This window comes from Pinus tabuliformis, chromosome 3_1, assembly GCF_031772625.1.
Source record: "Pinus tabuliformis cultivar Carrire ecotype Pingquan chromosome 3_1, CPIR1, whole genome shotgun sequence".
Classification (NCBI taxonomy): domain Eukaryota; kingdom Viridiplantae; phylum Streptophyta; class Pinopsida; order Pinales; family Pinaceae; genus Pinus; species Pinus tabuliformis.
Window position 1 is genome coordinate 228,913,966 of NC_142301.1, and position 144,179 is coordinate 229,058,144.

Here is a 144,179-nt window from a genome sequence, read left to right on the forward strand (position 1 = left end):
CGCACAGGTTAACGAGCGGGGGACTGTACCGGAAGGGCAGTAAGCAGTTTCCCCACACTGCTCTATGAGGAAAGGCAGTATCAGGGAGCAGCAGCACGATCCTATTAAATTGTGATGTTTGGCAGACACTATGGTGGGGAAAGCCACCTTCCCGCAGGCTAACAGATGAGTGGGTTCTAGCGGTGGGAGAAGCGTATGGCGTTGGATCAATGGGCGGAGGATCGGATGGTGGAGAATTAAAACATGTTCTTTGGGAAATGTGATAGGTGAAAAGACCCCGCGGGTCATGATTTTATTATATGCGCGCGGTTACATCAATAATATCATATGGACTTATGGATTTAACAATGCGCCCAGGAGCCAAGTGAAATAGAATTATAACGAGGTTTATAAGGATAATAGAGAAAAATGGCAATAACGGGGTTAAGGGAGAGCAGGGAAATTGAAAGGGAAGGAGGAAATGAAGGTGGCGGGAGTTATAAGGGTAAAGAAAATGGAATGGGAAAGATTGAATGAACTGTTGTAAGCCTCCTTTTTTGCAAAAAACACATGGTAACAGTGTCTTTGACCTGGCAAAAACCAAATTATGTAACAGAGCTAACATAACCCACTTACTCAAATAATCAACAATGATGTGCTATTTTTTTTTTGAAGGAGGGTTGATAGGCCCAATGAAGTCCATGCCCGACTTGTCAAATGGCTCAAAATTCACTTGAGGTTGTAGGGGAATTTGATCTCTTGGAGTAGGCTTTCCCATCCTCTAGTACCGATCACACTGAGTAATGTACTTCTTCACATCCTGATGAAGAGTAGGCCAATAATAGTTTACTTGCAACACTTTGAATTTTGTCCTCTTTGTCGCATAGTGACCTCCACAAGGCCCATCATGATAGGTTAGAAGTATGTCAAGGAATTCCTCTTCCCTTACACACCTTCTTAAGATTTGATCTAGGCAATGTTTGAATAGATTGCCCCCAATTCAGGTGAAGGGGGCACTCTTTCTGACTATCTTGCTCTTTTCTTTGGGGGGAAATTTTGGTGGGAACTCTGATGATACCATATAGTTTGTTATATTAGCAAACCATGGGGAGAGAACTGAAAGCAAACAAATTCTCATCTAGTAACTAGTCATCCACCATTCCTTATTCACCTGCAGGCAAATTCCTCCTAGATAGAAAGTCAGCAACAACATTTTCCTTACTAGGATTATCAACAATAGTTAGATCAAACGACTGTAATAAAAGCATCCATATTATGATTCTAGCATTCACATCTAGTTTATTCATTAAATATTTGATTGCAACATGATAAATATGCAAAAATGTTTGATAGGTTGTAATGTAATGCCTAAATTTGTTCAGTGAATGCACAACAACTAGGAGTTCCTTTCGGTCACAGTATAGTTTAGCTCAACCATTGATAGGTTCTTACTGATAAAATAGATGGCATAGGGAAATTTCTCCTCTTCCTAACCTAAGGCTGCTCTTATGGCTTTGTGTGAGGCATCAACATGAATATGAAAATGGAAGGCCTAGTTTGGGCCTCTAAGGATTGGTGCAGTGGTTAACTTACCCTTTAGAATGTCTAAGGCCTCTTGATAGCTCTTTGACCATATAAACTCATAATCTTTGGCTAAAAACCCAAACAAAGGAGAGGACCCTTTGAATGATTGCTATTTTGTTTGGGTCCACTTGCAGTCCTTGTTGAGATATGGAATGACCTAGCAGAGTACCTTCAGTCATTAAGAATTCACATTTTTCTGGACTGAGAGATAGGTTCATTTCAATGAATTTTTGTAATACTTTGCCTAGGTTAGTTAGGGCTTCTTGGAAATCACAACCATAAGGTGTAAATTCATCCATATAGATTTCCACAACAAGATATACTAATTTAACAAAAATACTCAAGACTGTTCTCTTGAAAGTGGAAGGATAATTTCATAAGCCAAAAGGAAGGACCCTATAAGCAAAAGTACCCCAAGGACAGGTGAATGTAGTCTTATCTTGGTCTTCTGGGTAGATTCGGATTTGGTTGTACACATTGAATTTTAGGAAAGTAAAGAATTTCTTCCCTGCCAGGCCATCTAGCACTTGGTCAATGAAGGGTAGGGGAAAATGATCCTTCTTTTTGGCATTCTTCAATTCCCTATAATCAGCACAAATCCTCCACTTACTATTTTTCTTGGGAACTAGCACTAAAGGAGATACTCACTCATTTTCTGAGATAGGGTAAATGAATCATGCATCTAGCAGTTTTTGCAATTCTTCTTTGACTATGTCTTTAAGAGCTTGATTCATCCTCCTTTGTGGTTGCCTGACTAGTTTGCAATCTTCTTTGATTTATATGTGGTGAGTACACACTGAGGGGTGTACTCCCTTCATTTCCTTATAAATCCAAGCGAAGGCTTCTAGGTTCTCTCTCAACATGTTGCATAGCTTTTCCTCTTCTAAAGTAGAAAGAGATCGATTAATTTGCAAAGTTTTCTCTGGGCCAAATTCTATGGTTTTGACATGGAGTGGGTTGGAATTGGCCAAGCATAAGTCAATTGGATGATTGTTCTAGGTTCCCTCACTTCTTCTAATGGTAAGGAGGCGGGAGTTGGACTTTGGAGTAGGTGTTCAATTAAGCATCCTCATCTTCTTGTCCTCCTCCTATGATTGTTTCAAAAGAATAAAGTTGGAAATAATATACCTCATCCTCTTCCTCCTCCTCCAACCATAAAGGTAAATCATGCTCTAGGGTAGGTTGAGTAGGAGGATATATGACTAATTGTTTGGACATATTCCCATTCTTAATGGTCGTATTCCTAGCTCTAAAGCTAATGTAAGCATCAGCTGTGGCCAACCATGGCCTCCCAAGGATGAGAGAGTAACCAGTAAGCTTAGCCTTAGGCTGGAGAACTAGGAAATCTGTAGGGTACTCCCAGGAATTAATGGATACCACCACATCCTCCACAATTTCCTCAGGGGTAACTATGGAATAGTCTGCAAGTTGTAGAATTGTTGTGGTCTTCCTCAATGACCCTTGAAGGCTGAGCTTGAGCATGGTGTCCTTGTTCATCACATTAATGGTAGCCCCAAGATTAATCAGAGTGTGTGGGACAATGGTGCCATTGATGTGCACATCTACTACAGGGCTTCCAGGGCCTAAATATTTTGGACATATTACTTGCCCCAACATTAAGTCAAACAACTTCGCAATGACATTAATGGTAGGGGCATCCATTTTTATTATGCTTGGATGTTTGAAGCACTTCTCCTTAATCAACTCATTGTAAATGGGAACAACTTTGATTGCCTGGAGAAGGGGGATCTTTACACAGATTTTTCAATTCTCCTAGAAGTTCAGTTTCTTCTAGGGTAGGCTGGAGTGGTTGGGTTAATCTCTTAGGAAAGGGTGGATTTAATATAAGGTTTCTTTCCTCTTTTTCTTCCCCAACGTCCCTATGTTGAGAGGGAGGTTAGTTATCAGGGAGAATTCTCCCTGATCTTAGGTTGATCTCCTAAATTTCTATAGCATAAGATGGGTATGATGTCTCTCCATTGTATGATTTTTGAGCCTGCCTATTGTTTGGGTTTGTATTTGGCTAAGCAGGCATCTGGGGTTGCTTAGGTTGAGTAGAGTGCAGGAGTTGTCGTTGGGTGAGTGGTAGGAAATAAGGCTGGAACATTGTTGAATTGGGGCCTCCACCCCTGATGTGGGGTATTCCACTGATGTTGTGGCTGAACATAAGGTTGAAATGACTGGCTGGCTGGCTGGGAATGATACTGAGATGCATAAGACCAAGGAGGGAGTGTAGACTAGGAAGGATGAGCAAGGGGTCCCCAAGAAAGTATAGTTGTGGTTTGGTTGGGGTTGTAGTATGCATGGGATGGCCCTTGCATACCCTGTTGGTATGGTCTAGGCCCAGGAGGTCTCCTTTGGTTGATATACCCAAGTTTCTCAGTAATCCCTTCAGCTCCTTGATATACAACTTTGAGTCCAGGTATAAAGGGGCACTTGTATATGGAGTAATTTTCTTCACAGACTGAGCAAATATTAATACAATTCAATGGAAATTCATTCCTAGGATGCCTCCTAGTGCATCTAGGAAAACATATGGCCAAGGCTCTCTCTGCTTCCTCTTGCTTCCTTTTAATGTTCATGGTGTCCAATTTCAAGGCAAGGGTTTGCAGCATATCACTTTTGAAATCTTCCAACATATTTCCAATTTCACCCTTGATGGATAAGTTGGAGGATGATGTACTGACCATATGTTGACTACCCCTACCCTTTTTCCTGGCTAACCTAGAGTGGTTTCTAAAGACAATATTAATATCCTCATAGGTTAATTGGTAGATATCTCCTCCTGCTATCATATGTAATGTATCGAGAATATCTTCCCTTACTACCCTAGGTAGGAACAACTTTAGTCACTCAGGGTCAAGTGTGCCCCTGGCCCTCTTGTAATTGAGTTGGAATCTTTCTTCATAGTCTTCTAAGGATTCATCCTGGCCTATGGTCTTCCTAAAAATCTCTTCTTTAGTGTCCTTTTACCTACAACAGTCCCTATATTTTTCTTTAAAATTCTGTTGCATTTGAGCCCAAGTTGTGATGCTATCTCCAGGTAAACCCATGAACCGACACAATGTTGCATCCTTGAGGGTAGATGGAAATAGTTTTAACTTTTTCTCATCATCTGTAAGTCATAGGTTCGGCATATAACAACATACTCAAATAGGAAAGTGTCAGGGCCCTCTATGGTCAGGCCATGGAAATGAGGTAGAGAAGAGGGGCTTACATTCTTCATTTTAGTGTCCCCATTGGTTTCCCTGATGGGGAAGGCACTCTCAATTCCCTCTTTGTCTCCCCTGTCATTTTGGTTTCCAGCCATTGGTTCAATAGGAATGGCTTCTTCCTCTTCTTCTTCTTCTTCTGTAGGTTCCTCAAATAGGTAAGGTTTCTCACCTAAAGGGTCTTCCAATTCACCGTCACTGAAGAAGAGAGAAGGTTTTTTGTTGGATGTAGTGGGGGTATTTGACAAGAATTTCCTTGAATTGTCCCTAATCTATGAGGCATGAAAGAAAATGTTTTTGGGTTGGTTTTTATAATATTTTGTTAAAGCTAGAAAGTACTTGTGGAATAGAAGGGAAAGCAGGTAATGACAACTAAAAGAAAGAAAGTAATTAGATTACTTTCGCAGAAATAAACTAATGGAAGAAAATTGAAGACTAGAAGTAGAAGAAAAGAAGGTTGGATACTAGAAAATAGAAGAAAGAAATAATTAATTCTACTTAGACACCTCCCCGACAACGGTGCCAAAAAGTGATGAGCCTAGGTATTGCAACAAGAATGCCGCAGCTCCCAGGGCTACCAACTTTACTTATCAACCCTGGGTTTGTACAAACTTGGAGGTGATAGTGCTATATGCACAAGTAAAAGTGAAGGTACCACCTGTTTTCACTGCTCACCTAGAAAGATACCCTAGGGGTTCCAAGCCAGACTTCTAAAGGGTCAGAAGAGGCTTAAATCTTTGATGGAAGAAGAGAGAATATATCCTAAGGGAGAGCTACTTCTACTGCAGTATTGAAGAAATCAACTTGCAATGCTAACTCACACAATAACCTAACTAACCAATTAAACAACTATGCGAAGAAGAATTGCTAAAACAGTCACTAACCTATGGCTACTATCTAAGTTGTAGAAGTAAAAAGCATTTAAAATATACTAAGGTGTAAGCAAAGAAACTTAAGCGAAATTGGTTTTCAAGTGGAAGATAAATTGGAGGTTGAAATAAATGAAAGGAGGACGTAAGGATGTAGTAGTGCATAGGGACCATTCGATCGATCAACGAACAGAAGATGGACTATGGAGATCTTATTATGGGGATTAAGAAAATAAATGGATGAACGGGGTTAATGAACAGGATGAACGATAGAGATCGTATCGCAAGGGATTTAAGTGAATGGATGGATGAATCAAGGTAACAAAGGAGATGAATGTCCGAGATCTAATCATGGGTATGAAGTCAAGAGATCTATGGACGAGGTTAACAGGAGTGATGAATGACTGAGATTTGAATGCACGGGTGAAGTGAAGAGATGGACGGATGAGGTTAACAGGAGTGATGAACGGCTGAGATTTGATCGCACGGGTGAAGTCAAGAGATGGACGGTGGAGATCATATCGTGGGAAAAAGAAACATGCAGAAATGATGGAGCGGGTTTCTAAGGTGGTAAGTAGTTTCTTGCGTGCCCTTCAAGTTGTAAGTAGTATTTTGAAATTTCATGCGATTAGCCTTACTACAAGACACATAACATGAGAAAAAAACTTTTCTCGTGTGCTCTCGGGTGGATAACGTTCGTGCACTAATCCGCGCGAGATTGTACAATAGCCATTGGATCAGGTGGGGCTGATCAACGGTGGAGATCGGCCAAGCTAGTTGGCGATTGGGTAAAGTGACAGTCGTTGGATTAGGTAAGGAAGATCGACGGTGTGGATTTAAAGTGCATAAAGTAAGTGGCAGACTCCACGAAAGGCAACAATTGGAGGAAATAATGAATCAGACAATGATTTTGAAGGTTTGTTGGTGATCAAACGGCAAGGAATTGATGCATGAGGAACGTACTAAAGGCAGTTTTGAATGAAAATGACAGAGAAAACTAGTGAAGGTGAACAAATAACTGCATCAAACAACGAACTCCATAGCTCACACGAGAACCAAAAATCTATGTTTTTGGGGCTGCTGAAGGGTCTCTTCCTCAAGTCATGGTCCCAGAGGGAGTAAATGAGGATGAGACACCTACACACAACTTGATAGTGGTATTTTTCCTCTAACTAACCTGTGAACTGAAAGAAAGCATAGATGGAAGTAAACTACAACAAATGCAACTACTAAATAAAATGAACACAAAAACTATGAATAATCTATGCTATATTGTTGTGATGAAAGTGCAGCTTCTTAAGAAAATAAATAATGAAAACTAGAAGGCTACTTAAGCAAATGAACAGAAAACCCTAAAACTATTTAAGAAAATAAACAGAACATAACTCTATGTTAGCATACATGTACCATAAAGAGGAGCTGTGGCTACTTGGGTCAGGCCCTAATCCAAGAGGTTCATCCCTCGAAGTTAACTTAGGGACAACTTAAAGAGAACTCATTCTTATTATAAAAACCGTGGATTACAGAACAAATTGTCACAAGTCTTCTTATACAACTAAAGTCTAAATCCTACTGGGGTCCTAAGCCTCTCTACTTATACATTTGAATTCTCTAACAACTTCCTTAAATTGGTTTCTGTCACTTTCACTTGCTCAGCTATCTTCTAGTCCTCATGATGTGGTTGTTTTCTTTCCGAGCTGGTGGAGGAATATCCGAATGGAGGGGTAGTCAATGGGGAGGATTTACCTCCTACAATTCCTCTCCCTTGTCCCATTCAAGTTTTTACCAAGGTATTTACCATATCTATTTTATTTTATCTTTTATTCCTACATTTTCCTGGATTTTATCCTTTTTTCCTACATTATATGCACATTAGAACACAAAGCAAAATATCCAACTCTAACTCATCTCATAAACAAAATATAATCAAAAGTATGCAATAAGTTGTGAGAATAGTTGGTTTGACTAAGCTAGGAGGTGAATTATGGCCAATTAAGGCCCATATAATTACTCAATGGTGAGGCTCATCACCAGGTAGCCTTATTCATTGGGCATGAAATCAAAGAGCAAAGACCAAACTCAAAATTGAAAATTGATTAAGTGAATTGAATTGACTATAAAAAACTTACTTCCTGAACTTACTTATGGCAGCAGACCATCGCAATTTGAGGGCTTCAAATCCTGATGATAACCACCCACATGATGAAGATTTATATACAATCATGTGTAATGATCCCTCCAATGTAACCAATCCAACAAATGGCTACTTATTTGAATCATATGTATATAGGCCACTCCAAGTTTCCACTAAACATATGTACATGATCCAAAAATACAATAAAATTCATCTCCCTTGATGACTGAAGAAAATTAGTAAAAGGATCCTGAATAATCCGAAATGTTACCTTGTCTTGGAAGTCAACAGAAATACAAGCACACTCTTCATTTTCCAATGCAAAATTTTTGTCAAGATGAATATGCTCGTTAAGTTTTTCATTCGCATCAAGAAAAACAAAACTTTGTTCTTGAAAATATGTATTTGAGGCGACCATATCATCAATAGAAAAGATGTACACATCCATAGGATCCAGGACAATCTCCTCTTCTTCAAAAGACTCCTCATTTTCTTTACTTGGAGGAAGATCATCATGTGCATGAGGCTCTAAAACAGCCTCTCCTTTATCACTTCTCTCCTCTTCATCATCTTCCTACAATGTTTGATGACTATTCTCTGCCATAATTACATTGTCTGAAACCTCTACACATGCTATCTCAAAATTACAATTTGCATGAATCTTCTCTTGGAATAGTGTTTCAGATCCTTGTTCATGCATTTAATTAGAAACCTCATCTTGGTCTTCACAAACCTGATCTTGAAATAAAAACCTAGAGAAAGAACAATCTAAAACAAAAAATGAATGACTATATTCATACCTTTCATTAAAATACTATCAAATCTGCTACAAAGATTCATCAAACTTGTAGGATGGAACATGACTATCATTCATAAGCATCATTTCTTCATTAAAATAGGGTTTAACATTCTCTTATTATTCTGAAATGTCTATGACATTTTTAATGCCATCATTGGAGTCCTACTTAGTTTCACTTTCATCCAAGGGAGAAAACACCTGTTCTTCTTAGTGATGGAAATGGTTTTCATATAATGCCTCTAGGATCCCTTCATCCATGAAATCTTCATCACCATAAATAGTTTCCAAATGATGAATAAAACCTTGAAAATTCTTGTAACAATCTTTTACCAGAAGTAAAGATAGATGTTCTTCTTTAAAATTTTCATAAAACATCATATGAAAATCAACAAGTGAATAAATACAACTAGGTGGAAAACCTTCATACCATGATCTTGATTTCTATTCTAAGGTGGCCATGAACATCTTGGTTAGACAATCCTCAGGAAAATAAATCTGTAGCCTATGTACATGCATGTGAAATTTGACCAAGTGAAGAGTAGAATAATCTCCTTTCTCTTCTTTGAATTTCGGCAAATAACTCTGCCAATCTACAAAGGGCATGCAGTTTAGAAAACCTAGAATATGAGCTCAATTCATAGGAGCATATCTTCAATTAGTTTAATCCACCTTGGAAACAGTTAAGTCAGCAAGAATTTCTTCAAACTACTAGGTTTTGTTTTTTGAACAGTGGAGTCTCCATGAATATTCAGAACCTTTGGATTCTTTTACACTAGAGTCGCCAGGTGAAAGATGCACAATCTTTCTTGTGTCTGATCACTTTTCACCATCAACAATCATATATGATCCTTTTAATTCTATCCTATGGAAGATATTATCTTACGTTCCCCAGAAACAATGCCAAAATATTATCCCCTATAATGTCTCAGGCTAAGGAGGAGATTGAAAGAGGTAACTTTAAACCACTTGCAGTTCAGTAGCTAGCCTACTAAACCAAAGAGGGATCTCTCTAATGATTTCTCGCCAATGGCCGGAAGAGAAATGGATTTTAGGCTAGATATAATAGCTTTAGTTTAGTTTTCGAAAATTTGGGGTTTTTAGGTTGCTAGACCAGGGATGAGAGCAAGCAATTAAGTTAAGGTGTCAAAGGTTTGTAGTAGCAGGCATAAAGAGGAGAAAGATAAAACTCTCTTATAATGGATTTAAGATTTTTTTCAATGTGGTGTAGGGTATGAAATATTAAGAAATCATAATGATCATGTATTAGTATGAATTCATTAATCTAGAAGAAGAGATACATAAACATGATTTTGCACATAAATAGAGCTTTGGATCTAAAGAATTCTGCCTATATGACTATAAGTAAAATCACATGAAGAAATAAAATCATTTTAAGGGAGATGAATTCATTCATAAAAAAATTGATATGGAAGAGAAACAACACCACAAACTCAGTACACAAGTATTCTTGAAAAATAGTTGCAACTACTCCTTGATTAATTGTATGAAAGCATAAGATACAAGTCCTCTCCTCTGAAGTCCAACCCCTCTATCTCTCAATGAGAAATGATACATATAAAATAGACTAAACCACTTCCCCACCTTGATGGGTCAAATCCCGAAGTGGTGGAACAACGCCTAAGAATCTCTCAACCAACAAGAGAGAGTGAGAAGGTAAAAAACAAACTCTTCTCTTACACTTTGATTTGATTTTTGCTTCATTTATGAGGCCTAATTAAGCAAAAAAAAACCTATCACTCTAATTTATTCCATAATTACATCATCAGGACTTTAAAATATCAAAATTATATCACAAAACCAAAATCTGGAAAAAATAAGCTTAGAAATACTACTACAGGTATAAGCGTAGCGCATTTATCCATAAGCGCAACACACTCAGTCATAAGCGCAGCGCCATCTTGCAAGAGGATTTTGGAAGCCTTTCTAAAGTTAGATGTAAAATCTAGGAGAACAGTCAACTAGAATTTCGTGTCTAGTTTCCATAAAAAATTGAATTTTTGAAACTAACCAATGGGAATCCCTTCAAAAATTGATTCTCCCAAGATGTCTCTATACGCACAACACCTTCTTCAAAATAGTGGCAGAAAGTGACTTTTTGACCTATTTTTTGGATTTTTCTCCCAATTTATCTTTCAAAAATCTTGAAAACATTGTTATCTGATAAGTATAGGTGATTATCTATCCAATCATTCAACGTTTTTTTCATTTGGAGGTTTGTAGTGAAAGTGTAGCACCAAAGGCGTTGCGCTTATAGCTGGGTCAAAATTATGGGTTTTTTCTGCGAATATGGGCCTCAAATATGGAGAGATATCTCTCTAAAAATAATAATTTTTGGAAACTTGAGAGAGGTTTTTGTAGATAAGGATGTTCAAAAGAACCTCCTCTCTCATTTTCTAGAAATTACTTTTCATTTTCTCGGAATCCATGCCACAACATCATGACTAAAACAGGAAATTAACTTGAAATTTTTTTATTTTCTGACATAGGTCTCCAATAAAGTTTCATATATCCCAATATGTCATACTTGTGTAAAACTTGAAGGAGGTTCTTTTCTCTTGGTATATGATTGAGAAAAATGTCTTCCACTTTTTTCAAGTTCATCTCCATTTGGTCAGAAACACGCTTTGAAGCAAAATCGTCCTTGTGTACCACAAATGACCCCTTGATGAGTTTGTGAGGCACTGATCTCTTTGATGTTAGATGGCTCAACTTTTAAGACATTTCATCCATTATTGTACTTCTTATTTTTAGTCTGTGTGGTCTTTGCTTCCAAGGTGAAACCCTAACTCACTAGGAGGAAGAATTAGGGTTTAGTTTTGGGAAAACATGGGATTTTGATAGTTGTGAGGAAATTTAGGGAAATGAAAGGGATAGGGAACTTGAAAAATTCTAGGAAAATTTGGAGGGATAGTGAGGGATTTTATAGAGTTAGGGAAAGTGAAAATTTAGAATTTGGGTGAGTGGAAGGGTGCAAAACAAGAGAAACACAATCCTGTGGTTAGGTGTGCTCTGTCTAGGGTTTAGGTGAAAATGATGAAATTCGAGAGTGGGTTTGATGGATGGTATTTAGGAAGATGTTGTTAGGATATACGAAGGTGTATGAATAGTAGGATACAATTTTTAACAACAATTCAACATGGAAATGATGAAATCTTTGAATATTGTTTTCAAAACCTTATGAGAGGGAAATGAAGCATTGAAATCATAATTAAGAGAACTAAGAGATTATTTAGGTTCGTGAGAGACCACCAACCTATATTTGCTACAACACAACCCGAATATAATGGAATAAATCAGTGCAAAGAGATTTGCAGCCTTGGAATGAAAACATAGCAGTTGCCAGGATTTATGAATGAGATGACAAATTTTGATGGCTTTGACCCTAATGACCTAATGGTGACAGAGAATTGAATGAGGACCATGATGATATGTCTCCGATGATGACGATGACCTTTCAGTGATGGTACATCCAACTAAGTGATGGCAATGGCTGGAACATGAAAATCTTGAAAGGAGCAACAATAGACCAGACACACTAAGCAGTGACCAAATTTTTATTTTTAAAACCTAATGATATGATAAAATTTGACCTGAAGAACCTAACAAAACCTTGTAAGAGCATATTTGATCACTAGTGACTGACATGACTAGCAGGAATTAATAGGCTATAGGTACAAAGAAGAGAGTTCATTACTGGGTAAGAGTTTGTGAATTTGAGTTGAATGGTATGCCAACATCAACACATTTGAATGTACTTCTTTTGGGATCATACAATATGTTTTTTGGTATTGACTAGTTGTCTATTCATAAGACCAAGGTGGATAGTTATGACAATGTTATTGAGTGCCTGGATGACAATGGGGAACAAAGAGTTTTGCAAGGTAAGAAGAAGGAAACATCAGTTAGAATGGTGAAAAATATGTAGGCCAGGAATAGTCATAGGAAAGGGTGTGTGTTATTCATAGTGAATATTTCTAGAGACAAAGGTAAGTAAGTTGAGGATGCGGATGTCTTGAGCAGGTACCTAGTTTTATAACAGTTTCAGGATGTTTTTCTGGAAGGGATTTTAGATTTTATGCCTCACAAGGAAGTGGAAATTTCTATTGAGTTGGTATTAGGGCCAACACCAACATCAAAGGCACTATATAGGACGTGCACACCAGTTTTAATGGAGTTGAAGTTGTATTTAAATGAAATTCTTGATAAGGGATACATTAGGCCAATTGTATCACTTTTTGTTGTACCAGTATTGTGTGTGAAGAAGGAGGATGGTACTCTGAAGTTGTGAATTTATTACATGTAGTTGAACAAGGTGACCTTCAATAACATGTATCTATTTCCAAGGATTGATGAGTTATTTGACCAGTTGAGTGGAGTAGAAATGTTCTCGAAGATTGATCAGGGATATGGATACCATTAGGTACACATCAAGGAAGAGGACATCTATAGGATTGCTTTCCATATTATCTATTGGCATTATGAGTTGTTAATGCTCTAGCTACTTTTATGTGCTTGATTAATAGTGTGTTGTGTCCTTATCTAGACAAGTTTGGTATTGTATTCATTGATGAAATACTGTTATATTCTACGAATGATGAAGAACATGTCGAACACTTAGCAACAATATTGAGATTGCTAAGAGAGAATCAATTGTATGCCAATCTTATCCAATGTAGTTTATTTAAGACATAGGTACACTACCTGGGGCATGTGGTCTCCAAGGAAGGCATAGCAGTGGAATGTGCAGCTCCCAGAAATATGGATGAGGTAAGATCATTCATGGAGTTAGTAGGGTATTATAGGAGGTTCATCAAGAACTTCTCATAGATTACTTATCCTATTACATAGTTTCAAAGGAAACGTAAGAAATTAGAATGGACAAATGAATGTGCTTCAAGTTTTGAACAATTAAAGTAGTTCTTGACAAATTTTCCTATTTTAAATATTGCAAATCCATATAAAGTGGTTTTGGTGTGCACAAATGCTTGCAAGCAAGGAATTTGTGGACTCCTTATGAAAGAATGATAGGTGGGATTCTATGAATCAAGGAAACTGAATGAGCATGAGAAAAATTATCCAACATATGATCTTGAGTTGGCAGCGATCATTGATGCATTAAAGATGTGGAGACATTATATTCTTGGTAGGAGGCTTGTACTGATGAGTGATGAAAATGCATTGAGGTATATATTTGACCAATTGAATTTGAATGTCAGGCAAGCTGTATGGTTGGCCATGATTGGTGAGTTCAACTTTGATATTAGGAACATTAAAGGTAAAGAGAACAAGGTTACAAATGCTCTTAGTAGGAGGATACAGGTGAATCATATAACAACTATGAGCTCATATGGGACATACTTACAAGATCAATTCTCGTAAGAAGGACAACAAGAATATAGGTATAGGGAGTTTATGCATATGTTACAATAGGTACAGGTGATCAATGTCTGGACTAACATCTCACAGTAGATGGCTTGGTCAGATTTAGGGACATGATATATGTGCTCGACAACGATGAGCTCAAGAAGCTTATCTTGAGGGAATTTCATGATAATCCATATTCATCTCACCTAGGATATCATAAGACATTGACAACAGTCAATAAGTTCTAATATTAGTCGATATTGAAGAAATAAGTGGTAGAGTTTGTGGCTAGTTTCTTGGAATTTCAATAGGTAAAAGAAAAGTATAAGCATCAAGGTGGTCTACTACAGTTGATTCCAATGCCAGAGTGAAGATGGGAGGTAATTTCCATGGACTTCATTACAAGTTTGCCGAGGACATCTAGACAACATGATTCTATTATGGTTGTCATTGACGGGTTGACAAATGTAGCGTAGTTCATTCCAGTGAAGTATTCATATTCAACTAATGATGTAGCATAAGTCTTCCTCAAATATATATGGAGGTTGCATGATGTTTCAAAGAAAATTGTGCCATAAAGGCATGCCAACTTCACTTCTAGAATCTAGAAAGACTCATTTTCAAGTTTGGGTATAGAGTTTGCCTTCAACAAAACTTATCATCCACACATAGAAGGACAGACATAGAGGGTCAATAGGATATTGGAGGACATGTTGAGGATGTATGTGATGCATCAACAAAAGATATGGGAGGAGTAACGTCCATTGGTTGAATGCGCTTATAATAATGGTTATCAAGAGTCATTGAGGACGAGTCTATTTGAGGCACTATATGGGTGGAGTTGTAATACTCCCATAAATTGGAGTAACACAATCAACAAGTTGTTGATAGGAGCAGTCATGTTAACATAAGTAGAACAAGAAATGCATGTAATCAAGAATAATATGAAGGAAGCACAGGATAAATAGAAAATTTATCTAGATCAAAATAGGTCTTTTAGGATTTTTAGGTTGGGTAATAAGTGTACTTGCGCATCAAGCCCAAGAAGAGGTCCTTGAGGATTGTATCATGTGCCAAGATGACACCTTAGCTTTATGGACCTCTCATTATTCTTGAAAGGATTAGACCAGTGGCATATCGACTTTCCCTTCTTTGGATAGTGAAATTCCATGATTTTTTCGATGTGTCATTTCTTAAGAAGCATGTTAAAAATGTTGATCATGTGATTGACTAGTCTATATTGTAGGCAGAACCATGTTGGCCTTCAATTTTGGTCATTTTTTCCTATCCTAAACCCATCCATTTACCACAATATTCCATCATATATCACCTACATACGCTTCATTTCACTTTTATTTTTCATATGTAGGTAACTAAATTAATTTTTTCAATTTTAGAGATTTTTGAAAAATTTGGTTTTAAGAGTCAATTTGGACAACACTAAAAATTCCCCGAATAGCTTTGTTAAAGTCATATGTGAAAGACACCTGGGTGAGGGATGAGCACATATTTTGAAAGCATGGGAACCACCGATGGATGAACACATATTGGTTCATTAAAACTGAGCAAATACAACCCCAGTCAACATTGGTCAAACTTGACCTGTCATTTAGAAATCCCTATTAAAAAGGGGCATAATATTATTTTTTGGGATTTTGCCTAATTTTGTCAACCAGACTTAATGAGTTCGACCTAGATGGCTGGATTAGGAAAGATTAATACTATTATATCTATTGTAGCTAAGTTTTTTGATAATTTTCTTCTTTAAATTGAGTTTTTGAACCATCCATGTTTGTAATTTATATTCAGAATATTCAAGACCTTTTGATAATTTGAAGGAAACTTTCTATTATTCTAAGTTGTTGTTCATGCTGTGGATATTTTCATAAGTTAGGTGTAGCTGAGAGTTCCTTAGGTGTACAAGGCAAGGTTGGAGGGTCACCATACCAAGCTAAGTACACTTTGATTACATGATCCAAAAATGGATCTTGGATAAACCTCTAAGTCTAAAAGACTTCATATAAGAGGTAAATCTTCAAAAAAATGGCCTAAAAGGCTTTATGAAGAAAATCACATCGGAGGAGGTCCAAGGCAGACTTAAGTGAAAAAGGGAAGCCACTCCCGATCACCGATCCCTGACATATTGGGTTGAAGGCAGCTACACAATATAACATAAGGGATTGGGCCGTGTGATATTACGATCAGCCAAATCAGCGGATCGACATCGGTCGATAACATGGGCTTAAGGTGGGACCCTTGGGCCGAGTGACGTTGCGATCACCGAATTTGACAGATCGACGTCGGCAAAGGCCATGCCATATGCATAGAATCTCAGGTGTATGTGATATGATATTACGACAATTCGTAATGCAATATCACATTGGAACTACACAACAAAGTGGGGCTACACATATATATGTGTGATGCGATAGCTGGACCTGACGAGGCTATAAGTGATAGTTGATATATTTTGAGATCTGTCAAATGACAGTTTTCTATGTATTTTTGTGTATTTAGTTTATTAAATGAAATATGAAGGGAAGCGGTGATGCGATGAAACTAGACATGAAAGGGTTTAGGAATGCAAATATATTATTTCAAGTCTGAAACAAGCGGGATTTCCGGAGGACCGAAGGTGGTAAGAGGTTTTGGCCAGGCTCCGCCAGAGCCCATACATTGGCTTCCATGTGTCAAGGCACTAGAGAGAGAAAACCACTCTTCTTAGGCGGTTAACTCCTATACGCATGGGCCACCCGAAATTAACCACAGTTGTTGGATCTAGATCTTCCAGATCAATGGTGGAGATGCGATAAACAATTAAAAGGTGGACCCGATAGAAGTATAGGATGAATTTATGGATATTTGAAGTCTGATGAATAGTGTTTTGGCGGATTTTTCCCGTGTTTGAACGTATTTCTCTGTTTCAATAGAGAATGTCTATTTTGGGAATTTCAGAGGCGCAATGGTCCCTTCTCTTATAGCACAGGTGACCACCTTCCCTGAAAGAATTAACAAAAGATTTTCAAATGCTCAGAAGGGGATTTGAGCGGACAGAGGCTGGGAGCTGAAGATCCCAAAGGGGAAAATGAACAGACAATCACCGATTGGCTTGAAATCCAAGAATGTCAGAGACAGGGGGTTGTTATTAGAGTTGTTACTGAAACCAGGCATAAGCAGAAAGCGAATCCAAAGGGGAAGCTAAGGTATAAGAGAGAAGCGCAAAAAGGCAGCAGCCAAACAAGTAGCGCAGAAAGAAAAATCTGAAGCACACGTAACCAAGGGAGTCACTTGGAGTTCAAGTGGAAAGCTAGAGGGTTGTAAACTGATAGAGAGTCGAAGAAGCTAGAGCCAAGAGCTAGAGCTAGAGCCAGAGCCAAGAGCTAGAGCCAAGAGCCAAAGCCAAGATCCAGAGCCAAAGCTGAGAGCCAGAAAGCTGAGAGCTTCAAGAGCTAGGGGATAAAATGGTGTCTGAACCCACTGTTTCTGTGTAAAACAACAGGAGTTGAGCCAAGAGCTTGTAAAAATGACTTATACCATAATCCCAGAGAGCCTAGTTGAGTTGACTAGAGCTGATAGAGATGTAGCCTACGAGTTTTGGGTGAACTAATAATTAATATTATTGTTCTATGTGTGTTTTATTATTGCATTTTCTCTGCTACTTTATTCAATGTTATATGTATTTATATGTTAGTTCAAGCACATCAAATTACATCACAACAATAGAATTTAAAGCACATAATTAGTTAAAAACAAACACCAACATACACCTATATTTTCAAGAATTTTTAATTCCGCATTAGTTAATTAATAAGACTTGGGAATATTTAATGCTTTGGAAGTGGGAGAGGTTCTTGTAAGTTAGACAAGAAGCCTAAGTGCCCCATTTTCATATCAGGTGGTATCAGAGCTTAGGTTTGGTTAACCTCACCTTCAAATAAGGTTATATCAGGATGCTTGATTGACAGAGCAAATATTGCTTGCTTGAAAGGTGTTTGGGCAGTCAAGGATTGATTGCGTGATTGAGGTATGCTTGTTTTGCAAACTGACTATTTTCTGAGTTTGCAAAGGTAAGGGGAAAGCTATTAATAGCTCAGTCTAGGAAGGACAAGAAGGAAAGAGAGCCGAAGGCACTCTTCTTATCCCAAATAACCTCAAGGCAATACTTGGAGCACAAGAGTTTTGTTGCAAAGGGTTGCTGAATAAACTCTTTATTTATCTTATTGAAGTTCTTTTGTTCATTGGCATAATGACAACTTCTACAAGTTGGTCCTCAAATTCTGCTTGCTTCACAAGATTCTTTGATGAAGACATGAAGCAATAATTTTCCACCATGATGCATATGGTGAGAGAAATGTATGAGGATGGAAGGAAGAGTAGCAGACTTAGAGATCAGTTGAATTCCATGAAGGAAGAGAAGTAGTTTCTTTCTAACAAATTGCAAGAAATGGAGAGGCAACTTCATATTGCAAATATGAACCTGAAAAGGGTGCATGAGGTGGAGACACAACTCTTTGTTCCCCAAGAAGCCTTGGCCAAGTATCAGCTTGAAGAATGGGTAAACCATTCCAATTTGTCTTCAAATTCCTCTAAGGATGATTATATTGGTTCTTTTGAAAAACATACTAGAGGCATAAGTTCGAAGCTAATGTCCAAGATGGGCTATGAAGGAAAAGTGTTGGGTATACATGCAAAAGGTATTGTTGAGCCAATAATGATTGAGGAAAGGCCTAATATTTGGGTCTTGGCTATGGACAAGCTTATGGAGAAAGTTCCAAAGCTGCCATGAAGGCCATTGAAATAGCTCCAAGAAGGGGTTGCATTGCAGGTGTTCAAAATCACACACTTGAACTAGAGAGTTGGGGAGAATTTAATAGTCTTGAAGAGATTGATGGTGCTTCAAAGGGAGCCACTTCTTCATTTGATTCACCTATTCTTGAAGGCAATAAAGGTGAAAGAGAAAGGTATAAATCTGGTTCTAAACATTTTCCTTTTGATTGTGCAAAGCATGATAAATTTCCACATATGTATGGGAAAAGGATTGGATGTTCCTTTTGTGGGTTGGATAACCATAATGTTTCTAGATATTGGAAGAGAATGGCAACATATAGGAAACTTTTGAAGGAAAAAAAGAAAGAATCCAAAGGTCCATTGGACAAGGAAAATCATGTTGTCAAGAGGTTGCACATGCAGTGCACTTACTGCCATAAACAAGGACATCTTGCTAAAATGTGTTGGACACCGAATCTAGCAATGGTTCCACTAAAGTTGAATAAAGTGGAAAGAGAAGATGGAACAAATGGAAGTGAAGATTCCATGAATGACGTGTCTCAGAATGATTCACATGATGATGCTGATGTGCAGACAAATGTAGTACCTTTGAAAGGGATTGGTAAGGGATGACTAAAGTTCTTATCCGATTAAGATTGCATGTCTATTGATGCATCTACATTATATTTCATTTCAGCTTCGAAAGTACTTTGTACTTAGGTGAAATTTGAAGTATGAAATGCATGCATGAGCAGGAGATGCATGAACACAGGGATGTTGATGATTTCCTTGTTTTTGAACATGTATGTGTAAGTAACTCTAGGGTTGATTGCTTTGACATGCATGTGATTCCATGTTGACTTGGGAGAAGTTAACTTGGTCTCCAAATGGAGACAGTGATGAAGTGTTTCATCTTTTGGAAAAAGAGTCCTAATGGTTTTTTTCTACATGCTTGAGTTGAGCGGTCATTTGTTAAAAGGCATGTTTTGTGGGCTTGTTATCTAGTCCATCATTTGTATGCAGATATAAGACATGGAGATGTTCACAAGATGTGAAAATCTGTTTCTTTTATTGAAGCAGGAGTTTAGGCCATCCACTTGTTGTCTGTTTTTTTGTTGTTGTTAACAGTTGTTGTTGACAACTTATCGAATAGGTACAAATGAAATTTTTGTGGAGAAGATCTACTTCACATTTTTTTGAGCCATGGATCAATGATCAGGGCAAAGAAGTTCAAACCAGCTTCTATGACCATTTCAATAGAAGTTCTGCAGGAAGGCAAGGAGGAAGACAGTTCTTCCCAGGAAGACTAGCCCATCCAAGAAGGGATGTGGTTAGAGACTTTGGTTTAGAGGCACTATGCTAGGAAAGTGTGTGTAGGCTGAATGAAGAGGGTTTTGTTACTCTCAGGTACTATTCAGATCAGTATATCAGTCTTTTGGAGACCAAAATTTCTTTTAGTGGGAAGGTGTGATAAAAAAATGGATCCTGGATAAACCTCTAAGTCTAAAAGACTTCATATAAGAGGTAAATCTTCAAAACAATGGCCTAAAAGGCTTTATGAAGAAAATCATATCAGATGAGGTCCAAGGAAGATTTAAGTGAAAAAGGGAAGCCACCCTCGATCGCTGATCCCTGACATATCGAGTCGGAGGAAGCTATGTGATATAACATAAGGGACTGAGCCGTGTGATATTGTGATCACCGAAATCAGCAGATCGGCATCGGTCGATAGCATGGGCTTAAGGCGGGACCCCCCAAGCCAAGCAAAATTACGATCACTAAAATCTGTGGATCAGCATCAACAAAGGCCATGCCATATGCACAGAACCCCGGGTCTATGCGATATGTGATTGTGACAAGTCACATCGCAATATTGCATTGGAACTACACAACGGAGCTGGGCCACACATATTTATGTGTGATGCGATAGCTGGATCCAACGAGGCTATAGGCGATAGTTGATATATTTTGAGATCTGTCAAACAATAGTTTTCTATGTATTTTTACGTATTTCATTTATTAAATGAAATACGAAGGGAAGCGCCGATGTGATGAAACCATACCCGAAAGGGTTTAGGAATGTAAATATATTATTTCAAGTTTCAAACAAGCGGAATTTTGGGAGGACCGAAGGTAGTAAGAGGTTTCGGCTGAGCTCCGCTCGAGCCCATACATTGGCTGCCACATGTCTAGGCCCTGGAGAGAGAAAAACACTTTTTTTGGGCAGTTAACATGGACCGCCTGAAATGAACCACAACCGTTGGATCTAGATCTTCTAGATCAATGGTGGAGATGTGATAAGCAATTAAAAGGTGAACCCAATGGAAGTATAGGATGAATTTATGGATACTTGAAGTCCGATGAACAGTGTTTTTGCAGATTTTTCCTGTGTTTGAACATATTTCTCTGTGTAAATAGAGAACGTCTATTTCAGGAATTTCAATGACCTGATGGTCCCTCCGTTATGGCATAGGTGGCCACCTTCCTTGAAAGCATTAACAAATGATTGTTGAATGCTCAGAAGGGGATTTGAGCAGACAAAGGCCAGGAGCCAAAGAGCTTGAAGGGGAAAATGAACAAACAATCACCTATTGGCTTGAAAGCCATGAATGTTAGAGACAGTGGGTTGTTGTTGGAGTTATTACTGAAACTAAGCATAAGCAGAAAGTGAAGCCAAATGGGAAGCTAAGGCATAAGAGAGCAGCGCAAAAAGGCAGTATGCAATCAAGCAATGTAGAAAGCAAAAGCTGAAGCGCACGCAGCCAAGTGAGTCACTTGGAGTTCAAGTGGAAAGCCAGAGGGTCGTAAACTGACAAAGAGATGAAGAAGCTAGAGGTAAGAGCTAGAGCCAGAGCCAAAGCCAAGAGCTAGCCAAGAGATAGAGCCAAGATCCAGAGCGAGAGTCGAGAGCTAGAAAGTCAAGAGCTTCAAGAGCTAGGGGATAAAATGGTGTCTGAACCCACTATTTCTGTGTAAAACAACAGGATTTGAGCCAAGAACTTGTAAAAAGGACTTATACCATAATTCCAGAGAGCCTAGTTGAGTTGACTAGAGCTCACAGAGACATAGCCTAGGAGTTTTGGGTGAACTCCTAATTAATATTGTTGTTCTATGTGTGTTTTATTGTTGCATTTTCTTTGCTACTTCATTCACTATTATATGTATTTATATATCAGTTCAAGCACATCAACTTATAGCACACCAATAGAATTTAAATCATATAATTAGTTAAAAGAAAACACTAGCATACACCTATATTTTCAAGCATTTTTAATTCCGCATTGGTTAATCAATAAGACTTGGGAGTATTTCAAGCTTTGGAAGTGGGAGAGGTTCTTGTAAGTTAGACAAGAAGCCTAAGTGCCCCATTTTTAGATCATTACAGTAGTATAATTTTTATGTCAGTATTTCTTATTTCAGATTTGTTCCTTAGTTATTCAGATGTGTGATGATTTTTGTGTAATTTTGAGATTATGATAGTTTAAAATAAAATTTTCATGTGAAAGGACAAACAAGAATTTAAGTTAAATTCTCTTTCTATCAAGTTATGAATCATAGATATTTTCATCCTTTTTGAATTTCTTTTATTATTTCTTGAATTTCACCTTTATTTGATGCAATGGTAATGATATTGGAGTACATCTATGAGGAAGGACAACCAGGTTCTCCTAAGTTAGGAGCCTCTTCTTTTTCTATCTACACATTATAGACTACTTCTATTTAGTTTTTCTTCTTGGGGACAATATTGTGAGGAATGACAAACAAGATCTCTTAAGTTAGGAGTCTCTTATGTTGCTTGCTGCATCTTGAACAAGAAACTTGTTAGTCTTTTAAAACTTAGATTATATATGTAATATTCACTTCGTTTAACTTTACAGTCTTACTTCCTAATTTGGTTTCACCTTAAATCGATATATTTTGGACATGGTTCCAAGTCAACAAACCCCAATTGACAAGTAAAACACATGTGTTAGTTTACTTAGTACATTGAACTTACTTTTTTGGAGTTGTTGTTGGGGAAGTCTATTCAAAGTTAATCAAAATAGGAAGCTTTAAACAAAAACATAAAAAATAAAAAGATAAAAAACATAAACATAAAAAAATAGATAGGATTTTTCATTATATTCATTTATGCCTAGAAAAAGAGATGAAAATGGTAGATACATAAAATAAGACCCCCTAATTACTAAACCATTGGTAGAAGCAGGACTACCTCCATTTCAATTAACTACACCAATTGTTGGAAAACAAACTTTAGAAGAGTTAGAGGAAAAACAACATTTAGGACAAAAGTTAACTCTTGTTGAAAGACAAAATTTGTTAGCTTATGAAGTGAAGAGAAAATAGAAACACATAAAAACATCTTCTAGAGGAAAACAAAGAGAGACAAGAAAACCAATTGATCAGCCTATTCTTGAACAAATAAATCATCCTCTCTTTCAAAAAATAAAACAAGTTGTGTTGAAAATAATACTAAGAGGGGGGGTGAATCAGTATTATTTAGTCAAATTCTTCTTCAATTTATACAAAGAGTTGTATATGCTACTTCAGTTAATGAAAACAACGTGTATATGCAACTCTGACTAATGAAACTCGCTTATAACTTCCAGACTTCTAATTTAATTTATTCTTCATATGTTGATCATTAATATGTGTCAGAACTATATAACAGTAAGCAGGAAGAGAAAAGTAGAGCAAACAGTCACACAAAATAACACAAGATATAAGGTGGAAACCCAATGTGGGTGAAAACCACCTGCTGCAATATATCTCTTTCTTCTTTCAATTCAAAACTTCTTTTTACAATGATTCTGTACTGGTGCAGTCTTATACCAGCACGTAGGCTTTTACCTGTAGAAGGCTACAACCTTCTCTCATTCTCCAGCTTCTCCTAGAAGGGAGCTACAACCCCCTTAGCTCTTGTACTAGCTGAGGTACTAGTATGTAGGTGCTGACCTACAAAAGGCTTCAACCTTCTCTTTTCTTCTAGGGACCACATTTCATAAATTTTTAGACTGGATCCATGAACATCAATCAAACATCAAGTAGATCTGCAACAACCAATCTCCTTTGTACAAATACTGAATCAATTAATAACTTCTCAGAATGTTGTAACCAGAAAGTAGTACCAGTAACCAGACACCAATTCTGAACCCAGAACACTGCAGCAATAAACAAAAGCAACTAAAACATATTTCAAGAGACGTATGCTACTTCACCAATATAAACCTGCGTACATACGCATATATGCCAAAGCCAACCAACATATCCACAATATTCACTTGCTTAACCTGCGTGTATATGCGCCTCTGCTGTGCCGAACCTGAGTACAGATCTATAAAAAATAATTTATCCTTTTACTTAATTAGACATCAGTTATACCTAGATTATCATATTTATAGATCTAATCATGCGCCAAATATAATAGATCAAAATCACATAATGATACTACTATTCAAGCCTTGAGATCTTGGCCCATCAATAGATCTTAACCATCGTGTAATGCTCAAGTTCCTCCTTGATTCAGATCCAACTGTGACTCACCAACCAATAACCAGTATTCCAGATCTCGCCCCTCACAAGATATTCAACACATAAGTCCGTTCCCTTGCCAAATGATCTCCTTCCATTTTTATAGTCTTAGGCCTTACTTAAACAATGGTCCAAAACCATTGATAACTAATACTAGGGACCCAATACTTGGGTTCAACACTTTAAATGCAATACCAAGGACCAAAACCATAGGTTCAAATATGTTGGAATAAATACCATGGACCAACCATAAATTATCCCACATGTATGCGCTTTTCTTTGCATGAAAGTGCGTGCATACGTATACGCCCTTTTGATCGATACACCCACGTGTACACATGACTTTGTTATGAGGAACTTGCGTATACCTCATTTTCTTTCATTCTGAGAGCCTGAATCGTGATATGCCATTTGAGTGAGTTGCCATCAAGGACAACACTTGTGTCAAAGAGCAAAAACTATTCCCAACTTGTGTTATAATGCCAACAATCTCCCCCTTTGGACTTGATGGCAACCCAAAGTCACCCAAATTCATTCTCTCGCTTTGACATCAAGGGCAAAGAGTTATGCTCCCCGGAGTCCATGCTAAAATCTCTACTATGCTGAGCTTTCCAAGCCCCCCTAACTTGTGGGCAAGGTCTACAAGAAGATGTTCTACAAAAGAAACATGAATTTATACATCTTAAATGACCTTCCTATCACCAAAGGCTCATACAAACATCCCTCTCCCATCCAAATGGGAATATACTAGTATTGACTCATCCACAGAACCAAGAGGGGATACATGATAAAATAAGAACATTACATCATTCATCCCAGACATAGTGGGGAAACCAAAGTAGGTTGTTACATGACCTTGATAAAAGAAATATAATACATAGAGACAAAATATCTAAAACAATACTATGACAGTTATCAATAACAAACATCAGCAAAATTTGTCAATAATTATTCATACCAGCACCCATGTTCTCCTTCTGCACCTGTTCTACCTGAAATTAAACCAACTGTGAATTTGAACCAAGATCTTCTAAGATAATGTCAACAATGCATCATTAGAAGAATATATGCTCCCCATGAACCTATGCCAGATGGTCTCTGTCAGACCCAAATTAGACTCTTTTCATCATGAGCCTAGCCCCACTGCTTTTCTTCAAACCAACATATACGCGATTGTACCTTGATAAAAAGGCATATGTACGCGGTTCCTCCCTATTCAACTCGCGTACCACCACTTTTCTCTAAAACAGACAAGATTTAATAGCAAGATGATGCATCAACTACTCCTAGCTTCTGTCTGAGGTATTCAAATGTCTCCCTGGGCAGTGATTTGGTGAGGATATCATCAACTTGTTCCTTAGAGGGAACATACTCCAATTTTACCTTTTGTTCAAGCACTTGTTCCCAAAGAAAATGATACTTGATCGGTATGTGCTTAGTCTTTGAATACATGACAGGATTCTTTGAAATACTGATTGCACTTGTATTATCACAAAAAATGGAGATAGGTGGAGTACAAGTGACTTGAAGGTCTTGTAATGTTTGCATCATCCAAAGGAGTTGTGTGCAACAAGATGTGGCAACTACATATTCGCTTTAGCTGTATATAATGCAATAGAACTTTGTTTCTTGCTGAACCAAGATACTAATCTAGGACCCATGAAGAATGCACCACCACTAGTGCTTTTTCTATCATCCATGCTTCCTGCCCAATCCACATCTCTATATGCATGAAGTGTGAGATCTATACCTCTAGGATACCATAAGCCATAGTTTTGAGTTCCTTGAAGATACTTGAAAATTCTCTTAATTTCCTAAAGATGAGTTTCCTTTGGATTTGCCTGAAACCTTCCAACTATTCCCACCGCATGCATAATGTCTGGTCGGGTACCTATTAGATAGAGCAAACTACCAATCATGGATCTATAGGTTGGTTGATGTACTGTTGCCGATTCATCATTTGTGCTGAGGCTGCATCCTATCATCATAGGGGTACATACTGGTTTCGAATCCTCCATCCCATATTTCTTCAAGATCTGCTTGAGATACCTTGTTTGTGATAGAAAAATGCCGTCTTTGTTTTGTTGGACTTGTAAAGCAAGAAAATATGTGAGCTCACCAAGCATGGAAATTTCAAACTCTTTCTGCATCACCAAGGCAAAATTTTGACTCATGTCTTCTTCGTTGCTACCAAAGATGATATCATCAAACATACACAACAAGTATTAGAAACTTATCATTGTCAATTTTTATATATAGATTGTTATTAGTTGATCCTTTTATAAAACCTTGTTGATGGAGGTACTTATTCAACCAATAATACGAAGCCCTTGGAGCCTGTTTAAGGCCATAGAGAACCTTTTTGAGTCTGCATACAAGTTTTGGATCATTTCCAAGAATGAACCCATCTGGTTGTTCAATATATACTTCTTCATCTAAGTCTCCATTCAGGAAGGCGGACTTCACATCCATTTGAAATACTTTGAACTTATGAAAGCTAGAAAGAGCAAGGAACATTCTTATGGCCTCAAGTCTAGCAACTGGTGCAAAAGTTTCTTCAAAGTCTATCCCTTCTTGTTGAGCATACCCTTTGCAAACAAGTCTAGCCTTGTTTCTAATCAAATCTCCATTTTCATTCAGTTTATTTTTGAATATCTATTTTGTTCCTATGTTATTCTTATATTTTGGTCTAGGAACGAACTCCCAAGTATTATTCTTTTCAATCTACTCTATTTCTTCCTCCATGGCCTTGACCCAACCTTCATCTTTGCATGCCTCTCTTACATTTTGTGGTTCAGTGGAGGAGAGAAATGCTAGATATCTTGAAGCTTTTGAAATGGTTCTTCTTGTCTGTACACCTACCTCTTTCTACCCCAAAATTTGAGATTCTGGATGATTCTTCTAAATGTACCTAGATGGAGTCTTTTCTTCTATCCTTATCTGTTCTTCTGGTGCCTCATGGGTTTCTTCTTCATCATGAATCTAATTTGATGTTCATGGATACTCCTCATCATCTTTGAAATATTCAGATTTTACTTGCCTCAGAGTGTTTCCTTCTTCATCAACCACTACATCAATACTTTCAACAATTTTCCAAGTCTTTTATTGTAACACTTGTATGCTTTCCTGTGGGGAGAGTAACCAAGGAGAATGACTTCATCTGCTCTAGGTTCAAACTTGCCAAGATTTTCATCAGTCTTCTTGATGTAGCATTTTCTTCCAAAAATTTTGAAGTATTTTACTATGGGAGTCTTACCATACCAAAGTTCACGAGGAGTTTGAGTGTTGTTTACCCAGATATTTGTTTTGTTGAGAATAGTAACTGTAGCAAATGCAGCTTCACCCCAGAAGGTTGCGGGAGTTCCAGACTCATCAATCATAGCACGAGCCATTTGTTGAACCATTCTATTCATCCTTTCCACTACTCCATTTTTCTGAGGAGTTCTAGAAGTAGAGAATTCCCTTCTTATTCCATGTTCTTCACAAAAATCGAAAAACTCATTCGAGGTAAATTCCCATCCTCAATCAGACCTGAGGTATTTTATTTTGTGATCTGATTCATTTTCCACCAAGGCTTTGAATGACTTGAACTTTTCGAAAGCTTCATCTTTATGATTCATAAGTCCTATCCAGCATATCCTGGAAAAGTCGTCAATGAACAATATAAAGTATTCTCCTCCTCGAGGTGACCTTTTCCTAGATGGACCACATACATTAGTATGGACAAGTTCAAGTGGCCTGCTAGCTGATCCTTCCTTTTCAGGGAAATTAGTTCTGGTTTTCTTACAAAATTGACATGATTTGCATATTATATCGTCTGGAATTCTGATGTCAGGTAGATCACGAACCGCCTGATATTTGCATGCTTTCCTTATCTGTGAGAAGCTTAGATGCCCCAATCTTATGTGCCATAGCCAATGTTCATCATTCTTGCTTAGATAGCATTGTCGTTGTCCTCCCTTGAGTATATATATATATATTATTTGGAGTTCTTATGCCTTTGATCACTGTTTCTCTTATATCAAGCTCAAGAACAATGCATCCATTTGATCGAAATATTACTTCATTTCCTTGATCACACATTTGATGACACTTAATAAATTATGCTTTAAGCCATCAACATACATAACGTTTCCAGCCTTGACCTTTTCTTTCAAAAGAATAGAACCTTTACCTTTTATGAGTGCAGGGGTGTCATTTCCAAATGAGACCTTCTTTTCCTTTTCTAAGGCACTATATGACTGAATTTTATCTTTATCACCTATCATATGTTTTGAGCATCCACTGCCAATGTACCACTGATTCTCCTGTCCTTCCGCATATAAGGCTATCCCAAATATTTCTGGTAGCGGTTCTTTCTTTCTCCATTTTTTGGGACTTAATGAAGCTTGCTCCTTCTGAGTTATTTGTTGAAACCTACTCCTACATTCAGAATCTTCATGACCGAAGTTGTTACAAATAGAACATTCTATTTCATTTTCAAGAGTAGAAAAGTTATTGTAGGTCCTTTTCATGATCCCAGCCATATTCCTTTGTTTTTGAGCTTCTCTAGTCATGATTGTCTTGCAGGAAACACATTGAGCTACTTTGTGACCAAAGTTATGGCAAGAGAAACATTGGCCATTGAAGAAACTCCTGCGATTATCAAATCTACCAACCAAATGATTGTAGTTTCTATTGACATCCATTCTTGAGGCAAATTGAGAATGATTTACCTGTGGTTGGTTGTAGCTTCTGTTCATCCTTGAAAGAGATTGCCCCCGATTTACCTGGTAGTCTTTGTTCATTCTTGAGGTAAATTGTCCCTAATTTACCTGATGATCTCCATTGGGCCTTTGCTGTCAATTGTCAACCTGCTCACTTTTCCTTGTAGCTTCAAAATAACTTTTGGAGGTAGATGGCTTTTGTGCTTGAGATGTTTCTTTGGTACACCCAAGACCTGTCTTAATTAGAGGAGAACACTGAACTTTGATAATCTCATCTAAAGTTTCAGATCCTTTAGCAAATCTAATATTAAGAGCTTTCGTTTTCTCAATGTCCTTTCTAAGTCCCACAATTTCACATTCTAACTTTTCATTGTGCTTCTCCATTTCAGCAAGTTGAGATGTCAGAGTATCTATAATCATATTTTTCTCCTCTAAGCAAATTTTGAGTTTAGAAATTTCTTCATAAATACTTTCTTCATCAATAGCATTCAAGAAATCAGCATCTTCAAAAGCCATCAAAAGTCTATAATCATTACCTTGTTCATCTTCATCGCTATTTGAAAGTCCATCATTGTCTTCATGTGTGTAATAGCTCTTCTTACTTACATTTTGTTTCCTATTCCATCTAACTGGTTCCTTACCTTTGTCAAGCTTATCTTTATGAGGACATTTGGCAACATAATGACCGACTCTCCCACAAGAAAAGCATTTGGAAGGCAGCTTACCCCTGAATCTTCTAGTTCCCTGTTGAAGGTTTTTGACAAAATTAGATTCTTCCTCTTCTTCTGACTCATTGTAATTTCCTTTTCCTGAGGCTTTGAATGCAACATCTCTCCTATCTGATGGTCCACATTTTCTCATTTTGTAAGCAGTTAGGATTCCGTGCAGCTATGACATGGTAACGCTTTGTAGATTCTACTTTTCTTCTATGGCAGAAACTTTTGAATCAAACTTAGGAGACAAAGATCTTAGAACCTTTTCAACCAAAACAACTTCTTTTATTTTTTCACCCAAGTTTTTCATACAATTAACAATCTCGTCTATATGAAGGAAATAGTTAGCCACACTTTCATCATTGTACATTCTAAGATTTTCATACTGAATTCTGAAAGTTTGAAGTTTTGCTCATTTTACCTGATCATCTCCTTCATAGCTCAAAAAGATCTTGTCCCATATTTCTTTTGCAGTTTTGAGCTGCATAACCTTGAAAAATTTTGATTAAGATAGACTCCCTAATAGGGTATTGACAACCTTTGCATTTGTTGCATATTGCTTCTTACCAGTTGTATCTATAGGAGTTTCTAAAGGAAATGTGTATCCTGTTTCCACAATATCCCAAACTTTTGTACCAAGAGATTGAAGATAGGCATTGATTCTTACCTTCCAATAGATGAAGTTTCTCCCATCAAAAATTGGTGGCCTGATTGATGCTTCCTTTTAGTAGTTTCTCATGATGATAGATCTTCCTTCAAGTGATCAAGCTTCTCCTGAAGGACCTTCTCTTATACCAATTGTTGAAAATAATACTGAGGGGGGGGGGGGGGGGGGGGGGTGAATCAGTATTATTTAGTCAAATTCTTTTTCAATTTATAAAAATATTTGTATACGCTACTTCAGTTAATGAAAACATCGTGTATACACAACTCTAACTAATGAAACTCACGTATAACTTCCGGACTTATAATTTAGTTTATTCTTCAGATGTTGATCATTAATTTGTGTGTCAGAACCATATAATAGTAAGCAGGAATAGAAAAGTAGAGCAGACATTCACACAAAAGAACACAAGATATAAGGTGGAAACTCAATGTGGGTGAAAACCACCTGCTGCAATATGTCTCTTTCTTCTTTCAATTATAAACTTCTTCTTACAATGATTTTGTACTAGTGTAGTCTTATACCAGCACGCACGCTTTTACCTGCAGAAGACTACAACCTTCTCTTGTTCTCTAGCTTCTCCTGGAAGGGAGCTACAACCCCCTTAGCTCTTGTACTAGCTAAGGTACTAGTACGTAGGTGCTGACCTATAGAAGGATTTAGCCTTCTCTTTTCTTCCAGGGACCACGTTTCATAAATTTTCAGACTGGATCCATGAATATCAATCAAACATCAAGTAGATCTGCAACAACCAATCTCCTTTGTACAAATACTGAATCAATCAATAACTTCTCAGAATGCTGTAACGAGAAAGTAGTACCAGTAACCAGACACCAATTCTAAACCCAGAACATTGCAGAAATAAACAGAAGCAGCTAAAACATATTTCAAGATACGTACGCTACTTCACTAATATAAACCTACTTACATACGCATATATGCCAAAGCCAACCAACGTATACGCAATATCACTTGCTTAACCTGCGTGTATACACACCTCTGCCATGCCGAACCTGCGTACAGATCTATAAAAGATCATTTATCCTTTTACTTAATCAGATGTAAGTTATACCTAGATTATTTAATTTATAGATGTAATCATGTGCCGAATATAATATATCAAAATCACACAATGATACTACTATTCAAGCCTTGAGATCTTGACCCATCAATAGATCTTAACCATCGTGTAATGCTTAGGTTCCTCCTTGATTCAGATCTAGCTGTGACTCACCAACCAATCACCAGTATTCCAAATCTTACCCCTCACAAGATATTCAACACATAAGTCTGTTCCCTTGACAAATGATCTCCTTCCCTTTTTATAGTCTTAGGCCTTAAACCATGGTCCAAAACCATTGAGAACTAATACTAGGGACCCAATACTTGGGTTCAACACTTTAAATGCAATACCAAGGACCAATACCATCAGTTCAAATATGTCGGGCTAAACACCATGGACCAACCATACGTTTCCCACATGTACGTGCTTTTCTTTTCATGAAAGTGTGTGCATACATATACGCGCCTTCTTATCAATGTACCCACATGTACACATGAATTTGTTATGAGGAACATGCATATACCTCATTTTATTTCATTCTGAGAGCCTGAATTGTGATCTACCATTTGAGTGAGTTGCCATCAAGGACAACACTTGTGTCAAAGAGCCAAACCTGTTCCAAACCTGTGTCATAATGCCAACAAGTTGAATCTCAAGTTGTTATTGAAACATTTGAAACTACTGAAAAAGATATGGCAGAAGAACGGCAAGGATCTACCATCCTCACTCTAGAAGAAGGGTTGCAATATGAAAAACAACAAAAAGAATGGAAAAGAAGAAGAGAAGAAGAGGAAAGAAGAGAAGCAGAAAGGAAAAGAGAATAAAATGCCAAAAGAGAATATGATCATAATAGAAGACAAGATGTATAAATAGAAAATGATGAAGAAGATACTTTTGGATTTCCAATTGTATACACTAGAGCAATTACAGTAGAAAAGGTAAAAATGAAGAATATTCCACCTTCAGTTTTACCAAATTTTTATGGACTGTCTTCTGAAGATCCTAATTCATTCATGTTTAAATTTGAAATCTTATGTAGAACTTATGGTTATACTGATGATACACATAAGCTTCGTATTTTTCCTACTACTCTTAAAGAAGTTGCCTTAAAATGGTTTATGGGATTACGAGAACACTCTATTACTTCTTGGCAAGAAATGAAGAAATCCTTTCTTAAGAAATATCAAGCCTATTGCAGTTCTAAAGATTCAAAAGAAGATATTTTTAGAATGTCTCAACAAGAAGATGAGAGTTTGGAAGAATATTTAGAATTATTTCTTTACAACCTGTAAAAATCCAAACAAAATTCTCTAAATCCCAATACCATTAGAACATTATTTCTTAAAGGAATAAGAGAGGAGTATCTTGATATTCTCAATGTAATAGGGAAAGGAGATATTTCATACATACCATTTGATGAAATAGATGAACTATTTCAAAATTACTCTAGAGGTAGATCCAAAACAGGAAAAAAATATGTAACTTTTAGAGCTTCTAAATTAGCGACAGGAGGAGTGACAAGAACAGAAATAGAGAGTTTGTCAGAAAACTTTAAAACATATCTTTTGAGCACCTTAGGAACACAAGTTTATTTCTTAAAATAAAAAAAGAAACAATAAGAATAAGAACAACTAATGTCAATCTTTTGTCCTAAGTGTAGGAAGAAGCATATTTTACAAGAATGTCCTTTGGATAATATACATGTTTGTGGACTTTGTACATACAATCATGTTACAAATCATTGTCCAACATTAAAAGAGTTGCAATCAAGTCAATTAGAAGAAACTCAAGGATTTTATTATATGCACCAAGAAGAGCTTGGCAACCACGTTTTGTAGGTACAACTCAATAGTTTCCTCAAAAAATCCCTCATAATTTTTCAGTATCAAAATTCATGGAATACTCATATTCCATGGTAGGTTTTGCCTTCTCAATAAAACCAAAACAAAAAACATTCACAAAGTTGGCGAGGATATGCTTATGGATCCCAACCTCCTGAACAATTTTACCCTCAATAATATCAATCTTATCAGTCATATCAACAACCATATCCTCAACAATCATTCCCATATCAGCAATTCCAACAATCCACTCAATCAAATCCATTTACACAACAATCAATTCTTGCAATAACTCAACCTCAGTAGCTTCAACTACCTTCTAACCAACCACCACCTAGACCAACTCAATTACCAGCTCAACCAGTAGCAAATATGAGTAACAAAGTGGAGAGGCCATCTTGTAATGTGGAAGAAACAACATTATTTCTTACATGCTCTATTCTTCCTATTCAAGGCATCCACTTGAGGTTAGGAAAAGTTCTCCAAAAAGATTCTCCACCAATCATAGAAGAAAAAATTGAAGAAGGAGAACAATCTGAAAAATCTATCTAATGAATCAAATTTAGAAAAGAAAAACTATTATGAATCAAACACCACCTTCCCTAGAAATAGTTGATAAGAAAACTTCAATTTCTCTTCCTCGATTTGATATCATAGATGAATCAAAGAACTCTTCTGTCAAAATTCCTTTGTTGCAATCCATAAATGATATTCCAATATATTCAAAAACAATAAAGGAATTGTGCATTAATAAAACTGGCAGAAAGAAAATAGATCCACCTACAATCTAGGTCATTGGTAAACTAGCTAGTCTCATGTCTGCAAAAAAAACAATTGAAAAATATATTGATGCTGGGATACCTATGGTTAAAATTTCAATCAATAACTTTCAGTTCCTAAAAAATGAATTGATCTGGGATCTGCTATAAATGTCATGACAATAGAAACTATTAAGTATTTAAAATTGCCAAATATGCGACCTATTACTATAAGTTTAGAACTAGAAGATAGATCTAAAGTAGTACTCGAAGGAATACTTGAAGATACAATGTTTCTTTGGATTCATGGAAATATCTAGTAGAGTTTCTAATATTCCAACCAAAAACTAATCTAGGAGGCCATCCTTTAATTCTTGGAAGACCATGGTTAGCCACAACAGATGCCTTCATTGGATGCAGATCAAGAAGCATGATCATAGCACATGGAGATGAAAGGAAGCATATTACACTCTATCCTCCTACTCAATCACCTTCTTTACTATGATGGCCTGATGATCAATAGGAAGAAACTCTACTTGTTTTAAGTATTAATGAAGCCTCTAATTTTAGAGAAGAAGAAGAAAATGAGGATTTAATAGAAATTTTTATCTCAAAACTTTATATTTCTGAGCAGCTAAGAATTACCCAATATGAAGCTGCAAATAATATTTTAAATCAATGTTTTCAGGAAAATTTTACTATTCAATCATTACAAAATTAATTTGAAATCATTTTTCATGTCAACTCAATTACTAATTCTCAAAGCAAAATCATTGAAATCAGTCCTAGAAAGAATTTAAATATTGGTAATAATCTACAATCATCACAAGAACAACAAGTAATTGCATTATTACTTAAATATTTAAAAGCTTTTGCCTGAGACTATACAAACATGCAAGGAATCCATCAAAAAACATGTATCCATCACATTTACATAGATGTAAGACAATAAAAAAGAAGAATGAATCTAATGATGAAAGAGATAGTGAAAGAAGAGTTGCAGAAACTATTACAGGTAGGATTTATCTACCTTATATCTGATAGTCAATGGGGTTCTCCTTTAGTTTTAGTGCCAAATAAAAATGGAAAATGGAGAATATGTGTAGACCATAGGGAACTAAACAAAGCAGCATTGGAAGATCAGTTCCCACTACCATATATTGATAAAGTACAAGACTCACTGGTAGAGAAAAAGTTCTTTTCCTTTCTTGATGGATTTAGTGGATACAATTAGATCAAGATAGCATTAGAAGATCAGGATAAAACTACATTCACTTATCCATGGGGAACATATGCTTATAATTTTTTACCTTTTGGACTATGTAATGCACCTACAACATTTTAAAGAGCAGTCTTAGATATCTTTGTAGATCTTATACATGAATGTATTGAAGTCTACATGGATGATTTTACTGTTTATGGAAGTACATTTGACGATTGTTTAAATAACCTTGAAAAAGTTCTAAAAATATGCATAGAGACAAACTTATCCCTCAGTAATGAAAAGTATTTTATGATGTTAATAGAAGGAATAGTGTTGGGACACTAGATTTCTTCTTTTGGAATTAAGGTAGACCCAACAAAGGTACAAGTCATTGTAAACTTAATGCCACCAAAAACACAGAAATAAGTAAGAAGTTTCTTGGGATATGAAGGCTACTACAAAAGATTCATTGAAAACTTCAGTAAGATAGCTTTACCCTTATTCAAATTACTTGCAAAATACATTTTGTTTCAATTGACTACAATCTGTCAAAATTCATTTGAAAAAGTGAAAGAAAAATTGTTTGTAGCACCCATTCTCAGAGGACCAAACTAGTCATTTCCATTCCACATATCCACTAATGCATCAGAAACAGCTATAGGAGCAACCCTAGCACAAAAATAAAATCAGTGTAGCTATGCCATCTATTTCAAAAGAAAAAATTAAACTTCAGCATAATTAAACTACACAGTAACTGAAAAAGAAATGCTAGTTGTTGTCCATGCAGTCAATAAATTTAGGCATTGCATAACAAGCTATCAAGTATTTATTCATATAGATCATTTAGACATTAAATATCTAATGAAAAAAATAATAACTAATGGCAGAATTACCACATGGTATTACTAATGCAAGAATTCAATATCATTATTTTAGATCGACAAGGAAAAGGTAATCAAGTGGAATATTTTTTATCAAGACTTAATTCTCCTGATGATCTTATCCCTGTTTCAGACAACATTCCTGATGAAAATCTATTTCTTGTAACAACTAAAACCCCATGGTTTGTAGATATATCAAATCATTTGTCATTTGGAATATTACCATCCCATTTCACTAGTAAGTAGAAAAGGAAAATAATTAAACAGTGTGATAGATATACTTGGGTCAATGGTGACGTATTTTATACTAGTCCTGAAATTTTGATAAGAAAATGTTTGAGAGAAGAATAAATTCTTAATATTATAAAAGCATGTCATGATGAACCATGTGGTGGCCATTTTGCAGATAAATGAACAACACACAAGGTGTTCAAGCTTGACTACTACTGACCTTCAATTTTCAAAGACTCAAAGAACTATTGTAAAAGATGTGATAGTTTTCAAAGAACTGGAAGACCTGTAGTATCAGATGAGATTCCATTGAAACCACAAGTACTCATAGAACCATTTGAACAATGGGCTATAGACTTTATGGGACCAGTTAACTTTCCTTCAAATCAAAAGAAGTACATCCTAGTATGTACAGAATATGTTACAAAATGGTTTGAAGCAAATGAAGTCACAAGAGAAACAAAAGAAACAGTGGTTTCTTTCCTCTTTTAATAAATCTTCATAATATTTGGAGTTCCAAGACAGATTGTTACAGACCAGGGAACACAATTCACTTCTAAAATTGTCCTAGATCTTATAGAAAAACACAAAATCAAACATAGAAAGTCTACTCCATATCATCCTAAAGAAAACAGGCAAGTAGAATCTATCAATAAGGTTCTAGAAAACAGCATGACAAAAATAGTTTAAATGAATAGAAAATATTGGTTAGACAAGTTGAAAGATGCATTATAGGCATACATAATTACGTGGAAAAACACTACTAGATTCAGTCCATATCAACTGGTATATTGTAAAGAAGTTTTGTTACCAATCAAGTTTCAAATTCATACATTCAAACTTGAAGCAGAATTAGGATTGGATCTATCAAAAGCTCAATAGCATAGGATTATGTACCTGAATGAACTAGATGAGATCAGACAACAGGAAGTTGAACACACCTCCCTAGTACAACGAAAAATAATCAAATGGCATGACAGGTTTATCAAAAATAAAAATTTCATAAGGGAAAATGGGCACTTCTTTTTGACTCCAAGTACAAATATTTCAAAAAGCTAAGTTCACTACTCATTGTCTTGGGCCATATGAAATAGAATAAATATTTGACAATGGAGTTGTAAAGATAAAAAAGAATCGATGAAGCAATAATTTCATTTCTAGTTAATGGTCATAGACTCAAAGTTTACAAAAAACCTATAAATAAAGAAGACTTTCTGAACAGATTCATAGAAGAGGACAATATGGAAGTATTGGAAAAGAATAGTAATATGCATTCGCTATTTCTAAAGGAATAAAAGATAAAAAAAATAAAAAAATAAAGGAGTTTTCTTGAGAAAATCCAGGATACTGGCACAATACAAAACTGAATTCATATCGGAAAACCAACTTGTTTGGCCAATATGAATTCTCTCTTTTACGTTTTTCATTTTTGCAAGATCATCCTCCAAAAACTTAAAGACTTGAGGACAAGTTTTAAGATCAGCAAGAAGGAATATTCGTAATAAAATCAACAAACCATGCAATGGTTTAATATCAAGAAGTTGTACTATATAAGAGACCTGTTTCAAACAAAATCAACATTCATCAGTAAGTGACTTGTTTCAAATAAGATCAATATCATATACAGAAGGGACTTTTTTCAAATCAATATCAAAGGGACCTGAGAACTAGCCACAAGCATATATTTACAATCTAGTATTGACAAGAATTCATTTTGAAAAGGTTAAGTGTTGACAAAAGAATCAAGCATTGATAAGGAACTATCAAGTAAAAGGGAAAAGTACTATAAGTTTAAAAGCATTTTTAAAACCTTTGTTTTTGAATCTTTTTTCTAAAGACTGATAACTTAGTTTAAAATTTGAATATGCAATACTTCATGTATATTGTACATTATCCTAGATCACCCTATAGATTCATTCATTTCATCATTTAACCACATATTCACATCTCATATCATCACCAAGCCATACATTCACATCTCATTACTCAATCATATCATTTGCAATTTTTGACCAATATTGTTGGCCACATGTCCTTGTATAAAATTTTGTACATCATGGAGAAATTGTTTATACAACCTGAAGGATTAGTTTATTCATATACAAAAGAAGAACAAGAAGTTAGTATCATTGTAAAAATATGAAGAAAATTTGATTTGAAATGACTTAAAACTGTGGTCATTTCAAAATCAAATATATGATGAAAGAGGACAAAAGTTACAATGATAAAAATATGCATATGAAACATGTATATAAGTATAATTTTCAAGAAAACAATTATGAGCTAAGGCTGCATGAAATATGAAAGCATAAGATAAGGTTGCATACAAAATTAAATCATAAACTAGGGTCCTAATGGTTATGAGTATTCAAAACTCTAAACATGCAAACTATGATGCGACCTTAGTGATATAAAAACAAGTGCAAAGGTTGTACAAAAGGTAGAATGGTCATAAGTAAATGAACCGTGATGAATTGTGATGTGCGTTGACACAAGTGGCAGCCCAAATACAAAAATGACAAGACAACTAAAACAATGAAACAGTTAAAACCATTTCAAAGGGACTGAGACAGAGACTCTGCGAATTATCATTCATCTTCATAGCCCACCTCAGCTTAGAGATAGAGAGAAGTATTATGCATTCACCCACATTGTAAAGAAGCTCTAACCAAAATAAAAATGCAGAGAGTAAATGTGTAAATGCGTAGAGAGTAAACCCTGCGTTGTGGAGAGACTGTGTGAAAAAGCAGTGTGAAAAATTGAAGATAAGCATGGTGAAATAAGGAGAAGAAGAGTCTCGAGCAGTGTGGATAAATAAGAAAAGGAAAACCCTGTGATGCATACAGAATTTAAAGGAACTTGGTTGGTTGAGGAAGGAGAAATTGATTGGGATTTCCTCTACGCCAAGCTCCAACAAAATCCACAAAAGACGAAGATAACTCCTCAATTAATGCAGTAATTCAGTGATAAGTAAGAGCCAAAGACTCCTTAAACAACTAAGAATTATTTCAAAATGTTAAACTCCATATTTGTTTAAGATGTGTCACAATGGGAGAAAAATTACAACTTCAGTTCAGGATTGTTAATGATTTGTCATCTTCAAAATCCTCTTCCACTTGTAGTATCCATGATTTGTCGAGATATTATAAATGATTTTAATTTAGGCTATATGTTTACACAGGGTAGACAAATCATTAACAAGAGGTTTCTATGAGTTTTTCTACAAAATCTTCTTGCAGTTTAGGTACCAAAACCACAATTTCCTCGTGAAATTTTTGTCAAAAACATTGCACACTGAATGTCATTCAAAAACACAGTACAAGGTTTCTAAAAATAGAGGAGGATTTTTCATATATTTTATGACGAAATATGATTTGAAAAAATAGTGAGAGGTTTTCTTACAGTCAAGATTTTTCTTTGGGTCCTTTTACATAATTAGAATCTTTCTTCAATCAAAGAGAGAACCTTGTGTTGATATTATTTGCAGCAGAAGTCAAGAAAATTTAAGACTTATAAGCAAAGGAAGTAATCTCACTTGTTTTCAAAATCTAGTGATATCTAGTAAGTGCATTTACTGAGATTATTATTGCATGAAAAAAACATTTTGTTTATTATCTTAAAAATGAGATTATTTACTGCGCAAGGTTATATAAATTGGTATACAGATCATATGCAAATGGAAAAAAAATGGAACCCAAAGAATTCAAAGTAAAAAATTGGAGTAAAGAAGAAGTGGAAAAATTGTTTCAAGTAGGACTATTGGAGTTCCCTAAAAATTCTAATGGCCACAATGACAGAATTACACAAAAAGTCATAGAAAATTTTGAAAATGGGAAAACTAAAGTGAGTGAGCTTCCTATACCAGTAAATCCAACTTTTATATCTCAAGCATTAGAAATTCCTCTAATAGGAGAAGAATATCATAAAGGTTTAAATTTTAAGGAGAAAAGACGGACATTTTCCCCCAAAAACAAAGGAAACGAACCTTTGATAGGGAAAAAGGAATTTTAAGGGAATGGTTCAGATAGCCTTGGTCAGAATTAGTTGTGATCATCCAAAAATATTTTACTTGTGACAATAGGCACATTATAGTCTACCTTTAATAAATGAAATTACTGCAACATACCAGAGGAGATTGTAAAATCAATATTTCTTACTTCATTTCAAAGAGATTGACTAAAATGATAGAAATTGTTAAAAACAAAACTAAAGCTAAAGAGGCTAATGTCTATCATTATGGGTTGATTAAGATCCTTGTGGAGTATCAGGAAAGTAAAAAGGGATACTTTAGAAATAATTTCTGGCCAAAAATCACTTTGAAGGCCAATTAACAGGGAATGAGGAAAGGCTTGAACAATTACATGTCATAAAAAACATCATGGATTATCTTTTATATCCAAGGATAAGATTGAAAAAGAAGCAGGATGGTGTTATGATTGATAAAGAAAAATCATTTTTGACCATTCCTAGGAGATCAAGAAGAAATTCAAAAGAATATACAAAAAACCAAGGGAAAGACCCAGAAATTGAGATTGTTGAAACCAAACCTCCACAAACATCAAAACAAATTGATAAGATCATACAAAGGTTGGAGGAGGAAGCTCAAGAAGAGCCCATAGAAAAATGCTCTTATTTTTAGGATGCTTGGGTTGGCGTTGATCTATCTTTTCTATCTTTTTGTGAGCTGGTTTCATAACATTTGGTATCAGAGCTTTGGATTCTAGTGTTTCGCTGCTCCAAATAGGTCATCGTGGCATTTTCGCTATAGCTTTTTTTCTGTGACATTTCAGAAGTAAAAAAAGGCCCATTTGAGATGAAATCACACTAAACCTCGGGTTCGAATTTCAGAGCTTTTCGCACTATATTTGCAGACATATGATCTAAGGAAGTTGGTCTTTTGCAGATTCCTGAATTACATTCCAAACAGGTGACCTGGGGAAAATCATCATAAATTTCTCTCTGAGCACCGGATTGAAATTTTGTAAGAAGTCACCAAAAGAGGAATGACTGTAGTTTCTAGTATATATTTTTTAGAGACAAAGTTCAAAACAAGGACACGTGGCATGTCATACAAATTCGCTCTACTGAACTAGTCTATAATCAGGTCACTATGGGAGATTTGGCATAACTCTTCCTTGGAGAATCAAATTTGGATCGAACTGGTGGCATTGGAAAGAGGACACAGAGTGCTACTATAGGTTGCAACTTCAAAACTAGATGATCTAAAATTACAGAGATACATCAAAGGAAATATCGAGCTCCTACAAAGTGAGAAAAGCTGTGTAGATTTTTTTAAATTTTTGCTTAAGCTTGGTTCGAAAATTTATTTTGAAGGAATTCAAAGGGCATAGTAGAGCATTATTATTAGTAACTAATTCCCTGAGGAAAGAAAATGCAAATACCTAGTAAGCAATATGAAAGCTCTCACATGACTCATGAAGAAGAGGAAGAAATGCTACATGATATATCAAAATTACAATACCAAGTGCAACAAATTTCACTCTCACAAAAGCTAATAGAAGCTAAGATAAATGGTGTGGAATCTAAGATAAAGGGTGTGGAAGCTAAGGTGAATGGCATGGAAGCTAATATTGACGATTTGAAGATAGATTTGAAGACAGATTTGACAAATTTTCTACATGAAATTCTTACTAATGGTGAAAGGGTAGCAAAGGAAACTCATGATGTGAAAAAAAGAAATGTTAATCATGATTTCATAGACTCTAATGTTGGATTGAATACCCACCATATTCCAAAAATCGATATGAGGAAGTTTGATGGCAAGGATCCTGCAACATGGATATTACAGATGGAGCAATTTTTCAATCTCAATAATGTGCAAAACACACAAAATGTACGTATTGAAACTTTATATTTGGAACCAAATCAGTTTGTATGGTATCAATGGCTTTGCTCTCATAAACAAATTATCACTAGGGCAATTTTTACAGAAGAATTGACAACACATTATGAGGATACAAAAAGCAACACTTTTTTTAGCCAATTGATAAGTCTCAAACAAAAGGGTTCAATAATGGAGCACATTGAGGACTTCCAAAAATTGAACATAAGGGTAAAAAAATTCTAGAGGAGCATAGGATTGATGTGTTCATAGGGACTTTGAAGGATAATATCCAACATGATGTTCACCTTTGGGAACCTAATTCATTAGAGAAGGCATTTAGGTTAGCAAGAAAAATGGAAAGAAAAATTATGGCAACCAGGAAGCATACCACTCACAACTATAAAGATGGAAGTGTTGTTGCCCCTAGTCTTCCACAACCTATAAGGTTGACACCACAACAACTAGAAGAAAAAAAAGCAAAAGGGCTTTGTTACAGTTTTGATAGCAAATACACTAAAGGTCATAAGTGTGCTTAGAAGAAATTATTCTACATAGATTGTGAAGAGGAAGAATAAAAGGAGTAAGAAAGGTCACAAGAAGAGGATATACTCCAGGAACAAAGCCTAGATAAAGAAGAAATCAATCCAACCATAGCTTGTAAAGCATTGGCTTGAATTACCACTCCTCAAACCATCAAGATAGAAGGACAAATCAAGAAGAAAAAGGTAATAGTGTTGATTGATTCAGGAAGTACCCACAATTTTATTCATTGTAAGGTAGCAAAAGAATTGAATTGCTTCCTATATCTAGCACCAGAGTGTCAAGTGATGGTTGCAAATGGAGGAACAATAAATTGCTCTGGAAAGTGCCATAATATCAAGCTATCCATGGGAGAATATGTATTGACTAGCCCAATGCTTTCCATTCAAGTGGGAGGTGCTAATGTAGTACTAGGAGCCCAATGGCTACAATCCTTGGGTACAATAGCTTTTAATTTTCAAGAACTTTTCATGAAATTTTATGTGGAAGGAAAGGAAGTTGAATTAAGGGGTATTGCAAGGAAACCAATAAATATAATAAGCTCTAACAGTATGACAAAGCTTCTAAAAAAGGAACAAATATGTGTAATTGCACAATTATGTTCGCTAGATGTTTCCACATCGAAATCATCTATTTCTCCATATCTCCAAAAAGTCTTGGACAATCATTCCAAGGTATTTGAGACTCCCAAAGGTCTCCCACCTATTCATGATCATGATCATGCTATTCATCTAATTCGAGGAACTATTCCTCCAAACATCAGGTTGTACAGATATCCCTATGCCCAAAAGAGTGAAATTGAAAATATGCCTACAGAAATGCTAGAGGCTGTTATAATTCAACCTAGTCAAATTTCTTTCTCTGCTCCAGTAGTATTGGTGCACAAGAAGGATGGATCATGGCACATGTGTCCAGATTATAGGGAGCTCAACAAGCTCACTATTAAAGATACGTTTCTCATTCCTATCTGTTATAGACATTTTTGTGCCTTACAACATTGAGCATGAAATGTCCATAATCCAAGGGATCCAAAGTCCCTAAACATGTTGTTCCTACCCCTAGAAGAACAAGGCTAACAAACCACAGCAATTCACAGAAGTTCTCCACTAGAAACTGCTCAAAAACAAGTCAATTCAGGATCAATTCAGACGCTCCACTAGTTGTCTGCGCTGAAATGCAGAGATTGCACTGGCTGGGTGCACTGCAACGCAGGTAGAAGCACTACCAGGGTGTGCTGAGCAGGAAGTGACAAATGGCAAGTTCATTCAACGAGGTGGAAAGACCCTGGAAGATTCCAGAATCTTCTCCAATGACACTTGCCTCAAGGAAATCGACTAGTGATGAGTAAGAGACTCTTAGTCTCCAAGTGGAAGTAAGAACTGACAGAGGGAGAGGACACTAGTCAGATCTCAAGCTGACTCATCCTCTCTCCAAACATCTATATATGGATCTCTCCTCCATGAGATCTAGAGGCTGGAATTTTGTTATTGCAAATAATTGTTGTTGGTTTGAGACTGGAATCATTGGGTGCTTAATGCTTTGAAGGAAGGTGAAGATAGGAATTTCATTTGCTGGGAAGGAGATGCTGGATTAGAGCCCTCTCGGTTGTATCTCTTCCTGAACCTTGTTATTCATTAATAAAGCTATCTTGGTTTCTCCTATATACTGATGTATCTTTGATGTATGATTGCATTAGTATGTTTAGTTTATTTCTAATCCTGAACTAGTTATGAATATGAATCTATGTCTTTGTGTAGTGTTCTCTTCTTGTGATCTTGCAGGGACCTGTTGAAGCTAGGCGAGCGAGAAGGCAAGTAGCTGGGAACTCCCAAAGAGAAGAGAAAATGGATCGAGGGACAAATGGAAGACACCGGTTAGTCCATCCATCTCTCTTCATTCTTAATTCATAAAGGAAGAATACTAGAATAGTTGTTTCTGTTTGTTGCTAAGGCACTGTCACACCTTAGGTGGATAGGATCATCCTGCATAGGCATTTTTCCCCACAACAAATTGGTGAATCCACTGGGGAGATCTGTTTAGTCATTTTAGTTGTGTCTCTATCATTGTTTGTTTCATAAACTCAACAACAACGATCGAACTGCATCTGCTATTCTCAGATGCAAAGTAGACAACTGCTGTTTTGATCCAATCACTGGATTTGTCTATGATCTGAACAATGGGCTCACAAATGATTTGATGATCCTTTGTGATAGATCTTAGTCCTCCCTCAAAGCATCCCTTTGATTGTACCTTGCTTGTTCCTTTGATTTGGCCTGAAACTGTAGATTAAATAGCAAACTGTGACCCAGAACCCAGTGAGGAACTCTCGTTTCTCCTTTAACGCAGAACCTATGAAGAGGTTCTGCATTTCAACGCAGGTCCCGTGAAGGCTATCTGTGTTGAATGTCAAAACCTCTGTGTTGAGGGTGCGTTGATCCAGTTAGGCCTTATGCAGCTGGGGTTCTCTGCTCTGTTTTGCCTTGTTTTGATCTCTGTTTTTTGCAGCCTGTAACCAGCATAGGTACCTGTCTGATAACTCCTTTTCTCTGCTTAAATTCCGCCTCCTTTTGTACAAAAAGACTGTGAGTGTTTTTATGTGTTTGTGGCGTCATTTACAGTTTTCCATTGCAAGAGTGAAATAGTCATCCTATAGCTCTTGATTCAGATCTGTTGATTGTGATTTTAGGAGAGAGTTCATTGGCTGTTTACAGTTGGTTATACATTCATTTTTGCTTTTGGTTTGAGTTTGTCTCTTTTAAGTGTCGAAAAAAGTGTTCATTTCGAAAATCGTTAAGTGTTGTAATCTCTTCTACCCTTTCTGATTTCAAAAAAGTAAACTTGTTTGTATTTGTCATTTAAAAGCAAATTCAAAGTTGTATAAAAAGCTTTCTTTTTAGGCATCAATATTAAGAGAGTAGAAAACAAACACCTGCATTGTGCATTCGCATCTTGATAGTTTGCATGTTTGATTTAGGAAAAGTGCATTAGAGTGTGTTGGTTGCTCTTTGAGAAAAGATGGTGTCTTTCTTTTCCCTTTGTAGCTAGGATTTTCATGGTTGAAAAGATATAAAAAGCTTGCTTTATCATCTTTAGACTACATTTAGGAATTGTATCATACATCTCGTGGTGAACCTCAAAAGGCAAACTTCTAAAAAGATCAACCTAAAATAAATTGAATGAACTTAACAACGCTTTGTAACTTAACTCACAACATAGAGGTCTAGGCTAGAGACGTGTTCCGGCGTCGTAAAGCCTAGTGACTGTCGATCTCGCTGATGGTGGGTGATTCCTCCTGAGGGACGATAGCACCAGTATGGATTGTGCTCCCACGTACCGTCGAGTATATATTGGGATACCCCTATAGGCATAAAACCTTTATCCTTAGGAAGCCGTGTCGGCCGCCCTACTGATCGCAATGCACTGAACACAGCATTCAGGAAGATCGACTGCCCGTACCTTAAAAAGTATTCTGCGGTTTTGCGAAAAGTTTGGCACACCCTCTACCTAGAACTCCAGAGCAGTTCCTTTTGGCCTTTTTTAGACTCTATAACAGAAAAAGTCCATCCGAGCATTTGTCACTTCGGGCTCGTTAAAACATCGAAGGAGACAGAGTCATCTTTAGCTTTTTCTCAACTCTTTAAAATTGAAAAAGCAAGTTGTGTCTAAAGCGTCTGAAAAATTCATTCAATTCGGAAACACACTTTCCCTTTTTGTATTTTGGTTAATCGAGTAATCCGCAATCGTGGAAGAAAGTCAATTGAAACCTCGTCGTTCGCGGAGGCTTACGAGTCAACCGTCTTTGTCTCCGGAATCGAAAACAATACGGACAAAGCGAACTCGTTTAACCGGTTCGAAATCTCCTATCAAAGTTAGAACAAGTGTTCCAACAACATCTGAGATTCCGGTTACTCCAAACATTTCTGGAAACCCTGCCTCTACAGAAGAAGTTCAACAGCCACAAAGGGACAGTGATACTGATCCTAGTCTGAGAACAAACACTTGTGTTACTGAACCAGTTCCATCTGTAACCGGTTCAGAGAGTCTTGTTCTTCAAACATCTGTCGCTGTTGATTCAACCCCTTCTTCGGCACCAGAAATATTTTACGGACCTGACGGTCTTCCCCTTCCACCTGGTTTGATTGTGATAGAGGAAATTGTAGAAGATCCACAAGCAAGCACTCCAACACATTTTGGAGTCGGGGTCACTCTATTTCCTTCGACATCAGAAGTTAGTCTACCACCAGTGGAAGTTCCTGTAGAATCGCTAGGTAATCTCTTGGATAGACTCAAAATGTCTGAACAACCGTCAACATCTAGGACTGTGTCGAATGACACAGCGACAGCAGAACTCCTTGCCGTCACTCCGACAATGTTTGTCGGCATACCATCTGTCCCGACTAGCTCACAACTGCTAGAAGGAGTCCACCCAGGGACTATTTCGAAAGTGTGGTCCGTTCCAGTTTGTTCCTCCGGAATAATATCCGGCAACTCTTATGTTGAAACTCGCCAGATTGATCAATTTGGAGATCAATTTGGGCAATCCAGTCCCCAAGTACAAACAATCCCCTTGAGTTCCGGATTGCCACTGTATGGGGGGAAGTATGCCCTTTCATTACCCCCTCCGGGAGGATATCCATACAGGAGTTCACAACAGTATTCGGGTTATACTGGAGTTACATCAAGTGGTTGGGTACCTATGCTACCTCAACAACCAAGGGTTGTGTATTCTATGCAACAATGTGTACCTATGTCGAACATCCTGACCACACCGGCTATTGTGACAGTGTCGCAAGTTCAAACGTTGCCTGTTGTATGTCAACCTCAGATTTCTCAGGTTGTAATGTAACAGCCCCTTGACCCTGTGACTCAACCACAATCACCTACTGGTGGGGCGACACAGGTCCAAACGGGTACAAGTACCCCACACCTTGGTCCAACAGTTAGTATAACGCAACAGAACATGGCTTCGCAACCGTGGCTGGTGCAATACCAACAACCACAATTCCAACAAGTATACCAAGGTTCTGAGCAGCAGATCTTTGCGAATAGTGGACAACCATACATTCAAAACGGTCAAAATCAACCACTTTATGGTGGTCATGTCCACCAACCGTATCAGTCATACCAACATCAATTACATTATGCTGGTATGCAAAGGCCAACTGCTCAGGCGATCCCATCGTATCCTGGGTATGCTTCACCTAACCTGAATCAACAGTTACCATTCGTGGCAACTTTAGAGTTGCCCGATTTACACCAGTTAACAAACGATCCAATTGCTTACGCCCCTTGGTGGCCAGCGATTCCTCACAAACTTCCTTCAGACATTCCTAAATTTAATGGAAATCCGGGTGAAGATCCATCGAATCACGTGATGACCTTTCATCTATGGTGTTTGTCAAACACCTTAAATGATGATTCGATAAGGCTTCGCCTCTTTTAGAGGACGTTAACAGGTCAAGTGGCTAAATGGTATATTGAATTGCCTAGAGCTTCGTTCGACAATTTCAGCACCTTAGCCACGACATTCTTAACCCATTTTCAATTACCGATAAGGTATGAAACGGGAACGGAAATCTTAACCAACTTCAAACAGATGACAGCCACTCACATATCTGATCATATACATGAGTGGCAACGTCATCGTAGGATGGTAAAAATGTACGTTCCCGATCAACTATTAGCTGAATGATTTATCAAGTCGTTACTTCCTGCTATAACGGAAGATGTGGCAAAGGGGGGAGTCGTAACGGAAGAGCAAGTTATCGCTCGTGCGTAATATCTAGACTTAGTCTATACTCAGTCTGGCACGCTCTATGACAAAATACCCCACGCCCCTAGACCGGAATTCTCAATTCCTCCTCCTCCTAAATCAAACAATGACTCTCATGCCGATGATGGCGTGATTGACACGACAAACGCGAAATCGATAAAGGCCAACTCCAAGAAGGCCCGTAAGATTTCAGATCAAAATGCAAAAGAAGAAATTCTTGCTTCGGAAGTAAATGTCGTATCGGCAGATAAAGGCAAAGAAACCAAACAACCAGGGAGCAAGAAAAAGCAAAACAAAGGGAAGAAGAAGAAATAGGATGAGTCATCACCTGAAAAAACTTCTTCAAACCCTCCTGGAAATAGGAAACCCCCTACCACAGGGTGCCAGATATGTGACGAGCGTCATTGGACAAACGAATGTCCATACAAAGCTGAGCGTAAAAGGTTCTTCAAAAGTTCGCAAACCTCAGCTATGTTAACTGATCCGTTTCCAAATCCAGGTCAAAATCTGGTTGATAGTGGAAATTCTTCCCCGTCGCAGGTACTTATGTTGTCGATTTCTAAGAAACAAAATGATGCTTTGATTTCAACAAGGAACAAAGATTACGGGAATCCACAGCTGTCGAACGGCAAGGAAAAAGATCAACCAAGCAGTTCGACAACAACTTCGACAGAAGTTGTACCGCCCATCATTCCTGAATTAACAATAAAACCACCAAAGGGAGTAGTACATAAGTCGACATTTAATCCTCGCGCCAGAGCAGCGCAGCATTATAACATAGTGGAAGATTTGGCCCAATCACCATCCGCTATGTCGACTCTTGAAGTACTACAAAATTGCCTATCCCAAAGGCAGGCTTTGTTATCAGCCATTGGTGGGGTTGATCCTAAGGATTCCAATCTTGTATCTTTTGACCACAAAGGATACCAGCTCAACTAGCTTTCCTTATCCAAGTGAAAGCCCTCAACAAAAATGTTCACTGAACAATTATTGATGAGAGGGCATCTACATGTATTATGTCGATGAGTTGCTGGAAAACTTTAGGATCTCCAACCTTGTCACGATCTTCGACAACATTAAAAGCATTCGACGGAAGGACATATACCCTGTATGGTATCCTAAATAACTTGAAGGTTGAACTAGGGGGGAAAACGGTAGAAATAGATGTTGAAGTCATCGATGGGAATCTTGATTACAACATCCTACTAAGAAGACCATGGATCTATGCCATGGCAGCTGTTGTGTCGACCTATTTTAGAAAGATCGCATTCCCCTTTGAAGGAGGGATTACGATTGTCGACCAACAAAACTTCCTCCCTAATGGTTCTCAAGTTACAGGAAGCATTCCAATGATCCATGGGAGCAACCATTCGCTTGAAGATATTGGACTAGGCCTACTGAAAGACCCCACATTAATGGGAACTTTCGCACTTCCGCCTCCAATCTATATAGGAGAAGTAGCATTGGTAGGAGCCTTCAATATGATATCTTCCACGAATATCTCAGAAGACGATATCGACATGGATCATGCAATGGTTTTGCCCCCAAGCCCAATAGAAATTTTTTAGCAATCAATGTTTCTAGTATGGGAGGCGAACCCAAGTGAACGCTCATCAAGCGTTTGGGTAGATAGGTCTAGAGAATATGGTACCCCTCTAGATCCTTGGTCGCGAGCGCATGGAATCGACGAAGGAACTCTACAATCAATGTTGATTGAGGGGGAACCACGGAATGATAGCCACCATCGTTCCTTTCTTCTGGATTGTGAAGAAGATACTCAAGACGACCTTTATCACCCTTTAGTCTTTGAATTCCTATCAAATACTGTAAATACGGTGGATTCCGAGCGAAACCTATCCAATATTGAAGAGACTATAGCCATAAATATCTCAACCAAAGCAAATGTTGTAGAGAATATTTATGTTGGCAAATGTTGTTCTCCTTCAGAACTTGAAATATATAACGCTCTTTTCTGCAAATTTAGAGATGTCTTTGCTTGGTCATATGATGAAATGCCAGGCATCGACTCGAGTATCGTTGAACATGAAATTAAGATGTATCATGATGTCAAACCAGTAAGACAATGGCTTCGGCAGGTGCACCCCAAGAAAGCCGCTGCAATTAAAGCAGAAGTTGAAAAACTTCTCCATGCTGGTTTCATCTACCCAGTTCCTCTAACCGATTGGGTATCGTATATTGTCCCTATTATGAAAAAACAAGGAACAATTAGAGTGTGCGTCGATTATAGGGATGTAAATCAAGCTTGTCCAAAAGACAACTACCCTACACCCTTCATCGACCAGATAATTGATGAATGCGTCGGATGTGAAATCTTTTCATTTATGGATGGATTCTCTGGGTATAATCAAATAAATATCCGCCCACAGGACCAGTCAAAGACTGCTTTCATTTGTCTGTGGGGCACATTCGCATATCGAAAATTACCCTTTGGTTTAAAGAACGCAGGAGCGACGTTTCAGAGGGCAATGAATTATGCCTTCCATGACATCAAGAACATCGTTCAACCATACCTCGACGACCTTCCGGCTCATTTGCGAAAGCGGACTGATCATCCGCAGCATTTAAGAGCGATATTTCTACGTTGCTGACACTACAAGATACGACTCAATCCACACAAATGTGTATTTTACGTCAGCTCTGGTAGTTTACCTGGCTTTGTAGTCTCCAAGGACGGGATTCGTCTCGACCCTTGCAAGGTTTAGGCAAACATCAATTTGCCTCCACCTTCAAATTTGCTTCAGATTCAGAAACTCCAAGGGAAAGCAAACTTTCTGAGGAGGTTCATTCCAAATTACGCAGAACTTGCTAAAGGTTATACTCGTCTTTTGAAAAAGGATGTACATTTTGTCTGGGATCAGGTGGCGCAAGCTTCTTTTGATGCTCTGAAAGATTCTCTAGTAAAAGCATCATTAATGTATGCCCCAGACTATCAAAGAGATTTTAACTTGTATCTGGCTGCAGCGGATACGACCATTGCGATGGTTTTAGTTCAAGAAGTCGATGGAATTGAACATCCTATATATTATTTAAGTGAAAACTTGAATGATACAGAAATCAAATATTCTTATGTTGAAAAGCTAGAACTCGCTGTTGTTCAAGCGATACAAAGATTTCGACATTATGTCCTCTTTCGGAAAACTACCATTCTATCAGATTGCAACCCCATGACTTATATATTGTCGCGACAGTTGCTGGGGGGCAAATATTCAAAATGGATAGCGATCCTTCAAGAGTTTGATCTGGAATTTGTAAAATCCAAATCAAAGAAAGCTTTAGTTTTCGCGGAATTATTGTGCGATCTCCCATCGTCGTCCAACGATGAAACATCCGAAGAATCAATCGTGGACGAAAGTTTGTTTCTGATATCCACAAGCGATGAGTGGTATGGAGATATAATCGTTTATCTCCAAACCCAAAAATTCAGGCCTAACACCTCTCACTCAGAACAGAAACGTATACGATACCAAGCAAAAGACTACATGATCGTCGGTGATACGCTTTACCGTCGTGGTATCGATACAGTTCTGAGAAGGTGCCTCACCCATGAGGAGGCTGAAAAAGCCCTGAATGAGTGTCATTCAGGCGCGTGTGGGGGGCATCAATCCGGATATGCTACAACACAGAAAATCTTACGAGCAGGATACTTCTGGCCAACCATGTTCAAAGATTGCATAACCGCAGTCAGAAGTTGCCATGCTTGTCAAATTTTTGATAGCAAAACCAGAAGACCACCCGCACCTTTACAGCCAATAGTTGTTGTCGGGCCTTTCGCCAAATGGGGCATCGATTTCATGACATGTAACCCCACCTGAACCGGGGGGCATGGGTATATTATAGTCGTCGTTGACTATTTTACCAAATGGGCGGAGGCGATGCCTACATTAGATAATACCGGTGAAACAGCTGCCCTATTCTTTTTCAATCATGTAGTCGCCAGATTCGGTGTACCACAGGCCATAGTTACAGATCATGGATCGCATTTTCACAATCACATGATGGTCGAATTAGCTGCCAAACTAGGGTTGTCTCATGACAGCTCTACCCCATATTATCCGCAAGCTGACGGGCAAGTTGAAGCGATCAACAAAGTCCTGAAGCGCATGCTGCAAAGGATGATTGGGGTTCACAAAAGATGGTGGCACCTAATCCTGTACTCAGCCTTGTGGGCTTACCGAACATTGGTAAGGAATGCGACCGGGTTCACACCTTTCCAACTGGTGTATGGCCTGGAAGCAGTCTTGCCAGTCCAGTGTGAAATCTCGTCTCTTAAACTCGCAATTGATCTCCTCCCCAGAACTTCAGAAGAAGAGGCCCGTTTCTTGGAATTAATCCAATTGGATGAAACCCGTCGTGACGCCGCTTTGGCTAACGAAGCCCATAAGAAACGAGTCAAGGCGTAGTTCGACAAAAATGTCAAACCTCATGTCTTCTCAGAAAGTGACTTGGTCTTTCTTTACGACCAAGAATCCGATAAATTGGGAGCGGGTAAATTTAATTCTTTATGGATGGGCCCCTATATTGTTAAACGAGTGTTAGTAAAAGGAGCCTACGAGTTAATGGATTATGACGGAATTCCACTGGCGCAACCCCGTAATGGGTTGTACCTCAAGCGTTACTATGCTTAAATAGTAACCTGTATGCTTTTGTTGTATTTTGTTTTCGCTAAAGTGTTTGTTTTGGTAGAGTAATCCACCTTTTTAAATTTATTGCAGATGTCAAACCTTCTGGAGACATGTGTGGGATACGCCGATGGAGCGAGTCGTAGTTCGCAGAACCTGTCCTCCGCAGCCTGGGCCATTTTTGATCCAAGCGGTGAGTTGGTAAGTTTCAGAGGTGTATGTATTGGGCAATCAACGAATAACATTGCTGAGTATAGCGCATTGATAAAACTACTCTCTGATGCCATCACCCATGGTATATGCTAACTAATCATCAGGCTAGACTCACAACTCGTAATACTACAACTCAATGGTATATATTCCGTCCGCAACCCAGCTATTTATCGCATGTTTCTAAGGGTTAGGATTTTGGAAAGACAATTTGATTTAATTCAATACCAACATATTTCCAGAAACTTAAACACATTAACCGACTCATTAGCAAACTATGTGTTAGATAGACATTTGCGACATTTATAAAAAGAAACACATCATCAATGTTGTACATATGGATCACATAACTCAACAAGAATAAAACCACGAAAATCAATATATATATATATATATATATATATATATATATATATAAGCTGTTTATGGTTTACATATAATGTTCTGTAACCAAGACAAAATCGGTCGCATGACCCAAAAACTCAAAAATGCTAGGGGGCACCCTAGTCTAGTGATGCTCATGATAGCACGTCATGGCCTGTGCAATCATGCATAAGAGACGAGTCCATCGTCTAGGCACACCAATAGTATGCCGCTGCAACCGTAAAGGTAACTCATCGATCCTCACATCTGGAATGCCGAGAGTAAGGCTCTCAACCTGCTCCTGCACAGCTGTAAGGGTCTCGGCCACATCAAGGTCACGAAGAATAACCCTCCCAACAGTCTCCCCGGCTGGGACAGCGGCTGGCGCTCTCAGGCGAACTGTTGGACGAATAGGACCAACATCTGCATGCACACATGAGTTCAATTAAAGTCTTGATAGAATAAAGCACAAGGACATTATAAATAAAAACAGTAAACAGTGATATGGTCGAAGATTTTACCAACAACGTCCCACTGCTCGCCGTCCGGTAATACCAAATCCGGATCACCCCGGAAGTCCATGCCAACATATGGATACTCGGAATAGACCATCTCCTGACGCTCGAACCACCTGAAAAAGGTATCAGTGAAAGAAATCTGAGATTGACCAGCATGCCTAGACATGTGATCAACCCATCTCTGCATGCGTGGTTCAGTAGGAGAAGGCAAGTCGAGTGCAATGTACTGCGGCTGCATCAGTGGTATCTTGTCCAAAGCAAAGGCGGTCAAAATGGAACCAAACTCAAAGTTCTTCAGCTTCCCGTCCTTTACCTTGGTTAACTGACTTTTCATCTGAAGAAGTACTGCATCAAACCAGTTGAATATTTTCAGTTGGAGACACTCCAAGGCATGCTGCACATAGGATCTGTTGGCTACGTGAAGGGACGTGCTACCGGCCATCCTACCAATAGTTACAAGATAGACCTGAGGGACCAGTCAGCAATCTCACGGATAATGATCTTGCCATCTCTACTCGGCTGAGATCCTTCCCTGCAATACTGGCGGACATAATCTCTCACAGAGTCACTCCCTCGGGCCGAACCTAACAAAGAAATGGGGGCACCCCGCCTCGACAAACGAGTCAAGAAGTAAATTTATACTATGGTGAAGGGGATAGATTTGCCCCTAGTCTGAAATACTTGGTTGATAGGATCCCAAGCGTCGAGTAAATACTGCAGTAGAGAGATCTGTTGTCTGATGCTAGAGATACGGAAGAACTTCAGCAGGCCCCAGTTCCGCAGCGCGTTCACCGTGACAGGATCATGTAAGGCAATCATGTCCTCTTCTTCATGCTCTCGTTCTCGCCATGTAAGGGTCATTTTGCTCAAAGATCCCTGCAAAAAAAACAAGAGAAGGAGTAAGATCCTGATTTTGATGCAAAACAGGCAAAATTTTCATCAAAAACTATGCAACAATTTCCTCTTTTTCGCCCAACGCACCTGCAGGAGTGATTCACCTGCGTTGAATGTCAAACTGCCTTCATATTGGTTGACATTCAGTGCAGGTTTCACTAGGCACAGGGTGCGTTGTTGGGAAAACGAGCTCATGAAACCCCAGGGGCTCAGAAAAATAGGGAAGGAGGCACAGAATGCAAAAAGGAAACCTGTTATAGATATTTTTGTGCCTCGCGTCAAGGAGCAGAAAATGTCGATAATTACAGGGATCCTCAGTCCCTAAACATGTTGTTCTTACCCCTAAAAGAACAAGGTCATCAATCAACAGCACTTCCAATCAGTTCTCCACCTGAAAACACTTCATAACAGGCTTATTTTGGATCATGTCAGCTGCTTAACTGAGCTTCTGCGCTGTATTGCAACTGTCCCACTCTGTACCTGCGCTGGGCGAGATTGGCCAAGTGGCACAGTCCTCCTGCAAGGTGTCAATTGCCCAGGAAGCTTCCAAACTGACACTTGGTTCATCAGATTCGCCTTGTGATGAGTAAGAGGTACTTGATCACCATGTGTAACCAAGGATCTCCAAGTGGACTCAAGAACTGAAGATTAACTGAAGAGGGAGAGGACACTAGTCAGCTCTATGCCAGCCTCAAGCTGACTCATCCTCTCTTCTTCTCTCCTATATATAGATCTCTTCTATGAGGTCTAAAGAGGCTGGAATTTTGTATAAGCAAGGAGGTGTTGTTGGTATACTGCCAGGATTATTGGGTGATTGTTTTACTAGAGGTGAAGAAGAGAGTTCTTGCTGCCGAGGAGGTGCTGCTGGATTGGGGCCAACATCATTGGTTGTAACTTCCTCTGGAACCCTGTTACTTTCTATCAATAAAGTTTGCATGTTCTTCTATATACTTGTTTTACATAGATGCTTTTGTGTTTACATGTATATTTGATGCAACCTAATCCATGCTTCAATTATGATTGCTTGTATCTCGTAGTTTGCTCCCTTTTGTTGTGCTGATTCTGTGTGTAGCTGGATCGGCTTGGAGAGTAAAGAGCTGGGAACGGGATACAAAGCGAGAAGGACAAGGATCGACTAAGCGCAAGACACCAGGTTGGTTGATCCTCTTTCTATTCTCTCTGTGCTTTCATAAAGATGAACATGAAAACTTTGTCATTCAGTTGTTGCTAAAGTCTGTCACCTTTAGAAAGGGTTAGTGTCATCCGCATCGGATACTTTTCCCCACAACAAACTGGCGACTCCGCTGGGGAGATCCTAGTATCTTGTTGTTGTAGAATTTTGCTATTCATTTCTTGAAGAAAGGAGTACCGAATCGAAAAGCTTTTGACTCTATCAAAAGCGAAGTAGAGGGTTTTGCTACTCTTGCTCCTTTGCTGAGCAAATTCAAGATTTAAAGAGCTAATCTACAGATGAATCCTTACTCTTTGTGATAGATCTTTATCCTCTTGATCATCCCTTAGCCTGTACTTAACCCATAGCATTTTATTTCAGTCAAAACAGTACATTTTTGAGCTTTTTATGACCCGGAATTCTTAGCAGACGTAACTCTCGTAAGTCAGTGCAGGCTGTCCACAGGCAGTCTGCATTACAGCGCAGGTGCTCCCTTCGGGAACTGCGCTGAGAGTGAAACTGGCAGACCAGTGCCTGCGCTGGTCCAGTTGGCCTTAGTCTAGCTCAGCTCTTCCTTTGTGTCTTGGCCCTGTTTGCACTTGTTTTTGGCTGATTGCTTGCTGGTTATTGTATTTGCTGTAGACCACTTCTCCTTGACATTATTCCGCCTCAGTTGTGTGATGAAATTGTAAACGTTCTTTCAGTATTTCTTGTTTCAGTTACAATTTCCCATTGTGAAAAGCGAACCTAGTAGCTGTGGCCTCTTAGATTGCGATCTTATGAGTTAGTGTTATTGCTGTTCATAGCTGTTTTGGATTGGTTTGCTTCTCACTTTATGGTTTGAATCTATACTTTTCCTGTATTTAAAACAAGTCTTTCATAAGGTGTTCTTTTGATTGTGGACAAGCTTGTTTATTTCTACTTGAAAGTTGATTCAAAAATCATACAACAGTTTCCTTTTGTTAAGCATCAACATTAAGGATAACGAAAAGAAATACATGCATTGTGCATTTTGCATTTGACTGTATGCTTGACGATTTAGGAAAATGTGCATTTTAGTGTGTGTTCTTTGATCTGTGGAAAAAGTTGTGTCTTGCTCTTTCCTCAAGTAGATTAAGGTTTTCAAAGTTGAAAGATTGAAAAGATTTTGCTTCTCATTCTTAGATTGCATATAGGAAGTTGTATATATACATCTCGTGGCGAACCTGAAAGGCAAACTGTTAAGGAAGATCAACATTAAAATAAACTCAATTTACATAACAACGCTTTGGAATTTAACGCAAACATCTAGAGGTCTAGGTAGAGACGTGTTCCGGCGTCGTTAAACATAGTGACTGTCGATCTCTACGAAGGTGGGTGATTCCTCCTGAGAGTCGGTGGCACTAACACGGATTTGAGCTCCCGCGTACCGTCGCGTATATTGGGAGACCCCTATAGGCTTTTATCCTTTATCCTTAGGAAACCGTGTCGGCTGCCCTACTGATCGCGATGCAGTGAACACAGCATTCACGAAGATCGACCACCCGTACCGTAAAACGTATTCTGTGGTTTCGCGAAAGGTTTGGCACACCCTCTGCCTAGATCTCCAGAGCAGTTTCTTTTGGCCCTTTTCAAACTCTATAGCTGAAAAGGTCCAACCGAGCATTTGTCACTTCGGGCTCGTTAATACATCGAAGGCGACTAGAGTCATCTTTAGCTTTTTCTCGACTCTTAAAACATGAAAAAGCAAGTTTGTGTCTAAAAGCGTCGTAAATAAAACTTATTTTAAAGCGGAACATAATCACCTGTTATTCCCACGTTGATCTTTCAGTTGAAAAGTATGGAGCCCACCAACCAAGGAAGTAACCTTGGCGGAAGTCCAAATCCCTTCTCCTCTTGGGGAGATGTTGGTGCGCCTCATATGGCTACATTGTCACTTCCAGGATTGACAATCGGCCTTCCTGTTTGGCTCTTTTCAACTAATGTTGTCCAAATCGCCACTAATCCTGAGCAGTCGAATCAACTGTCAGAACAATCTAGAACTACCCACCAGCCTTCTACCTCTTGTGATACTTCCTCTGATCCTTCATCTTCGCAGGGTAGAGCCGGCAAAAGTCAGCCTCCCAAGGAGAAGAAGGAAAAGAAGAAGAAAGGGAAGAAGCAGAAGGAGCCTCTGGCAAAGGCGACTGGGGGCAAGCAGAAGAAAACTGACAAAAACCCACACACTGCACCGACCGGGCCTAAATCGCCATGTGTCATTTGCAAAGGGATCCATTTCCATCGTGATTGTCCTTGTATTCCCCGGATACTAAGGGACTGGTCCCCGAGGTTGCACAATCCGGTAGCATCAACCTCTGGTTGTCAAGTTGATTGCATTCCCTCAACTAGCGAGAGTGAAGGACGAAGAAGGGGACCAAGATCACCCTGTCTATTGTGTGAAGGTCACCATGCCATCCACAAATGTCCATTCTTAGATGAGGCAAAGAGAGTTTTGGAAGATCGCCCGGTGTCACCGGTGCAACTTCCGCCTCGATACCGAAAACTCGCGCCTAATCCCTCGATAGTTGAAAATCCAGTTGAACCACTCAAGTGGTCAGCTGATGTGTCAGTCATTGAGAATGAACCTACCGAATCTAGACCAGACGAAAGTCTAAAGGTCGAAACGGCAGTTGACCCGGTTCTTCCTTCAAAGGTTCTATCGTCCAATGACTCCGTCATTGAAGACCCGTCTTCAAATGACACCGTCACCGAAGTGTCGTCTTCATGTGACACCCTCACTGATGAGAACAAGGATGACACCATCCAGGTTCTCTTTATCAGCACCGACTCCGACGAGCATCCGGGCAATGCGCCCATTCCTTTATCGCAGGAAGGAACATCATCTGAGTCGTATCCGGCCGTATATTCGGTCCCACCACCAAGCAACCTGGTTGTATCCTTTGATTGGAATCAACTAGGCAGACCCCGGTTACCAGCCAGTACACCATTTAGAATCATTGTCCAGATCTATAGAATGGTTATGGCTGGTACTATCATTGATGAAGGGGCGTCTGTGAGTATCCTTTCCTCTATTGCTTGGAAAGCACTGGGTTCCCCAGCGCTTTTACCTGAGTTGAGAAATCTCTCAGGTTTTGATAAAGGAACCAGTCGACCATTAGGAATCCTCCCCGATGTACCTGTTACATTGAAGGGGAAGACCGTCAGGATGAACGTGTTGGTAGTTCAAGGACCCTTGGATTATAACCTACTCCTTGGACGCGACTATATTTATTGCATGGGAGCGATAGTCTCCTCACTCTTTAGAGTAATGTGTTTTCCACACGAAGGAAGGGTGGTCAAGCTCGTAGACCAGCTTTCATTTCCGGGATCTCACATCGCAAATAGTCAAATACCAATCCTAAATGGTCTGTTCACTCAAGATTCACCTCCGCCCCCAGTCCTCCTTCCCGATGAGCGCGAGTAATTCAGAAAGAAAGACTAGGACCCAGGGGGCATGCACCCTGGTCTGCTTCGGGCAGAAGAAACTCCGGGTATAAGGAAGAATTTCCGCAGGAGAACATAACTAGTCCGTACCCCGTCCGAAGGAAGTGGGGTTGTTCTGGAATAATGATCTTTTGTTAAAGTTATGTGTTTGGGAATCATTCACCTTTGTCTAAAAAAGTGGGCAATGCCCAAGTAGGAATTCCCTTATTGTAACAAGTAGTCACCATCTTTAAATTCAAGCCTCGCCCATCGAAACATATGTTTTGAAGGATAAGCAGGGGAAGTAAACTAAGAAGGAGACCGTATTGTTATGACAGAGGGTAACCATCTTTGGACAACCCAATGATAGACACCGCCGAAGAAAGAGATTGATTTGCGGCAGCGAATAGAACCACTCTTCGGATAATAAGAAAGAGGCAAGCCTCCCTCGATAATACCAATGTTTTATCTTTGAGTAGTGTTCTTCTATTGTCACAATAGCTGTTTGTTAAAAGTGGGCCGACAGGAAGTCTGAGTACTGCGTAAGACCCCTTAAAATAACGAGAAGACAAGTATCGTTAGCATTAGATTAGCAAGATGACAAATAACTGTGAACACCCAAAGAAAAGCAGAAGTAGGAGAGAGGAGGGGCAACCTCGAAATTCTATCCTATACCTGGGGGCATGCAAACTTTCTGGAGTGCAAGCTAGGGGCGGTTATTTATCTGGTTTTAAGATTAGCCGTTTCCAAACTTGCATGAAAGAAAGCCTGTGGGGCAGAAGTAAAATTTGCCAAAATAAGAGCATAGCTGTAGTAAGGCATAAGCTCTATAAAAATTGGTCCTTATAGGAGGCATTCTTATGACTGGTATATCGAGCAGTTTTAGCATATAGTTCATGCTCGTTAAAAAATAAACGCGAAATTCGAGCAGTTTTAGGCCTGAATTTATGCTCGTTAAAAAATAGAAAAGTGTGAGCAAATGTTTCCCCCAGAGTTCAAGCTCATGGAAAAAATGAACCGGTAAATAACCTTTTGAGATCGTAAATTCATTAGCCATAAGAACCTTGATCGTGTTTTCATCCACCACCTCCACCGTTCATTTGGCCGATCATTCACTTCCATTGGTGTGTTTAACTCTTTTGAGAAACAGCTGCGAAGAGTGATTTCACCTAGCCATCCTTGTGACACTGCCGTGATTGGAAATTCCAACCTGTACCTGGAATCTGTAGCTATCCCTGTTTATCACTCGTTCCTCAAAAGACGAGTCTTCTTTCAGCTCTTTTCACTGACTCGTAAAATATGAAAAGTTTGCCGAGTTTTGGCCTTCCAGCTCGTTAAAATGACCGGAACGCTATCCCTCCTCTAAATTTCAATCTTTTTGGACTTGAGGGATTATTGCACAAAAGGATCGAGCGCTTGCCTGGTTCAGCTCGTTAAAAATACCGAACAGCCATCCCTTCTGTATTGTTTTATACTTTTTCGGACTTAAGGGATTAGCTGACGAAAAAGGAATTATGGAGTTGACTTTCTGTACCTTTTTAGACTCTCTAAAAATGAAAAGGACCGAGTTTTCCTTGTCGTTAGACTCGTTAAAATAATTAAATAGCGACAAACTTGTCTTTAGACGAGAACGAGTTTCCCTATCGCTAGGCTCGTTAAATCTTAGCGATGGGCTTGCCCGAAGGGCAAGTTATAGAACAAGCATATGTTATCCTCCTCAAGCTTGACAAAAATAAAGAGGTACTGGTCAGAAATGACTGGGGAAAAATTGGGAGAACATCAAAGTTTAGAGGTAGCAAGTCACTCTTGAACATGACACTTTTTCCGTATCATATCGGGTTGGGTTGTCTCATTCACCGGTTTCATCACCATGGTCCTCGCCACACCATCCATTCGGGGTAATGCTACCGATCCATCACATCAGTGTCGTTATATGTTCAAGAGGCGTCATTCAGAAAGTGTCAACCGTGTCCCATCCACTACCATACATTTGCCTTCATCCATTTCATGATCGCCACCCTGAATCATATGTCACAGTTTGTTTCACCTCCACTAAATCATTAGCTCCGTTCCGTGTCATTGATGTGGGATTCATCAAGGCCCTCCTTTGACGGATCACTTCTTGTCGACTTCAGCTCATTATCCAAGAAGTCCATCTAGGAACACCCCCATCAGTACTTTGAAGCTTGCATGCCTCAATGGCAAGTTTCTCACTTCCGGCGACAGGTATACATCAATGACCTTCGACCAGAAGATTTTGCGTGGCGTTCGACGCCAAGTCCTTTATTCACGCCACGTGAATTGTGCTGCCGTACCTTGAGGGTCATCGTCATTATTGGTGATTCCTCTCGCGCTTGTTAACGGTTTTCATTATTGACCGGTAATCAAGCGATGTCTTTCCATGTTCGACTTCAGCGTAATTCTCACATGGATCGACTTGTACTTAGAGTGAAGATCGAACGAGTTTGAAGACCCCGGATCTAGTTTCATCCATCCGGGCTGCGATATATATTCAGGAAATATAAAAGCATTTGCCATGTACATCATTGCAGCAGATGATCATCCTCCTCAAAGGATGATAATTTTAGCGGAAGATTATCAGTCTGTCTTCAGACGATCGTCTGTCATATGTACCAAAATGTATTTATAGAAAGCTGAGCATGGGAATACCCGCCTCAGCTAGATCATGAGAATAATGATGAATGAAAGATAATGTATTATATTGTATTGTATTACAGGGCACTCTCCTCAGCACTGAAACGAACTTCGGACCCTCTAGCTAAAGCATTTCACCCGATTAACGGCCTCATACTTTAGGGGGCAACTGTTATAGATATTTTTGTGCCTCGCGTCAAGGAGCAGAAAATGTCGATAATTACAGGGATCCTCAGTCCCTAAACATGTTGTTCTTACCCCTAAAAGAACAAGGTCATCAATCAACAGCACTTCCAATCAGTTCTCCACCTGAAAACACTTCAGAACAGGCTTATTTTGGATCATGTCAGCTGCTTAACTGAGCTTCTGCGCTGTATTGCAACTGTCCCACTCTGTACCTGCGCTGGAAGTCAAAAACAATGAAGGCTACCTGCGCTGGGCGAGATTGGCCAAGTGGCACAGTCCTCCTGCAAGGTGTCAATTGCCCAGGAAGCTTCCAAACTGACACTTGGTTCATCAGATTCGCCTTGTGATGAGTAAGAGGTACTTGATCACCATGTGTAACCAAGGATCTCCAAGTGGACTCAAGAACTGAAGATTAACTGAAGAGGGAGAGGACACTAGTCAGCTCTATGCCAGCCTCAAGCTGACTCATCCTCTCTTCTTCTCTCCTATATATAGAGCTCTTCTATGAGGTCTAAAGAGGCTGGAATTTTGTATAAGCAAGGAGGTGCTGTTGGTATACTGCCAGGATTATTGGGTGATTGTTTTACTAGAGGTGAAGAAGAGAGTTCTTGCTGCCGAGGAGGTGCTGCTGGATTGGGGCCAACATCATTGGTTGTAACTTCCTCTGGAACCCTGTTACTTTCTATCAATAAAGTTTGCATGTTCTTCTATATACTTGTTTTACATAGATGCTTTTGTGTTTACATGTATATTTGATGCAACCTAATCCATGCTTCAATTATGATTGCTTGTATCTCGTAGTTTGCTCCCTTTTGTTGTGTTGATTCTGTGTGTAGCTGGATCGGCTTGGAGAGTAAAGAGCTGGGAACGGGATACAAAGCGAGAAGGACAAGGATCGACTAAGCGCAAGACACCAGGTTGGTTGATCCTCTTTCTATTCTCTCTGTGCTTTCATAAAGATGAACATGAAAACTTTGTCATTCAGTTGTTGCTAAAGTCTGTCACCTTTAGAAAGGGTTAGTGTCATCCGCATCGGATACTTTTCCCCACAACAAAACCATGAAAAGAAAGAGCTAGGGTTTAGCTCCTACCTGATCCAGACGGCGCCGAGAATCATCCACAGAATCTCCCAAAATCAGCTGGTGAAAATCAAGGGGGAAGAGGCACCTCCAAAGCTCCAACAAACCAAGTTCAAATGAAATGGTAAAATGAGAGGTAAAAACACTTTTTAATTGTTTTTTACGTAGTTCAAAGCAAAATATTAGGGTTTTAATCTCATTTTCAAGCCAATGTTATTCATTTCTAACAAGTTTGATGCAACAATTGAAGGTACAGTACTATCTTTGAAAAGGGCAAAGCTAGTTATGGTAAAAAATCAAAATTAGACCATGTTATCGAGCAATTTTAGCACACAGTTCATGCTCGTTAAAAAATAAACGCAAGATCCGAGCAGTTTTAGCTCATAGTTCATGCTCGTTAAAAAATAAACATAAGATCGAGAAAATGTTTCCACCCGCGTTTAAGCTCGTTAAAAAATGAACTATTCCGGTAAATAACCACCGTGAATGTAATATCATCAGCCATTAAAGCCTTGGTCGTGTTTGCACCGTCACCTCCACTTTTCCATTGGCTGATTGTTCACCTCCATATGATTGTTTACCCATTTTGAGGAACAGCTGCGAAGAGTGATTTCACTAGCCATCCTTGTGACACTGCCGTGATCGGAAAATTCCAACCCGTACCTGGAATCAGCTGCTAACCCGTTTTATCACTCGTTCCTCAAAAGACGAGTCTTCTTTAAGCTCTTTTCATCTGACTCGTAAAATGTGAAAAGATTGCCGGGTTTTGGCCTTCCAGCTCGATAAAGTGACCGGAAGAGCTATCCCTCCTCTAGATTTTAATCTTTTTGGACCTGAGGCATTATTGCACAAAAATATCGAGCGCTTGTTTTGTTCGGCTCGTTAAAACTATCGAAAACTCATCCCTTCTGTATTGTTTTATACTTTTTCAGAATTAAGGGATTAGATGACGAAAAAGGACTTTCGGAGTTGACTTTACGTACCTTTTCAGACTCTCTAAAAATGAAAAGGACCAAGTTATCCTTGTCGTTATTCTTGTTAAATGCATTAAATAGCGACAAACTTGTCTTTAGACGAGAACGAGTTTCATTATCGCTAGGCTCGTTAAAACATAGCGATCGGCTTGCCCGAAGGGCAAGTTATAGAACAAGCATATGTTATCGTCCTCAAGCTTGACAAAAATAAAGAGGTACTGGTCAGTAATGACTGGGGAAAAATTTGGAGAAACTCAAGAAAACTTTGATGGTAGCAAGTCGCTCTTGAACATGACAATTTTCCTCCGTACCACAGTCGGGTTGGGTTGTTTCATTCACTGGTCACATCACCATGGTCTCGCCATACCATCCATATTTGGGGTAATGCTACCGATCCATCGCATAAGTGTCGCCATATGTTCAAGAGAAGTCGTTCAGAGAAGTCAACCGTGTCCCATCCACTGCCATACATTATCCTTCATCCTTTCATGACCGCCACCCTGAATCATATGTCATCAGATCGTTTTCACCTCCATCAAAATCATTTGCTCCATTCCGTGTCACTGATGTGGGATTCATTAAGTCCCTCCTTTGACGGATCGCTTCTTGTCGACATCAGCTCATTATCCAAGAAGATGATCTAGGAACAACCCCTTCAGTACTTTGAAGCTTGCATGCTTCAATGGCAAGTTTCTCACTTCCGGCGACAGGTATACATCAATGACCTTCGACCGAAAGATTTTGCGTGGTGTTCGACGCCAAGTCCTTTATTCACACCACATTAATTGTACTGTAGTACCTTGAGGGTCATTATCATTATCGGTGATTCCTCTCGCGCTTATTAATGGTTTACCTCATTGACCGGTAATCAAGCGATGTCTTTCCATGTTCGACTTCAGAACATTTCTCACATGGATCGACTTGTACTTAGAGTGAAGATCGAACGAGTTTGAAGACCCCAGATCTAGTTTCATCCATCCGAGCTGCGATATATATTCAGGAAAGATAAAGACATTGACATGTACATCATTGCAGCAGATAATCATCCTACACAAAGGATGATAATTTCATCAAAATTATTAGTCTACCATCAGACGATTGTCTGTTCTATGTACAGAAAAATGAATTTATAAAGCTGAGCATGGGAATGCCCGCCTCAGATGGATCATGAAAGCAGTATGAAAAATAATGTATTGTATTGTATTGTATTGTATTACAGGTCTCCTCCCAGCAATGAATGAACTTCGGATCCTCCTGATAAAGCATTTCACCCGATAAACGGCCTCATAATTTAGGGGGCAACTGTTATAGAAATTTTTGTGCCTTACAGCATTGAGCATGAAATGTCCATAATCCAAGGGATCCAAAGTCCCTAAACATGTTTTTCCTACCCCTAGAAGAACAAGGCTAACAAACCACAACAATTCACAGAAGTTCTCCACCAGAAACTGCTCAAAAACAAGTCAATTCAGGATCAATTCAGAGGCTCCACTAGCTGTCTGCGCTGAAATGCAGAGATTTCACTAGCTGGGTGCATTGCAACGTAGGTAGAAGCACTACCAGGGTGCGCTGAGCGGGAAGTGACAAATGGCAAGTTCATTCAACGAGGTGGAAAGACCCTGGAAGCTTCCAGAATCTTCTCCAATGACACTTGCCTCAAGGAATTCGACTAGTGATGAGTAAGAGACTCTTAGTCTCCAAGTGGAAGCAAGAACTGATAGAGGGAGAGGACACTAGTCAGATCTCAAGCTGACTCATCCTCTCTCCAAACATCTATATATGGATCTCTCCTCCATGAGATCTAGAGGCTGGAATTTTGTTATTGCAAAGAATTGTTGTTGGTTTGAGACTGGAATCATTGGGTGCTTAATGCTTTGAAGGAAGGTGAAGATAGGAATTTCATTTGCTGGGAAGGAGATGCTGGATTGGAGTCCTCTCGGTTGTATCTCTTCCTGAACCTTGTTATTCATTAATAAAGCTATCTTGGTTTCTCCTATATACTGATGTATCTTTGATGTATGATTACATTAGTATTTTTAGTTTATTTCTAATCCTGAACTAGTTATGAATATGAATCTATGTCTTTGTGTAGTGTTCTCTTCTTGTGATCTTGCAGGGACCTGTTGAAGCTGGGCGAGCGAGAAGGCAAGTAGCTGGAAACTCCCAAAGAGAAGAGAAACCGGATCGAGGGAAAAATGGAAGACACCAGTTAGTCCATCCATATCTCTTCATTCTTAATTCATAAAGGAAGAATACTAGAATAGTTGTTTCTGTTTGTTGCTAAGGCACTGTCACACCTTAGGTGGATAGGATCGTCCTGCATAGGCATTTTTCCCCACAAGACTGTCATTGGTAAATTACTAGATGAATTGCATGGATCAGTTTACTTCACCAAGTTGGATCTTCATTCAAGATATCATCAAATCAGAATGAAGACTGAAGACATTCTGGAAACAACATTTAGAACTCATGAGGGTCATTATGAATTTTTGTTCATACCTTTTGGCCTTACCAATGCACCTTCTACATTTCAAGGTTTGATGAATTTCATTTTCAAACCCTTCCTTAAAAATTTGTGTTAATATTTTTCGATGATATACTAATCTATAACAAGTCTTGGAAGGATCATGTTGAACATGTTGACAGGGTGCTACAACTATTGGAGGAGAAACAATTATATGAAAAAAGATCCAAATGTTTCTTTGGAGTACAAGAGATGGAATATCTGGGTCATATTCTATCTCATGAAGGAGTTAAGGTAGGCCCTAGCAAAATTAAAGCCATTAAGGAATGGAAAATCCCCACATCCATAAAGCATCTACGAGGATTTCTAGGGATGACAGGGTATTAGTGCAAGTTTGTTAAGAAATATGGGAGAATAACAGCACCTCTAACAACATTATCGAAGAAAGATGCATTTTCATGAACTCCAAAAGCAACAAAGGCCTTCGAACATATTAAAGAGGCAATGTAATAAGAACCGGTCTTAGCTACACCGGACTTCGCAAAAACCTTTATTGTGGAATGTGATGCTTCAGGAAATGGAATTAGTGTTGTTTTAATGCAAGATGAAAGACCCATTGCTTTTGAAAGTCGTCCAATCAAGGGAAAGTTTTTACACAAAGCTATTTATGAGAAGGAAATGTTGGCAATACTACATGCACTTAAGAAATAGTGACCCTACCTAATAGGAAGACACTTCAAGGTAAAAATGGATCATGATAGCCTTAAATACTTTTTAGAAGAAAGATTATCTTCTAAAGAGCAACAAAAGTGGGTCACAAAGATGTTGGGTTATGACCTTGACATCATCTACAAAAAAGGGAAGCAAAATGTGGTGGCAGATGCACTCTCAAGAAAGGATGAGGATGTGGAAGCATTGTTGTGCACCATTTCTATTATCCAACCAGATTGGATAAACGAAGCAAGGGAGGAATGGAAGAATGATGAAGAAGTGTGGGCACTTATTCGAAAGTTACAACAAGATTCCAGTACATCTGAGAAAATAAGATTTTTCATAGGAAAATGATAATGATAAGGGATTACGTACATCCCTTACGGGGATAAAGAGGAAATAATTCCATGTAGAGTGTTTCAATTTGGAACGAAGATTCAATATTACTCGATCCTTATGGAACAGAATATATTACCATGCATGATATGGAAGGAACGCAATAATTGATTCTTAAGCACTACCATTATAGCCCACTTCTCCCCCATACTACGAGTGAAAGGGAAAATGTAAGAACTACCATTAAAGCAACCCAAGTTATACCGACTATATCCATACGGATCATGTTCTCTAAAAAATAATGATTTCATCATCGAGATGATAAGCGAGAACGATTACAAGTTGCTCAAGGGGGCCTCAGCCTCAGGGTTGAATACCCCTACGGTGGGCTTAATCCATGCCGATAATGCATATAAGCCCATTGAAGAGCATCTCTTTTTTTGCATATTCAGACTTTTTGACTTTTCGTGGAGGATTAAATCCAGTAACGGGGGGTCTGTGGTTGACCGATACTGCGCATCATCATTTGGCTATTGCAGTTCTTTTCCTGATAGTCGTCGCTAGAGCAGCTGCTAGAATAGCTGCATACAAAATGCCTATACATACTCAATTTGTTACCACTTAACCCAACCCATCCATACAGAATCAAAGAGTTATTTATTTTCACTTTCCAATTGACCAATTCTCGATAGGCCGGGGTCAGGCCCGGTAGGGACTCACTATTCATATGGTAGGTTCGGCTTATAGGTTGAGCTCATGGGATCCTGGGCTCGGCTACTTGGCTTGGCTCCCGGGCTACTCGGTTGGGCTACTCGGTTGGGTTGGCATTGCCGTAGAGCATAGGATATCATAGCCGATTGTTCAGGAATCTCCGGATCTATGCTAATTTTCAACTCCCCGAAGCATTTCGTCAACTCGGGGCGGGAACAGAGCCAGGGAAGACTTCCTAGGAAAGTCGTTCAGGTGTGATTGTCTCCATAGTTGGGGTTTGCCTTAAAGTGGAATGGACATTAAGTACCTCAGAGGGTCGACTCTGGCAATAAAAAAAGTCTTATGACTCCGCATTAAATGCCTCAGCTTTTGTGATGCAAAGACGATTGCATTATTCTACAAAAAACTTCATTTCTTTGATGCTTATCTACTTAAAGGTGCCAATATCTTCCCCTCGACCATCAAATTGAAAGGCTATGGACTCTGCTCCTTGGTCGACCCCAAGGGATAGGAGAGGTGCTCGACCATAAGGACCTTTAGGTGCTCGACTGTTAAGGATGCGTAAGAAGGCTATACATTTAGTTGGAAAAATGATTCATTATGGTACAAAGATCATTTATACCTCTGTAAGAATTCCCAACTCAAACAAAAGATTCGTATGGAATTGCACACTTCTCCCTTAGGAGGGCACTCAGGATTTCTAGAAACTTACCACAGGGTTAAGAAGGAATTCTTTTGGGATGGCCTTCGAATATTCAAAGTTTGTGGCGAAATGTTTGGTTTGCCAGCAAAATAAAGTTGAAACAATTAAGACCCCAGGTCTATTACAACCTTTATCCATTCCAAGCCAACGTTGGGAGGAGGTTTCAATGGATTTTATCACAGGTTTACCCAAGTCTGAGGGAAAGAGTGTCATCATGGTGGTAGTTGAGAGACTTACCAAGTATGCACAGTTTTGTGTATTATCACATCCATTTAAAGCCAATACAATTGCTACTGCATTATAGAAACAATTCAAAAGATCCATGGAAACCCAAATATTATTGTAAGTGACGGAGATCCCATTGTCACTGGAAATTTTTGGACAGAATTATTTTCTTGTCTCGGTAATCAGTTAGCTCATAGCTCATCTTATGATCCTCAATCTGATGGGAAAACTGAGATAATAAACAAATGTTTGGAAGGATATCTTCGTTTCTTTGTATCTGATAAATAGACGCAATGGGTCAAATGGTTACCTCTGGATGAATGGTGGTATAACACTTCCTTCCATACAACAAAAATAATAAACCAATTTATGGCACTTTATGGATATCATCCACCATCCATCACATCATATTTAAGAGAAAATTCTAAGGTTCAAGCAGTGGAACATCACATCGAGCATCAACAACAATTCCTCCAACTCTTAAAGGATAACCTCATGTTGGCATAGAACAGATTGAAACAACAAGCAAATCAACATCACATCAAAAGAAGTTTTGATGTAGGTGATTGGGTATTCCTATGTGTTGTTGGGAAAAGTATCCATTCAGAACGCCCCTGTCCCACTCTAAGGTGTGACAGTGCCTTAGCAACAAACAAGGAAACTGCTTCAGTATTCTTCTTTAGGAAATGTAAATGAAGAGGAAGGATGTAACTAACCTATGTCTTTCGCTAGTTTTTTGATCCAATCGCTCCTCTCTTCAATAGCTCCCAGCTCCCTGCTCCCTTACCGGCCCAGCTTCACCGAATTCCTGCAAGATCACAGAAGAGAGAAACTACACGAAGACATAGATTTACATTCATAAAAAGCTTAGGATCAGATTAAGCTAAACATGCAAATATAACAAAACATCATTGATACACAGCATGTAGGAGAAACTCAAATAATTTTATTGATATGATAAGAAATTCCAAGAGGAGATACAACCAAGTGAGTCCCAATCCAGCATCTATCTCCCAGCAAAGGAATCCCTTCCTCTCCTCCAACAAAGAATAAATCACCCAATGTACTAATCTTAATCTCAAACCAACAACAATTCTCTACAAAGTACAAAATTCCAGCCTCTGGATCTCTAGGATGAGGGATCCATATATAGATGTAAGCAGAGAGGATGAGTCAGCTTATGTTTTGACTTGTGGCTTCTCTATGTTAGTTCTTGCTTCCACTTGGAGACTGAGAGCCTCTTACTCATCACTGGTCAAATTCAGTGAGGCAAGTGTCATTGGAGAAGATTCTGGAAGCTTCCATTGTCTCTCCACCTCGTTGAATGACTCTGCCACTTGTCATTTTCCGCTCAGCGCACCTGGGTAATGCATTCAAGTGTGTTGCAACGCACCTAGCTAGTGTATTTGAGTGCTTTGCAATGCAGGCAGCTAGTGGAGCTTCTGAATTGATCCTGATTTGACTAGTTCTGAGTAGTTTCTGGTGGAGAACTTCTGGGAGAAGCTGTCATTGGTTGACCTTGTTCCTTTAGGGGCAGGAACAACACTTTTAGGGACTTTGGATCCATTGGATTATGGACATTTCATGCTTAGAGTTGTAAGGCACAAAAATGTCTATAACAGTTGCCCCCTAAAGTATGAGGCCGTTTATCGGGTGAAATTCTTTATTAGGAGGATCTGAAGTTCTTTCAATGCTGGGAGGAGACCTGTAATAAGATACACTACAATACATTATTTTTCATATTGTTTTCATGATCTAGCTGAGGCAGGCATTCCCATGCTCAACTTTATAAATTCATTTTTATGTACATAGGACAGACAATCGTCTGATGGTAGACTGATGATTCTGATGAAATCATCATCCTTTTGGTAGGATGATTATCTATTCTACAATGCTGTACATGTCAATGTCTTTATTTTTCCTGAATATATATCACAGCCCGGATGGATGAAACTAGATCTGGGGTCTTCAATCTTGTCCGATCTTCACTCTAAGTACAAGTCGATCCATGTGAGAAATGTTTTGAAGTCGAACATGGAAAGACATCACTTGATTACTAGTCAATGATGTAAACCATTAACAAGCGCGAGAGGAATCACCGATAAGGATTATGACCCTCAAGGTACTGTAGTACAATTCACGTGGTGTGAATAAAGGACTTGGCGTCGAACACCACGCAAAATATTTCGGTCGAAGGTCATTGATGTATACCTGTCGCCGGAAGTGAGAAACTTGCCATTGAGGCATGCAAGCTTCAAAGTACTGAAGGGGGTGTTCCTAGATCAACTTCTTGGATAATGAGCTGATGTCGACAAGAAGTGATCCATCAAAGGAGGGCCTTAATGAATCCCACATCAACGATATGGAATGGAGCAAATGATTTTGATGGAGGTGAAAACGATCTGATGATATATGGTTCAAGGTGGCGGTCATGAAAGAATGAAGTATAATGTATGGTAGTGGATGGGACATGGTTGACTTCTCTGGATGACTTCTCTTGAACATATCAGCGACACTTATATGATGGATTGGTAGCATTTACCCCAAAGGTGGATGGTATGGCGAGACCATGGCGATCTGACCGGTGAATGAAACAACCCAACCCGACTCAGGCACGGAGTGGAAGTGTCATGTTCAAGAGCGACTTGCTACCAATAAAGGTTCTTTGAGTTTCTTCCCAATTTTTCCCCAGTCATTGCTGACCAGTACCTCTTTATTTTTGTCAAGCTTGAGGAGGATAACATATGCTTGTTGTATAATTTGCCCTTCGGGCAAACCCATCGCTATGTTTTAACGAGCCTAGCGATAGTGAAACTCGTTCTCGTCTAAAGACAAGTTTGTCACTATTAATCTTTTTAACGAGTCTAACGACAAAGATAACTCGATCCTTTTCATTTTTAGAGAGTCTGAAAAGGTACGTAAAGTTAACTCCGAAATTCCTTTTTCGTCATCTAATCCCTTAAGTCTGAAAAGTATAAAATAATACAGAAGGTATGAATTTTCGATAGTTTTAATGAGCCGAACAAAACAAGCGCTCGATCTTTTTGTGAAATAATCCCTCAGGTCCAAAAAGATTAAAATATAGAGGAGGGATAGCACTTCCGGTCACTTTAATGAGCTGGAAGGCCAAAACTCGGCAATCTTTTCACATTTTATGAGTCAGATGAAAAGAGCTTAAAGAAGACTCGTCTTTTGAGGAACGAGTGATAAAAATGGGTAGCAGCTGATTCCAGGTAAGGGTTGGAATTTTCCAAGCACAGCAGTGTCACAAGGATGGCTAGTGAAATCACTCTTCGGAGTTGTTCCTCAAAATGGGTAAACAATCAAATGGAGGTGAATGAATGGCCAATGGAAAATTGGAGGTGATGGTGCAAACACGACCAAGGTTTTAATGGCTGATAATGTTACATTCACGGTGGTTATTTACCGGAGGATAGTTCACTTTTTAACGAGCTTAAACGCGGATTGAAACACTTGCTCGATCTTATGTTTATTTTTTAACGAGCATGAACTATGCGCTAAAACTGCTCGATGATAAGTTTCTATGCCCCCAGCATAATAACACAAAACGAGGTGCATGCCCCCTAAGCTTCATTGCATTCAACTCGGTGGTTGGAATGAAGGTTTACCTTTGAGATTTGAAAAGGGGATTTGTTTCATTTTTCAATGAGGTTGACACAGTAAAAGAACTATCCTCATGACTCCTTGTTTCATTTTTTAACGAGGTTGACACGAGATAAGAACCGTCCTCGGAGTCCAAATCCATTAGATATAGAAGGTTTCATATTCCACTGTGGCCACTTCCACCAGATTACTCGGAGGTGGTAGGGAAAAAGTACCCATTAAGGCAGGGTCTTTTAGGAGACCTACTCCGATATTTTGGAGCGAATGATTGCTTCCATGGATCATTGGAATGCTTCCAGTAAATTGAGAACCATTGGGGAGGAAGTTTTGCTGATCGACGATTGTAATCCCTCCTTGAAAGGGAAATGCAATCTTTCTGAAATAGGTCGACACAACAGCTTCCATGGCATATATCCATGATCTTCCTAGTAGGATGTTGTAATCAAGGTTCCCATCTATGACTTCAACATCTATTTCTACTGTTTTCCCTCCTAGTTCAACTTTCAAGTTATTTAGGATACCATATGGGGTATATGTCCTTCCGTCAAATGCTTTTAACGTCGTCGCAAACCGCGACAAGGTTGGAGATCCTTAAGTTTTCCAGCAACTCATCGACATAATACATGTAGATGCCCCCTCATCAATAATTGTTCGATGAACAGTTTTGTTGAGGGCTTTCACTTGAATAAGGAAAGCTAGTTGGGCTGGTAACTGAGGATCATATCCTTTGTGGTCGAAGGATACAAGATTGGAATCCTTAGGATCAACCCCACCAGTGGCTGATAACAAATCCTGCCTTTGGGATGGGCAATTTTGTAGTACTTCAAGAGTTGACATAGCGGATGGCGATTGGGCCAAATCTTCCACTATGCTATAATGCTGCGCCGCTCTAGCGCGTGGATTAAATGTCGACTTGTGTACTACTCCCTTTGGCAGTTTTATTGTTAATTCAGGAATGATGGGTGGTACAACTTCTGTCGAAGTTGTTGTCGAACTACTTGGTTGATCTTTATCCTTGTCGTTCGACAGCTGCGGATTCCCGTTATCTTTGTTCCTTGTCGAAATCAAAGCATCATTTTGCTGCTTCGAGATCGACAACATTAGCACTTGCGACGGGGAAGAATTTCCACTATCAACCGGATTTGTTCCTGGATTTGGAAACGGATCAGTTAAAACAACGGAGGTTTTCAAACTCTTAAAGAATCTTTTAAGCTCAGCTTTGTATGGACATTGTGAGGTCCAATGATCCTCATCACATATGTGACATCCCGCGGGGGGTTTCCTATTTCCAGGAGGGTTTGAAGAAGTTTTTTCAGGAGATTTCTCACCCTGTTTCTTCTTCTTCCCTTTGCTTTGTTTCTTCTTGCTTCCTGGTTGTTTGGTTTCTTTGCCCTTATCTGCTGATACGACATTTACTTCCGAAGCAATAATTTCATCTTTTGCATTTTGATCTGAAATCTTACGAGCTTTCTTGGATGTAGCCTTTGTCGATTTCGCGTTTGTCATGCCAATCACGCCATTGCCGGCGTGAGAGTCATTGTTTGGTTTAGGAGGAGGAGGAATTGAGAATTCGGGCCTAGGGGCGTCAGGTATTTTGTCGTAGAGCGTGCCAGACTGAGTATAGACCAAGTCCAGATATTGCGCACGAGCGATGACTTGCTCTTCCGTTACGACTCCCCCCTTTGCCACATCTTCCGTGATTGTAGGAAGTAAAGACTTGATAAACCATTCAGCTAATAGCTGATCGGGAACGTACATTTTTACCATCCTACGACGACGTCGCCACTCATGTATATGATCAAATATGTGAGTGGCCGTTGTCTGTTTGAAGTTGGTTAGGATTTTTGTTCCCGTTTCATACCTTATCGGTAATTGAAAATGGGTTAAAAAGGTTGTGGCTAAGGTACTGAAGTTGTCGAACGAAGCTCTAGGCAATTCAATATACCATTTTGCCGCTGGACCCGTTAACGTCCTCTAAAAAAAGCGAAGCCTAATCGAATCATCGTTTAGGGTGTTTGATGAACACCACAGATGAAAGATCATCACATGATTCGACGGATCTTCACCCAGATTTCCATTAAATTTAGGAATATCTGATGGAAGTTTATGCGGAATCGCTGGCCACCAAGGGGCATAAGCAATTGGATCATTCGTCAGCCGGTTTAGATCTGGTAATTCTAGAGTTGCTACAAAGGGCAACTATTGATTCAAGTTAGGCGAAGCATACCCAGGATAAGATGGAATCATCTGAGCAGTGGGTCTTTGCATACCAGTATAATGTATTTGATGCTGGCAGCTTTGACAAGGTTGATGGGCATAACCATTATAGTATGGTTGTTGATAACCGCTTTGGAAATGTAGTTGCCCATTACTTACAAAGACTTGTTGCTCAGGTCCTTGATATGATTGTTGGAGTTGTGGTTGTTGATATTGAACCAGCCCTGGTTGTTGGACCATTTGCTGTTGTCCAATACTGGATGATTAACCAAGATGAGGAGTCATAGAACTTGTTTGAGCATGAGTCGCTCCAGATAAGGAGTCACTAACCTGAGGTTGTGATTGAGTCATTGAGACAAGAGGTTGTTGTATTGCAACCTGAGAAACTTGGGGTTGACATACAACAGGTAGCGCTTGTACTTGCGATGCAGTCATCATAGAAGGCATAGTGGGAATATCCGACACAGGGTGGACTGGTTGCGTTGAATATACAACCCTTGGTTGTTGAGGCGACTCCGAGTCGCCAATTTGCTGTTGGGAAAAGTATCTATTCAGAACGCCCCTATCCCACTCTAAGGTGTGATAGTGCCTTAGCAACAAACAAGGAAAACTACTTGAGTATTCTTCTTTATGAAATGTAGATGAAGAGGAAGGATGTTACTAACCTGTGTCTTTCGCTAGTTTGTTGATCCAATCACTCTTCTCTTTGTTTTCTTCCCACTGCCTGCTCTCTTACCGGCCCAGCTTCACCGAATTCCTGCAAGATCACAGAAGAGAGAAACTACACGAAGACATAGATTTACATTCATAAAAAGCTTAGGATCAGATTAAGCTAAACATGCAAATATAACAAAACATCATTGATACACAGCATGTAGGATAAACTCAAATAATTTTATTGATATGATAAGAAAGTCCAAGAGGAGATACAACCAAGTGAGTCTCGATCCAGCATCTACCTCCCAGCAAAGGAATCCCTTCCTCTCCTCCAACAAAGCATAAATCACCCAATGTACTAATCTTAATCTAAAACCAACAACAATTCTCTGCAAAGTACAAAATTCCAGCCTCTGGATCTCTAGGATGAGGGATCCATATATAGATGTAAGCAGAGAGGATGAGTCAGCTTATGTTTTGACTTGTGGCTTCTCTCTGTCAGTTCTTGCTTCCACTTGGAGACTGAGAGCCTCTTACTCATCACTGGTAGAACTCAGTGAGGCAAGTGTCATTGGAGAAGATTCTGGAAGCTTCCATTGTCTCTCCACCTCGTTGAATGACTCTGCCACTTGTCATTTCCCGCTCAGCGCACCTGGGTAGTGCATTCAAGTGCGTTGCAATGCACCTAGCGAGTGTATTTGGGTGCTTTGCAATGCAGGCAGCTAGTGGAGCTTCTGAATTGATCCTGATTTGACTAGTTCTGAGTAGTTTCTCGTGGAGAACTTCTGGGAGAAGCTGTCATTGGTTGACCTTGTTCCTTTAGGGGTAGGAACAACACTTTTAGGGACTTTGGATCCCTTGGATTATGGACATTTCATGCTTAGAGCTGTAAGGCACAAAAATGTCTATAACACTATGGCTACAACCATATAAACAAATGTCCCTCAAGCAAGCTAAGAAGGATAATAAATTATCACCAAAGTATTATGGTCTGTACAAGGTGTTGCAAAAGATTGGTACTATGGAATACAAATTGGAGCTTCCTGCAGCTTCTTGAGTGCACCCAGCTTCCCATGTTTCATGTTTAAAGAAGGTTATAGGCAAAAAGTTCCCAGTTCAAACAATATTGCCAAAACTTGATGAGGAAGGAAAAATTATATTGGAACCGGAAGTAGTCACAGAAATAAGAACTCGACAGCTACGAAATTGATCAATTTTAGAGTATCTCATCAAGTGGAAGAACTTATCCGCTGATGATTCCACATGGGAGGATGAGAATTTTATACAGAAGCATCCAGAACTACTCAAGCATTGAGGACAACACTTTTTTGAAGGAGAGGGACATGTTAGGTACCTATAATACTAGTGATTACCCCATTACTATTGTAGTTGTATCCCTTATTAATATTGTTGTGCCCCTATTATCCTCATATTGTTATTACTATGCCCCATAGAATCCTTCTATTATTTTTTTTGTGCCTTTATATTATTATTGTTAGGTCGGCTGGGTTATATTATGACTCCTTAGACTCCTATATATAGGAAGGAGGTTTTGTAATTTGAATCATCAAAGAATCATTCATTTGTTTAATGTAAAGGAGGTTTCCCCCTCGAAGAGGCTGAATTCTAAGGCGTTGATCTATCTTTTCTATCTTTCTGTGAGTTGGTTTCATAATAGAAAACAATAACAAAATAGTCCAATAAAACAAGAAAATGAACAAGAAAATAAAAAATCTTGAAACATAGAACATGCTTGTTTCTGAACAAGCCTATAGACGACTAAAAGAGAAGAAGTTATGGCAATAGAAATATGAAAAACAAAAAGTAAAAGATGCCATCTACAAAGTAGAGGAACATGGGGGCATTGATATTTTACTTCAAGATACACAGGAGGAGGCTACAGGTTAAGGTATAACAAGGGAAAAATCACTCAGAAGGTCTAAATGGAGGAAGCAAGCATGAGGACATGCTTGAGTATCAGCAAGGGGTAGATGTTGGCCCTCAATTTTGGTCATTTTTGCCTATTCTAAACTCATCCATTTACCACCATATTCCATCATATTTCACTTAACTATCCTTCATTTCACTCTTATTTTTCATCTTCATGTAACTAAATTAAGTTTTTCATTTTTTAGAGATTTTTCAAAAATTGGGTTTTAAGAGTAAATTTGGACTGCACTAAAAATTCCTGTAATAGCTCCGTTAAAGTCATATGTATAGGACAACTGGGCAAGATATGAGCCCATATTTGGAAATCTTGGGAACCACAGATGGATGAACACCTATTGTTTCTATCAAACTAAGCAAATGCAACCTCGGTCGATGCTAGTCAAAATTGACCTATCATTCACAAATCCCTATTAAAAGGGACAAAATATTATTTTTGGGGATTTTGCCTAATTTTGTGAACCAGACTTAATGAGTTTGACTTAGATGGATGGATTAGGATAGATAAATATTGTTAGATATATTTTATCTAATTTTGTTGATAATTTTCTTATTTAAATTGAGTTTATGAACTATTCATGTATGTAATTTGTATTCAGACTATTGGAGACCTTTTGATAATTTGAAGAATACTTTCTACTGTTTTAACTTGTTGTTCATGAGGTGGATATTTTCATAAGTTAGTTGTGATTGAGAGTTCCTTAGATGTACAAGGCAAGGTTGGAGGCCCCCCATACTGAGCTAAGTACACTTTGATTACATTAGCATAATTTTTATTTCAATATTTCTTGTTTTAGATTTATGCTTCAGTTATTTAGATGTGTGATTTTTTTTGTGTGAGTTTGGGATGATGATAGTTTAAAATCAAATTTTCATGTGAAATTACAAACAAGAATTTAATTAAAATTCTCTTTCTATCAGGTTATGAATTATAGCTAAAATCATTTGTTTTGCATTTCTTGTATTATTTCTTGAATTTTAGTTTTATTTGATGCAATAGTAATGATATTGGAGTGGATCTGTGAAGAAGGAAAACCAACTTCTCCTAAGTTAGGAGCCTCTTCTTTTTCTATCTACACATTATAGACCATTGATCTTTAGTTTCTCCTCTTGGCAGTATTGTGAGGAAGGACATCTAGGATCTCCTAAGTTAGGAGCTTCTTCTCTTGCTTGCTGCATATTGAACACGAAACTTGTTAGTCTCTTAAAACTTAGATTATATTTGTAATATTCCCTTCATTTAACTTTATAGTCTTACCTTCCTAATTTGATTTCACCTAAAATCCATATATTTTGGACATGCTTCCAAGTCTACAAACCCAGATTGACAAGTAAAACACATGTGTTAGTTTACTTAGTAAATTGACCTTACAAACAGAAACAAAAATTTGGCTGAAACCTCAATGCATTTTGTAGAGAAAGATGCTCATGCTCCAGAACTGAACAATTGAGTATGTTAAAGTGGAGTGGAAGCACTTTGGGCTCGATGAAGCTAAATGGGAGATGACTAATTAGATGTGGGCTATGTATCCTTCTTTATTCATTGGTTGAGTGAATGTTTTTGTTATATGTATATCAATGTAAATACAACCACGAGCTATGTTATAAATATCCAATAAGTGGTATGGGTGTCATGTCATTATGGTTGTCATGTTGTTATGTTTCTCATGTTGGTTTTCTTCATAGTAGGTTGATCATTGTAAATACTACAACGAGATAAGTTATAAATCTCCATGGGAAATTTATTTTTCTTTCAACAATATTGTTGGTTGTGGGTGTCATTGAACACTAAGGATGGTGTTCCCCTAAGGAGGCGGGTTTTGTAACGACCTTGGTAAAAAATCCATGTAATAAAGCTAATAAAGGAAAAATAATAACCATGGTCATGGTGTTTTATTTATGAAAATAATGGAAATTAGGAGAAACAGAAGGTGAAAGGTCACATGTCACATGTGAGGAGGAAAACAAAGGAAAATAATGGAAAATTGAAGAAAATAGAGGCCTCATTAACAAAAAGGATTTTGAGAATAAATTTGTAGTTTTTTTTTTTAGTTTAGTTTTGGAGCTCTCATTTTCTACTCTTTCTCATACTCTGGGACACAAAGTTTTCTTGGATCACCCTTGGAGGAGTGTGGAATACGTGGGATTTGGAGCAAGAAGTGTTAAACACACATGGGAGCAAGAACAATATGAAAGATAATCAGGAGAGTACATTTTTTATTAACAAGAGATATACATTTATAGTACAACATGTGACCATTGGGTTTCACATCCCAAGGTCTCTTGGACTACTTAGTCTATTCAGCTTCCACACTAACCCATTTAGGATTAGGTGTCCAACATTCCCCCCTTAATCCGAAGGGTTATGTATGAGTCCAAGAAGAGAGCTGTAATACAAAATGTGCAAAAAATGCATGGCAGCACTAGGTTGAATGTGCTCTATGAAATGTTGGTATAAAGGGCGGTGGTTTAAGGATGACCACCAACACTAGAACGCTTAGTGCAGTTCCCGGAACTCTTCCAAAATTGGCAAGAAACTGAAGTCTTTTGCTAGAGGAAGTGATCCTATTGTTTTAAAGAGGGAGACCTTCAACCAATAAAGGGAGGTCTCACCCCACATAAAAGGGAGAACTTCAACCTGAAAAGGGAAGTCTCAACCTATGATGGTTTAGGGATGACCAACAACTCTGGAATGCTTAATGCAATTCCTAGAACTCTTCCAAAGCTAGCAAGAAGGTGGAGTCTTCTGCTAGAGGAAGTGTTCTCAATTTCGTTCCTAGAACTCTTCCAAAACTGGCAAGAAGTTGAATTCTTCTGCTAGAGGAAGTGTCCCATATTGCCAACTGAAGGCATGTTCACGGGCATCTTTGTTTCTGGCTACAACTCTGAAATTGGGGTGGCAGGTTGTGGCTCAGGCTCGCTTGATGTGACTTTGAAGCTTGTAGATGACCATCATTTCCCCCCTGTCAGATACAAGGTGAGATGATGGAGAAAACTCAACTGCAAGACTATTTAATACTTGAGAACAAGTTCTGACATGTGTTTGGAATATCTTCTTGGCTGTTTATGCCCATTGCCAAGAAGCGATCCATCCAAGATGAATCTTTGTTCTTGCAGGAAATTTGTTTCTGAAGCATCTGTGTGAAGAATGGTTGGTTTTATGACAGTGCTTACATGGATGAAGATCAAAACAACGATCTTTTAGATGGCCAACTCGGTCACAGTGTTGGCATTTCACAATCTGTTGTTCTCGTTGTTGTTGTTGTTGTTGCTGTGGAAGAGGAGCAGAATCTGGAACAACTGGAGGTGAACTATCATGAAGAGCAGGTGAACTATCATGAATGAATCCAGCGCTCTAAAACTAAATGGGCTTTGAGTAGTCTGGAATATGAAAGGACAAGTCCTTGTCATATCCAAGACCAGTTATGTGCTTGTTGTGGACAAGCTATTCCCAAGGTCTGATGTTGGGCTTAGGAAGTGCAGACTGAGTTTCTGCATGTGCATGTACAATTGCTACTTTATTGGGCACTAGATCTGAATGAACTTGAACAATATTGACTTGCTGTTTATGGGAGTCTGTTTCATTGTTCTGAACAGAAACATGTTCAGAATGACTCTTCTATTTTAGTTCTTCTTACTGTAGCTGAGATTCAAGCTGCAAAAAATCGATATTTTCCTATGCATTTTGTAGACATGTCTGAATTTCAGAGAGAGAGCCTTTGCTTATTTGTAATGTGTCATCAACAGTAGATTGTATAAGAGTTTTCATTAACTCTAATACTTGAGTAATTGTAGTCATTTTTTCATATCCTCCCAATAATGATATGTTTTGGTTAGATTCTTCTTCAATTTCTTCGGACTTTTTTTATTGCTTTCTTGAAGAATCTATGTTTGTCGCCAATTTCTCATAGCCTCCCATAAATGATATTTTTTGGTTAGGCTCTTCTTCAATTTCCTCCTTAGGTTTGTCAGGGTATTGACATAACACTCTTAAAACAGAATCTGCGGATTTCTTAGATTTTGAAGAAATGTTACTATTTTTCTTATCATTTCCCGGATTTTCTTTTGAAATAGTAGACTCAGCCTGTATTCGCCTAAAGAGAGCAACAATGTCACCTTCAACAGATGAGTTAGATGATTTATTCATATCTGGATTGGATCCATCATTAAGAGATGACATTGGAGATCTCCTCGCATATGTAGATGATGATCTCAGAGAAAGGCGATGATCTCTTTTACTGTGGTTTACATTATCAGTTTCTCCAGTAACATTCTCTAAATCAAAATTATTTTGCACCTTTTCAGCATCATTGTTCTCCTGCTTTCTGTTCCGAATACGCCCTCCTTCCTTTTTAACTGCAGAAATTGGAATTGGGGATTGTCTATTGAAATTAGAGGGCATTCTCCTTGGGAAGGAACTGTTGCTTAATGCCATGTGTTCCACATGTGATGAGGAAAAATCAGTTTCTCTCCTCCTGTTTCCTGATGAATGAGATGCTCCAAAAGAAAACATTTGACTCCCATCTGCAAGCTCTTTAATAGTGGTGATGTCCCGCTCTATTTTTCACATGGCTCTTGCCCACTTAAACCTATTGGAAAATCCCCTCAAAGACCATTGTTAGCTTGACCTGGGCCCAATCTTGGGTGACCACTGCGGTAACAGGGTATGAAAATTGACAGCGTTGTCATCTTCAGTACAAAACGAGGATGAATCTGCAATCCTCAGTGATACCCAAAAACGAACATGCGGGCAACGCCTTTGAAATTAAATAATGAACATAATCTGTAGTCACATTAATGAAACAATTGATTGCAGTCGAGCGGATTCCAAGTCATTGAGCAGATTAATGAAAAGGTTGATTATCACTGAGTGGATGCCAAGCACAGAAGTTTTGGCAGAATGGCACTGATATGGTAATTGAGTTGGGACAAGATGCAAACGGTTCAATCGAGCATAGCGGTGGCAATCATTAATGTCAGCAAATTGCCAGAGCTCAAGTGCGCAGGAGCGTTAGGTTTCCTTGGGAAGATAAAATTCCCAAGCCAGAATAGGAATTCGGGGATTTCGTTTTGAATCAAAACCAACGTTACATATTAAAACTGCATGAGATGCCAGGCCAGCGTTTTCAATGAGATGTCAGCCGGGACAGCGCGGAGAGCGTTATATACCAGTGTAGCATTGTATATTCAGGTGCAGATTGAGATGTGGGGGCCTTCATTTCTTTAAACTTCGAAATGACATGTTGGATCTCGTCATTCACATTTAAAGCCTAAAAAGCATGGTCTCATTATCACCAGCTCTCTCCACCATCCTCTATATAGTAGATTTTGATTGCTGGCATACCTGTCCATGTGGAAGAGGAAGAGTCACCTCGAGCTGCTCCAGAAGATGCCCTTGTCAGGAACCACATTATGAAGCCCTCAAATGCCCGGTCGTCTGATATAGCGTTGTCCAGAAATGCTTGTCTCCACTCCAGTCTTGGTCTAGATGTCTCGAATCAGTTCTAGAAGTAGATTTGACTGCTGTAAGGGAAAATTCAGGTGCATGGGAGAGCGTGAACCCTCTTTGGATAATTGTCTAGTGATTAAGAATGGTGAGAGGTGCTTTCTTAGCACAACCTTAGAACTACTAATATGCCTTTACCTAAGCTCAGAAATTGAGGTAATTGAATAGCAGCTACAGTAAACAAGAATTTGTCAAACATGTCCCATACATAGGGCTGTAGGTATTTTGTGTACTTCTGATTTTTCAAGCAGTGGTTTACAGCAATTTAATAATGCCCAAAGGTTGGTGTTCCAACCACAGTATATAACAACCAGCAATTTATAATGATGAACAACTCAAACAGATCACTTTAATGTGTAAACTTCAATCAGCACGGTGACAAACATCTCCATCATACATAACTCTAGTGGGTTTGCTGTTCTCGTCAAATACAACATCTGCGTTTTTTTATGTCCTTCCTTACTGGCAGTATCTGCCTTTTCATGCATTTCGATTTTGTTCTCCAAGCATCACCTCAAATGGTGGATACAGACGACCATCTGATTTCAAATCTATCGACCCAGGCTAGAGCAATCATTCACGAGTGTATATTCTCTTGAATGTCAATTGAATTCCCATTATAGAAACCAAAGCATCGTCTCTGAAGACAACAATTTATTTATTGTAGCTGCAGATGAACCTCAATTAACAAAGTTCAATGATGAATAAAGTGATAGGAAGGCATTCTCAAACACATTTAATGAGTAAACCTGGTGGAGCAATATATTAGCAGAGTATAGCAGCGTTCAACATACTTCAGACTTTGATAGCAGCGTTCAAGAAATTATTTAAGAACAACCTCGTTCCTCGTTCCTGCGTGGAGGCATTAGATACGAATCCCAAACCGGTGACCAGAATCCCTGAGCAGTGTACAAATTTAGAATACCTGTGTTTCTTACAAAGCAGGAGCAATGCACAAATCAACTGTTCAACCCAACATGACAATATTCCACCGAAACTTCTTTAGACAATATTCCAGTGCTGAAACCATTCCTCTCTCAATGCTTTCTAAATTTAGGCAGGAAGACTGTGCAGTAGATAGAGAGGACAAAACAAACTCATAGAAAATGACCACAGAAATTAGTGGCTTAAATTGGAGCAAGACCAGCAATCGCCTACTCTGATACCATGTTAAACACACATGGGATCAAGAACAATATGAAATATAATCAGGAGAGTACATTTTTTATTAACAAGAGATATACATTTATAGTACAACATGTGACCGTTGGATTTCACATCCCAAGGTCTCTTGGACTACTTATTCTATTCAGCTTCCACACTAACCCATTTAGGATTAGGTGTCCAACAAGAAGGAAAAGGAAAAGCAAGAAATCACAAGAGGGTATTGAGATCAGCAATTACAATGGGTTTTTCTTGCATGTACCAAGTTACATGTATGATTTCCTTGCTAGTTTTGGCATGCATGACACATTCATGTGGTTTCTTTATCATGATATGTCATTGGCATGGAGGATTGTCTATATTAACAATGGATTAGCTTATCCTTGGCATTTCCTAGATATCCATGGTGTTATGGATTTTATCTTTGTTTTTTTATTTGTTCTCGTGTTCCTTTGGTTATGGGTTATTTATTAGTTCCTAGAAGCCTTGGTTGGACAAACGCTCTAGAATCCTTGTAACAACTTGGGTTGAGTTATTACTCCTAGAAGAATTGGTTAAAAAAATGCTCTAGAAGCCTTTGGTGGGTTGAGTTACTAGTCCTGGAATCCCTAGTTGGAAAAATGCTTTGGAAGCCCGACAACAGTTGTGGGTTATGTTACTAGTCTTGGAAGCCTTGGTTGGAACAAACACTGAAGGGCCCTGGGAAGCTTGGTTAGATACCAATCTAGTGATGGTTAGTGATGTTCTATCATCATGTGGAATCATTAGTTGATATTTGAGGTGGTTTGGGCTCTGGAAGCCTTGGTTTGGTTTTTATTGAGTTGTTTTATGATATCTCACATTCATGCTTGGAATAAGTCATGAGGGTCATTGGTTGAAAGAAAAATTTGGTTCAAAAAATATATGGTCAGGTGGTTTATGGAAGTGTCATACCTGGTTGGATTATGCATTCATTAATAAGATCTCTTTCTCCTTGGTATTTCATGTGTAAATATATTGGTTCATATGTGACTAATATGATTGGTATATCCTTTCTTATTTTTGTTGGTTATATGTTGGTTATGAGTGTGTTTTATGATAGAGTTGATGTGGATATCATCATGTTTTCATTAGAAAACGAATGAATAATGAACATATGACCTAATAGATGATAATTTAGCTATTGTGATAAGGCATCAATGCTTCTTTATGAATATCGGATAAGTATGAGACTCTTATGCTCCTATATGTTGTTAGGACTTGCAGATTACATATTTGTGACACATTTGATGAAATTCCTGTCATGGATAGTAGGGGTCCAATCAAGTAAGTGATAACATGTTTACATTACTAATATTGGTGCAATGTTATTTATCATTTTTGGAAGTTTCCTGAAGTTCTGGGTTGTGGCCTATGTCCTAACCTTGGAAATGTGGCACAACATTTGAGGTGGCTGGCATAGAACTGTCTAAGAAAGGCCACAGTCACATGGATTCATTTCTATGGGAGTGAATTGAAGGCCCCAGTCACATGCATGACTTTTCATGGGAGTGATTGAGGCTCTATGGTAGTGAAAAGGCATGTTGTCTCAAAGGTTCATCACCTAGGAGGGTTGGTTAAATCCTGGAGGTTTTGTAGCATCTATGGAAGGTCAAATTTGTCTTTTCATGTTAGTTCCACTTCCTTAACTATAGATGGTGAGTTGAATCACATCATAGTAGCCTCACGTCACATGTTTACCTGAGTGGACCAGTTTTCTTGGGTAATTGTGGGAGGAGGGTGTTACAATAACATACATTCTCAACATGTCCTCCAAAATCCTATTGACCCTCTCTATTTATCCATGTATATATACAGATGATAAGATTTGTTGAAGGCTAACTCTATACCAAAACCAACAAATGACTCCTTACAAAACATGGAATTAAACTTAGCATCCTTGTCTAACACAATCTTCTTCGATACACCACGAAATCTCACTATATCTCTGATAAAAGCCTATGCTACATCACTAGATGAATAAGAAGACTTCACTTGAATGACGTGCACTACCTTTTTTAACCTATCACCCACAACCATAATAGATCATGTTGTTTGGATGTCCTCAGAAAACCTATAATTAAATCCATGTTAATGACCTCCAATTTCCACTCTAGAATCAGAATCGGCTATAGTATACCAACTAGATGCTTTCCCTATTCTTTTACTTGTTGAAAATCCAAACATCTAGCCACAACCTCTGCCACTTCCTTGTTGAAATTTGGCTAATAGTATAATTTCTTCACTGCTATCGGTTTCTTCTAATATCCTAGATGAGTTGAATATAACTTAGCCAGAAATTCTCTCAAAATAATCTTATTAAGCTTATTGTTGCTCGATACATAGATATTGTCCCTATATATGACCAAACCGTCCATTTTGAGATGATAGTCCACATCCTCATCACTTACACTATTTTAATGTAACTTGTTCCTAAGCTCCATGTACTTGTCATCTTGTAGAACTTCTTGCAAAATTTGATCCTGTAAATATTCCCCATAAGAAATCGTAGCTGCTATACGATTTACATTTACCCTTCTATTAATAGTATCTGTTATCGTGTTCTCTTTCCCTTTAATGTAACTGATATCAAAGTCAAGCTCAATGATCAAGGTTAAGCATCTAGCTTGTCTGGAATTCAGATTTGGTTGGTCAAATAAGTATCTCAGACCATCATGGTCGATCATTAGTACAAACCTCCTGCTAGGAAGGTAGTGTATAGACATCTTCAATTCATGTATTATCACTGCCAAGTGAAGATCACGTCTAACATAATTCTACATATGCTCATTCAATTTCCTTGATTCGTAGCATACTACCTACCCCTCTTGCTTCAAGACTCTACCAAGTCCCCTCTTGCAAGAATTTGTACACACTACACACTCTTTACTTTGGTCTGCAATATTTAGAACTGTAGCATTTATCTAAAGCTATTTCAACTGCTCAGAACTTGTTTCAAATTCCTCTATCCATTCAAATTTATTTCCCTTCCTCTAAAATGATGTAATATGATAGGAAATCTATGAGAAGTTCCTAATGAACCTTTTTTAGTAACCTTCCAACCCCATGAATGATCTAACCTCATCCACATTCCTAGGAGTTTACCATTGGATAATAACTTTGATATTTTTGGTATCCACTTCTATGCCTTCTTTGGAAAGAACACGTCCCAAGTCACCTCTGTCTTAAAAAACAACATTTGTTAAGGTTGACATACAACTGATGCTCTCTTAGAAATATCAATATTGTTTCTAAGTTTTTGACATCTTCTTCCTCATTATTAGAATATATCAATATATAATCAATGAATACAATAACAAACTTGTCTAGGTAAGGACATAACACACTATTCATTATGCACATAAAAGCAGCTAGAGCATTAGACAGACGTGTTGGGCTGCCAAATTAACATACATTTTCACTCCATTTTCACCTTTATCCTCATTTTGTCACCTCATCTCACCACATTATCATTACATAACTCTATATTTCCATTACCATATGGTTCATATCTTCATTTTACAAAGTTATTAATTTTATGTATTTAGAGTGAATTTATGATTAAAAGTTAGAGAAATAACATATATTTTCTTATACCTAAAAGTGGCTTGAGTTTGATGACATGTGTAGATCATATAGAAGCTTCCAAGGCACCCTTATGTGGCCTCCCAAGATCAAATTCGAATTTCAACTCAAGAGGTGGACCATATTCCAAGGAGAAAGATCATGGAGATTTTGATGTGTCATGGGATTTGTATCTAGTATTTCGGGATAAGTTGAGACAAGTATGGGTCTAGTAGATGTTTAAGGGATATACATTTATTGAGTAGATATCCCTAATTCATCTATAAATAATAGGGGCATCCTTCAAAGGAAAAGGGTGGAGAGAACAACTATCAGTGATTCATTAGCATCAGACTTATGATTTTTCATTCAACATGAATAATATCATTTTCTCCAAATCATAAGTTATCAGTGTTGTTTGATTCTTAAGGTGTGATAGTTGTTCATGTGTTCTCATTGAGGAATGGAAGGATCCCCATACTGAGATAAGTACACTTTTTTGTAGAGTAATGTTGTGAATATACTAATTTTAATTATGATGTTCATCTTATTTCTTTGTCGTAAATACTTGTAGATAATTCTAGTATGAATTCATGTTATGACCATGTTTTGTTGTGTGAAGTTGATCTCCTTTCAGTAGCTAGTTTTTATGTGAGAAGGACAACCAGGATCTCCTCAGTTAGGAGCTTCTTCTCCATGAGCGAGATTAAACTGAAACAAGATTTACTTTCTTATATGCTTTCCTAGATTACATTTATGTGAAGATTGATTTCCTTTCAGTAGCTAGTTTTTATGTGAGAAGGACAACTAGGATATCCTCAGTTAGGAGACTCTTCTCCATGAGCTAACTGGACTGAAAACAATATTTACTTCCTTTCATTTATATGCTTTCTTTCCTTCTTTCTTAGGTGTTTAGCAATGTTATTATAGGAAGATTGTAGAAGGACAATTAGGACTCTTGAACAAGAGACTCTTCTCTATCTTCTAAAGTAAAATAATTCCATTCATCAAACATTTTTATGCTTTCATAAAATAGATCTAATAGTTTAGATTTGTAATCTGCATTTCCATTCTACACAAACTTCCTACAGCTATTTCATCTGAGGTCCCATATATTTTGGTTTGTTTCTCAGTTTATGAAACCCTCAAGTTTATAAATTAAATGATAGGGATTTAATAGACAATTAAATTTCCCAACATTTTGGCGCCATTGCCAAGGATGAAAACTTAGATGTAAGTTAGTTAGGAAGATTTTTTAAGAAGAGTTTTCATTTAGGATCATTTAGGGTTAATTGCATTTAGGAATTTTCATTTAAGTTTATTCTCATACAAAAAACATAGAAATAGAACACAAATCAAAAACTCCCATTCACTAAAAAAAAAGAGCAAAAACACAATAAAAATCCATATGTATATATGGAAGAACAATGAGTATAAGTTTGGAACAATTCGCTCAGATCCTAGCAAGTGTCAGGATCTCCTCTTCTTATGAACAAGAGACCTTGACAACAAACAAAAGTTTAACTACTCCTCTAGAAGAAAACAATGAATTAACATTCAAAGAATCCTATATATCTGACGATGAACAATTATTTGAACAGGAGATTGAGGAGGACGAAGAGAAGTTGCAGCATGATCTGAATCAATGTGGAAACCACACCTATGAAAGCCTGATCGAAAGGTGGTTTCGATGGTTTCAAACAAGTAGGAGGTTAGATAAATTTCATTTTTATTTCATTAAATCAACCTCACAAAAACTAGATTCTATCATCGTTGTATATTTTCATTTTAAATTTGCAAATTGAAAATGAAAATATTCTTACTACTATTGCGTGAATGGCTACATTAGAAATTTAATTACATGTAATGGTTTGTAATATTCAATTAACATAGAATAGGTAGAATTATATTTTCAATCTCGAATAAGTATGCTCTCCTCCTACATTTTTGCATGATCTCGAGGATCAGAAAGTAGAACATTTATAAATGTTTTTAGGATTGCAATATGATTGTCTCCATTTGCTAAAAAATCACCCTAAATCAATAAAAAATTCTATATTGTTTTAGGGTTAGAATAAAATTTAAATTCTTTTTAAAAGATTCCAATCTTAAAATGATATAAAAAATAAAAATAAAAAAATTAGAATAAAATTCAATTTCAAAAAAAAATAAAAAGAATGAAATTCAATTTGTAAAAATAAAATCATTAGAAATAAATTTAATTTCTTAATTGGAACAGAAATTTAAATTTTAGTTTAAAAAAAAAACAATACAAAATAAGTAAATAAAAATTAAAAATAAAAAGTTTTTAATTAAAGAAAAATAACAACATATATAAGGTTTAATTTATTTTTCTTATTTCTTTTTACAAAATAAAACCATTGTAGTTTAAAAAAAGGAAAAACAAGTCAATTTTAATTTAGTTACTAAAAAAATTAGAAAATAAATGAGAAAAAACAATAAAACAATGAATAAAGAAAAATATAAAAATGAATAAAGAAAAACATAAAAAAAAATAAATAAAAAGAAAAAAAAATGAAAACCAAACCTGTTGTATATCTCCCGAAGCAAGTTGACCATTCCCTTTTATGAAGATTACGGAGATACCATAACGCTCATAGTGGGATCAACATACGAGAAACTTTGTACATTGGTGAGAAAAGATTATTCTGAGCTGAAGCAAAACTGTAGCCTAATGCAAAGCTATTGAGAGATGAAGAAGAATGTTGTGAGTCGTAGAGAATTACATAGAGCTACTCTTAGTTGTAGCTATGTAGCTATGTAGAAGCCGTAGAAAAAGCCTAGAACTTTGAATTGAGAAAGAATAGGCTATTGAAATTGCGTAGAGCCATATTTGAATAGCTGAAAAGGAATAGTGAGTTGCGTAGGGAAAGAGGAATGTTGAGCAGCGTATAGAATTGAAGGGTTATTTAAAGGTGGCTTATTTTGTGCCAAGTCGTAATTTATGCAGAGAATCCCTCAAATTATGCAGTGAAGTCTTGGTGAAGGTAAGCATCAAAATTTAAAATTGAATCCCAGATTTTATGACTTCAGTTCCAGATCTATTCTGTGTAAAATCCTCTGCCACCTATAAGAGTTAATCCCATAAATTCATCAACAGTTAAAGGATTACGAGGATAGTTTCAGAATTTTATTTAAAGAGATGTCATAGTATGGAAATACAACTTCAGTTAAGGATTTTTCACCATAGATATACGTTGCACATGCTGCCATATAGAAATTGTGGAGTTTCATTTCGTAAGAGAGAAAGTTAGCTGCTACGTTGGAGGAAGATAAGACCTGTTGCGTTGAAGAAAAGTGACAAGATGAAAATGAATCCCAAAAGTAATGGAGATAAACAATCCATGAGGAAAATTAGGTTTCAGTTCATAAAATAAGGAAGAGATCGCACCAAGATTTTCTAGCATGACCAAAGAATCCTGATTTTGCTGCGTTTGCCACTCTTCATTGGTTGTTTCGGTTTGATCTAGAAGGCGAAAGAGATTACGTTGTATTTTTCAACATACGCTGCACTTTTAGATGACTACAATGGCCAGCTCAGAGGTAGCAACTCCTACATCCCCCAATGGCTCCATCGTTCCTTCCGATCTTTCCTTATTAAGGACGGTCCTGTTCTGTCAATGATGAACAAGCGTCTTAGGGCCCTTAAAAAAGAATATAATTGGATATTACAGATCAAGGACAGTAAAGCCCACGATAAAGTTATAAACAAAGAGCAGGACGATGTGTTGAGGTCAAAGACCAGTGTTGCCATATTGATCGATCAGTACGAGAAACTTAGGCAACCTCTTACTGCTGCTGTTAAGGAAGAGATTGCTGAGAAAGAAAAAGAGTTACTAGAAGAGAATGGCGCCAACATGGAGCTTGCAGCTGAAGATGGTGTGGTCACAGAGGGTTCCAGTATCCCAGAGAATGGAACCCAAGACACACAGGATAGTGACGAGGTGAAGACTAGTGAAGCAACTCCTCCAGCAGAGGGAGATGTTGCCAAGGATAGTGTCATGCTTTCTATTGAGGCCATTGCAGAGCTTTTGAAGATCTTGTACTTTGCTCATTTGTTCGATGTGACTTCGCAGAATGATTTTGCCTCGATGATGTGGACAAAAATGCATGAGTGAAGCTCCTGCTTATCTTATGATTATGTGACCGATGATGCGATGAAACCCCTGGTAGAAGAGGATCTCGATGCATTGTCTTTGTTTGGTTTGCTCATGACTTCAAGGCCACCCAATGCAAGTCTTTCTCATAAGAGTGCTCTTCAGAGCTGCGTTCATCACACAAGGCAGTGGCTGGTTAACTCGGACGATCCTATTCATCCAGATAACGCAGTATCTTAATTTGATTTGAGGGAGAGGCTAAACAAAATTTTATCATCTGAGTACTTTACCATGACTCCTGAGTTACAAACTATCACTCAGCAAACTACAGTTGTAGCAGCTACAACTGCTAGACAATTTATTACCCAAGTCTATGTGCATGAAAAATAACATTGCAGAGATCTGCAACTCATAAATATCCTCCTTGCCTGACTAATATTAATTTCATGATGGCACTGTGACTCTAAAAAGTATTTTCAATTTATTGTGTCCTTCTGTTGCCTCAACAATATCATATTGATGAAGTATGAATATAAAGGGAACATTTGGTTCAGCAGTAAGTATCACGAGTACGAAACGTTGCATGTGACTAGAATTTTAAAGACTACCTTGCATTCGGTGCCCAAACATTTATTTTTGGCCATATTTTTTTTTTTACCAATTTGATGATAACATTTTGTTTAGATTACATATTGTGGTTTATAGTTTTGTAGCTAGTGATATGTAGCTTCACCGTAATAATAATAAAATAAAAAAAAAAACCTTTATTTGGATTTTAGAATTTCATGTCATGAACAGTGAATAATAATTTGTAATTCACGATGTTTGGATTCTTTTAACACTTTTCATATTGTAAGTGTATCATAGTGCCTTTAAGACATTCATAACAATAAATCTTATGAAGAAAAAATCAAAACAATACGAAACAATTTTTTGTGATTTTATTATTCTTATTTTATTTTTTTAACAATCCAAAACAAATTTTAATTTTAAATTTTAGTTTAAAAAACAACAACAAAACAAATCAAAACAAATAAATTAAAAAATCCAAAACAATTAAAAAAATCAAAACAATTAAAAAAAAATCAAAACAATTAAAAAAAAAGAAGACAAATGAACATCAAAAACAATTAAAAAAAAAACAAATAAATTGCAAATGGACATTTCATACCTCTTGAAAACAATTTATATTTTCTTGGAGTTACTTCAAAGGAACTTGTGCACAAAGGCAACAAGTAAAAAAGTTTCATTTTATTTCATTGCTAACATTCATACTTGCATTTTATGTCCTTCAAAAGGCTCTCACGGTTTTCATGTAGGATTTGTACTGAGCTTTTATAGGTGCGCGACGATCCAAGTTCATGCAAACGTGTTCTCCAGAAATCACATTCATCATTGAAAGCTTGAAGGAGCTAATTACATATGTTGTGACATTTTTCGCTACACACAAATCATTTGCATCATGATAAATTTACGCACACTTCTCCTTCAAAGCCTCATCAATCATCCATGTTAAATTCCACTGGTTCATTGCCTTATCCATCACGACTTCATACATGTTTATTTTTCTGAGTCACATACATTTTTGCCTACTTTTCATTTCATCATTTTTCCTCATGAATAAACCATCCATCTCTCTACATTGCCTTGTTTTCCTTGCCATAAAAACTGTTTGACCATAACATCTTGTATCTATAGTCCTACCAATCATTTTGTATGAACTCGCATTAACTGATGTGGGATTCCTTAAGGCCCACCTTTCAACAAGTCTTGACCCATCAACCTCAGCACCTTTATTGGGATAAAGACTAGAGTCATTATTAGGACCTTGAGGCTTGCATGCCTTAATGGCAAGTCTTCTCGCCAATGAAAAATGGGAATACATTAATGTCCCTTGTTTGCTAGATCTTGCAAGTGGCTCGACATCAACTCATCTATTTGGACTTTGCAAGATGTACTTGGGTACCTTAGCACTCATTAACATTAATGGTGAGTTTGCCTCACCTTGGTTAATGACATTCATCAATGGTCGGTAATCCAATGACTTCTTTCCATGTTTGACATCAACACATTTATTCACATGGAAAGAATTGTGCCACGATATGGGACGACAAGAAGACTATATGATTCAGGAGCAGATTCAATAGTATTTTATACTTTAGAACAGATTCAGTAGCAGTAATAAAGGATCCACATTCACGACTTCATCCGTCATATATGCAACCAAGACACATATCACATTCTTGTATTCTTCATTCCATGATTCAGCAGCAGAAGCTACACTTTTCTACATATACACAGTTTGTCCACTCAGGTAAGTAAATGTATGTTCTTTTCTAGCTTTTTATCATACAATTCCTTTAATACTGAAATAACAAATTTTGGAAAATGTTACACCATGTTCATTTTCATACCTCATATTCACATACATACCCCATTATCACCTTTCATATGTCATATACGTCCTTCATGAACATGTCATTCTAACCAACATACCTTTTCCAAACAACTACTATTGCATTATGATTCAAATGTTACATGTTTTGGAAATAATGGTCAAAGAATGAATGGTTGATTAAATGTTTACAAAGTCTTTTGATGCAACACAAAAACAATGGAAGTATTTTTACACAAGAACCAATGCTAATCAAATTTTGGTTGTCACACAAGAGCCAACCAAAATAATATGTTGCAATCAAATGTTTTTAAGAAAGAAGACTTTGCAAAAAGGAACAAAGTTGTCAAAAAGAAAATTATGCGAAATTAAAAAAAAAAATCGATATCAACCAAAGTCGATATAAAAGAAATACAATTCAAAAAGATTAAATCATGATTAAGTGAAACAATGCAATACATTGCATGAGGACATGCAATAACTTAAGTTCGGGGGTATGTTGGGTCGCCAAATTAACATACATTTTCACTCCATTTTCACCTTTATACTCATTTTGTCACCTCATCTCATCACATTATCATTACATAACTCTATATTTCCAATACCATATGGGTTCATATTTTCATTTTCGAAAGTTATTAATTTTATGTATTTAGAGTGAATTTGTGATTAAAAGTTAGAGAAATAACATGTATTTGCTTATACCTAAAAGTGGCTTGAGTTTGATGACATGTGTAGATCATTTGGAAGCTTCCAAGGCACCCTTATGTGGCTTCCCAAGATCAAATTCGAATTTCAACTCAAGAGGTGGACCATATTCCAAGGAGAAATATCATGGAAATTTTGATGTGTCATGGGATTTGTATCTAGTATTTAGGGATAAGTTGAGACAAGTATTGGTCTAGTAGATAATTAAGGGATCTACATTTTTTGAGTAGATATCCCTAATTCATGTATAAATAAGAGGAGCATCCTTCAAAGGAGAAGGGAGGAGAGAACATTTATCAGTTATTCATTAGCATCAGACTTATGATTGTTCATTCAACATGAATAATATCAACTTCTCCAAATCATAAGTTATGAGCGTTGTTTGATTCTTAAGGTGTGATAGTTGTTCATGTGTGCTCATTGAGGAATGGAAGGATACCCATACTGAGATAAGTACACTTTTTTGTAGAGTAATATTGTGAATATACTAATTTTAATTATGATGTTCATCTTATTTCTTTGTTGTAAATACTTGTAGAAAATTCCAGTATGAATTCATGTTATGGTCATGTTTTGTTGTGTGAAGGGTGATCTCCTTTCAGTAGCTAGTTTTTATGTGAGAAGGACAACCAGGATCTCCTCAGTTAGGAGCTTCTCCTCCATGAGCAAGACTAAACTGAAACAAGATTTACTTTCTTATATGCTTTCCTAGATTACATTTATGTGAAGATTGATTTCCTTTCAGTAGCTAGTTTTTATGTGAGAAGGACAACCAAGATTTCCTCAATTAGGAGACTCTTCTCCATGAGCTAATTGAACTGAAAATAATATTTACTTGCTTTTATTTATATGCTTTCTTTCCTGCTTTCTTAGGTGTTTGGCAATGTTATTATAGGAATATTGTAGAAGGACAATCAGGACTCTTGAACAAGAGACTCTTCTCTATCTTCTAAAGTAAAATAATTCCATTGATCAAACATTTTTATGCTTTCATAAAATAGATATGATAGTTTAGATTTGTAATCTACATTTCCATTCTAAAAAAACTTCCTACACCTGTTTCATTTGAGGTCCCATATATTTTGGTTTGCTTCTATGTTTACGAAACCCCTGGGCTGATAAATTAAATGATAGGGATTTAGTAGACAATTGAATCGCTCAACAATGCACTTTTACTATATTATTGGAGTGGATGCCTAGGTTGCATTAGTATGAAGATGCCAATGTTCCTTTGGGGTTTAATACTACCCCCCACTCCTATTCTCACCACCCTATTACCACTCTTTGATTTTCCGAGGTTGTAGAAACAAATCACAAAGGTAGCCACAAACCTACTTTGGAATCTCGGATCTAGCGCTGCCAGCTTCAGAGAGGGCTCTCTCTGTGAGATTTAACTTTGTTGTTTTAGATATTAGGCTAGCTATGAGTGTTCAAAGTTTGGTTTTAAATTGATTTATTGATTAAGTGCCTGAACCTTCCATTGGGTTATGGAGTCTACAGTTTAAAGGGGGCATGTTTCATATTTTAGAAGGAGTTTCATAGGGAAAGGTAGCTAAACTAATCGGATCCATTATATTTAAGTGAAATGGAATGGAATAAAAGATATAAGTTCAATATACATTAAAGATAAATTAAAAATTCCTTAACATGATATTAGAAGAAAACATAGAAATTACCTACAGCCAGAAGCAAAGTTTATTTTTCAACAATTTATGTTCACCAATTTTCTGTGAATTAATTCAGATTTCAGAAAAAATAAGGATGGAAACAAAGTAATAAAACATTAACATTGAAAGAATGTTAAGTTATTGTATGTTCTATGCTTAGAGAAATTTACTTATTTTTCTTATTAAAATTGGCAATCACATGTACATTAAGTAAAGTGCAGATAGAACATTAAACAATCGATAGAAAACAAGCCAAGACAAGAGACAAGATGTGGTGGCTAGCCAGGGACAAACCCCATTATGGGGAAACCCTTTGATCAAATCTTCTTTTATCTTCAATAATTCAGTAGAGAGAAATAGTACAAAAATCTGATTTACATTAGCGGTAGCAAACCCTAGATCAACCCTAAACTAGGGCAATCGATATCTGTCAAACGGGTGGTCAGATCACCTTGATTCCTTCACCAAAAAATGTGGCCTTCCAAGGATAGTCAGTTTCACCTACTGCGTAGTCCAGAGAGAGAGAATGATAGTCAACATTGGTCGAAGTTTCAATCTACAGTTGCAGCCCTAAAATCTATGTCCTTCCTTCCACACATGTGAGAGAAGAGTCTTTTCTGCGCAGGAGAGAGAAGAGACTCTTTTCTGCACAGGATAGAGAGAGATATGTTGAGAGGTGAAGTGTACAAATGAGGAGAATACTCCTTGTATTTATATGCAAAACATTGGGGTTAAATAGATGTCATTGTTGGGCTTTTGAGCCTACATAAGTTGTTGGCTGACTTTGACAATTAGTCCATAATCAAAATAAGTTCATATCTCCATAAATACTTATTGGAATCAGATGATATTTAGATTAATCTTACACCTCTGGACGAGAGGAATCTAGTAAAAATATTATCATCAATGAATAAGGTGACCCACATGAAGTTTGGCCCTAGTTGCCAGTTTAAACACTCCCTCTCAACTAGGGAGAACTTCATCTACAATTTGGCAGACCGTCACTGCCGTCCATCCATCAAATGCATTGTCCTGTATGGATTGACCCTTCTTGCTCTGCTTTGCTTTGCTTTGCTCTGCTCTACTTTTCTTAGCTCTAATTTGCTTGAATTATGAAGAAGAATAAATGATCGAGGATGTATCATACCATCCTCCACTAACCCGAAGTTAGTCTCAGAGTGTGTACCACTCTCACTGGTCCCAGACTAGTATCATTGATCCCAAATCAATGAAGGTCATCCTAGCATATGAAGTACGGTAGACACAAAGATGCATCCATCGGTACTACTATGGTCCCTATCCTTATTTCCCTACTCATTGATCAGATGAGAGGTACTTCCCATGAGTCCCAGATTGCATGGGTAGGATGCCTCAACAGGAGAACTAATCATCCTATCCACAAGAGAGCGAATCATCCTGTCCACAGGAGAGAAAATCATCCTATCCACAGGAGAGCAACTCATCCTGTCAAGTGGATGCCATGGAGAACTAATCATCATGGCCCACAAGAGAACGAATCATCCTGTTCCACAATCACCATGGAGAACACGTCATCCAGGCCCACAAAAGAACTAATCATTCTATTCCATAGTCACCATGGGGTATCACATGGGAAGATTGAACCTTCTACCCTATACCAAGTGCACCAACAAGGGATGGTGAGTCACCCTGTAGTCATATGTCGCTCCAAGAAGTACCCCGCACCCCCCTAGAGCTCCCAGAGCTCAGTAAATCATACTTGACCCTCATCAAAGGGTCTCTGAATGACACCAAGTCATTCTCAGAAAGTCAGGAATTTGACCTTTCCTAGGGTCTTTGCTAGAATGTCTATGACTTGTTCATCTGTACCAATATGTTGGAGCCTTATTGCTCCTCGCTGCACCATATCTTGAATATAGTGGTACTTGATATTGATATGCTTGGAGCGATCACGAAATACTGGATTTTCGGATAAATGGATCCCGCTCCGGTTGTCACATAGAATCATGGTGGTATCCAATGTAAATCCAAATAGCTCACTGAAGAATTTTTGCAACCAGACTGTGACACAGGAGGCCATGCTAGTAGAAGTATACTCTGCCTTGGTGGTGCTCAAAGCCACCGAATTCTGCTTCTTGCTCATCTAGAATATCGAAGCATATCCCAATGATAAACAACACCCGAAAGTGCTCTTATGTTCCACCACATTTCCTACCCAATCAACATCAGTATATCCAAGTATTCTCACATCTCTGGCAGTGTATCTTAACCCATACGTAATTTTTCCATGAAGATATCTCAATAGATTCTTGGCACTAATCTAATGTATGTGGTGAGGTTCAACCATATGTTAACTTGTTGACTGCAAAGAATATGTCTAGACGGGAGTTCACTAAGAACATTAATGCTCCGATGATTTGATGATACTCAGTGGCATTTTGTAAAACAGGTCCAGCAGCACTACCACTTAACATTTTGAATTCAAGCTCCATCAGAATAGTTATGGGCTTGTAGTCCACCATACCGAATCTTTCCAATATCTTCACCATATATTTTCCTTGAGATAGGAAAATTTCCCCTGGCTTCTGCCAAACTTCAAGTCCTAGGAAATAGTGCATCAGTCCTAGGTCCTTCATTTCAAATTCAGAAGCCAACCCCCTCTTACATTTGTAAATGGGAGGGTCTGCACCTGTTAGAAAGAGGTCGTCAAAATACAACACCAGTATGAGAGGTTTGTCATCTTCAACCTTGAAGTAAAGGTTGGGATCAACTTCACTCCTAGTGAATCCCAACTTCATCAAGTAGCTATCGATCCTCTCACACCATGTTCAGGGTGCTTGCTTCAGCCCATAGAGGGCCTTCTTCAACCTGCACACATGAGATTTTCGATCATAAATCTCAAATCATTCAGGTTGCTCCACATGGACCCCTTCCTTGATTGAACCATGTAAGAACGCGGTCTTAACATCCATATGATGTAGTTTCCATCCTTGTGAAGCCGCAATGGCTATGATTGAGCGGATGGTGGTATATCTGGCAACAAGTGCAAATATCTTGCCATAGTCTATACCTTCCTTCTAGGAGAAGCCATGAGCGACAAAACAAGCCTTATACTTTTCCGTACTTCCATCAGCTGCATGCTTTATCTTGTAAAGCCATTTAGAAGTGACAATTGTCTTGTCCAGGGGTCTGGGAACCACTTCCAAGACATCATTCTTCACAATAAACTCATATTCTTCAGTCATAGTATCCTTCCATACTTGATGCTTGACAATATATGAGAATGATGAAGGCTCATTTTGAATGATCATGCTCATGATGGTCAGGTATCCTTGATACCTATTTGGTTTCTTACTTTCATGAAAGGTTCCTTAGGGGCATCGTGTCCTTCAGCATCATCAAGTGTCCCCCTAAGCCATGAAGGCCTCTTCCTAGAATAGGAAGGCTCAGGTGGAGGAGGATCAATAGGATCTATGGGTTCTTCCACATTGGGCATTGTTTCATCATCATTTTCTTTCGGTTCCCTGGTGTCAACTTCTTGAGAGCTCCTCACTATAGGAAGATTGTTCACCTTGCTGAGAGCCATATATTCATCAAAGGTGACATCATGACTAATCATGACTTCCCTTTTACCGGCTACATAGATTCCATATCCCTTAGTATTTTCACTCTAGCCAACAAAGATTCATTTCTTTCCAGATGCACCCAATTTTTTCCTTTTATCTTTCAGCACATGAAAATATACAGGGCTCCCAAAAATTCTAAAATGAGATACATCAGGTTTCCTAATGGTGAAAATTTCTTCGGGAGTCTTGGAACCCAATGCTTGATGGGGGCATCAGTTTTGTACATATACGACATTGTTTGCACTTCAACCCATAGAAACCTTGGAAGTCTTTGATCATGGAGCATAGCACGGATAGCTTCCACAATTGTATGGTTCTTCATTTCTGCTCAGCATTCTGTTCAGGAGTGTATAGTGTAGTAGTCTCCTTCTTAACGCCAGCCTCTTTACAAAAGTCATGAAACTCATTAGATTCATATTCAGTCCCATTATCAATCCTTAAGAGCTTGATCTTCTTTTTGGTTTGATTCCCGATCAAGGCTTTGAAGTGTCGAAACCAGGAGAACACTTCATCCTTCTTTTTGAAGAAATATCCAAGTTTTGCGAGAATAGTCATCTGTAAAAGTGAGGTAATATGAATATCCTCCCAAGGAGTTCACAGGCATCATACCATATATGTCCGAGTGAACTAACTACAGTATATCGGAGGTCTTTCTTTGGCTTGAGGGGAAGGGTCCCCTTTTTAGCTTTCCTTCAGCACATTCGGGACATACACCTTCTTGCTCTAATCTGAACTTGGGCATCCTAGTCACAATTTTTCTTACATCAGGTAGAGCTTTATAATGAAGGTGAGTAAACCTCTGATGCCATAGTTCAGACTGAAGAGATGTGTGACAAGACATGACACCTAACGGACTTCTTCTGACCTGATATAATGAATCAACTCGAAACCCAAGAGTGAAGGCATCTTGAGTATTGTTTTCCCATGCACATACCTTGCCATCGCTGAAAGCCACCTTGTAGCCTTTGTCTTCCATTGCTGAAATGGACACCATGTTCTTTTTTAGATCGGGTACATATAATACATCTTGTAGGTGGATTGTATTACCTTGATTCAATTTAAGTGAGACATTGCCTACACCTCTCCCAGGATATTTGATATTATCTCCAAGGACAATTTCTAGGTTGGTTTCTTTCTCTATCAAATTATGGAGAACTTTTTTGTAACCAGTGAAATGCCTTAAGGTACCACTATAAATAAGCCAATTTCTCAGCAAGTCTGGAGGAGCAGAGGTAGATAGAGTAGCTGGTAAATAATATTCATGCTACTTATTGTCAACAATGTTAGATTCATACCTAGAATTTCTTGCCTTCTTGAATGGTTGTCCTCTTCCTTGATTTCCAACACTCTTTTTACCTTGGCCATTTGACCTACCATTTCTTTGATTGCCTTGAGAGGGATTTTGATCATCATCCTGGTGTGAGTTTCTTTTATCAGGACACTCCCTTGCACAATGACCTAGTTTATTGCAATGGTAAAATCGTCCTTTTCCACCCTTTGGTCCAGTCTTCCTTTTGGATTTGGCCTCAGAATTGTTTCTTCTTTTAGTATGAGAAGAAAAGGCAGCGGGATGACCTTTAAGTCTAGGAATTTCCTATTCTTCCATTCTTGCTTCTGCTTGAATGCATCTAGCCATTAAGATCCTCAAATCCAGGGAATTACATTATTGTTGAGGAGAGTAGTCCTAAATATATACCATTTAGATGGTAGTCCTCCAAGAGTTGTGAGTGCCATTTCTCTGTCAGGAATTACTTCCCCAATAGATAGGAGATCGTTCTTGATCTTGGTGATTCTTAAGAAATATGCTTGCATATTTTCATCTTTGCCCTTCTCAATTTCCTTTAGCTTATTTCTAAGAAATAGAACTTGATTTGCATCATTAACTTTAAATAAACTCACCAGTCTATCATAGATTTCCTTGGAGGTGTTTAGCTTAGAAACATAGGCCACCAAGCACTTGTTGATAGTGTCTTGGATGATCTTCTTTGCTTTGACTTCTCCGGATTTCCATTTGTTCATGGTAGCAGCGGGTGCATTTGATGGAGGCTCAACAATATTGCCTCTCACATGGTCCAACACTCCCTGATCTTCTAAAGTTAGGTCGAGAGATATCTTCCATCCGTGATAGGCAAACTTCTCATGGAGCTTGTCTTTAGTGGGGAGAGTGTTGAGGACCCCATAGTTCTTTTAGGATAGCCTTGCCAATCTTCTCTTCAGTGATTTCTCTTGCTCTTGCGCAGGCTTTGTCTTCACTTATGCTTAATACAACGTTAAGTTATGGTATGTTATATGCTTATAGCAGTTTACTTATTTTTCATATTATAATTAGCAATCACATGTACATTAAGTAAAGTGTAGATAGAAAATTAAACAATCAACAGAAAACAAGCCAAGAAAAGAGACACAAGTTTTGGCGGCTAGCCAGGGACAAACCGCATTATGGGGAAACCTTTTGATCAAATCTTCTTTTATCTTCAATAATTCAGGAGAGAGAAATAGTACAAAAATCTGATTTACATCAATAGCAGCAAACCCTAGATTAGCCCTAAACTAGGGCAGTCGATATCTATCAAACTAGTGGTCGGATCACCTTGATTCCTTCACCAAAAAATGCGGCCTTCCAAGGAGAGTCAGTTTCACGCACTACACAGTCCACAGGGAGAGAATGATGGTCAACGCTGGTCAAAGTTCTGATCTGCGGTTGCAACCCTAAAATTTGTGTCCTTACTTCCACATGTGTGAGAGAAGAGTCTTTCTATGTGGGAGAGAGAAGAGACTCTTTTTTGTGCAAGAGAGAGAGAGAGAGATGTGTTGAGAAGTGAAGTGTAAAAATGAGGAGAATACTCCTTGTATTTATATGCAAAATTTTGGGGTTGAATAGATGCGACTGTTGGGCTTCTGAGCCTACATAAGTTGTTGGCCGACTTTGACAATTAGTCCATAATCAAAATAAATTAATATCTCCATAAATACTTATCAGAATCGGATGATCTTTAGATCAATCCTAAAGCTCTTGATGAGAGGAATCTAGTAAAAATATTATCATCCATGAATAAGGTGATCCACATGAAGTTTGGCCCTAGTTTCCAATTTTAACAAAGAAGCGCATGACTAGAGAGTCTAACACATGAATCCTATGAAGAATTTCCTTTTTATTACTGGTCAATCCATCAAATGAAAATAGTACAATAGAATTCTAGAATGCAAAAATCCATGCAAAAATCAAATCTTGATAGTTCTAAAAGAGAAGTATTTATAAGATATTTACAAAAAATCATTTCAAAACCGACTAGTATGTATTTATGAATTCCTAAACTAAATCTATCTAACTTATTACAAATATTTAGGAAAATTCGAACTGTTTGAAGTGGTGGCACTAAATTTGTGTGATTGCTAAATGTACTGCCCATCAAACCCTACTGTGTTGTTGATGCTGAGTTGTATGACCAAATCCTTTGCTTACTCCAGTAATTCACATAATTTATCCCAGCACTGCTCACTTGGGATATATGTCTTTAGTAACTTTCTATAAACCTCATCCACTTCAGTATATTTAGAAAATGTTGGTTTGGAAATGAATACATGTTTAATTTCATATTGATTGTCCAGGTCATATGCCAACGCTTCCAAGAATGATTTTCTTGTCTTGTTGATTCTTCCACTTGTAACTTTGGAACTGTCTTTAGCCTTGATCATTAATTTGTCACTATAATCTGACCATGTACCCAGCTTAACATTTATTATGAATAAATTAGGAAGTCCCTCCTTATAGAGGGCTTCCAACTTTTTAAAGAATCTCTATACGCTAATGTCCATATGTTATAGACATATTTGGGCACTGCAACCCCAATCAAATATATCCATAAACCAAGGGATTCTAAACCCCTAAAAGTGTTGTTTCATACCCTAAAGGAACAAGGTCATCTAATTACATCATCTCTCAAAAGTTCTCCGTGGAAAACTACTCAGAACTGGTCAAAACAGGACCATACAGACTACTCCATGCATAGGGTGTGATGTATCTCACCTATTACACATGGGGGGTGTGATGCATGCTAGAAAGCCCTTATGTAGGGTACGATGAGTGAGAGCAGACAAATGGCAGAAGCAGTGTGCTAGGTGGAAACCAAGAGAATTTTCTAGAAACTGCTCATATGACACTTGCCTCTCTGAGTTCACCTAGGGATGAGTAAAAGATCTAAGATCTCCAAGTGGAACCAAGAGCTATCAATGAAATGACACTAATCAAAATCCTAGAAGCTGACTCACTCTCCTGAAAACATCTATATATGGATCCCTCATCCAAGAGATCCATAGGTTGGAATTTTGTAATTTGCAAGGAAGTGTTGTTGGCTTCTTTTTGAAGACATTGTTGGGTGATCTTGCTTTGTATGAGGTGAAGAAGGTTTTCATGCTGGGAGGATGATGTTGGATCAGACAGCCTAGTTGTAATCCTCTCTTCTACTACTTTTGTCGATAAAGCTATTTGAGTTTTCCTCCATATGCTTGTATATCTCTGAATCTTTTTTATGTATGCATTTATATGATTAATGTACATCTGATCCTACATTATTTATGGTTATAGATCTCTATGCTTTCATGGCATTTTGTGGCCATGACTCTATAGGTGTTCTTTGAAGCAGGAAAAGCGAGAAAAGAGTGGTGAAAGATTCATTAAAGGAGAGAGGAAACAAGCAAGCATACTAAAAAAACTGAGGTTGGTGCTCTCTGCTTCTATCTCATCTATCTCTCATAAAGGAAAACACAACTAACTTTAATCTATTTGTTTTTAAGATAGCTAGCCGTCTTAGTGGGACTAGCAGCTCTGAATGGAAACTAGTTTTCCTGATAACAAAATGGAGACTCCACTGGGGAACGAATAGTTTTTTTGTTTTGTTACTGTTGTTTTCTTTATAAACCACAGACAGAGCCTGAAGTCAAGCCAGATAGCCTTCGAACTGCTTTTGCTATGCAACCGCAAAGTAAATCAATGTTGCTTCAGTCAATCTCCAGGTTGGTTTATGAACTAAACATCTAGCTTGCAAACATACTAATCCCCCTAGTGGTAGCTCAAATAACATCATTAGATCAGCCCCTATACTTTGTGTTTACTGACAATCATTAGCTCAGCCTAAATCCCTAAACTTAGCTGCAAACTGTGAGCAAAAACCAAGCTCAGTCTCATCCCGGGACCATCGCACTATCTCTTCTTGGCGGTCTAGATGCATCGCACCTCCCTTGTGCTATAGGTGAGATGCATCCTTGTTTCCCTGTGTTACAAGTGCGATGATCAAATGAGACTGTTTCTGCCTCCAGATTTTGGTTTTTCTTCATTGTCTTCAGCTTTATTCAGTAGTTTTGCTGTCTATGATCAGTATATCTCTGTTGAAACCATCTTCCTTTGTATTATTCAACCTCCATCAGAAGGAATTGTGAATGTTTTTTATGTATTTTTTCATTATTTACAGTTCTCCTTTGCAAATAGTAGCTTAATCGAACTGTCATCTTTTGATTTGAAAGTGTCGCAAGTGTCGTTTTCAGTCAAGAAAAAGAGTATTACAAAGCATTTCTCTTTTAGACAGTCGATTACACTTTTGCCATTGTATTTGATTTGAATCATTAGTATTTCAAGTGTCAAAAGAAGTTTGAACTCGAAATCGCAAAGTGTCGCCTTGGATTTACTTTCATTTTTTGAAAAGAAAATTGTTAGTACTGTCGCTTTGAAAGAGAATAGTTCAGATCTATAATTTGTTTTATTTTTGTCATTCTCACATTAAGGAAAACTGAAAAAAAAAAAAAAAAAAATACATGTATGTGCATTTGCATTAAGATTGCATGCTGAAATTGATTTAGGAAAAGTGCATCTAGTGTGTGCTCTCTGCTCTACGTTGAAAGAATTTCATTTCTCTTTCCTTAGTAGCTAGGATTTTCATTGCAAAAAGAAATTAAATGACTATTTATCATCTTAGATTTCATATTTAGGAATTGTATATCTACATCACGCGATGAACCTTAAAGGAAAACTTCTTAAGAAAGATCAACTGTAAAATAAACTTCGATGAACATAAAAACTTTTTGGAACCTAATGCACAACATTTAGAAGTCTAGGCTAGAGACATATTCTAGCGTCGTAAAGCCTGGTAACTATCGCTTTCATCGTAGGTTGGGTGATTCCTCCTCTTTGAGATGACAAGTGCCAGTATGGACTTGTGCTCCCATGTACCGTCGAGTATATATTGAGAGAACACAATAGGCTACATCCTTTATCCTTAGGAAGCTGTGTCTACCGCCCTATCAATTGCAATGCACTGAACACAACATTCGAGAAGATTGACTGCCATATCGTAAAAAGTATTTTTCAGCTTTGTGATTGCTTTGGTAATCCCTCTGTCTAGATTTCCAGAGTAGTCACTTTTGTTCCTTTTAGACTCCTTAAAAGAAAAGGTCCATCTGAGAACTTGTCACTTCAGGCTCATTAAAAACCGAAGGCAACTAGAGTCATCTTTAGCTTTTTCTCAACTCTTAAAATTTGAAAAAGCAAGTTGTGTCAAAGCGTCATAAAATTTATTTTAATCGGAATAACGCCATTGTTCCCTCGTTGGTCTTTAGGTTTAGAAATGGAGTCTACCAATCACGTATTTCCCCTTGGGGGAAATCCTAGTCCCTTCTCCTCTTGGGGGGATGTTGGTGCTCCACACATGGCCACATTGTCCACATTGGCCTGCCAGTATGGCTTTTCTTGACCTTTGTCGTTCAAAACACCACAATTCCTCAGCAATCCAATTAGCAACCAGATGAAGTTGCTCCCCAACCTTCTACTTTTTTTGTTTCTTCCTTTCCTTCCTCTTTGCTTGGTGAAGTTGGCAACGCTAAAAACCAAGTAATTGAGAAGAAGAAGAAAGGGAAGGAGAAGAAGAAGAAGAACCGAACAACAAAAGGGGGCAACTGTACATCATCTGGCAAAAATCCACACACCGCACCTTCCAAACCTAAATCTCCATGTGTCATTTGCAAGGGAGACCACTATCGTCGAGATTGTCCCTGCATCCCACAGATCTTGAGGGACTGGTCTCCCCGCTTGCACAATCCGGTGTCTTCAACTGCTGATGATCATGTTGAAAGCACACCATCAACTAGTGAAAACAAAGTCAATGGACAAAGAGGAAGATCCAAATTTCCTTGTAGACTGTGTGAAGGCGATCATTCCCTCCACTGTTGTCCCTTCTTAGATGAAGCTAAAAGAGTCTTGGATAACCGTCCTGCATCACCACAGTGACTTCCTCCTAGATACAAGAAACCCTTGCCAAGTCCATGACTAGTTGAAAATTCGACTGACACACCATTTTTGTTGGTCGAAGCACCTATCATTGAAGATAGACCTTCTGAGTCCACACCGGACCAAAGTCAATAGGTCAAGACGACATTCAGCCCAATCTTGTCTTCAGAGGACCCACCTTTAGATGATATTGTCACCAAAGTGAATGAGAAAAGCACCGTTCAAATTATTTTCATAAACACAGACTCCGATGAACATGGGGGCAATCTACTCATTCCTTTACCATAGGAAGGAAGTTTGTCAGAGATGTATCTAGCCATTTATTTGTTCCCTCCTCCAAGCAATCTAGTCGTTTCCTTTAATTGGAATCTACTAGGCAAACCCCACCTACCATCTAATATACCATTCCGAATCATAGTACAAGCCTATAGAATGATCATGGTTGGTACTATTACTGATGAAGGGGTTTCTGTGAGTATCCTTTCCTCAACTTCTTGGAAAGTACTTGGTTCACCATCGCTTCTGCCTGAAATTCGTAATCTAACAGGCTTCAACAAAGGAACCAGTCAACCATTAGGGATCCTTCCAAATTTGCCTATAACATTGAGAAGGAAAATCGTTCATCTAAACATGATGGTAGTTCAAGTACCTCTAGATTACAATCTACTCCTTGGGCTTGACTACATTTATAGCATGGGAGCTATCGTTTCTTCACTCTTTCAAGTGATGTGTTTTTCGCATGAAGGCAGAGTGGTCTAGCTCATTGACCAACTTTCATTCCCTAGTTCAAACACAATTATTAGTCAAATTCCATCCCTAACTAGCCTTTTTGCACAAGGAATATCTCATCAATCTCCAGTCCATCCACCTAATGATCGCGAGTGATTCAGTGATTGTGACTAAAACCCAGGAGGCATGTGCCCTGGTCTGCTTCCGCAAAAAAAACCCAGATATAAGATAGGTTTCCACATAGGAATATGGTTGGTCTAACATTCTTGTCTGTTTAGGATAATGGATCAGTCTAGAAAAATATTCCTCCATCAAAGGTTAGGTGATTAGAGCTAGAATCACCTTCGTCCATTTCGATGGACAGATCCAAGGAAGTGTTTCATCTACATATGTTGGTGTAACAATCTTGCTAATGCAAGAACTTTCGAAGGTAACCTCGAAACTCTATTTTATTATACCTGGGGGCATGCAAACCTTTTTGCATGCAAGTTAAAAGTGACCATTTGTTTTCTTATTTTGTAGGCTCTCAACCCTTTAGACTCATAGGTTGGTCGTTCCTAGCTTGCATAACGAAAGTCTCGGGAGCAAAGTTGCGCATGGGGCAAGCTCCCTAAAAAATAAACCTACTGATGAGACATCCTTATTTTACGACTGGCACAAGTAGTTTTACGCAAAGGTAAAGCTCGTTAGAAAATAAACCTCGCCATGAGTAGTTTTACATGAAGTTCAAGCTCGTCAAAATTAAACCTAGCAATGAGCAAACGTTTCCATAGAGTTCAAGCTCATTAAAAAATAAACCCCACCTTCGGTAAATAACCATTGCGATCACATGACTATTAGATTTTACACCTTGGTCGTATTCTTACCATCACCTCCACTCTTTTTAGCTGATAATATGCCTCCATTTGATTGTTTACCCTTTTCAGGAATAGTTGCGACGAGTGATTCTATTAGCCACCTTCTTTACACTGGCATGATTGAAAAGTTCCAAACCTTATCTGGAACTAGTTGCTATCCAAAAACATCACTCGTTCCTCAAAAAATGAGTCTCCTTTAAGCTCTTTTCATCTAACGCATAAAATATGAAAAGATTGCCGAGAAATTGGCCTCTCCAGCTCATTAAAGTGACCGGAAGAGCTATCCCTCCTCTAGATTTTAATCTTTTTGGACCTGAGGGATTATTACACAAAAGGATCAAGCGCTTGTCTTGTTCGGCTCATTAAAACTATCGAAAAGTCATCCCCTCCATATTATTTTACACTTTTTCAGACTTAAGGGATTGCATTACGAAAAAGGACCATTAGAGTTTCCTTTACATCCCTTTTTAGACTCTCTAAAATTGAAAAGACTGAGTTATCTTTGTCGTTAAACTCATTAAAAAATAGTGACAAACTTGTCCATGCAGACAAGAGCGAGTTTCACTGTTGCTAGGCTCGTTAAAACATAGCGACAGGTTTGCCTGAAGGGAAAATTATAGAACAAGCATATGTTATCCTCCTCAAGCTTGACAAAAATAAAGATGTACTGGTCAGCAATGACTGGGGAAAAAGGGAAGAAAACTTGAATAGCTTTATTGGTAGCAGGTCGCTCTTGAACATAACAATTTCACTCTGTCACCATGACTGAGTTGGGTTGGGTTATTCCGTTCACCGGTCACATCACCATTGGTCCACCGTACCATCCACCTTGGGGTTAACGCTACCAATCCATTTCAGTGTCGCTGGTATGTTCAAGAGAAGTTGCTCAGAGAATTCACCAACCTAGCCAACGTCTCATCCACTGCAATACCTTCACTCTCCATTTTTCATGATCGCCACCCTGAACCTTATATCATTAGATCATTTTCACCTCCACAAAAATTATTTTCTCCGTTCTGTGTCGTAGATGTGGGATTCATTAAGGCCCTCCTACGATGGGTCACTTCTTGTTGACATTAGCTCATTATCTAAGAAGTCGACTTAGGAACAACCCTTTCAGTACTTTGAAGCTTGCATGCCTCAATGGCAAGTTTCTCACTCCCGGCGATAGGTTTACATCAATCACCTTCGACTGAAAGATTTTACGTGGTGTTCGACATCAACTCATGTATTCATACCACGTGAATTGTACTACAGTACCTTTAGGGTCATCATCATTATTGGTGATTCCTCTCGTGCCTGTTAATAGCTCACATCATTGGCTGGTAATCAGGCGATGTCTTTCCATGTTCGACATCAGAACATATTTTCACATGGATCGACTTGTACTTGGGTGAAGATTGAACGAGTTTGAAGACCCTGGATCTAGTTTCATCCATTCGAGCTACGATATATTCAGGAAAATAAAGACATCAAATCTACATCACAGCTGCACAGTTAATCATCCAAACTAAAGGATGATGGCTCTACCAAAATCATCAGTCTGCCACACAAACGACTGCCTGTCTTATGTACATGAGTATGAATATATAAAGCTGAGCATGGGAATGCCCACCTAAGCTAGATCATGAAAATATTATGAAGATACTATATTGTATTGTATCTTATTACAAGTCACCTTCAAATTCGAAAAACCTCGGATCCTCATTATAAAGCATTTCACCCGACATCAAAAGGATTTATGACCTCATGCTTTATGGGGAAAATATTATAGACATATTTGGGGACTGCAATCCCAATCACATATTTCCATAAAGCAAGGGCTTCTAAACCCCTAAAAGTGTTGTTTCATAACCTAAAGGAACAAGGTCAGCTAATTACATCATCTCCCAGAAGTTCTCCATGAAAAACTACTCAGAACTGGTCAAAACAGGACCATACAGATTTCTCCATGCATAGGGTGCGATGCATCTTACTTATTACACATGGGGGTTATGATGCATACTAAAAGCCCTTCTATAGGGTGCGATTAGTGAGAGCAGACAAATGGCAGAAGCAGTGTGCTAGGTGGAAACCCATAGAATCTTCGAGAAACTACTCAGATGACACTTGCCTCTCTGAGTTCGCCTAGGGATGAGTAAGAGATCTAAGATCTCCAAGTGGAACCAAGAACTATCAGTGAAATGACACTAATCAAAATCCCAGAAGCTGACTCACTCTCCTAAAAAAATCTATATATGGATCCCTCATCCAAGAGATCTAGAGGCTGGAATTTTGTAGTTTGCAAGGAAGTGTTGTTGGTTTCTCTTTGAAGACATTGTTGGGTGATCTTGCTTTGTATGAGGTGAAGAGGGATTTCATGTTGGGAGGATGATGCTAGATCAGATAGCCTGGTTTTAATCCTCTCTTCTACTACTTCTATCAATAAAGCTATTTGCGTTTTCCTCCATATGCTTCTATATCTCTGAATCTTGTTTATGTATGCATTTATATGGTTACTATACATCTGATCCTACATTATTTATGGTTATAGATCTCTATGCTTTGATGGTATTTTGTTGCCTTGACTCTTCAGGTGTTCTTTAAAGTGGGACAAGAGAGAGAAGAGTGGTGAAGCTTCATCAAAGGAGAGAGGAAACAAGCAAGCAGACTAGTGAAACTGAGGTTGGTGCTCTCTGATTCTCTCTCATCTATCTCTCATAAAGGAGAACACAAGTAAATTTAATATGTTTGTTTCTAAGATAGCTACCCTCTTAGTGGAACTAGCAGCTTTGAATGGACACTAGTTTTCCCTATAACACCATAGTCTAACACTTTTCTTCAAGTTGCCTTACCAAGTTTCTCTTAGTCATCACCTTATTGACTTATAGTATAGTTTTTGTTCTATCTTGAATCTCCATCTCTTCTAATTCCTATTTGTTTTTAGAGTTGAGGAATTTGATGAGCTTAGTAGCTTCACTGGATTTGTCACCCAAGTATTTTCTGACTTATTCAATAGCTTCGTTGGATCTTTCAATTAATTCCTACTACTCAAATATAATTAGTATAGAAGGCCAGATATCTATCATATATTCAGTTATCTGTTTCCAAATATTTTCTTTGACCTAGGCCAAGGTATTACCCATGGCAGTGTCTTTTTCCATTTGTTGCAATCTTTGGGAAAGTGTCTAGGATTCTTATACTTATGTTAGGAGGGAATTCTCATATTTTGTATTCTTCCCCTGTAAGGTCTTCACATCCTATCTTAAACTCCTTATTTCTTCTCCTTGTATAGACAATTTTTCCATGGATTCATCCAACTTAATAGAATAACCTAAAGTTGATGTGGGAAGTATTATAGAAGACGATGTTCATATTGTTGTAGTTGGTGTAGGAATTCCTGTTTGAGGTAGGGATGAAAATAGTACTGCACCAAGAGGAACTACTAAAAGTTGAGAGTTCTACTCCTTCTCTTTGATCAACTTATCCATCTCTGCTTCCATGTCCTTGATCTGTACACTCTGCTCCACCAGTAGCTTCAAAATTTCTTCTTTCTACAATTCTATCTCTCCTAAATCCTTTTCTCGGGGATCTTCAGTGGCAAGCAGATTCAATTGTTTCTTCAGTGTTTCTATGTCAACATTATTCTTCTTAATAATTCCTTCCACGGCCCTTAAATTACCCGGATCAAACACTGCTTTGATCATTATTTCCTCCAAATCTTTAATTCTGTTGTCTTTAGGAAGAGAGGAAAGTTTCTCTAGTTTGAGCTAGTATTGAACATTGTTCAAAGAAAGATGTAGTTTGGAAACAGTGAGGGCATTTTGTTTAAATATTGAGTAGACCAGCTCTCCTATTTTCCTATGCATGTCCATTTGATCCAAAGGATTAACATCCTTTGCCTCAAACTCAAAGGTAGTATGCTTGAAGTTAGCTATTGATTTCGGTTGTGGAACCTATGCCTATATGAATGTCATATGCATTCTTCATTTTTCTGTGTCATAGGCTGAAATGAGCCTATGATGGATTGAGGAAGACTTCTTCTTGAATTGAGCAGTAATGTTGTCATGAAGGGCTTCATTCCTTTGTTTAATTTCTTTGTATTTCTGGAAAATATCTAGCTTCCTTTGTTCTCCGAATGTCTCTGGTGTGTGAGGTGTTGTAGTTGGAGTCCCTTTAGTAGTCAAGGATGATGGAGAATCAATGGCATTGTTGTCAAACTTCAAAATTTAAATTCCAGAGAGTAGGAAGTCTATCTTAGGACTTGTCTTAGTTTTCTTTGTGTAGACCTTGAATTCTTTGGTTGAGAATTCTGTGACTGATGGAGATTCCTCCTCTCACGGTATCTTCTTGGTCTTTTCCTTGGGTATAGGAGTCTCTGAGGCAGTCTTGGAAAGAACCTACTCTTCGGTGTGTTCCCTACCCAATTTTGCTGGTTCATGTACTTCTCTATTTTTGGTCTTTAGGTATGCACATAACGAGTTGCCTTCTGCTCCACTCTTAGGTTAGAAATTACCCCAAAGGGGTTATAAGACCATCGCTACAAGAAAAAAAGTCATTGGTGAGGGTCATGCTTGTGACGGACCTTTAAGGTCTGTCACCAATGTCGCATATGGTGACGATATTTAAAAAAGCATTGCTGTAAGTGTATATAGTGATGGTCCTTTAAGTTTTGTCACCAAAGATATTTTCAATCACACTTTTGGTGGGGGTCGTTAAAGTCCCATCACTAATTCTCTCTTTGGTGACACTTTTGGTGAGGGTCATTAAAGGACCATCACCAATTCTCTCTTTGGTGACACTGCTGGTGAGGGTCGTTAAAGGCCCATCACTAATTCTCTCTTTGGTTACACTTCGAGTGAAGATATTTTATTGACCCTTACCAATGCTCTTTTTGGTTACTTTTGGTGACAACCAAAAAATGTTCATCATCATTGATCATTTCAATGAGTTTTTGATGACGCTATGTACCCGTTACTATATTTTTTGTCTAAATATAACGATTTAAGACCATTGTTGTGGAGTATTTTTCATTATGTGTCCAAGTTCATAGTGGTTGTAATAGTCAATCAATTTGTTAAGAAGTAATTAGTGTGTATCATTTCCCTCAATTCATAAGAATATAGTCTTCCTATGAGTCAACACATGATTCATCTCTATTAGGTTTATTATCTAGCAAATTTTCTTTAAATGAAGTTCCATTAGTGTGTGTAGGAACTATATTATTTAATACATAATCAAGCTCCGCCAATTTTATTAATGAGAGATACCTAGAACTCCTCAACACTCATGGCACACCTTAACATGCTTTGGAATAGTACACTAACATTCCTTGGCACCTCGCATGTCTTGGAACATATTTTTACCTAGAACATCTTTCCATTAGTAGGATGCCCAAGCACATGTTAGCATGCCATAGCATAGCATAGCACTCCCCTATCATGTGTTTGAATTCCCTATAGTCCCTAACATGCGTTGGAACTCCTTGGTATAATATTGCATTGACAAACATTAGAAAGTGGCACACATTGGCACTTGGAATGTATTGGCACATATTATTAGTGTGCCTAGCATGCCCCTTTTGTAAAAGATAAAGTCTCGACTTATTAACCCTCTTATGTGTTCATTTCCTTGCATTTTAGCTTTGTTATTCCTTTTGTTTCCTTGAAACTCCTTGACGCATATTGGCATACTTTGGCACCCTGCACATCCTACCATGTCTTAGCACCTGGCATGCCTTGGCACTATTTGGCACATGTTAGCACACCCTGGAACTACCTAGCACACTCTAGCACTTCTTGAAATTCCATGATATTCCCTGGCATGCCTTACCAATGCTTATCATACCTTGTCACTCCCTCCTTGGCATGAAAACTAGCACTGATTGACACTCCCTGACACACCCTCATATTCATTCACTTCCATGAATTTTGACCTAATGCTCCCTTGTGTTTTCCTAGTACTCCCTAAAACTCCTTGGCATGCATTGGCACTCTCTAGCACACCTTAGCACTCATAAGTGAAGAATGAAACTTGTAACCAATGATACCAAACTTGGAATAGATGATAAATCAGTGAGGAAAAAGAGCTAAGAGTTTTAATTGGATTGGGGAAAAATCGGGAAAAAATCAGTGAATTCAATAAATAAAAATATACACATATATTGAATTTAAAAAAATCATTTTTCATTGATATTCAGTAAATCCATGTCCAAACAATTAATAATATCAATATATGTCCAAAATATCATGAATGAATAAGCATCTCATATATGTTATGAGTCCAAACATGATCCAAAGTATTGAGTCATGATTCCTAACTAGTGACTACATAGAACTAGAAGCAATTGCTTCTAAAAGTTTACAAACAACTACATACCAATTAGAAAAAAATCAGTAACTGAGAGTCTAAGACTTTTAAGAGTGAGAACTAGAAGCGATTCCTCCCACTCCTTCACTTGCTTGACTCTCAAAGTTCTTCAAGTAATGTAGGCTTAAAAGAAGAGCCTCCTCTAATTGGACCCAATCTACTGCATTTGTAGTTTGCAAATATATCGCTTAAAGGTCTATTCGTAAATGATCCAAACCTATCATTATCATGAGACATTAAAATGTCAATTTAAGTTTGAATTTGAACTTTAAAGTTTAAACTTTATATTGCAAATCAGATTATGAAACCTTCAAATTCAAGCTGTCACCTAGTATTTTCTTGTTGCGAAGTTGTAGATTGTAATGGAAAATACAATGTCATTTATGCACTTTTGTGTCAATTGGTTGTGCTTCTTGGAATGTATTCTCTCAAACATGCTCCACTGGCACCACAACCTAAAACACTGCATGCTTGGTTTAAGATGCGAATGGCAAATCTCTTCAAATCCGGCGTATCAATACAACATTTTTTCCACCAAAGACCTAGCAAGTGGCAAGCGTTCATGAGTAGACGTACTAAATACTAAATAGTAAAAGCCTAAAAGTACAACAAAATTTAAGAAAACATTTAACATACAAAATAAAATTTAAACAAATTTAATGAATTGATGAATCCTTCAAGCCTCAAAGCATACCTGGAAATATCTTAGACCTTTCTATATAACACTAGTATAGGCAAATAATTTAGCTGGTGATCTATAATCCTATAGTTGGGAAAAGACATGACTTTGAAATTTTGGATCAGGGAAACACCTTTCCATGCATGTCATAAGTCCTCTGCGAACCTCCCCATCCTCATTAAATTTTCTCTTATCATAAAAATACTATGGGTTTAAGAAGTACCTAGCAGCATGTAAGGGGGAATGAAGTTTCCTATCCCAACGTGCATCAATAATTTCCCAAAGAGGCATATACTTTGCCTCCTCATCCACATATCTTCTTTTGATGGCCTCCTTTGCAAGATCCATCACCTCATAAATGTAACCCATAGCGGGTTTGTCACCATCAACCATCCTGAAAGTTCATTTTTTCAAATTTAAATAAATATGAAACATTGAAAATAAAAATAAGCTTGAAATGAAATTTAAAACATGAAAAAGTTAAAAGATTTGCAGTACCTAAGAACTCTAACAAGGGACTCCATCATAGTAATAATCTCTTCGGCACCTTTCCAGAAACTATCATTAAACACGAGTGCAAAAAATTCAGTGCCTTCAAGGGTCTTGGAATATTTAGATTCCATCCACTCAGGTCCCAATAACATCCTCTTTAGATTAATCTTTTGCTCAACCACAAATTACAAAGATATGAAATTTGTTGTAAATCTAGTCACTACAAAGTCGAACAGTTTCTTTACCTTCAGTGTATTTTATCATGGTGTTTAGGACAATAGTGTGGTTGTATAGGTATTTTTTATTGATTTTTCCTTCTCCACAACCTCATGAATCCAATGAAGCGTACCAATGTCCTCAAGTATTAAATCCATGCAATGGGAAACACAATAGGTACAAAAAATAGTGGGGTGCCTAATCTCAAAAAGTCTACTAGCAGCCATATCTGAATTATCGGTGACAATTTGTACAACATTTTATTTTCCCACTTCTTGAATGACTTCCTCCATCATTTCACAAATAAGTTTTGTAGTCTTAACCTTGTCTGAGGCATCCACTAATTTGAGAAACATTGTACCTACTAGACAAGATACAATGAGATTTATTAAAGTTCTATTTCCTTGATTTGTCCATCCATCACTCATGATGGTACACCTCATTTCTACCCATGATGAACAAAACTAAGATAGCACAAGCATGACAACTTCAACACTTTCTAATAGCAAATTTGTCCTAATTCTCTCTAATGAAGGGACTTTGAACCCTAGAACTGCAACAACAACTACATCAATCATAGATTTCCAATGAGGACTTATGGCATAGTGGAAATGTGTGTCAGAATAGTACCAAAAATTAGCAATGGCCTTCCTAATTGCCTGAATATGGATACTTTTTTACCAACCAGTGGTATCCAAGGTAGGTTGGGAGCTAGGTTTTGTGCGGGGATTAAAAAAGGTGATTATGTTTCCACCTCCAATGTTGAATGCAAGAGGATTCATTTGGCCTTGAGTTTGACTTGGACTTGGAGGCATGTGTGGGAAACTTGGGAACTGCATTGAGGATTCAACAGAGGGAGATGACAATGGGGTAGTGGAAGAAAATTTGTCAACTCCATGAGTTCCTATTTCTTTTTTTTGCTTTTCTTTCTTTGAATTATGCTGACTCAACATATCAATGACCAAGGTTGCTTGGTGTTTGACATTTTCGTTAACGTTTTTGCAGAGACCTATATCATGGATGGGTATTTATGCAAGGTGGTACTTGAATCTATAAATGCCTCCACTACATTTTGCTTTGAAAAATTTACAAAGGAGCTTGGGGTCTCCAAGAATATTGTCACAATAAACCTAAACAAATTCCTTCTCCCTCGACATTTTTGTTTTTTGGACTTGTGTTTAAATTGTGGCTATTTAATTTGTCTCCTGTAAAAGACAATAAAATATTAAAATTAAACATGCCATATATAACTTCGCAAAAAGGAGGGTTGGTTTTAAAGGATATGAGGTTTTGTTAAGGATCAAAGAGGAGTATGTCCAACAACACAACCACATTTCAACCTAATATATCATTATGACCTTGAAAGACAATTAGGTATATATGAGGAAATTCTACCTAAAGGAAATATTATCAACATATATTGCATTGTAATATTTAATTTGCAGGTTCGTTTAGCATAAGACAACTAATGATCCAGAATGGATTTTGGATAGACTCCTAAGTCTGAGTGGTCCTCATAGAGGAAAAATGAAAGTCCGAGGAAGTTCCTAGAAATAGCCCCATGGCAGAGATATTTTCATTCTGAATCTATTGCAAGTTGAATGGGCTAAAATGCACTTAGGGTGCAGAAGTTATCGCTCAAAGAAGATGCCCTTTGTTCCTTAGAAAAAGAGGCAAAATCCCCTAAAAATGACAAAAAACCCTTAAAAATGGAAATCACATCAGAAAAAGGAAAGGGGACGGACTTAAGTAGAGGTGGAAGAAACCATGACCTGCTGATCTGATTGATCGGATCGGAGGCAAACACATATGCGATATCGGGGCCATGGAATTGACGATTGTGATCATGCGATACGTCGATTAGTGATGATCGGATCTGCGAATTGACATTGGAAATGTATAGAACCCTGGGCTGTGTGCGACGCTATATGCAATAAGTGATCGTAATGTGCAATCTCAGTCAGTGGATTGCAAAAAAAATGGATGGCCAGGATTGAATTGGTGATTGGCGATTGCCAGACCCGATGGATTTCATAAGTGCAGTCTATAAAATTTGAAATTAGGAAATTCATATTTTCTGTGTATTAATTTTTTTTGGTGAAAAACCCGAAATACAAAGAAACAATTCCTGAAGTGATAAAATGGACCCGAAGGGGAATTCTAAGCCCGATTGCATAGAAATTGAGTTCCATAAAGGCAGATTTCGGGTGACCCTCAAGCGGTAAAAGGTTTTGGGCTGGCTCCACCCGATCCCACATACTAATTGACACGTGGTTGGCGGAGGAGAGAGGAAAAATGCCTTTTTGGGTGGGTAACCTCCGTACTCCTAAGTTGCTCAAAATTGCATGATGACCTTTGGATTGAAAATCACTCAGATCAACAGTGGAGATCGTGACAACAACCAAAGGTGGACCCGATACGATTATAGGGTGGATGCGATAAGTTTTCAAGTCTGATAAAAGGATTTTGTCAGGATTTTTAGTGTTTCTCGTGTATTTGGGATTTTTCCCAATACACTAATGCTATGCGATTTAATGCCTAATGGCGGACCCGATAAGGATTTAGGGGCGATTGAAGGGAGTTTCATGTCTGGGAAACATGCTCGACACTGTATTTTGCCAGAAATCTCTGTGTAATGGAATTTTCTCAGTTTTCAGATTTTCGCCTGTGAAATGGCCCTGATTCCTTCTGTAACCACTCCTGAACATCATGCCACGTTTCAGCAAGCAGTTTTATAGGAAATGATGCATTTTGAAGTGACAGAGCCACAAAGGGACAATGAATCGTAGAGAAATGGCCAAGGAAGCCAAAAAGCGGAAAAAGTACCTCAAAGGAGGCAGAGAGCTCGATAGAGAGTTGCAAGCTGAAAGTAGAGAGTAGAGAAAGAGCGAAAGCTACTACGCAGAGCATTCGAGTGAGTCACTTGGAGGTCAAGTGAAAAGCCAGAGAGCTACAAAGAGCCAAAGAAGCTAGAGTCGAAGAGTCAGAGCCAGAGCTGAAGAGCTAGAGCTAGAGCCAACAGCCATAGCCAAGGGCCAGAGCCAAGGGATAGAGCCAAGAGCCAGAACCAGAGTCAAGAGCTAGAGCGAGAGTCGAGAGCCAGAAAGCCAAGAGCTTCAAGAGCCAGGGATAAAATGGTGTCTAAACCCATTATTTCTATGTAAAACAGTGGATTTGAGCCAAGAGCTTGTAAAGAGGACTTTGCTATAATCCCAGAGACCCTAGTTGAGTTGACTAGAGCTCACGGAGACGTAGCCCAAGAGTTTTGGGTGAATTCCTAATTAAATTGTTGTTCTGTGTGTTTTGTTTTTTTTTCCTTTGGAAAAATCGTAATTTTATTCATTCTTGATTAAAATTACATGTTGTAGATGCTGAATCAGCATATGCTTTATCCAAACTTGTCTCGTGCTTCAGGATCTAAAAAGATTTTCAACCTAAACTATGCTTTTCTACCTTTCTTTTTTTCCACTTTCTGCCAACCTTCATTGTTGGGTGTGGCTATTACAATTGTCTTGTGTGCTTCGTTTGTAATTTCGTTTTCAGAATCTGAGCTTTCTGTTGAGTGTGCTCGCTTGTTGCCTCCAATTTCTTGTGCTGGGCTGAATTTATCACTTTGCAGTTGTGGATTGGTTTGCACTATTGTAGACCCCATCTGTTTTTCATCATTATGTGGGCTGAGTTCTGTATTATTTCGTGTATATTCTGCTTCTTGAGATATGTTGATATCTTCTGTATTTTCTTCTTCTGCTATGTCATCCTTTCAGCTTTGGTGTCTTTCTTCTTTTCTTGTCTTTTTTGTTTTGAGGGCATATACTTTGTAGGTGGCCAGTTTGGTGACATATGCGACATTTGAAGGCTATGTTTTCATAATCAAGCGGTTGTGCCCATTGCTTTTCATTGTGTATTAAGAGAATGTGGTCTAGTAATCCTTGGCTGAGATCCACCTTCACACAGATCCTGGCAAATGAGTAGATTTCCTTGGAGAGGCGGTCATTATCTGCTTTTAAAAAGTTCCCCAATGTGTTGTCGATGTTTGCTAATACTTTAAAATGCCAAAAGTGTAGGGGTAGATTATATAATTTTACCCACACAGGCATTTTGGAGACCACCATAGTATTCGGATCGAAATTTGGGAACCAGGGTGTCAAGAACAGTCCAACATTGCCCCAGAACCATGATCCCTCGTTCAATGCATATTCTTTATCATTTACTGTATCAAATTTGACAATAAAGAAACCTTTAGAACAGAGATGGATGTCATAGTTTGCTGTCCATATGGAGTATATCCATTGATGAAGGGCTTCTGGCTTGGGCCAAAAACCATTGAACCTGCATATCACAGCTTTGGTTAAATAATCCTCATATATTTCATTTACCTGAGGTGTAGAAATTGTTATTGTAGGGTTTTGTGGTGTTTGCTCGACAATGTAGGGTCCAGGTATTGTGGCTTGCTGATCCGTATGTGCTTGTGTTTCCTTCTTCCATTTTACTACATCTTTGAAGGAAGCAGTTTCTTTTGAGCTCATGCCTAAAATTCCTCCGCGGATTCTTGTGCTGAGGTAAATGGTTGAGTCTTTTCCTATGCCATATTTGTTCAGTTTGTGCTCCTCCTGCAGTATTTTTCTTGTGTAGCTCAAGATTTGTTTGCAGGGTGGGATGCATGTCCTTTCTTATATCCTTTGTTTGAGAATTTTTATTACCTCGCAGCTTCCTATCCTGATGCATATCGTGTTCCCTTCCATTGTTCTGATAAAGAGATTGTTTAGATTCTCCTTGGGCGCTTCAGGAACAAAAGCTTCCAGATCTATCATGTGCAGATCTAACAACGAGATTCTATTATCTGTCTTTTTCTCTTCTCTAAACAGTGCATAGGCTTCTAGACCTGACCAGATTGGGGGTCGTTCTGCATTACGCGATTCTAGATCAAAGAGCCCATGGCTCGATCTGGGCGCTGTGCCACGGATCAAGAAAAAAATGTCCAATCTGGGCTCAATAGCATTCGCTCGAATAGATGGACAACGAGATCTGCAGCATAATGGAATAGATCCGGGGTCTGATATGCAAAATGTTTAAATTTATGCTTCCTTACCTTAAGGTTATGGTCGTTGTGGGCTTCTTGTCCTCGAATCTGAGCCAGCGTATAAATGTATGCCAAACTGATGAGATTAAAAACCCTCTGCTCTGTTTCCAGGCGTGCTTCATTGATTTTGACATTGCTACAGCCCCTAGGTGCCAGATCTATCATGTTTGCATCAGATTGGGAGGGGAATATGATCAGTAGATCGGCGGCATTTCTCTTGTATGCTCCAAAATCTTGATCTGCTGCACCATGTTCCAGATCTACAATATATCTCTTATCTTCCAGAAGAAGGTAACAATTCCCCCGTCGCTGATGATCTTCTTTGCCTATTCGCTTGTTCTGCAGCAGCTGCACGATGACCTTATTCCTATCTATTCCAGCGGCAGAGGGGCGTGATGCTGTTGCGGCGTCCATTTTCCTTAAACCCTCCTCAACCCCGAATTATATTGTTTGCCGGCACGATTAAAGTCAATCTTCTTCGACCCCCCACACACACATAGTGTGTGTTTTGTTTTATTTCTACATTGTTCACTATTATACATATGTTGTATCAGCATAACAACAGAATATTAAAAGTGCCTAAACAGTTCTAAAATAGACATAAGCATACACCTTATTTTCAAGCACATATTTAATTCCTCATTGCTTAATCATGAATACTTGGGAATAAATAAGCTTTGGAAGTGGGAGAGGTTCTTGTAAGTTAGACAAGAAGCCTAAGTGCCCCATTTTCAGATCAGGTGGTATTAAAGCCTAAGATTGATTAACCACACCTTCAAAGAAGGTTATATCATCATGCTTGATTGACAGAGTAAAGATTGCTTGTCTAAAAGGTGTTTAAACAGTTAGAGGTTGATTGTATGCTTGTTTTGCAAGCTGACTATTGTTTAAGTTTGCAAAGGTGAAGAGAAAGCTATTGATAGCTTAGTCTAGGAAGGACAAGAAGAAAGAAGGGATAAAGGCATTCTTCTATCCCAAAGGACCTCAGAGCAATCCTTGGAGCACAAGAGGTTTGTTGCAAAAGGTTGCTTGAATAAGCTCTTCGCTAATCATGTTTGAAGTTCTTTTGTTCATTGGTATAATGACTACTTCTACAAGTGAGTCCTTAAATTCTTCTTTCTTAATCACAAGACTCTTTGATGAAGACATGAAGCAAGACTTGTCCACCATGATGGATATGGTGAGAGAAATGTATGAGGATGGAAGAAAGAGAAACATACTTAGAGAGCAATTGAATTCCATGAAGGAAGAGAAGCAGTCGCTTTCTGACAAATTGAAGGAAATGGAGAGGCAACTTCATATTACAAATATGAACCTGAAAATGATGCATGAGTTGGAGACACAACTCTTTGTTGCCCAAGAAGCCTTAGTCAGGTATTAGCTTGAAGAAGAGGTAAACCATTCCAGTTTGTCTTCAAATTCCTGTAAGAATGCCTATTGGTTCTTTTGAAAAGCATACCAAAGGCATAGGATCCAAGCTAATGACCAAGATGGGCTATGAAGGAGAGGGCTTGGGAAAGCATGCGCAAGGTATTGTTGAACTAATAATGGTTGAAGAAAGGCCTAAGTATTTGGGTCTTGGATATGGACAGTCTTATGGAAAGAGTTCCAAGGCTGCCATGAAGGCCATTGAAACAACTTCAGGAAGGAGTTGCATTGCAGAGTGTAAAGATTGTATTGAGGAAGAATGTAATAGCTTGAAACATCACTTGCAAGATGCAGGTATTTAGAGGCACACACTTGAACTAGAGAGCTAGGGAGACCCTGACAGCCTTGAAGAGATTGATGGTGTTCCAAAGGGAGCTACTTCTTCATTCAATTCACCTCCACATGAGGGAAATAAAGGTGAAAGAAGCAGGTATAAATCTAGTCCTAATCATTTTCCTTTTTATTTTGCAAAGAATGATAAATTTCCACATATATAAGGGAAAAGAATTGTGTGTTCCTTTTGTGGTTTGGATAACCATCATGTTTCTAGATGTTGGAAGAGAATGGCCACATACAGGAAACTTTTGAAGGAAAAGAAGCAAAAATCCAAAGGTTCGTTGGACAAGGAAAATCATGCTGTCAAGAGGATGCACATGTGTTACACTTACTGCCATAAGGAAGGGCATCTTGCTGAAAGGTATTGGACTCTGAATCCAACAATTCTTCCACAAAATTTGAAGAAAGTGGAGAAAGAAGATGGCATAAATGGAAAGGAAGATTCCATGGATGATGTGTCTCAAGATGATTCACATGATGATGTTGATGTGCAGACAAAGGTAGTACCTTTGAAAGGGATTGGTAAGAAATTTTTAGAGTTCTTATCCGATTAAGATTGCATGTTTATTGATGCATCTATTTGCATTTCTTGCTGCAACATTATATTTCATTCAACTTCAAAAATATAGTGTGCTTAAGTGAAAGTTGAAGGATGAAATGAATGCATGAACATGAGATGCATGAACACAGGGATGTTGATGATTTCCTTGTTTGTGAGCATTTATGTGTAATTAACTTGCAGGATTAATTGCTTTGACATGCATGTGATGCCATGTTGACTTGGGAGAAGTTAACTTGGTCTCCAGATGGAGATAATGATGAAGTGTTTCATCTTTTGAAAAAGAGTCCTAATGGTCTTTTTGTACATTCTTGACTTGAAGGGTCATTTGTTTAAAGGCATGTTTTGTGGGGATGTCATCTAGTCCATCATTTGCATGCAGATGAAAGACATGGAGGTGTTCACAAGATGTGAAATCTATTTCTTTTCTTGAAGTAGGAGTTTAGGCCATGCAGTTGTTGTTTGTATTTCTGTTGTTGTTAACAATTTTGTTGACATCATTTCAAACTGGTACAAATGAAAGTTCAGTGGAGCAGATGACTTCACATTAGTTTGAGCCACCTTGGATCAATGATCAAGGCAGAAGAGTTAAAACTACCTTCTATGACCATTTCAGCAGAAGTGCTGCATGAAGGTAACAAGGAAGACAATTCTTCCCAGGAGAACCAGCACACCCAGAAAGGAAAGTGGTCAGAGACTTTGGTCCACGGGCACTATGCAAGGAAAGTGTATGGAGGCTGAAAGAAGAGGGTGTTGTTACTCTCATTTACTACTTAGATTAGTATATCAGTCTTTTGGAGACCAAAAGTTCTTTTAGTGGCAAGGCGTGATCCAAAATGGATTTTGGATAGACTCCTAAGTCTAAGTGGTCCTCACAAAGGAAAAAGGAAAGTCCAAGGAAGTTCCTGGAAATAGCCCCATGGTAGATATCTTCTCATTTTGAATCTACTATAAGTTGAATGGGCTAAAATGGACTTAGGGTGCAGAAGTTATCGCTCAAAGAAGATGCCCTTTGTTCCTTAGAAAAAGAGGCAAAATCCCCTAAAAATGACCAAAAAAACTTAAAAAGGGAAATCACATTGGAAAAAGGAAAGGGGACAGACTTAAGTGGAGGTGGAAGAAACCCTGACATGTTGATCCGATCGATTGGATCGGAGGCAGTCGCATATGCAATATCGGGACCCTGGAATCAATGATTATGATCATGTGATACAGTGATCACCGATGATCAGATCGACGAATCGGCATCGGCGATGTACAGAACCCCTAGGCTGTGTGCAACATGATATATTATAAGCGATCGCAATGTGCAATCTCAGTCGTCATATCGAGAAAGAAATGGACGACCAAGATTGAATCGGCGATCGACGATTGCCAGACCCGATGGATTTCATAAGCGTAGTCTAAAAAATTTAAAATCTGGAAATTTGGATTTTCTGTGTATTAATGTTTTTCGGTGAAAACCCTAAAATACAAAGAAATGATGCTCGAAGTGATAAAACAGACCTGAAGGTGAATTCTAAGCCTAATTGCATAGAACTTGAGTTCTGTAAAGGCGGATTTCAGGTGGGCCTCAAGCAGTAAATAGTTTTGGGCTGGCTCCGCCCAATCCCACAGACTGATCGACACATGGCTGGAGGAGGAGAGAGGAAAACCACCTTTTCAGGCAAGTGACCTCCATACTCCTAAGCCACCCAAAATTGCAAGATGATCGTTGGATTGGAGATCACCCAGATTGATAGTGGAGATCGTGACAACAGCCAAAGGCAGACCTGATACGATTATAGGGTGGATGCGATAAGTTTTCAAGTACAATAAAAGGATTTTGTTGGGTTTTTTAGTGTTTCTCATGTATTTGGGATTTTTCCCAATACACTAATGCAATACGATTTAATGCCTAATGGCAAACCTGATAGGGATTTAGGGGCGATTGAAGGGAGTTTCACATCTGGGAAATGCGCCCGATAGTGTATTTTTCCAGAAATCTCTGTGTAATGGAATTTTCTCAGTTTTCAGATTTTCGCCTATGAAACAACCCCAATTCCTTCTGTAACTGCTCCTGACCATCATGCCATGTTGTAGCAGACGTTTTTATAAGCAATAATGCATTTTGAAGCGATAAAGCCGCAGAGGGACAATGAATTGTAGAGAAACATCTAGGGAAGCCAAAAAGCCAGAAAAGTACCTCAAAGGAGGTAGAGAGCTCGATAGAGAGTAGGAAAAGAAAGTTGCAAGCTTAAGGCAGAGAGAAGAGAGAGAGCAAAAGCTACTACGCAGAGCAGCTGAGGGAGTCACTTGGAGTTCAAGTGAAAAGACAGAGAGTTACAAGGAGCCAAAGAAGCCAGAGCTGAAGAGCCAGAGCCAGAGCCGAAGAGCCAGAGCCAAAGCCAAGAGCTAGAGCCAAATCCGAGAGCCAGAGTGAGAGTCGAGAGCCATAAATCCGAGAGCTTCAAGAGCCAGGGATAAAATGGTGCCTAAACCCATTTTTTCTATGTAAAATAGTGGATTTGAGCTAAGAGCTTGTAAAAGGGACTTTGCCATAATCTCAGAGAGCCTATTTGAGTTGACTAGAGCTCACGGAGACGTAGCCCAAGAGTTTTGGGTGAACTCCTAATTAAATTGTTGTTCTGTATGTTTTGTTTTATTGCTACATTGTTTACTGTTATACATATGTTGTATCAGCATAACAACATAATATTAAAAGCACCTAAACAGTTCTAAAGTAGACATAAGCATACACCTTATTTTTGAAGGACATATTTAATTCCGCATTGGTTAATCATAAAGACTTGGGAATAAATAAGATTTGGAAGTGGGAGAGGTTCTTGTAAGTTAGACAAGAATCCTAAGTGCCCCATTTTTAGGTCAACTAAACCAATACATCAATAAAAGATTCTGGAAGAACAAAAATACCCAAAGTTATGAATGCATGGTTACAACCTTTGAAGTTAGCAAGACATCAACCAAGGAAGGAATGCTTGATGACTTGGCTAGTGGTTGGTATGAAACCATTTCTTAGTGAATTTTTAAATCTATTTAAGCCCCATTTATAAGGTTGAAAAGTCATAACCAAAGGAATACATCGAACATTTGATTGCTGAACACTGAAACTTGAAACTTACCATTGAAAACGACATTGAAATTTCAATATAGTAATATACCTATTATTTAAGTCAAATGCCAATGTACCTCGATTGTTGAATAGTGAATCGGCTAAGCTTGAAGGTAGCACATGCTGAAGGTGACACATGATTGCCCGAGGGTTGATATGGAGTATGGATAGAGAACACGCTAGCGACTGCCTGATATAGAGTTTGGACTTAGGCTCATGTTGGCGGTTCCCCGATATGGAGTCTGGAATGTGTAATAGTGAGTAGTGATTGATTACTTAAGGTCTCAACATATGCGTTGCAGGCTTGAGAAATGAGAAATAAATTTTGGAATGACCGACATTTAGTTTTTAGCAATGCAGCATACTGAAACTTGAAAAACTTGTGCTCGTCGAGTCAAGGCTGAGAATCAAATAAATCATAATCAATCGCAGGAATTTGCTTTAATCGGCAAGTTGCAAGTCAAACTTGCCTGGACCACTAGTTAAATTTGGTCAACATGAGTTTGACTCACAAAGATTTGGATCAGATCGTTTGGAGAGTGAGTAGATCCTGAGTCATGATTAATCATGATTGATTGGTGAGTCCTATTTCACTCCTTATAACTGAAATCTGAACTAAAAATAGGATATCTTACAATTGAACCTAATTGTATTTTTTCTAAACTAAAATTGGCCAATCGGCATTGTTTCTATTTGTGGTTGGGTGCTTCAATAGAAGAGATTCAATTTAAATTAGGTTCACAGAGAAAATATTTTATGGTATATGTTTGTTTTATGTCGAGGAAGACATAGTAATATTTTTTATTAAATTTGAATAACAATAGTATCTACTTTGTATCTCTCATATCTCATTATTTTTATCTCCTGTAACTCATAAAAAAAGTGGGGTAATAGTGGACATGTATCATCAAGCTCCACTCCTTTTAATCCAAAGTTCTACATGAAAACCTTTGTGTCACTTGCACCACAAAGCCTTTGTTGTAGAGTGTGGAGTTAACACCTACCTCTGCATGAAAAAAGCTAAACATACCTTTTGACTTGGTTTTTTCACCTTTTGTCCATTCTTTGTATGGATTCTGGGACAACAAGCTTCACATACTTTTTTCCATACCTCTATGAGTGTAACTTTGCATATTTTCTTTTCTTCAACCAATATCAAAAGCATTTGTGAGCTTCTTTGAAGGCATGAATACATGCTTCAATCATGGAAATTAGCAAAGTTTCTAAAGCAAAAAATAACCATGGAGTTAACCTTTTCCATTTCAAATATGTTAGGATTCTATTGATAGTTTTTTAGAGATAATTATTAACTAGCCCTCTACTTTCCCCTTTTTCTTAATATAAACTGCATCTCTTATTACATTTCTAATGAAGAGATTTACATCAGATACTGGATCAAAGGGCCTAGTACTTTTCATAAATGCTTCCTTGTCTAGTAGAAGAATAAATGGTCAACATGTCAGCTCAGCTCCAATTTCTTGGGAATTAATAATTTTTTCTGAAAAATGACTACTCTTGTTTGAATATATAACTATGTTTAATCTTTGAAAATGGATTTTCCTCCAAATTGATCTTGGAAAGGTCCTTATTAAAGGCTTCTATATATCTCCTCCACTAGAATGAATGGCCTGTATGTTCAAAAGTATAATAGAGCTCCCTTCTCAAAAGCTTGATCATCCCATTGTCACCAAGAGCTCCTCCTTTTCCCCAAATTGGACCCAAAACAACATTGAGTACATAATTATGATCCAACTTGAGAAATTTTGATTGACACTGCAACTCAAGAGCTATTCAATTTAAAGTGCACTAATAGGACTCATCATTCTTTCATTGAATAAGTATATTGTTTTTGAATTTTTCATTTGTGCGTGTAGTATGTGGTACTGACCTTGTTTCATGTGAAAGGGTTTTTATTCTTGGACTATGAAAATGCTAGTAAGATTTAGGACTTTTGTAGTGTTTGTACCCCATGATAATTTTTGCAAGATGTATGTCCTGTGTGGGAAGAAATATGAATTTAGTTATTACCTCCTAAACTAAAGCACTATTTCTTTTATTAGGTGCCATGTAACGTCCTCTACAAATTGAGGACGAATGGGACATAATATCCTATCCATCCCCTTGGCTATAGTCCTCCATAAAGGGGGGAAACCCCAAAATACCCATTGCTGCGAATTTTTTGGGGAAACTGGGCTTAAAAACCCAAATTTGGGTTTTGGAGTAAGGTTTACTCAATCACTTAAGAATATGAAACCCCTCTGGAAAATCTATAAATAAGGAAGGATTGAATTCATTTTGGATCTGTTAGCACCTAAATCTACCTTAGGCTGAAGGAAGGCAAAAATTAGGGTAACCACAAACCACGTTGAGTTTGGTAGCTAGCCCTACCAGAGCAGGAGAGGGCTCTCTCCGAGTAACGCTCAGTGAATAGATAATAAAAAATGGTCTGAGATGACTTACAATGAAATATTCACCTTAGGCTAGTAAGTGAATAGGAATTCTGGAAACAATTTTCATGAAATGACCGAGCTTCTGGGATGTTATGGGACCGGCGCTCAGCAAAGAATAGAGAATTTAATACAAAGGCACAGATTATTCCGTGAGGCAAGGTAGGCAGAAAATGTAAAAATTTAGTTTGAGGTACCACGGCATGAATATATTTTTGAAGAAAGTGAAAAGGGCATAGTGACATGAATCCTTTTCAACAGAAGAATAACATTGAACATGAAATTTTCCCACAAGCAGAGCAATAAAATTGAATTCTACCTAATCTCACTCAGAAAATTTCACTAGAAATGAACATGAATCGAATTATGAAACATAATGAAATACATATGAAAACATAAGAGACACATTTGCTACACTCACAACCACAAGAATCTCATGAAACAGAGCCACTGCCTTTCATTAATTCTCTATCAAAAATACACAGTGAAGAAACAAAGTTTCTTTCCCATAGTCTCCTAGAAGTTACAAGCCAACCAACCCTTTGCAAATAACTTGCATACAATATATAGAATGTGTGAGGAAGAGATAGAATGCCCAAGGGTTGGGGAGTTACTCGAATCATTACAAAATGGACATGGAGAGCCAACCATCAGCTACAGGTGCAGCACTACAAACATGACATTTGGCTTGGGGTGACCGTTTACCTTCCTTCACCACTTGGATAGAAGAAAATATGGAAAAAAAATCTTTAAATTCCACCTTTGGTGCCAAAAAACTAAAGTGTAGATGAGCAGGCCCACTTGCAGAAGTTGCGAACCGAAATTGCGTGAAACGGAAGCAAATTGGTAATTTTTTCCTTTGTGCGTCGTGCCATTTTTTTTGTGCATCGGGCTACTTTGGGGCCTATTTTGGGGCACTTGATGGTCTCCAAAATGTGCCCAAATGGGCTTGCTAGAAAACCTGTCCTATCTACTTCCCAACCCAACTGGAATTTTCAAATGTGGTGCTCAGTTGCCCCTCCAAATCTCCATTCTCCCAAGACTGCTTTCTGTGTGTCAAAAAAGTGGCAGAGAGGCCATTTTTGGGTGTTTTTTGACCTTTAGGAGACCCAGATCTTTCCAAAATCTCTTGCCCAGACACTAGTAGTCGTAATTTTCCATGATAAATCCAAATCTGCAAGCCATTCCTCATTTGGAGTTCTAGAATTTTAGCGTCGCGCCAGTGGCGCGGCGCACAGGGAGAAAATCCCTGTTTTTTACCCAGAAAATTACCAAGTGACCAAAATTGCCCCAAATTTTTTGAAATTTGGGCTGGAGGATCTCTATGGGTTGTTATGATGGGCTAAGGAAGCCTCAGCCAATATTTGAAGCCGATCTTTCTCTTTTTCCCTTTTTGCTCTTCTTGTTGCTTTCCTCAATTTTGCCTTCAAGTTCCTTATCCAGGGCTGTGCACTCATCTTTCGCACCCTGTAACGGAAATCCATATGTCTCAGTAGAGCAAGGTCCTGGTCGGCTTTGTCCAGCAGCCTCTCCAAATGCATGTTGGCCCTCTCAAGGTTGGCCTCCCGATCCTCATTGATTGCTTGCTCATAAGATGTGAGTGCAACCCTTCTTCTTTGAGCAGCTTGGCGATTCTCACGAATGTTTTGCAGCTCCATGATCGTCTGTTGGTCCTCAAGCTATTTGTTTCTCTGCTCCAGGTACTTCATGTTCCATTTGGCCCTCTCCAAGTCAAGGGATAAGGACTCAATCACTGACTGCTGCTCCTGGATAATCTATGTAAGCTCTGCATTTGTTGGTTCTGCATCTGTCTCATCATCCTGGAGGAGAAAAAACTCGGTCTCTTGCTCACCTGATGGCCCTTCCTCCTATACTGGCTCCTTACCCTTACCCTACTCCTGTGATGCTGATGTCGGAAGCGAGGCCCCTTCCACCTTGGGTGGAGATAACACTCGCTTTCCTGCTGCAAATAAGGGTCTACTACCTCTCTAATAAGTGATGTATACTGGCATAGTAGCAGTCTCATGTCATTCATACTAATGAGATGTCCCCCCATCTCATGCTCTACCTCTGAAACCACCTGTGTAGCACTGAAGAAGTCACGGGAGATGAAGTCCTCCCAAGCAATACCCTCCAATCCCAACTGATGGTCCACCAAAATGCGGATAAGGGCAAAGTGATACACACTGTTGAGCTGCTGTCGATGGGTCTTGTGCTGCATGAAATTTCTCATCCTCTCTATGTTCCCGCAAATGAAAATTGGGAGGTTCATCATCTGCACCCTGGTAAAGTGCATGAGCAACCTGATGTGATAGGCATAAAGTCGAGAAAACCTCCGCTCGCAACTGAAGTACTTCATGATCAATTTCATGAGCGGGGCATACTCATCTTTCAAAATCTGAATGGAAAAACTCTCGTGAGGTGGCTCAAGTAGCTGTCTTTGATGTAAGGCTCATAATGATGCCTCTCTACCTTCTTCTTCTTATGCCACTGCTCTCCAATGTTTGGTATGCCTGTTGCCACTGATATGGTTGCGGGTGTCAATGTGAAAGTGACCCCAGCCAAGATAGATTTTCCTCCATGTAGCTGAAGTGCAAAAAGACAGGTCAACTCATGATGGACTCTAATATTTGCCACCCTCTGACAAAATTCAAAACATGCTAAGTGCTGGAAACAAGACATAGCAAGAGGGCATGCCTACAACTCGGTGAGGGTGTTTGGCTCATCTCTAAGATGTCTGCCACTCTGGTGATGTCTCTTGTGGGCCGTTTCTCCTGAATCTGCATCACTATGGGTCTCCTCCTCATATTCTAATGAAACTTCAGATGCCATTACTACTGTTTGTACCCTGAGTTTTATGCTTTCCTTTGATTCCAATGAAGCTGGTAGTTGCTCTAACAATCTGCCACCAAGGGGACAATAAAATAGGGAATATTAGGAAGGGAATGATGTAATGGGAATAGGGGTTAAAGGGAGAGATTTGTCAGGGACTTGGGAGTAGTTTGGGTATAGTTTTGATGGGGTAGGGTTTGAAACACCATGGCAACACTGTTACTGTAGCACAAACCCTAGGATCATGGTTTCTTTGTGTCTTCTTTTGTTTGCTTTGTAAAAATTTTTGCATTTTATTTATACTCCTAAACCCATGCTATTCCTCTCAATTTTGATGCAAGAGTGAAGGTAGGTTGCCTACCTTTCAAATTTGATGAGCATCCACAAAATTTTTAGGCAAATTATTTGGTTTCTGGGCTTTATATCCTTGTGTGTCATGTGCAATGCCCAGTGCGCTGCACCAGTGGTGGATTTACACAGTGGACGGGCTCTGAGTGCGCCGTGCCCAATGAGTTCGTCGCGCTCCTTCATGTGTGTGCCGCACACTCTGAGATTACCCTAAATTGCTCCAAATTGCTTCACTTTTCAACCCTTCGACCTTGCACCTTTCTTACACTGCCTTGCTTGCACAATGAGCTGGTCTTATGGTGATTTTGAGTTGACCAAATAGTGGAGGAATAGGGAGAGGGTTTGGTAGTGATTTAGGGCAGGGTTTTAGGAAAAATGATCAAGGGGAGATGGGAAAAATGATAGGTGAGGGGAAAAGGTGAGTGGAGTGAAACCTTGGCACTAACAACACATTTTAGCAACCCTAGCCATCATTTTCTTGGTGATTTCTTATGGTTGACCTTATGCATTTTGGTGACATTCAAACATCTCCACAAACACCATATCATTGATAAAATTTGATGAACAGGTGATGTCGTAAGGCTTACCTCTCGATTTGATAGCCTTCACCAAAATTTGGAGTGGTTTGGAAATGTTTCTCGGCCCTTAGTCTGTGTGTGCCACGCGCAATTCCCAGTGCGCCGTGCACTGGGTATGCACCGCGCCTGTGTAAAATTTCAACTGCGGGCTGGCTGTGCTCCTGGGTATGTGTGTCGCGCCCTCTAAAACCTGCTCCCACTCACTCAAACGCTCCAATCTCACACTCACACATTTGCAATGTCTTCTCCAAGTCTTGTAATAGCACAATGCCTTTGATTTGGGTAAAAACATGTATATATAGCCTTGGAAGAGATGGGTTTAATTTTTGCTTCCTTGAAAACCCATTTTTCTAATGTTGTGTTTTGCACTTTTTCACTGACTTTAAAACACATTGATTTTCACTTTCCCTTTGACATTTTGGCTCAAATGATGAAATTTCGGTACATCTTTGCAGGGACTGTATGACAGAGCATTTGGCCATGGAAACCATGACTGCATTTGAAAAGTCAACTGGCATTTTTTTGGAAAATTTTGTCATAAATGACCTTGTTTGACTTTTCTTCAAAGCAGAGTTTTGAAGAAGAGTTGAAGTCTATCCACGTGACGATGAAGCTCTCTGAACCATAGCTGTGTAAAGGCCTCCCTCTGGCCTGCATGGCTTTATTAGACATGTTTCAAAGACCCAATTGATGAATTCCTAGACCCAAACATAGAAAATGACTTTGTCTTGTAAAGGACCAGACCTTGACTGTCACGGACTTTGGTGATTATTGGCAAAATTCCTGAGCCAGCAGGAGCCAGACATGAGGGGAAATGATTAGCATGACTTTCTCCGTCAGATCATGGCATGCCCCTAGCGAAATGTAGCTGAGTGAATGGAGCAAGACACCTAAAATTGAAATTCACAAAGAGTTTTGATCTCTGACGGAGGGCTGACCAGACCAACTCTAACATTGGCTCCAATGGGGGATGGTAGCTACTTGGAGGTGCCAAGAACAACATATCTTTGGAGGAGCTAGATAGTGCCTTTTGTCCATTGGGCTATGGAGTAATCATTTCGATAAACAGCACAGGACTCTGACTTATTTATGAAAAATGACAGTGGAAGCAGTGTTACTAAATCAGCAGTGGTACCGCTTGAGCAACCGACCATTGATCGGCCCTCCAGGACAATATTCCCCATTCATTTCCCTCATAAGAAAGGCATTTTGACCCCTATATGCTGCAATATTGAAAGGACCTTTCCAAAGATTTTCGAACTTTTTGTGCTTGCCTTTCTCTTCATTCCTTGCATCCCACTTCAGCACCACATCGTCCAACTGAAATTTATCTGCTTTTGCTTTTCTGTCATAGATTTTCTTTATTTTCTCCTGCAATTTGGATGTGTTCCTGAAAACTTCTTCTCTTATTTGCTGCAAGTGGATCATTTGATTCAACCTTATCTGCATGGGATCTTCTTCATTTCCGGCCTCCTGAAGAAGTTTGACCACCGGGGCAGCAAGAGAGGCGGGGAATATTGTGTCAACTCCATAACAAGCTCAAACGGTCACATACCAATGGACTTTTTTTGACTGATCCGATCTGCCCAAAGCGCATGGACCAACCTCTTATTCCAGCTCTTTTTATTTATTTCCAGCAGCTTCTTGATGATGTTGACCAATGATTTATTCGAAGATTCCGCCAATCCATTGCCTTGCGGATGATAGGCAGTTGAATGACCCAAAATTATGTGATATTTATGACAAAATTCTACCATCCTTTTCGATTTGAAAGCTGCTGCATTATCGGTGATTAATTTGTTTGGACAACCAAAGTGAGACAAGATGTTATTTTTGAGAAATGAAATGATTACTGTGTCTATAGCTTGTTTGGTAGGAGCTGCCTCAATCCATTTTGTGAAATAGTTTGTCGCTGTAAGGATCCATCTATGTTGTTCGGAAGAGGCGAGATGAATTTCCCCAATGAAATCCAACCCCAACTGCTGGAAGGGAGCGCTCACCTCAATAGGCTTAAGTGGAAAAGGCTATAATTTCTATTTTCCTTCGAAAATCTGACATTCATGACAGTGCTTGACCATCTTATACACATCAGCAAACAAAGTAGGCCAGTAGTACCCTGCTCTCAAAATTTTGTTCGCTGTTGACTTCCAAAAAAGATGACCACCACACTCTCCTCCATGGAAATCCTCCATGAATTTCTTTGCCTCCTCTTCCACCAAAAAATTTAACAAAATGCCACCAAGATCTTTCCAATATAGTGCAAAATTCAAAATACAAAACTTGGCAGCCTTCAATTTGAGTGTTCTCGCTTTGTTTCTAGTCATGCCGCGCGGTGGTGACAGATTTTTCAGCACATATATTATATCTGAATACCATGGGGACAAAGCAAACATTTCGGATACCTGAACAGATGATATTTCCTCATTCTCATCGGACATGGCAGCGATCAGGTTTATGTCCAAGGCATGCAAGTTTGATTTGGCCATTAGCTTCGCCAACCCCTGTCCTCTGACCAGCTTTGTGGGCTTTATTTCCACATCATATTCCAGCAAGGCTGCAATCCATTTGCCTCTTCTCCCTTCCAGATCGGTCTGCACTAAAACATCCTTTACAGCAGTATTAGGAACATAGGCTAGAATCTGAGAATGTAGGATATATACCTGGAAATCCTTCAATGCCTTCACCAATGCCAGGGCTTGCTTCTCAATGATGTTGTACATTAAAGTTGCATCCCTTATAGCCCTGCTGAAGAATGCAATGGGTCTTTCATGATCATCTCTCTTCTGCAATAATATCGCTACCATAGTGTGCTCAGAAGCAAATGAAAACAATATGAAATCCTGAGTGTAGTCCGGGCTAACTAGAACTGGAGGTGAAGAAAGGGCCAATTTGACCAAGTTGAAAGATTTTACAGCCTCCTCTGTCCATTTCACCTGGCTGTCCTTCTTAAGAATGTTGGTCATTTCTCTTAAGTGTTCTGCAAGATTAGGCACAAAGCGACACAGAAAATTCATCTTACCATTGAATGATTGTATCTCTTTTTTGTTCCCAAGCAGATCGATTCACTAAATTGCTTGCACATGTGCTGGGTCTATACGAATGCCATCCTTTAAAATTATGTACCCAAGTAATTTGCCTTCCTCCATGGCAAACAATGTTAGGGTCCCACCCTAACCCCCTTATTTATGTCATGGGATCACGTCATAGTCAAGAGTCAATAAAGCCCATATTAATATTTGTAAATGGTTAACCCACAATTAATGACGGGACCACAGTTAGTTATAAATGGGCCGTAGTATTAAATAGATGGTATTAATAAAACCCAAGGTATTGGCCCGTGGTATTGCATGTATGAGTCATATATAAAGGATAGAGACTCCCTGCGAGGAGCATCGTGTCTTATTTTTGTAGTCGAGCTCTGCTCTATTGGAGGTTGCCCCCTCGAAGAGGCAAGTGAACATTACTCTCTGAATAATAAAATCATTGCTATTTTGTGTTCTGGGTATCTTTTCTTCGCATATTCTGTATTTGGGTATCATTTTGCAGGTTAAGAGCATAACAAGTGGTATCAGAGCACTTTCCAGGGCCGGTGGGATCTCCAATTCTTAGCAAAAAAAAAAATCGGCTAGAGACGTGTTCCGGCGTCTTTAAACCACGGGATCTGTCGTTGAGCACATAAACCTGTGGATTTGGGGAGGCATTCACGCAGGAAATACAAGAGGTGGTCACGTCTGTTGGACTCCCTTGTAACCCCTATGGGTACCCCTTCGAGTAGTAGCACATTAGACAGAACTGCACATAGACTATCTTCCACGTACCCTCTGGGTATATCGGAAGCCCCCTAGGCTCCCTTGAAACCTCGCCATAGATAAACCGTCGGCCATCTTGTGGCTACAGTACACCGAGAACAGCACTCGGAGAGATTACTCGCCCGTACGATAGGGTAGTCGGGTTGTACGGCTAAGGGTACGGTAGATCCTCCTTAGTTAGAGCCCTGAAACATTGGGCCGAGTACTACTACCAGACCCTTATGTATATTACGATCTGTAGCACCTGACACTCCTCAAGACCATAGTTCCCTTTTTTATCGGGGAATCGCACATCATCTATATCAGATCCGCTTGTGCAAAGGAGTGCAGTAGCAGCAGCAGACATCAGTCCCGCAGTCTCAAGTTCGCAGATCAGTCATTCTGATCTATTCGATCCAGCTGATCTGCAACAACAGTCTATTCCGCAGCCCAAAGCTATCTGATCCACCATTCAGATCTCTCAGATCCACCAGATCGGAGTTTTTGTGAAGGGTTCCTATACCAGGGTATAATTTTCGCAGGACTTTTGGCCGCATTGACATTTTGAGGATTTGGCAACTGCAATATTGATTAGGAAGGAGTAAAACTCTGTAAGGAGTTTTCAAAAAAAAAAAGTCTGAGATCTTCCGGGGCGCTTATTGGTGATCTAGCCCATCAGAATCAGGACGACGAGCTGAGCACGGTGGTACCATTCAATTATTAGTGAAATTTTTTTCGGCGGTCCCAATTGTTCATTAGGTTGGTGTATGGTAGAAACTAGAGACCAAGCGATGGCCAATGAAAGGATGGACAAACTTGAAGAATCCATGCAAACCCTCAACAATCGGCTTAATGGACTATGTATCCAGGTCCAGCAATTAATCCCGAAGGACAAGGAGCAAGCCCACGAGGAGGCGTATAATGGCCATGAATACAATGAGGGTGAGTCTAGCCGCTCTCCTCACGTCTGGCACACACACCAACCACCCAGTCAGTGACCTCCCAAGTTGGATATGCATAAATTTGACGTTTCACACCCGTCGGCATGGATAGCACAAATGGACCAGTATTTCAAACTGAATCATATCTTAGATGATGCGACTCAGCTTATTTTGCAGAGCATGTACTTGGACAATGAAAGGTGGCAATGGTGGGAATAGCATCAACGTTGCAATGGACCTTTTAAGACTTGGAACCAATTTACAAAGCCGCTTTGAACAGGAGGACTCTTTTTTGGGTCGTCTTACTAAGCTCTGACAAACGGGTACAGTGGATGAATATATTACAACTTTTGAAGCCTTAGCCTTCCGCACTTAGGGTCTCTCAGATGTGTTCTACACGGAATGTTTTATCAGCGGTCTTAAAGAAGCCATCAAAGCTCAATTCTTACTGCACCACCCTCCCACATGGACAGAGGCTTGCAAGGTAGCCCGTAACATGGAACGTGCATTAGCAGCCCAATACAGTCGCCCAAATTTCTACACTAAAGGCTGCCCCCCACAAGCTCACAACACGACTCAAACACTTAAGGTCCAAAAGGTGTCACCTGCAGAAATGGCCGAAAGAAGAAAGCAAGGACTATGTTACTACTGTGATGAAAAATACTCCCCAGGTCATAAATGCAAGGAGCCTAAATTTTTTCAAATAGATGCCACTGACTACAACTCAACAGAGGAAGATCCACGCTTGAGGAACATGAGGTGCTAGAAGAAGACAACCAAAAGGACAATGTCTCTGACGAACCAGTTATTTCGTTGCATGCGTTGGCAGGGATTTCTTCCCCTCAAACTCTCAAAATCAAAGGTTTTCTTAAACATCGCCCAGTAGTAGTCTTGATTGATAGTGGAAGTACACATAATTTCATCCGTAAAAAATTCGCAGAAGCAGTGCATTGTTTTGTACGAGCAGTTTCTAACTTCCAAGTCCAAATTGCGGATGGGGGCACAATGAAATGTGAAGGCCACTGTGAAAATGTCAAACTTCAAATGGGGGATTATCAGTTGAAAACCCACATGTTTGCCATACACATGGGGGGTTCCGACATTGTCCTCGGCGCTGAATGGCTCCGCACTCTTGGGCCAATCACAATTGATTTCCAGGAGTTATATATGATTTTTAAGCAGAACAACTCCACACATACCCTCCGTGGACTCCAGACGGGAGCCCCCTCTATCATCAGCTCGCATAGGATGGAAAACTTATTAAAAAGGGCCATCATGGAGTGGTAGCTCAATTTAATGCCATCCAGGTAGTCGACACCAAGTCTCTGCCAATTCATCTGGAGATGCAACAGATTTTAAATAACCATCTACCGGTCTTTGACAAGCCTCATGAGCTTCCACCCTCGCGAGGGGAACATGATCATAGCATCACCTTGGTTCCAAGGGCCCAACCCCCAAATGTGCTGCCATACAGATATCCGTTCACCCAAAAGAATGAAATAGAAAAAATAATCAAGGAACTTTTGGAAGCAGGTGTCATTCGTCCCAGCATTAGTCCTTATTCATCCCCAGTGGTCATGGTGCTCAAGAAAGATGGGGAGTGGCGGATGTGTCCCAACTTCAGGGCCCTCAATAAACTGACAGTCAAAGATAAATTTCCCATCCCGGTGGTTGACGATTTGCTGGACGAACTCAATGGGGCTCAATTCTTCACTAAGTTGGATCTTCGCTCAGGCTACCACCAAATTCGCATGAAGGAAGTCGACATTCCCAAGATTGCTTTCAGAACTCATGAAGGCCATTATGAGTTCCTGGTCATGCCATTTGGTCTTTGTAATGCCCCCTCTACTTTTCAGAGCCTTATGAATCACATTCTCAAACCATATCTCAGGAAATTTGTCCTTGTCTTCTTCGATGACATCCTCATCTATAGTGGCACTTGGGTTGCACATCTTCAGCATGTAGATCTACTCTTGCAACTGATCCGCAAGCATAAATTATTTGTCAAGATGTCCAAGTGTTCGTTTGGCATGGAAGAAGTTGAGTATTTGGGCCACATTGTGGGGCGTGAAGGTGTCAAGGTGGACCCCAAAAAGATCCAGGCAATGCAAGAATGGCCTCAACCTAAGACCTTGAAGAGCTTGAGAGGATTTTTGGGTCTCACAGGCTATTATCGTAAATTTGTCCACAACTATGGCCGCATAGCGAAGCCCCTCACTCAACTCCTAAAGAAAAATTCCTTCTTCTGGAATGAGGAAGCACAACAGGCATTTACCGCTCTAAAAAACGCCATGTGTTCCACTCCAGTCTTAGCACTACCTGACTTCACCAAATCCCTTGTCATTGAATGTGATGCTTCGGTGACAGGTATTGCGGCGGTCTTAATGCAGGAAGGGCAACCTTTGGCCTTCACAAGCCAACAACTAAGTGGGAGGAATCTGGGCCAATCTACCTACGAAAAAGAAATGATGGCCATCTTACATGCAGTCGAGACCTGGCGACCTTACTTATTGGGGCGAAATTTTCAAATCCGCACAGATCATCACAGTCTTAAATATTTTTTGGAGCAACGCCTATCCTCCCCACAACAAAATAAATGGCTCGCCAAAATGCTGGGATATGATTATGAGATCATTTACAAGAAAGGGAAAGACAATAGTGTAGCAGATGCATTATCTCGCCAATTTGAGGAAGAAAGTACTCTGCTAGCAATTTCCCTCCCCATTCCAGAGTGGATTGAAGAGGCTCGCAAGGAATGGTTTTCACACCCCGGGCTATCCCAACTCATTTCTCAATTGCAGGTAGATCCAAATTCCACCAAGGGCTACTCGTGGCAGGATGATATTCTTCGCTACAGGGACAGAGTCGTAATAGCACCAACATCCACCCTCAAAAGTCGCATTTTGGCAGAATTGCACTCATCTCCCATTGCAGGACATTCAGGCTTTCAGAAGACATATGCTCGCACCAAAAGATCATTTTTTTGGACAGGCATGAAAAAGGACATCCTTACTTTCGTAGAAGAATGCGATGTCTGTCAACGCCACAAAGGGGAAACCGTCAACACACCAGGCACATTACAACCATTGCCCATTCCGACATCACTTTGGACGGAGGTTTCTGTGGATTTCATTACAGGTCTTCCAAAGTCTGGGAACAAGTCAGTCATCATGGTGGTTGTGGACCTACTGTCGAAGTATGCTCATTCCTGTGCCCTACCCCATCCATTTACACCAACTTTGGTCGCTCAATCTTTCATGGATCAGATTTTCAAATTGCATGGCATGCCCACTTCTATTGTGTCTGATCGCGACCTGATCTTCACCAGTAATTTTTGGCAGGAACTTTTCAGGATACAAGGCACTCAACTAAAACTCAGCACTTCCTATCATCTGCAAACGGATGGTCAAACTGAAGCCGTCAACAAATGTCTAGAAACCTACCTTAGGTGTTTCACTTCAGAAAAGCAACACCTTTGGGTACAGTGGTTACCTCTAGCTGAATGGTGGTATAACACCAACTATCATGCCACCACCAAAATGACTCCCTATGAAGCAGTATATGGTCAACTTCCGCCTTCCCCTACTTCTTATCTCAAGGGGTGCTCCAAAGTACAAGCAGTCGATCAACTCCTACAACACCATGCAACCATGCTCGCCCATCTTAGAGAGAATCTTCATCAAGCTCAGAACCGCATGAAGCAACAGGTCAACCAGCATCGCTCAGAGCGCCAATTTCAAGAAGGGGATCAGGTCTTGTTGAGGCTGCAACCATATAAGCAAACATCACTCAAAGACAAGGGTTGTCAAAAGCTCTCTCCAAAATTATATGGACCATACCAAGTACTTCAGCGCATTGGACAAGTGGCTTACAAGTTGGCTTTGCCACCTACTGCAAAAATCCATCTAGTTTCCCATGTATCGTGCCTCAAGAAAGTGATTGGGAACAATTGCCAAGTTCAAACCAGTCTACCTGAATTGGACGAAGAAGGGTCAATCTGGCTTCAACCCGAACAGGTTCTAGACACACAAGACAAGCAACTGCGTGGCCGCATGATTAAGGAAGTCCTCCTCAAATGGAAAGACACCTCTCCAGAAGATGCAACTTGGGAACCAGCCACTATTCTTCAGCAGTTTCCGCAGCTTCAGCCTTGAGGACAAGGCTAGTCTTAAGGGGGAGGGCATGTTAGGGTCCCACCCTAACCCCCTTATTTATGTCATGGGATCACGTCATAGTCAAGAGTCAATAAAGCCCATATTAATATTTGTAAATGGTTAACCTGCAATCAATGACGGGACCACAGTTAGTTGCAAATGGGTCGTAGTATTAGATAGATGGTATTAATAAAACCCACGGTATTGGCCCGTGGTATTGCATGTATGAGTCATATATAAAGGATAGAGACTCCCTGCGAGGAGCATCATGTCTTATTTTTGTAGTCGAGCTCTGCTCTATTGGAGGTTGCCCCCTCGAAAAGGCAAGTGAACATTACTCTTTGAATAATAAAATCATTGCTATTTTGTGTTCTGGGTATCTTTTCTTCGCATATTCTGTATTTGGGTATCATTTTGCAGGTTAAGAGCATAACAAACAAGCTCTTCTTAGGTTTCACTGATAGACCATATTTCCTGCACTTTTGAAAGACAATTTTTGGGTGATGCATGTGCTCTTCATCAGATTTGGAAAATACCATCAAATCATCCAGGTACACCACCAAAAACACATCCTTCTCATTTGCAAAAGCCAAGTCCATTGCCTGCTGAAATGTGGCACATGCATTCTTTAAACCGAAGGGCATTTTGACATGGTGAAAGGTTCCCCATGGAGTGGTGAATGTTGTCTTGTCTCTATCATCTTCATGGACAAAAATTTGGTTATATCCAGAATAACTATCAAGGAGTGACATACGAGATGCCCCCACTACTCACTGAGGTATATGGTCCATCTTGGGCAGTGGATAGCTGTCCTTCAATGAGACTTTATTTAGATTTCTTAAATCAATGCATAGGCGGATATCACCGGTCTTCTTACGTACAGGCACTAAGTTAGATATCCAATCCGAAAATACGATGGGCACAATGATACCTGACTTGTACGACCTGTTTACCTCCTTTTCGATAGATGGCAACAACTTTAGATTTATCCTTCTAAGCTTCTGCCTAAATGGCTTTTGATTGGGCTT

The 144,179-nt window shown here is 38.6% G+C and overlaps 2 pseudogenes; one reads left to right on the forward strand and one right to left on the reverse strand.

Annotated features, from left to right (window-relative positions):
* Positions 1-7,920: 7,920 nt before the first annotated feature.
* On the reverse strand, positions 7,921-82,895 carry LOC149186631 (uncharacterized; annotated as a pseudogene).
* A 9,112-nt stretch (positions 82,896-92,007) lies between these two features.
* LOC149186632 (uncharacterized) lies at positions 92,008-92,966 on the forward strand (annotated as a pseudogene).
* Positions 92,967-144,179: the final 51,213 nt, after the last annotated feature.